Source organism: Carica papaya, chromosome 1 (genome assembly GCF_054855325.1).
Source record: "Carica papaya isolate Zhongbai chromosome 1, ASM5485532v1, whole genome shotgun sequence".
In the NCBI taxonomy this organism is placed as follows: domain Eukaryota; kingdom Viridiplantae; phylum Streptophyta; class Magnoliopsida; order Brassicales; family Caricaceae; genus Carica; species Carica papaya.
The window spans coordinates 9,364,548-9,489,570 of record NC_142309.1 but is presented as its reverse complement, the minus strand read 5'-3'; the positions used below and the strand labels follow the sequence as shown (position 1 = coordinate 9,489,570).

Sequence of the window (125,023 nt, the reverse complement as noted above, 5' to 3'; positions counted from 1 at the left end):
AATTGAATTTAATTCATTTTAATGGAAATAATAATAAAAATAATAAGGGGTAAAAAAATTATTTAGAGATTTAATTGAAAATAATTTTGGTAAAAATTTAGGTATTGGGGTTATTTTTGAAAGAAAAATAAAAAACTGGGAGGTCAAAATGCAATTTTAAAAAATTGTGCCACGTCAGCTGCCCCGGCCAACCAGGACGCGCCAGATGGCAGGGACGCTGATGTAGGAGGCCACGCGGGAGGGAGTCACGTGGGCGATCCGCGTGCGCGCGATCGAACGGTTGAGATATGTTCCTGCACGCACGGACGGTCCAGATCAAAAATGCGCACAGACGGGCCAGATTGCATCGCGCACGGACGGTCCATATTGAATCGCGATGAACGATCTATATTTATTCTCTATTTAATCGCAATCGGACAGTCCAGATTAAAAATGATGGACAGCTCAAATCAAAAGCGAATGGGTATAAATAACCTCGTCTGCACCCAAATCCTAACCCTAGCCGCCAGAGCCCCTCGCCGGAGAAGACAGCCCAACCGCCGAGGAGCCAGCCGCCAAACGAGGTAAAAATTCTACCTTTTACTTAGAATTTGATTCTAAACCCACTTATAGCCAAATTAGAGTGAAAGCACCGGCTAATTGGCCAAAAAACGCCGCCAAAACTCAGCGATGCCACCACGGGGTGTTTCGATTTTCGCCTCTGATGAGGCCCTTCCCGATTCCTGTTCAATGTAATTTTTTCACCATTATGATCACCGTTTCCTCCTCTACAAGTTGACCGAAGTAAAACACCTAACCGCAACATGAGCCGGAGGAGCCACCACACTGGAGAGCCCCACCACTAGTGAGTTTCGATTTTTTACTTTTTTTCGGCCCACCGAGGGTCCTAAGTGTGTTTTCTCATATGAACTTATGCAAGTTTGGCTGAATTTTGCCGAAAACAGCCAACCCGATGTTCGCGTCGGCGCCGTCGCCGGAGCACGGCGGAGCCGTCGTGCCGGAATTTCAAAACTGGCCGAGTAGGCCCTGGGTCTGATTTTTGGGTTATTTGGGACATGTGTAGGTACCGTAAGCGCGTTTCATTCTTGAAAAAAAAAATTCAAGAAACATAGGGACTGCCCGTAGGTGCAGTGACAATCTAGTTTCGATGTCAAATCAAGTAAGGACCTTTCACCCTATTTCCTATCATGGAATTGAAATTTGAATAAATGATAATACTGTATTTTGTACAAATTAAATAGATATGTATAATTAATTACGGTTGCCAATGGAGCTCGAACTGGATATATTTCTCTGTCGATTTCTGTTTGATTTATTTTACAGTTTAAATGCATTATAGTATCTGGTTTATATATTCTATGGTTTTAAATGCATGTATCATTGCTTACTTCACTACTGTTTGATTTTGGGAATCTAAGATATGCTTGCTTTGTTGGATCACGTTACTTGTTTATGTATTCATGTTTGAGTTGGTAACGGAGACTAAGGACAAATAGGAATGGGATGTGATTTGATAAATTGATAATATGATAGGCTCACTAGATATCCTGAGAGATGGTGGACGGACCGAGTTCATAGGGAATCCTACTGTGAACGTTGTCTCATACCGAACGGGGTATGGAGACTTGGTCATTTGGCGCTCATACCAAACGGGATTGGGGACGGTCCGCTTCACCCTTATACCAGACGGGGTATTAAAGTTTATTGTTTTGGCGCTCATACCGGACGAGATATGGGGACGGTCCTGGAATTTAGATTGTTAAGGAGAATGGTTCACGTGTAACGGGAACCCCTTGGATCCCCATAGATACTAGTAGGCCGGTAAAAATGAGAAGCGGTGATAACTAGTTATTGTTAATGAATACGGATTTATGATATGTTTTATGTTACTAATTCTGCATGAAATTATCATCTGTATGATGCTATTGTCTTTATAAGTTGTTTTCACAAGTTCTCCAATGGTAAGAAAAATGGTAAGTGGTTTTATTTTAATAATTGTATTGTTTGAAAATTTGTGCTCCATTGATTGTTTTCGGTTTCCTACCAACCTTTACTTCTTTCGCGGTGATATAGTGTGATGTCCTTACTGGGATAGTGTAGTTCATTCCTTATTTAACCATTTCAGATCATGAGAATTTTATTTCTGAACCCGATCCACAAGAAGACGGCGAGTAGATGTTAGATACTTTATAATTTTCTTTATTTTTCTCATTTCTATTATTTCTTTTAGAGAACTTATTCCGTGATATTGTTTAGTATTTTAAAGTTATTGTGTAAGGAATATTAATTTTAATCTTTTATTTCTCTTCTGCACTTAGATTATTATATGTATTTCTTTTTGAATTTCCGGAACCGTTACACAAGATAAGTAAAAAGTTTTTTACTCGTTATCCACCCTGCAGCTCGCCATATTTACCTTTTCTAATTTTATGAAATATTTAACTAATTTTAATTAAAAATATTAGATATTTATTGAAATAAAATAGAACTTAAGATAATATTTAAATATGATACTCAATAATAAATATAAAATAATATTACAAATATACAACATTTAAAAATATTTACTAATAAAAATTTAATTAATTTGAGTAGAATTAAATAAAATTAAAAATTTATTAATCATATATATAGCAGAATGTCAAATAAATCGTTATATCCATCCTTGTGTTATACCCATTTCAAGTTGATAACTTTCTACTCACATGCACTACATACTCCGTTAATGTTTTTACAAACATTAACCTGTCATATCCAGAGTGTGTTGGAGTGGATTAGTACATTACCGTGTGTCATCTCTAGCCAAGTTGTGTATTAGAAAAGAAAGAAAAAAAGACATGACAATCACTTGCACTAGACGATGGTTTCATCCCTTCAGTGGATAATATGAGTGAGAGAATTTGATAAAGAGCATAACGATCATCTCAAGACACCAAAACTGGCCAGTTCAGTTGAAAACTAGCGCAAATATTGGCCTGCTCTAGCTATCTTTTTTCTTCTTCGTGTCCACTTTGAAAGCTTTGGTGGGTATAATAGGTGGTTGGTGAAAGGGGGTAACCCTTTTAGAATATAATGGGGAATTGTGCGGTGGGGTCTTCAATTTGGGTGTTAAATTGGGTAAATCCTTTAGGAGGAGGATGTATTTGATTATAATATAGCTAAATGGGTTATGGTAGTTAAAGGATGGATGTCAACTGGTGCTGGATGGGTTGTGGCAGTAGCTTTCTTGAAGTGTCTTGGAGAGTTATCTGGTTGGGTCTTTAATTTGGGTGTTGGATAAAGTTGAATTTAGTTGTATGACAAGCTAATTGGATTTAGCTTTGAGAGTGTGTTTTAAGTTCAATTTAGTAATTAAAGGGAGCTGAAAGGGTTGGGTTATTTTAGGTTGTGCATGTGGTTTAGCTTTATGAATTTTATTTTTAATCATTCTATTGTAAGTACAGGTGTCCTAGATGTTACACCAAAAAGATTACTTTTTTCAGAAAAATATCGGTTTAAATTAATACATACCTAGCGGTTTTGTAGCATATTAAGAATATCCAAATATTGAATTGTAGGTTCAGTTCTTCCACTTGAAATTTTTAAAAACTGAAATCCAAATAACTTGCTTTGAAATATTCGTGTTTCTTACTTCTAAACTTCATATTAATCTCTTTAATACACATAACTAGCATAATTTATTATTTTTGAATTACCACAACGTTAACTCGAATTTCTTAATAGTCGAAATTCAATTCTTGTTTTTCTAGTTCCTACTTGAATTCTCACTATTAAGAAATTCAAAATTAAAACACGAGAAAATATGTTATAACTTTACCCACTAAGATATCTAAAGAGAACAGTAAGGAAGGTATGTTGCTCCTCTACTACACTAATTTATCTATTCCAATCTTATCCCAATTTGAGGCACCAAGAATCCTCTCAAATGAGGAGAAAAAGGCAAAATTTAAACCCCTCTGGCTACCCCTATCCAACATATGCTCTAAATCACATTCCAGGCCGAACTAAGTTTACCTTAATTTACTTGGAACATCCGGAGACAAAACAAGTACAATTATGTTCGCATTACAGATGACCGGATACCATGTCGAGCATGAATAGTGCAAGCAACAATGTATTAGATACATTTCACATTGCTTAAAAATGGAAAGGAATAAATTAAACCATGATCGTTCGGAAAAACAAGGAAAAAGTCGCATCATCCGAATCCTGAAACATGCACTGGCGGCTCTCCATAGTTCTGAAAAATGAGTTTATTCTTTTCCAAAATCAGTATTGTAATGTGCGCTAGATTCAAGTTTCTTTGCTTCATTCAATTTCCGCACAGCCTGAAATGTTTAGAAGATAAAATCTAGCAAACCATAGAAATGAGTGAAAAAAGAATGGACTTTGAGAAATATTTGAAGGTGTACCTTCATGAAATCTTCATGGATAACATAATCTCGTTCTGCACGAATTGCTGACATTCCAGCCTCAGTACATATATTACGTAGGTCAGCACCGTTAAAGCCCTGAACAATTGCGATAAGAAAATGCTTAACTGAATCACATCAGATGAAGGAAGAAAAAAACAAGCCAAATTTAACTCACCTCAGCAAGTTTTACAACAGCTTCATAATCAATATCACCATGTTTTGCAATACCAGCCGCATGGATCTTGAGGATTTCCATTCTTGACTGCTCATTTGGCAATGGAATCTCTATCTTTCTGTCTAGTCTCCCCGGACGGAGAAGTGCAGGATCAAGAACATCAGGTCGGTTTGTTGCCATTATCATTTTTACCTATATGTCAATATTTGGTAATGGCCCTATATTACAAACTGCATAATGAACTTGTAACAAAATTTGAATCAAGGTGGGAACCGTCAGCATGTGATACCACTACACAAGACAATGCAATGGATTTCCCACAACTGAATCCCAAAGTAAACAGATTAAAAAATAACCAAAATCCAGCCTCCTAGAAACAGATCCTATCTTACAAAGATAAAAGACGCTAACAAGGTTCACTCTTTCTAATAATTGCATTAGCATAGCTGAAACTAAGAGCATTATCACAGATACTCACATTTCTTCCAATGGGAAATAGTAAACAGACCCAGAATGTTATAGCATGATCAGCCTTCCAATAATATCATGTATGGCACAATCTCTTATGCATGCATGTGCATGTGTGCGTAGAGATGTCTCCTTGTTTGTCAGTTTCAAGTAACAACGTTGAATCAAGTTATGACATGGGAAAAATACCTTCCCAAGTTGATCAAATCCATCAAGCTGATTGAGTAACTCCATGAGCGTCCTTTGAATTTCACGGTCTGCGCTTGTTCCCTCACTGAAACGGCGTCCACCAATTGCATCAATCTCATCCATAAATATGATGCAGGGCTTCAGAGCACGAACTAATTGGAATGAGTCAAATAAATGGAAACAAAATGAAAGAATAGAAAAAAAAAATCTGCAAAATCAAGCCTTTACTTGATGATCCCGTGCATATCCAAACATTTCTCGTATCAACCTTGCACTTTCTCCAATGTATTTGTCAATAATTGCACTTGAGACAACCTGAATGCAAACAATAATTCAAAATTTTCACAAATAGAGAAATATAGCAAGCAGGAACTGTAAAAAGACCAACAGAAGGTACCGCACCTTTAAGAAATTGGCATCAATGTTACTAGCAATTGCTCTAGCCAGCAATGTTTTACCTGTTCCAGGAGGTCCATAAAGAAGGACGCCCTAGAGCAAAGACAATAAGATGTCAGAATTTATCAAGAATCCTAAAATCAATAACATGATATTTTAATTATCTAGTATAGACATGCACATTCGCACACAATCACTTACTGAGGCAACATATTGCAAGAAAGCCTCAGGGGCGAGGGGGAGAAGAGAGAGAGAGGGAGCACTAATTACCTTAGGAGGTTTAATTCCTACTCTAAGGAAAAGTTCAGGATTCATAAGGGGCAGCTCAATAGATTCCCTCAATTCTCTGATCTGATCGGATAAACCACCAACAGCTGAGTAGCTAACATTACCTGGATCCTCATGCAGCATGTTATAAACAACCGGATCAACCTGAAATACATATCAGAACAATGGACATTCATATAGAGAATGCTTCTTTTAAATAAGATTCAGTCGTCTTATTTAAAAGAATGAAAGGCAGATAAAACTACGCATCCAAGCAAGAACAAGGTTATAAGTTCATTTAGGAATATAGCTCACTTCTCGAGGAAGAGCCCTCATGATTGTTAGCGTCGTCATATCAAGGACAACTCTTGTTCCAGAAGTCAATTTTTCCTTATCCACTTTGCTGCGACAGCCTACCACATAACGAGGACCACTGCTTGCCTTGACAATTACTGGAACATTATATAGACAAGTCCATTATACTGTTACCAAAAGGCTCTTGGAGGAAAGAAAGAACAGCACAATTGAGAGGATGAAATAGAAAAGAAAATGGGACAACTATAGTTTAAGATGAGTAGTGTCAATTAGAAACTTCTACAAATCATAACATATAAAACATGGTCTAGAGAAATACTAAAAATACATATTTGAACTTATTGAAACCAAAAAAAAAAAATTCAAAAGGAAAATCAGGATGCAGAGAAATATATTGAACAACATAATCATTCAAGTGTGATCTAGAACTATACAATATTGGGCATATACCATAGAATTAGTCTGCAGAATAAAATAGATGAAATACGTGGAGGAACACCCATATAACAAAAAGACTCAACTGCTAGAAATCATAAACAGATAGAAACCAAAAATAAGAGAGAAAAGGATGGTTAAATTACATCTTTCATTGTCTAGGGGCCGGAGCACTTCTCCAATAATCTGCCCAACGCTTTGAAGAGATTTCAAATCATCTTCAGTCTTGTTGAACTCCTTCTTTGACGCTCTTAAATTCTCTCTCACTGCATATACACACGCTCAATTCAATCTTAGACACAGCATTATTAAATATCAGATTACTCAGACATGCCAAAGGAAATGAAAAGTTTCATGTTATGAATAGTTAATTCAACTCTTGTTGAACTCTTTCCCAGAAGCTCTCAAATTCTTCCTCACTGCATATAAACAAGTCCACTTCAATCTTACACACAGCATCACAAATATATTGGCATACTAGATATGCTGATAGCTTGTAGATATAGTAGTTATTTACTATAGGTTATTTTGATACTTTTCAGGTCATTTATGTTTTATTTTCTATCTCTATTAGGAATAACATTTCTAATTTTATTACTTTTTTGAGATATTTTTTTTGAGATAATTCTAATTTTATTAGTTTTTGTATTTCTTAGTCAAATCTTCCTTGGAAAATACTTAACTTGCCATTCTAAATCTTTTTTTAATCTTGCCATTCTAAATCCTTTTTTAATCTCCTTGAAATCATTATTTAGTTATTCAATAACATACTTCAAGAATTTTTCAATATTTAATTATATAATTATCAAATTTTAAGCGTGATACTTAAGAATCCTATATGTAATATCTAGATTTCTATCCTCAAAGGGCTAAGAAGTTAAGTCAACCCTAATTTATCCGACATCAGTTATTACCAAAGCTAAAGAATCTTATACCCTAAAATCTCAAAACTTAAAACCCAAACAGTCTCAAAAAAATTGCACACATAAAAACCCTAAAATAACCAGCAGTCCACCCATTATCCATTGCTGGAGAGTGTGACATTGCTCTTACCACCATCCTCAGAAGACCCCGACTGGCAGACCCCTGAAGCCTCCCATGAAATTCCATAGGACAGCATGCCACTCAACAATGCAAGTTTTCCCCTCGGTTGCCTATCTTAATCTTGTACTTTCACACAGCAATATCTTAATTGCCAGACCTACCAGCCTATCATATAAATCCAAGTGAACACTATGAGCTTAAGCGAAAAGTTCATGAGTTACTATATCCAAGGGGTTTATATAAAAAAAGTTTAAGCCCATGTGCTAACCTGTATTACTTACACCCATGAAAGATGGAACCTGGAAAATGGGTATTGATAGTCACACAATTGACAAGAATACCATCAAATATAGGTTTCTTATACCTCACCTTGATGACATCTTGATGACGTATGGACATAATAATGATGTACTATCTTATATTATTTAAGTTATTTTTATGTTTTTCAGTTTATTTACATTTTTTTCCTATCTATATTAGGATTAGTCTTTCTAATTTTCTTAGCATCAGTATTTTCTCACTTATTAGGAGTAATATTTCTGATCTTATTAATCTTAGTATTTCTTAGTCTAAATCAACTCGAGAAGACTTACTTGGCACTCTGTAAAATACCTTTGTGATTCCTTTTGAGAACACCACTCCGTTTTTTACTTATCCCAAACCTTTAAATAGTCAAATTAATACTAATTTGTCCTACATCACATGCTAGAGCAAATGAAATTCATCCTATAAATATTTATAAGCGGAAACTTTTTTTTCACAGTAGTTCTTGTGCCCATGCTTTCAATGATTTTAGAGGCATGAACTCCTCTCATTTACTTCGGACACAGGCTGACTCATATTTTCATGTGTGATTAGTGCTCCCTTATGACAAAGAGAGAAATACCATGTAAATTCTTATTTTATGTCTTATGGATTTCGATTGAATCTCAATAAATGCTCATTATGCAATTATGCTAAGAAACAATGTGTTGCATATTTGCAAAACCAACCATGCTCTTCTATTAGATGTGTGTGTTAGGTGTCAAGGAGGTGAGTCCTGTTGCCATCTCTTTGTGCATTAGAAGGTGGCTTGAAGACTTCGATCCAGGTTTTTAGGTAATTGACCTCATGTAGGCTGCACCCCCTTTCCTCGAGTGTTTCCTCTTGACATACCTCAGGGGAGTTTGGACAAAGGAGGCTGGGATTCTCTTGAGATAAGCTCTTTTGCTGGTTTACAGGTTTTTTAGCGGAGCACAATGCTGGAATTTTCGTGGATCTTTGCTTCACTCTAAAACAGATCGGATTTCTTTTCCTCCTTCTGGCCAAAGCTCACGGGATTATAGGGATTTCCTTTTGCAGGTTTGTTTGGAGCTTTAGGTGTTTCTTATACTCTGCCAGCTTTTGTTCTCTTTCTCTCTGTCTAATGATATTTCCTTTTTCATAATAAAAACAGGATTTTTTTCCAAAATACACCAAAATAATATCAACATTTTTTTTCTCCTGATATATTTGCCGATAGCCAAAATTTCATATGTTAATCGAAGGTTATTTCTCCTCCTAATACTACTCGTGTCAAGTGTCTACGAGGAAAGCAATAGTAATCCACACTGAATTCTTGAAATTACCAAACCTGGAATCCAAGAGAAAAAGATATACTCGCAAGTAATTTCATTACTGCAAAAGAAAATTTTGAACATTTTTCCCCAATTATTCAGCACTCTACCAGTAAAGCAATCAACAAAACTACCATAAAGAGACGAAAAAGCATAAATCAATGCATCAGAAAAAAGCAGCCGCAAACACGATGTAAGCCTAGTTAAAATAGAAATCCTTACAGGAACTGAAATGTGAAGCAAAACCCTAATATCCACCGGCATGACAGTAAACTAACTATTCAATAAAATAGAGCAGAAATGATAATCAACTAAGAAAAATATCGATGAAAATGACAGAAGAGGTATAGAAATCAGTGATTTAACGTTCCTGGTGTTGAGAGATTTCACCTGATCGGACTCTGCCTTCGAGCTCTTTATGCTGGAGGAGTTTCTTACGGTATTCCGTCATCCCATTACGACGCCGTAACACATCCTCTCCGTCGCTCATCGTCGAAATCTTCCAACTCACAATCACAGATCAAAGTTCTGGTAATCGACGTGAATGAAGCAAAAATGCTCTTTGGCCAACTCTTCTTTCCTGAATTGAACTTCTGAGAGCAAATACTTCTTCTGGTCTTATGGGTCTCTTTGGATGATTTTTGCAGTGGTAATTACAATTATTTTATTTGAATTGATAAATAAATATTGTTATATATTGAGTTAAATTATTAATTTATTTTTATTTTATTGCATATAATATTGAAGAAAAAAGAATTATTTAATTTATAATTAAATTATTTAATTTTAAAAAATTATTTAAATTATAATTTTTAAAAAATATTAAAATATAAATTTATTATAAAAAAAAATTATTTTTAATAGTTAATATAAAAAATTAATTTAAAATTATAATTTTTTATTTATAATTATAAATTAAAAAATTATCTATTATATGATATTTATTATTATTATTTTTATGATATAAATAAATTTTATTTATTAAGGAAAACTGAAAAGAAGAGAAAAAAAGAAGTAGGTTGGTTGCTGAAAAAGAAAATGAAGTCTTAAATAAGGATTTTTTCAAAGATAAAATAGGAACTAATAAAATTTAATAAGTGTATAATTAAAACAAAAATATGAGTATGTTAAAACCTATTGAATCGATAATTTTAAAAATTTACTTAAATTTTATCTTTTGATACTACTAAACTCTCTAAATTAACTATATCATCAGCAAACAAATAAAATTTTACTATCCCACCACCATACGCTACATTAGTGAGTCACAAAATAACATCATCCAAACAAAGAATTAATTACAGAATTATTCTTCTGCATCTACTCAAAATAAGAAAAGTTAGACAATTCAACTTTCAAAGGAACGATGTCGTTTCTTTCTTTCTATTTTTTGACAGCACTTTAATTATTATTAAATTAACTTAATTTTATTTTGTAATACCTTTTCTTTAAAATTTTGATGATTAATAATTCGCGACTGTTCACGATCAAATAAGTATCGACTAATAAGATTTTTTTTCTAACATGTGACTTAACTAAAATATGTATAATAATATTAATATGCATAATATTCGAAAATAGAATACGATTTTTTTGATCAAATGAATTTTTTAGAGGAAAAGAAATGATCTCATCATGGTAATTCTGATAGCACGAGATCATCATGCCATAATGTTATTCAAACTGTTTTGGAATTCCAAAAGACTTATTTGAGACATGGCAATCCTACTAAAGTGGAGGATTCCACTCGATATTTTTGGATTAGCTCCTACAGGTTAGTTCAAGTTCAAGACTAATGTGTTTAATCGAGGTAATTCTAAAGATATTGCATTGAGGGAGTTGATTAGAGATAGTGATGGAAGTTATGTGGTCAGTTTCATGTACAATATTGGTTCTCAACATGCTGTATCTGTCGGAATTCGTAATGTTCTTAAAGGTTACAAGTTGGTGCATGATATTGGTATTAAAAAGCTTGTCATTGAGGTTGATTCCTTTCACTTCAGCCAATTAATTATTATAGCGACGGCTCACCCATAATATTTATCACCCTGAATTCTGTTGATCAAAACCCACACTCTTCTTCTCAGTAACTAAGATATCTATATTACCCATATTCATGGCGAGCGATAATAATACTTATCTGAATTGGCTTGTCAAGTGGCCATTTCTTGCAGTTTTTTTTGGTTTCGCCAAGCTCTCCCAAGCTTCTAATCAGCTAAAGAGATTGTTTTATATTAATTATTGCAATACTTTTTGGGTCTGACTCCTTCGGACTTCTTGTTTCTTATTTTTTTTTTGTTTTTTTTTTTCATCAGTTGGTATCATCTTTCTTTTTTTTTTTTTGTATAAAAAAATTTACGAAAGCTAATTAAAGAGTCGAGAAGCGTTATAAACCTCAGGTTATTGTCAGTGATAGGGGACGCAGAAAGTGATGAAGGATGCAATTGCAGTGGCCTTCAAATAGAGAAAAGCTCATTCTGTTTCTTTGCTATCTAAGATGAACATGGCTGATTGGAGAGGCTTTAGTTCATGTCTTAGGAACTAATTCAGAAATTGGAGTAAAGATCAGATTGCAAAGGCAGAAGTTAAACCATTTAAATTATTTAAAAGTTTCTGCATGTCTAGTGTTCGATTGAGTTCTGATAAATGTAAACATATTAAACTAATTTACTTTCAAAATAAATCTAATAGTAAAAATGGACAAAAGACACTAATAACTTGGTGAACCATTTTTTTTTAAGGACTTGGTGAAGCATTAACTTGGAGGAAAATGATACATATAATACAACTCTTCTTTTCCTAATTCCAGTCCAATTAAATTCAATGCTACCAATTTTCCAAAGACTCAATGCCCTCGAAATCAAGGGCCTGGAAAAGTCATCCATGAACCATATATGTGATCGCCATTCCCCAGTAGAGAATTTTCAACTAAATATCAACTTGCTCCCAAAAGTTATGAATGGGTGTTTCTCTTAGCCTTCTGCAATACTTCCTTGATAACAGAAGCAATTCTTTGTGACATGTGGTGCTCCAAAAACTTCTCTTTCACCCGCTTGTATCCTCTCTTACCCATAGTCAGCCTCCTCTCAACCTGTGTGGCCAATTTCACAATGTTATTTGCGAGTGATGCCACCCCTTCCTTTCCTACAGGATGCAATAAACCAGTTGTCCCGTTTACCACGATCTCCATGGTGCCTCCTGCTGCAGTGCCCTGAATGATCAATCATGTAATTAATCATTTCACTAGAAAATGAGGGATATACACAATTATTCATGAAACTACTAATTCAGGTTTTCATGCTTTAGTGGAGCTATAAGCTAACTAAAATAAACAATAATGGACAACAAGAAGGTAAACTGATGTCGAATAATATTAGAGAAAAAAAAAAATTGGAGTTAACTATGTTTATGTCAGAGATAAAGATTATCTTTCTGGAAGTAAGTCTCAGAGATCAACATAACCAAGTCCAAATTATTTCTTCAAGTAGGAAATTCTGATGACCATCTAAAAGTTGTAAACTGGACAGAAAAATTTTGGTAAATAAAGGACTTACTAGTACAGGTAGCTGAAATGCCATAGCTTCAATAGTTATCCTTCCAAAGCATTCACCTCGTGCCTATGCATGATACATAAGAATTATATTAAGCTTCAGAAGGGAAACCAAAAACCAACATAAAATCTGAAGTATCCAGGCCCACTCAGAGGATTACTATAGGTTTATGAAACTTTAAAGTTTACAAGATCCTAGATCTTGATCTGACAGGTAGTGCATACATTATCAGGTAAAAGAAAGTCCCAAGTGTTTAATCAGAACAGAAAAATTATAAGATACATTGTTTCTTTTCTTAATGAAAACAAAGGGTTCTTTTTGTGGAAGAGGAAGAAAAAGGTAAGAACGTGCAACAGACATAACAATCCTTCCTGGATGTGACTAGAAGTCATAATGAATGCCCTAAGAGATTTCATCACTAGAACCCAACCAAATGCTGGAAATATTCTGACCATTATAACTACCACAACCTTGGTGTAAGATGAGTTCTTTTAGTACCAACATCAGGCTTTTAAATGGGAAAATTGTAAAAAAAATCAAAAAGACAAAAGTCTATTTAGTAAATTAAAATACTTTCTGACTTTTGTTTCTTCTACAATATGTTTCTGCAATCAAACCTGTGGTGTTAAAACAAAAATACTATCTACATAGAAGTAAAAATGTAACACGAACTTTAAAATAATAAACGATTAACTTTAATATCTAAAAGAGCTTTTTGTTTATACTCCAAAACCATAAGCACATAAAATTATATAAGCACATGCTTTCATGTAAATATGTATATATGTATATAAATACATCCTTATATGAAAAATCTATATAAGCATATGAACTAAAATATCTTTTTATGAGAAACCCAGCATTCTTCTTCTCAACTGGGCAACAGAAAAGAGCAACCTGAGAATTCTGAACAAGAACGTCAATGGAGGCCAGATAAGGAGCAACTGTTAGGGTTTTATTGACAAAGTGAACACGATCCTCGATTCCTTTCTCCTGAACAAAGTGACGCAGTTCTGTTTCAAACTTTGTCTGAGCATTCAAGTCACTTCCCACTATTACTGCATGTATTGATGGTAACTGCAGTTTTTTCTCCCGAACCAATTGCAAACTTTCATGAAATGAATGAAGAAAAAGGTCCTGACCCTTCCCACGTGAAACACCTGCAGTCAATAGTGCCCAACGCTCAGAGAATATAAATTTGATAGAAGGAAAACAGATGGATGCAAAATGTGATGACATATTACAATGTGAATATACGCCAACAAACCGAATGTGGCATTAGGAAGAAAATATAAATATAAAAGAAGAACGATTTTGATGTATGCTTTCCTCCTACAATTCAAGACTAAGAAAGCAAACATCAATTCTAGACTGCTCATTGATATTATAAATAAATTCTTGAATCTGAATAGCAAAATGCAACCTCCCCAATGTTCTAAAAAGGAAAACCAAATGCGCCTCTAGCCAATTTTTATAAAATGAAAATCCACTGTCCAATGAGGGGCCATGAACAGTATGGCACTGATTTGTTGAATCAATGATGATATTTGCAATAACATTTCCAGGTATAAGAACTGCCAATTTCCATAAGACCTGAAACTCTTTTTGTAACATAAAATCATAAATCCAATATCCCGTCATATGTCAACATGACTCTATATTGAATGATTCCAATATCACTTGTTTGTCAAAGACAATGATATGTTGCTTAGCCCTGAATTTGGTTATAGGACTTGCGACAAAAAAAAACAGAAAAATAAATTGCAGAATGCATCTGCTGTCTTCTCTCTTATTATTAGTAATACTTATTCTTTTAAAAAAAAAAAAGCAAAAGTTTTTGTTATCATTGGCAGGCTTTGTGGCCATGAAGATGATATCATGGCGGGCCAAGAATCCCCACTGATCTCGTGACTCATGCTCGACATGAACTAGTTACAATTCAAAAGGGTAGGTCATGCTAACCAAGGCATGTCTGGCCTGGGTCAACTCCTAGTGTGACTTGTCTAAAAAGTTGAGATATGAAATTTTAACAGCAAGGTGAAACAAACCTTCTTTTGCTTTTAGGTTTTCAAAATAGGTATCCAATACATAACTTGATATATGAATCATAATTTCCTACAAACATATGAAACTACTAAGGAAAACATACTATTAATAGCACCAAAGAGTATATCCTCATTTCGTACTCCAAGAGACTCCCTCACATGCTCTCGAAGAACCCTCCTAGCAACACTATCTTCAGCTACTTCCATTAGTTCCTTGCTATTTCCAAGATGCACAACGTATGTTTCAGGCATTGTAATCCTGTAATGGACAAAATGGAAAGAAATCTTAACTTTAGATAAGTGAACAAAAGAGTAGATTTTAATTGATACATACCAACCATATCGAAAAGAAAAAAACTGTTAACCTCACAATGACTTCATACTGAATAGAAGTTCACTTAGGTTCACTTAGAGATGAAAGAAGCATACCCTAGACGATCGCGAGTCCTGTTCTTCCAGTATTCTGCAGTTGCATGTGAATCAATCATGGCACCTGCAACAAAAGGGAGGTGCTTAACATACTCTAGTTTGAAATAGTGCCCTCTCATTTCATGAATCCACCAGAGAACCTTAGGAAGAACTCGAGGAACATTTTCCTTCAGAACAGCATCCAACCACTTTCCAGCAACAGCAGTATTTAAAATGACCAAATCAGCCTTAAGTGCTGTATTTAGAGCTTTTTGACCCTTCGCTGGGAAGACCTAGCAGTGTTGGAAAACCGCCAATTAGAAGGCCAATGACTTTGTTGCACATAAAATATCGACTTCTCCTTTTTCTGTAAAACAAATTTAGTTCTGCATATTTATGTAATCTAACACAGAAGAGCCAAGAAGAGAAAGGAAATCCTATAGTGGTCTCCAACAAAAGTGGTAAATTTAATCAAGTTAACATTGTTTTATCATATAAATCCTGAAGTATTGGGCAGGCATCATATTCCAAAAGAGAAGAAAGGGTCTAATGGAAACCAGACAGTTTTGATCCTGATAACTTTTGTTCCATGTTATGCCATACCTAGAATAATTCATTTTTTCAGCCTAGGTAGCTAAAGTGAGCTGCAACCTGAAGATGGACCCAGCCATCTCCCAACCACATTGATTGGAGATTCTCAGATATATCCAACTCTAAATGAAACTCTTCAAGTATAGCAAAGCAACAACCTGGTCCTACATAGAAACTAATGACTAAACAGAAAACTACCCTGCCCGCACTTAGAAAAATTTGTATAAGCTCAGCATTACTTTTGCATTTTCTGGAAAATTGAACTACATATAAATTCGCAATACAGAATTATCAATTGTGTTACATCTACATTTCACAAATCTTTATAGCAATTGTTGTTAGAAACGAGAGCATTTAAGAAGATGAACCTAATTACAGAGCAAAAAATGAATTCACCTGAACTCCTCGATCCAACATCTTACTCTCCAAACTGTATATCACCTCATCAGGTTTCGATGGTTTCTGGTTAGTAATCCAAACAACTTCGGCACCAACTCCCCTTAAAAGAAATGCCAGCTCCATCAGTAAAAGAGGTCCACCTACGCAACCCATTTGCCCGGTATCAGTATCCCAGAGAATCGAACAAAATAAAAAGACGAGCACCAAAATAAATAGTACCTGAAAGAGAAAGCTCGTGCGACACTAGGAGTACGAGCTTCGATTTCAAGAAATCGAGAGGATTCGGAGCCTGACCAGCCGACGGAATCCCATCGCTAATCTTTTCCGCCCCTCCGGCAAAATGGCTGCTAGAGCCGGAGCTGGTGTTGCATGAATCAAAGGTGGATCTTATCAGGAACACCGTTACAGTTGACAGAAAGATGAGTACCAGAATCATCAGTGGCCATCTCTTCTTCTGAGTTAAGATCCAGGCGCTTGATTGTTTTCCCATTCCTTAAAGCGAGGCTTCTAATTTACACAGTCAAGCTCACTAAGAAAGTAGAAAAGACGCTAGGGTTTTATCAAGTTTATTGCAGTAGAGATCTTAGTGAGAAGTGCGACAAGAGAACGCTACCAAACTCTAAAAATGTAAAAAGAAAAACAGATTGGAGAAGGAGAGAAGGAAGCAGAAAGTTTGCAAGCACGGGATGGGCATGACGATGATCCCGGCTTTCGCAACAGATTTGCAGACCGCGTTTGGTCGGGCTTTTTTATGGTTCACAAAGATTTATACGTTCCAGGAATTGGAACTCAGTGATATGTATAATTAATATTTTTTTATTTAATTAAAATAATGTTAAAGATTTATTAGTGAAGCTTGGTTCCATTAAGATTTTTATGAATATTTAATTATATAGCAGCTAAGTTCTTTATTTATTAGCCACAGTGAGTAAAGTAAAAGTATCCAAAATTACCATTTACCTTGAAAAAAAATATATTAAATTTTCTTAAAATAATTGTACTTGGTATTAATATAATTATTAATTTAAAAAAAATCAAAAATATTAATCAACCATTTAATTAATTTATTTATCAAATTTTGAAGCTAAAACCGAATTGATTGATAACTCATTTTTTTTTTTTTAATTTTTAACTGATTTAAACCAACAAATTTAATAAAGTAAATAAATTAATTTACTTTATTCAAGCTTTTTGCTCGATTTTTTAGGTTTCTGTCAATTTTCCTCACCCCTAATTTAAAAAGGGAATTGGCAAAACCTCAAAATTGAATCAATTAATTTAATTGATCAATTGAAAATTCAAAAAAATATACACTACTTAATTCCTTTATAGAAAACAATAATTTGCACCTAGCAATGGTTCAATTCTCCTCATAAATCACAGCTGAGAAGAATACTTTAAATTGACAATTCAATTACTTTACGATCATCCATCTGTTTTAAGACCGAATCCATAGAGCTTTCCATCAACATTAGCTCCATACTCTTTTCTTAATTTTCTTCAAGGGCATGTGATAGCCTTAGTTATATGTCTTCCCCAGATACAAGAAAAAATAGTTGAACTGTTATTTTGTCAGTGTAAAATGTCAAAAGTCTTCATTCTCTAGAAAAGAACCCATCCTAGATTTATTGAATTTTTCCTGCAAACAAGTAAACAATACAAATGAAATTAGTTTAAAATGAGTCATTTCTTTTTTCCATTTTTCTTTCAAAGGAAAACCTTGAAACAACTCAAAAAAGTACATTGAACTTCATAAGATCCATTAATTTACAATCACCAAGGTGATGTCGACCTATATATAAAAAAATATTTCCATGTCAATCAAAAAAAATATCAATAGTCTCCAAAATCCTCCCAATCATATAAAGAGGATGACTCATAATTTAAAAACTCAATGTTCCTCTCTTTCCACAACACCCAAAAAATAAGCAAGGGAAATGAGACTCATGTTTTTTCTCTCCACTAATACCTTTCCAAACCTAAATCTTTTCCCTCCCCTAACAAACCTTTTCCTTTTCTATGTACCTAAGCATTCCACCGCAAGAAAATAAAAATCCCTAAAGAGATAGCTAATCAACATACGATTGTCTACTCCCCAGGATCAAAACACATAAAAGGTAGCCAACCACGAATTGAATCTTCCAGTTTCACAAACCACTAGCAGGAACCAATAATTGGCCCTTGGCAATGACGTTGCCTACAAAAGCATGATTATTTCAGTATTGATACTCCCAATTTACCCAATGGACAATTTCCCAGCAATAAGCAGTAATGTTTACCTTATGGCATTGCTAAGAAAAGAATGTAACCCAACCACTTTCAGCAGCAGCAAATTGGAAGGAATCAAATACAAGAATAGGAAGATACTCATAGGTGTACCTCCACTTTTTGGACAAACTGCAAGTTCATGCTGCGCAATGTATAGGCGTACACATAATATGCTTGCGAAGATCTTCTGGTAAGCTGTTTAGTCTACGTTGTGCCTGCACATTTTTTAATGTAGGTTGGCAAAGCAAAATAATAATAATAATAATAACTATGATAAGCATGTATTTTAACAATTAAAAACCTGCTAGAAAGCATGAGAAAGTGTGCATTACGTACATTCGGCATTCTACTGAGAAAGATTATAATCATCTGTACATGTTTTTTGGACGGCCAAATAGACAGATAGACATTGCTATTGTTGAAAAAAGTAATTGCATTTGCATGTCCATGCATTACTGGCCTGGTAGAAGAGAAGCTGCAACACCAACGAATATCATGAGGCTCCACTTGTAGCTTTTGAAAGGAAAGCAAAGAGGACACAATATCCATCAATCAGGAGCAAAAAAAAAACAAGTTATTTAGCCAAAAAAAAAAAAAGAACAACCAATATGTAGAAGAAATGGACAAAGCATATACCTCCCACAACAAATTATCACAGCCAGTACAATAACATTACGGAGTTCAGTAAGCAACTTTAACGCAGTGCAGCTAAGAATCTCTATACTCATTTGATCTATGTAAACTTCTCCGACTTGAATATCTGCATAACGTAGAGAAGGGTGTGATAGTTTTGCGCAAGATTTCCTCTGCATATAATTGATGTAAGACTTGGCATAAGGAGATTGATCTCAATGTTTTCGAGCTCGCCACAATTGTCTATTTCAAGGTGTTTGAGTATGAGAGCAGAAACATTCAAAACCTTCAGAAAAGACAGATTGCAATTCCACAATTGCACAGATTCCAAAACTGGACACGATGAGAATAACTCCCCTGACAAATCCTCCTCACCGGTAAAAAATGACACCGCCCAGACACAACTCTTTAAGACTGGGATGATAAATGGATGAGCGCAATCTGAGACTATAGCATTCCATGGAAAAAGAAAATCTTCTCAATGTTCTGGATGAAAAGACACAAGCCAAACCCTCTTTGTTCCCAAAAAAAGACCTTCAACAACAAGGTCTTCAACACTATGCTTCAAAGCAAAATCAATCCATTCGGCCTTTAAGATGATGAGTGCTCTTCCTCTACATAATTTTAATTTGATGGCTGCTATATCTGAATCATCATGATGCAATAACATCTGGTCTATGAATTCCACAAAACTGTCAGGTCCACTTTCAGCAGTAGCAAATTGGAAGGAATCAAATAAAAGAGTAGGAAGAGACTCATAGGTGTATCTCAACTTTTTGGACAATCTGCAAGTTCTTACTGAATATTGTATACGGAGCACACACATAATACGCTTGCGAAGATCTTCTGGTAAGCTGCTTAGTCTATCTTCATATTCTATGTTGACGTATTCCTTCTGAGACGAGTACATCACTTGTTCACCCAACATCTTCATACAAGAAAAGTCTCCTGAAGTCCGCAAATTCTATAATTTAGACATGTCAAAAAGAAATTATCATTAGCAGGACAAACAATTCCAATATTATGGTGACAAGCAATTTTCATATCACAATGAACCTAAAAGATGAACTTTTATGGCATTAGTTAAAAAAATGTGCACAATGGAATAGTAAATTTGTAGCATTTGCCAGGCAAGATCCTTTTATTTTGAAAGCAATACATTGGTGAGGAGGCAGGTACTTGTTTGACACTCTCTTCTGGATTTCCACAGTACTAGATACAGAGAGAGGGAGAGAAAATAAAACATTAGAAATAAAGAATAGGATACAAGTTGATTTTCAATTTTGTATCATTTCTTAGGCAGCATGCTATGGGGACAGAATTAAGAACATTCTGCACTAAGAACTAAATAATAAACTCACGCTATAGTTGGAACGAATTAAATATTTGTTGAATTTATTTGAAAGTTCACACTTAGTTTGACAATGGGATAATGAAAAAACAATTGAAAGCAAATAAAAGTTGACGTCCTAGCAAATTCCACGTAATATTAATACAATGAACTCTCGATTCTATAAATTTGGAATTCGAGATTGATTGTTCCAACTTCATACAAACTTCATGTAGATTCAATTATATCATTTAAATAGGATTTTGACCATTCCTTAATGAATCAAAGTGTGGTTTTCTAACAAGCTCCACAAGTGATGTTCTTTTGTTCCAAACATAACCCTAGGATTTACTTTCTATGTGACACCCTTCAAACCATTTGTCCCAACACAAAAATGTTGTAAAGACTCCCAAATAAAGAATCCCTCAACGCAATAAAGCTTGAAGAACTTCAATTGCTCTCTCACAATGAAAAGGACATTCATTACTTGCCAAAGAAGCTTATGACAAAAAAATACTTCAGGTTTGAATCCATTCTTGATCAAAGCAATTTCATTGAAAAGAAGCCTTTTATAAATGAACCACCAACTTAATTGCGCATCAAAAGCGTTAAATTGATTATCCAATATACACAAAAAGAGAACTTTTACTTGTATGTTTCCTCTCATTAATTATGCAATGTAAGAATATTAAAGCAAGACAATTCACAATGCCAAATAAAACAAATTAATTTTCCAGATTGTGATTTCTAAAGCCCACTAGCGAGCAACAAAGTAAAGCTCTAACAGAACAAGGCACAATATAGCTTATACAATTATGGTAGCGATATAAACAAGAATAATAGATGATATCTCGTTAAAAGAGTGGGAGAAAGTCAATTAATGAAAACATTCCATAACCCTAACCCACTCAACCCCAAGACGGAGAAATGATACAAAACCTAAAAAGAAAAAGGCTTAAGCCTATCAATGCCAAGAGAACAAAGTTCTGGAATTGAAGTTTAGGAACTCACAAACAATAGCGGCTAATAAATATGCATTGACTATGAACAGAATTGAAGTGTAGGAACTCACAGACATGAGAAAGTGGGCTGTACGTACATTCGGCATTCTACCGAGAAGGACTATAATAATCTGCATATGTTTCTTGGATGGCCAGACAGACAGATAGACATCACTCTAGTTGTGAAAAGTAATTGCGTTTGCATATGTCCATGAATTACTGGCCTTGTAGGAGAGAATCTGCCACACCAAGGACTATCATGATGTTACTTGTATTCTTTAAGGAAAAATAAGAGGATGCATTATCCATCAATAAAGTGTGCATGATCACGGTTACGGTATAGCATTTATAGGTGATACAACTGGATGCATTCCTGAGATCTACGTTTGTCAATGCAAAACGCAACTAAACCTAACCCTGAATTTTAACCAGCAGAAATGTCGAGATACTCGTCACAACCAATATTAACAAATGAGGCCAGATTGCAATAACTGCATTAAGTTATATTTATTTAGGTTTAATAATTACATACTTTTTTAAACAGTTAATCAATACATACCATCTACGAAGAAACATTGACGTCCACACAATTAGGAAAAAAAATGTCAGAATCTGCCATAGATACTCCACAAGAACCAAGTACAACCACAACATGCATAGATTAGTTTACTAAATTTATACAAGTTTACTAATATAAATCGATATACTAGTTTACTTGGGATACGTAACTGAAAATGACAGCTAGAAAGCTAGAGTACTAGAATTTAGTTCTAGTATCCATCCGTACTTCTTAACTGCTAAAAAGCCTCTAACCTGATATAATCAACAATTTAATTCCCATATATTATATGCAAACATAGGAATTGAGATTCACAATCCAATCAATCGTATATAACATACTCAAATTATTTAAACAATCAAGACCTTATTTAGACCCAAATTTGGCCGAAAAATAGAAAAACATATCTGGTTAACAAGGAAACAACTTATTAAAGGATGGAAAAAGAAACATCTAATCTAAATCCATACAGGCAATTGCACATCTAACAAAAAAAGCAACTGATTAATAATTTCGGGTAAGAAAACAGTATCCAAAGAATTAAAACTGAATCTTACTCTTTCATTTAACAGAAAATGTGTTGCAATAACCGCATTGTTAAATAAACAGAACCCCATAGCTTCATCTTCTTTGGCATGATGCCTTGGAGGTCTAACGACTGCAAAAGCAGAATCCAACTCCTTTTTGGCAACCCTCTCCGCTACCTATTGGATAAAACAACCATATGTAGCCTTTCAACTTTCAAATATAAATTGGCTTATAATGAGTAACAGAACTTTACCGAAAATTATTCTTGAAGTTAACAAGTTGGTCTGTTGATACCCAAACATTTGAAAGTTCAAACATACACACTGATAATGATAAACCTGATATCACACGCTAAAGAATCATTAAAAGTAAAGTAAATCGCAAAATAATTAATCCCTTAGATATTATAGCTTAACGGAGTATAATTTTTGTATTTTCGGAGAACTAGGGTTATGGATTCTTGATACAAAATATTTTTCATCCTCCGTTTTCTTAATTTTTTTATTAATTGGTATTGGAACTCGTTATCCCTACAACAGAACATATGAACAAAAACAAAATGCTGTATTTATCACCGAAAACAACTGTTGAGCATTTTGCTAAAGAAATAGATTAAGTAACATTCATGTTATGCTTTTTCTTTCAAAAGATATGTTTTTGAATCCGAAAAGTTTAAGATGTGACTCGGTCAAAGATCAAAATAGAAAAACAGCACAACAAGACCGTTAAGAACCACTACGAAATTGCTTGTTTATTACCTCGATGACAGAGCCGGCAAGAAGAAGGAAATAGAAGAATCCCCTGCAGCGGCTGAAGAGGTGAGGCCATGGAATCTGAGAACCAGGAGGTCAGCGTGTAAGGCATCGATTGGTGGAGTGGGAAACACCCACCAGAATGTCGACTGCAGCAGCAACAACAATTATGGATTGAGGATTAAGGAAAGGAGAGTGAATTCTTGGCGGATGAAGAGTGAGGTAATGAAGTCGCGTAGAACGATGGAAAGAGGAGGACTGTCAGAAAATAATGAGAGGGTGAAGTTCTGTTACCACTAACGAATAAGGAAATCGACAAGGCTTCTCCGGAGTTGGTATTTCCTGGGTTGTGGTCAACGGAGGTTACAGTTGATACCTACAATGTGGAGATCGCCGAAAAGGAGGCTCAACCAAGAGACGAAGCAAGATTATTTTGGTTTTGGTTAATTACTGATTCGACAGAAGGACTGCATCTTCATGATGCGTGATGCTTCCTTCATCTTCGTTGTCGTCGTCGTCGTCGTCGTCGTCTTCTTTCTCTAGCTGTTTCGCAACAGGTTTCACAGCATCCATCTCTGTTGTAAGATTGTATGAAACCACAGCTACATGCAGACTTACTGGGAAGCGGCGCGTTCTATCCCTTGGGGTTAAAGACGAATTTATAAACCCTACCTCCCAAAACACCAAGAAGATGAATATATACCCAACAAGGCCGGCTTGTTCTTCTCTCTTGCATAATCCCCTGATCCAATTGTTCTTCATTTGGGTTCGGCCCTTTCAATCTTAAATCAATTGTAAGTTTTTATTAAATCCAACTCTTACCCATTTTCCTCTCTTCCACCAAAAACAACATTTTATAAAATTATTTTTGTGTCTAATACACATTCGGTTTTGATTGGATGTTAAACTCATTTATATGAGAAGTTTGTTTTCCACTGTTAATGTACGGATCTGTTAAAAAAAGATTACAATTTTTGAAATTTGAATCAATTTTTTTCGGTCTATAGTATCACATTTAATATTTTTAAATAAATATATTATTATGAGCCAATATAACCCTATATATTATACGACATATAAACTATTATAAAATATTTTATCATAATTAAATTAACTTTTTAGTTGTATTAAATATCAATAATTAAATAACATATAATAATTAAATAATATAATGTGTCACCTTTAAAACTCATTATATTAATATAATAATATCAATTATTATTTATAAATGATGAATTTTTAAATATTAACTGGTGTTAGTCAAATCATGATTAATTTTAGTAATAATTAAAGTGAAATTAATGTGTGTATACACATAATTATAAAAAAATTTATAACGAATTAAAAAATTCTGTCATCAAAATAAATTTTTATTCATTTTTTAATTTTCATAATAATTTAATACTTTTATCCTTTCTTATAATAGTTAAATAATCAATAACAAAAATAGAAACATCGTTCTTTAATACCAAATAATTAAATACATAAATAATATTTTTTAAAAAAAATTATTATAATTGTGCAATTTAAGCACATGAATTTGTCAAAAATAACATTATTGATTGTGAATCAATTAAATTTGGTTGATAAACAAAAAATTCAAAAATTAAATCTTATTGGCCGTATTGTTTATGATGTTTTATTTTAGTTATTAAATATTTTTTATTCTCGTTAAATTGATTACTATCTAAAAATACAAATTTTTCTGGAGTCAAAAAGTTTTCTTTTACATAACTTAATTTGTCTCGTATCATAAGTCATTGATCAAAGGTAAAAAATATGAGAGACCCAAATATATATACATATATAGATGATTTTATTATAATTTTGTCATGTTTAAATATAATATTAATTAAGCAATTCGAATTACTTACCAAAAAAAAAATTATTTATTTAATATCAAATTTAACTATAAAGACAATTAGATCATCAATCAATTTGTAAAATAATTTTTACTCATATCAAGGAATTTCCTATATATCAGCACTAGTAAGAAGATGATAATTTTGTACAATGCAATTAAGAGCTATAATTTTCATTCAATTCAATTAAGATAAGTACCATATAATTTAATAAAAGCTGATAAACTAGATTAACAAAAGTTTATCAGAGAATAATCTCTTAAGTTTTTTTGAAGTTTTAATAATTATATTACTCGTATCTAAAAAGATTAACACAACAAATAAAAATACGTTTTGTATAATTGTTTCCATAAAATATTTATCTATCTATTAAATAGAGTATTTACTAATTTCATTTAAAGGTCGAACTATCATTAATTATTAGTCAATATAGCAATGACACGACAATGTAAGTCTCTATAAATATAAAATTAAAGAGCTACCTTGTTGTTTTGTTAATGTAAAACATCAATCGTCTTTATTGTTTAGACATTAATCATTCATAGATTTATTAATTTTTTCTATAATTGGGTAAACAGAAAAGTTGGAATAAATTAATTATAAATATATATATTTTTTTTCATCCATAAAATTTTAGAGCAAGTGAAAATAAAATGTACGTTAAAACAGGAAACTTGTTGAAGCTTAACATTTGTACAAAATTCTTAAAAAGAACACCTGATCATAGACATTATGAATAAATTTTTGTACGAAAGAGATAAATTTAGCATCGTGATTATGCGCGTAAGTAATTCGCGCTGAATGTAATAACAAATTTTACAAATATAGTTAACTTAAATATATATTCACTTCTTGAAAAATTACTAAAACATTAAAATATAATTTTATTTTTCAGTCTCACAAACACACTCATGAACCACATATAACAACTAATAAAACCAAACTGACGGAATTTATTCAATTGATTCAGTTAATAACAACAGACTTACCAATAAATAAATAAATTAATTTAAATTTTATAAACATATTAATATATTAAACTATTACACGTGCATTTGTAATTATTATTTTAATATATAATCATTATAATTATAATTATTGATTTCATATCAATATAATCATTAATTAGAAAAACAAAAAATAATATTAAATCAATTTGTTTATTAAAACGTGCACATACTCTGGCCAAGTTTGCTTTTGATTTTCCAAACTTTCATGTCTGGGAGACAATATTCCCCAGAATATGCATACTCTCAAGTTGTTTAATGAATTGGTTTCAAAAATAATAATAATCAATTTTCTTTTTTCTTTTTTTAACTGACTTAACCAACAAACTAATCTTTTCAATTACTTTGATCAATTTTTTTCTATTTCTAATTTAAGCAGGGCAGTTGGTCAAACCTCAAGTTTGAATCAATTAATTCCTGTAAAGAGAGAGGAATTCCCATAAATCAAAAGACAATCACAATAAAGAGGAATTCAATTACTTTACATCCAAAAGAAAAACAAAAAAAAAAAAAAAAAAAGCAAACAACACATCTCTATCCACAAAATGAACATCTACCACTTTAATACACAATCCATCTCTATAAAATTGATCATCTCATGTAAATATATTCCGTAACAACAGTTTTCTAAGCTCCGTTCCAAAGCGACTAATAACTATAACTATCTCGTTAAGCATGTATTTTAACAATTTAAAAACATGCTGTTCCTAGACAGCTAGTAGCTAATAAAAATGAGTTTAATATGAAGCAAATCGAAGGTTTAGTTAGGAACTCACAAGCACGAGAAAGTGCGCGTTACGTATGTTTGGATTGCTACCGAGAAAGATTATGATCATCTGTATATGTTTTTTGGCCAGCCAGACAGACATTGCTAAGGTTGCAAAAAGTTATTGCATTTGTACATGTCCATGAATTACTGGCCCTGTAGAAGAGAAGCCGCAACACCAAGGAATATCATGAGGATACTTGTATCTTTTGGAAGGAAAGCTAAGACGACGCAATATCAATCAATCAGGAGCCACACAAAAAAAAAAAAAAAAAAAAAAAAAAACCAATACTTACAAGAGTGGACAAAGCATATACCTCCCAAAACAAATTATCACAGCCAGTACATTAACATTCTGGAGTTCAGTAAGCAACTTCAACGCAACGCGGCTAAGAATATTTATACTCATCTTATCTCTGTAAACTTCTCCAACTTGAATATCTGCATAATGAAGAGAAGGGCTGTCCCTAATTTGATAGTTTTGCGCAAGATTTCCTCTGCATATAATTGATGTAAGACTTGGCATAAGGAGATTGATCTCAATGTTTTCGAGCTCGCCACAATTGTCTATTTCAAGGTGTTTGAGTATGAGAGCAGAAACATTCAAAACCTTCAGAAAAGACAGATTGCAATTCCACAATTGCACAGATTCCAAAACTGGACACGATGAGAATAACTCCCCTGACAAATCCTCCTCACCGGTAAAAAATGACACCGCCCAGACACAACTCTTTAAGACTGGGATGATAAATGGATGAGCGCAATGTGAGACTATAGCATTCCATGGAAAAAGAAAATCTTCTCAATTTTCTGGATGAAAAGACACAAGCCAAACCCTCTTTGTTCCCAAAAAAAGACCTTCAACAACAAGGTCTTCAACATTACGCTTCAAAGCGAAATCAATCCATTCGGCCTTTAAGATTATGAGTGCTCCTCCTCTACATAATTTTAATTTGATGGCTGCTATATCTGAATCATCATGATGCAATAACATCTGGTCTATGAATTCCACAAAACTGTCAGGTCCACTTTCAGCGGTAGCAAATTGGAAGGAATCGAATAAAAGAGTAGGAAGAGACTCATAGGTGTATCTCAACTTTTTGGACAATCTGCAAGTTCTTACTGAATATTGTATAGGGAGCACACACATAATACGCTTGCGAAGATCTTCTGTTAAGCTGCTTAGTCTATCTTCATATTCTATGTTGACGTATTCCTTCTGAGATGGGTACATCACTTGTTCACCCAACATCTTCATACAAGAAAAGTCTCCTGAAGTCCGCAAATTCTATAATTTAGACATGTCAAAAAGAAATTATCATTAGCAGGACAAACAATTCCAATATTGTGGTGACAAGCAATTTTCATATCACAATGAACCTAAAAGATGAACTTTTATGGCATTAGTTAAAAAAATGTGCACAATGGAATAGTAAATTTGTAGCATTTGCCAGGCAAGATCCTTTTATTTTGAAAGCAATACATTGGTGAGGAGGCAGGTACTTGTTTGACCCTCCCTTCTGGATTTCCACAGTACTAGATACAGAGAGAGGGAGAGAAAATAAAACATTAGAAATAAAGAATAGCATACAAGTTGATTTTCAATTTTGTATCATTTCTTAGGCAGCATGCTATAAGGACAGAATTAAGAACATTATGCACTAAGAACTAAATAATAAACTCACGCTGTAGTTGGAACGAATTAAATATTTGTTGAATTTATTTGAAATTCCACACTTAGTTTGACAATGGGATAATGAAAAAACTATTGAAAGCAAATAAAAGTTGACGTCCTAGGAAATTCCACGTAATATTAATACAATGAACTCTCGATTCTATAAATTTGTAATTCGAGATTGATTGTTCCAACTTCATACAAACTTCATGTAGATTCAATTATATCATTTAAATAGGATTTTGACTATTCCTTAATGAATCAAAGTGTGGTTTTCTAACAAGCTCCACAAGTGATGTTCTTTTGTTCCAAACATAACCCTAGGATTTACTTTCTATGTGACACCCTTCAAACCATTTGTCCCAACACAAAAATGTTGTAAAGACTCCCAAATAAAGAATCCCTCAACGCAATAAAGCTTGAAGAACTTCAATTGCTCTCTCACAATGAGAAGGACGTTCATTACTTGCCAAAGAAGCATATGACAAAAAAATACTTCAGGTTTGAATCCATTCTTGATCAAAGCAATTTCATTGAAAAGAAGCCTTTTATAAATGAACCACCAATGTAATTGCGCATCAAAAGCGTGAAATTGATTATCCAATATACACAAAAAGAGAACTTTTACTTGTATGTTTCCTCTCATTAATTATGCAATGTAAGAATATTAAAGCAAGACAATTCACAATGCCAAATAAAACAAATTAATTTTCCAGATCGTGATTTCTAAAGCCCACAAGCGAGCAACAAAGTAAAGCTCTAACAGAACAAGGCACAATATAGCTTATACAATTACGGTAGCGATATAAACAAGAATAATAGATGATATCTCGTTAAAAGAGTGGGAGAAAGTCAATTAATGAAAACATTCCATAACCCTAACCCACTCAACCCCAAGACGGAGAAATGATACAAAACCTAAACAGAAAAAGACTTAAGCCTATCAATGCCAAGAGAACAAAGTTCTGGAATTGAAGTTTAGGAACTCACAAACAATAGCGGCTAATAAATATGCATTGACTACGAACAGAATTGAAGTTTAGGAACTCACAGACATGAGAAAGTGGGCTGTACGTACATTCGGCATTCTACCGAGAAGGACTATAATAATCTGCATATGTTTCTTGGATGGCCAGACAGACAGATAGACATCACTCTAGTTGTGAAAAGTAATTGCGTTTGCGTATGTCCATGAATTACTGGCCTTGTAGGAGAGAATCTGCCACACCAAGGACTATCATGATGTTACTTGTATTCTTTAAAGGAAAAATACAAGGATGCATTATCCATCAATAAAGTGTGCATGATCACGGTTACGGTATAGCATTTATAGATGATACAACTCGATGCATTCCCGAGATCTACGTTTGTCAATGCAAAACGCAACTAAACCTAACCCTGAATTTTAACCAGCAGAAATGTCGAGATACTCGTCACAACCAATATTAACAAATGAGGCCAGATTGCAATAACTGCATTAAGTTATATTTATTTAGGTTTAATAATTACATACTTTTTTAAACAGTTAATCAATGCATACCATCTACGAAGAAACATTGACGTCCACACAATTAGGAAAAAAAATGTCAGAATCTGCCATAGATACTCCACAAGAACCAAGTATAACCACAACATGCATAGATTAGTTTACTAAATTTATACAAGTTTACTAATATAAATCGATATACTAGTTTACTTGGGATACGTAACTGAAAATGACAGCTAGAAAGCTAGAGTACTAGAATTTAGTTCTAGCATCCATCCGTACTTCTTAACTGCTAAAAAGCCTCTAACCTGATATAATCAACAATTTAATTCCCACATATTATATGCAAACATAGGAATCGAGATTCACAATCCAATCAATCGTATATAACATACTCAAATTATTTAAACAATCAAGACCTTATTTAGACCCAAATTTGGCCGAAAAATAGAAAAACATATATGGTTAACAAGGAAACAACTTATTAAAGGATGGAAAAAGAAACATCTAATCTAAATCCATACAGGCAATTGCACATCTAACAAAAAAAGCAACTGATTAATAATTTCGGGTAAGAAAACAGTATCCAAAGAATTAAAACTGAATCTTACTCTTTCATTTAACAGAAAATGTGTTGCAATAACCGCATTGTTAAATAAACAGAACCCCATAGCTTCATCTTCTTTGGCATGATGCCTTGGAGGTCTAACGACTGCAAAAGCAGAATCCAACTCCTTTTTGGCAACCCTCTCCGCTACCTATTGGATAAAACAACCATATGTAGCTTTTCAACTTTGAAATATAAATTGGCTTATAATGAGTAACAGAACTTTACCGAAAATTATTCTTGAAGTTAACAAGTTGGTCTGTTGATACCCAAACATTTGAAAGTTCAAACATACTGATAATGATAAACCTGATATCACACGCTAAAGAATCATTAAAAGTAAAGTAAATTGCAAAATAATTAATCCCTTAGATATTATAGCTTAACGGAGTATAATTTTTGTATTTTCGGAGAACTAGAGTTATGGATTCTTGATACACAATATTTTTCATCCTCCGTTTTCTTAATTTTTTTATTAATTGGTATTAGAACTCGTTAAACATATGAACAAAAACATAGGTCAACCAAATGCTGTATTTACAACCGAAAACAACTGTAGAGCATTTTGCTAAAGAAATAGATTAAGTAACATTCATGTTATACTTTTTCTTTCAAAAGATATGTTTTTGAATCGGAAAAGTTTAAGATGTGACTCGGTCAAAGATCAAAATGGAAAAACAGCACAACAAGACCGTTAAGAACCACTACGAAATTGCTTGTTTATTACCTCGATGACAGAGCCAGCAAGAAGAAGGAAGTAGAAGAATCCCCTGCAGCGGCTGAAGAGGTGAGGCCATGGAATCTGAGAACCAGAAGGTCAGCGTGTAAGGCATCGATTGGCGGAGTGGGAAACACCCACCAGAATGTCGACTGCAGCAGCAACAACAATAAAGGATTGAGGATTAAGGAAAGCAGAGTGAATTCTTGGCGGATGAAGAGTGAGGTAATGAAGTCGCCTAGAACGATGGAAAGAGGAGGACTGTCAGAAAAGAATGAGAGGGTGAAGTTCTGTTACCACTAACGAATAAGGACATCGACAAGGCTTCTCCGGAGTTGGTATTTCCTGGGTTGTGGTCACCGGAGGTTACGGTTGATGCCTATAAGGAGGAGATCGCTGAATAGGAGGGTCACCAAAGAGAAAAGAAGCAAGATTATTTTGTTTTGGTTAATTACTGATTCGACGGAAGGACTGCATCTTCATGATGCGTGATGCTTCCTTCATCTTCATCGTCGTCGTCGTCGTCGTCTTCTTTCTCTAGCTGTTTCGCAACAGGTTTCATAGCATCCATCTGTGTTGTAAGATTATATGAAACCACAGCCACGTTCAGACTTACTGGGAGGCGGCGCGTTCTATCCCTTGGGGTTAATGATGAATTTATAAACCCTACCTCCCAAGACACAAAGAAGATGAATATATATACTGATTGACAGGACCCAACAAGGCTGGCTCGTTCGTCTCTCTTGCATAATTCCCTGATCCAAATTGTTCTCCATTTGGGTTCGGCCCATTGAAGCAATCCAATTTTTTCTAATTATAATTATAAAATCATTTTTTTTTATAATTTCTTAATTTTCAATGAATTTTTTCTACTTATGATATTTGATCATATCAAATACTTTAAAATAATTTTTAAAATATTTTAAAGTATTATTTTACATTTACTTTTTAAATGCATTAAATTTCAACAATCACAGAAAAAATAATAATTAAATAATAGAAAAAGTTTATTGCGAAAACTCTTTATACTAATATAATAACACAAATCATCATTTAAAAAATGTTAGAATTTTAAATATATTCTATTATTGACCAAATCATGATTAAATTTGATAATAATTAAAATAAAATTAATAAATATATATAATCATAAATTTTTTTATAACCAATCAAAAAAACTATTATCATAATAAATTTTTATTTATTTTTTTATATTCATAATGATTTAATATTTTTAGTTTTGTTACAATAGTTAAATAATTAAGAATAAAAATACAAAAATCATACTTAGATGTTAAATAATTAAACATATAAATAATATTTAAACAAAGCTATTTCTAAAAGAGAATAATTTTACAATTTAAGCACACGAGTTGACTAAAAATAATATTGTTGAGTGTGGATCAATTAGATTTAGCCAATCAATTAAAAGTTCAAAAATTAAATTCAATTTTCCTCGGTAGAGACCTAAATATATATATGAATTTGTTAGAAACTTTTTTATGGTTAACTGGAGTCCTAATTAAGTAATTTTAATTATTTTATAAGAAATCTTACTTATTCAATATAAAATTTAACGTTAAAAATAATTCGATCACCAATTAGTTCACAAAAGTCTTCAACAATATCAATAGTCTCAATGTACACCAACATTATTAAGAAAATGATAAGTTTGCATAGTGTAACCAATAGTTATGATTTTCATTCAGTTCAATTGACATAAACATCGTAAGATTTGATAAACGTTAAAAACAACACTAGCAAAAGCCCTTCAAAGAGAAATATTTTAAATTCCTATAGTTTTGGCAATTCAATTATTCTATATCCAGAAGGATTAATGCAACAAAGAAAAATACGTTGTACATCTCTATCTCTATAAAATATATATATATATATTAATTTAATAGAGTAACTATAACTTTCATCAAAAAGTCAAACTATCCTTCATTATTAACCAATATAACATCGTTAATGTAAGTCTTCAAAAATACAAGACTGAAGAGTTAAGTTATATTCTTTTGTCAATGTCAAACACCAAGTTGTCTTAATCATTCATATATGAATTCTTCATAAATTTATTAATTTTTTATGTAACTAGGTAAATAGTAAAGATGAAATTAATTGAGAACAAGCCATCTATTTTTTTATTTTTCTTTTATTGAAAAAATCTTAGAACAATTAAAAAATAGATCTTGAAATAATTTGATGGCATTTAACTTGTTAAAGTATACTTTTGTACAAAATTTTTAAAAAGTGCAACTATTCGTGGACATTATATAGAAATTTTTTTACGAAAAAGATACATTAATACTGTAGCTACGCATCTATACATTTCACACAAAATGTAATAAAAATTCCTTAAAAAATATAGCTAACAGAACATATTGTTAGAATAATTTTTTTTTCAAATCCTCAGATCTGTAAAAGTTAAACATACATTTTCGTACTGAATTAATGAGAAATATAAATGGAAGCGTATTTGAATCCATCGCATAAAATTGTTCGCGTTCGGTGGTAGGATTTTTCGAATTAACACAGTGCCTTAAAACTAGTTTTTTTATGATGAGGAGATTTTAGAAAAATAAAAATGATAACCTTGTGATTCGGGGACCATAACTGCCTTTTATATCGACAAATTTTTACAATTTTCATTTCGTTCATAATAAAATAAGAATATTACAAAAATAATATATGCATATTACAAGCCAATACTTAAACTCGATGCATTAATGCTTCTGCTGTAGGGAGTCTTATGTATGCATAGATTTATATGCGTGGAGATATTGCGTACATTATTGGGATGGTAAGTAGATATTTAAGCAATCCAGGTATAGATCACTAGAAAGCAGTCAAACATGTCATGCAGTATCTATAAAAAATAAAAGGTTATATGCTCACGTACAAGAGGTTAGATCACTTGGAGATCATTGGTTCTTTTGATTTTGATTTTACCAGATGTCAAGAAAACATAAAATATACGTCAGCCTATATTTACTTGCTTATTGTGGGAGTTATTTCTTGAAAGAGTGTTAAACAAACACTTATAACCGATTGATTCAATATCTCTAAACCTAGAAAAGAGAGTTGAGGGTTGGAACAAGCGTATAACAAGAATTCTTGGAATTCCTTGGGGATTCTTGATTGGTGCTGAGCTAACTATAGTCCAAAGTCGTATCTCTTTAGTTAATAACCTCTTCTACACCGCAGTAGAGTTTGTAGCTTATTATGAGATATCCAGTCATGGAATATAGTTGCAAACTTTTGTCACTGGACTCTGTAATAACTAATCATACTCCTCACCATATCTTTAAGTGTTATATTTCACATTTCAGCAACACCATCCATGTTAGGAGAACTTTGCATGATGTACCGTGGGATGATGCTCCATTCATCCAGGAATCGAGAAAATGGTCCTGAACGCTATTCACCTGATCCGTCATATCTACCATAATATTCACTACCACGGTTAGATCTAACAACCTTAATCTTTTTATTGAGCTGGTTCTTAACTTCTGTTTTAAAACTCTTGAACACATCCAAGGACTGAGACTTCTCATAAATAAGATATAGATAGTTATATCTTGAATAACCATCTATAAATATTATTAAATATTGTTGACTATTCCAAAAAGCCTCAGATAAGAGTCCACAAATATCTGTATGAATTAGTTCTAATATGTCCATATCCCTGTTGGTACTTAACATCTTAATATTTGTATGTTTTTTCTTAATAAAATAGACACATATGTCAAAATCTAAAATATAAGAGGGATCTAGAATTTTTTTTAACACAAGTTTTCAATTTTTCGTTGGGAGATGTGACATAATCTCTTGTGCCATAAAGAAGTGGAATTCTCCTTGGTTAATTTTTTTTTATACCTCTTGTACCAACATGTAAAGATTCATTATAAGAAGCAATTGTATCAAGTAAATAAAGATTATCATGCACTGATAAAGAGCGAGAACCAACCAAATTTGAATTAAGAAAAAGAAATTTTTTTTATTTCCAAATGAACATGAATAACCAAATTTGTCTAATACAGCAATATAAATCACATTTTGTCTAAACGACGTACAATAAAAGTCTCTTATAAATCCAAATAATATTCAGTTCTTAACAATAATCTAAATTTGTCAATTGTTTCCACCTTGACTAGTTTGCCATCGCCCACATAAATGAATCTAGCACCATCACTTAGCTTGTGAAAATAGAGGCAAGCTTGCATAGACACATTGATGTGAGTTGTGGCACCAGAATTTATCAACTAGGTGTGTGTAGATACAAAAGTTAAATTAACTTCATAACAAAGGAAATTAAAAAAAAACATACATTTCTTTGCGTGCCACGCATGATAGTTAGTGCAATACTTCTTCTGGTGTCTTGGACCTTTATAGAAGAAACAAACATTTTCGGTCTGAACCTTCTGTTACTTCTTCTATTGTACTGGAGCTGCGACAGATTTACCTATTTTTTTCTTATTATTCTTATCATTTGAGATCACTGCGAAATGAACACTCTTTGTCCTCTCATACTTGAGCATTTCCTCATCCTGAACACAATGTAAAATGAGCTCATTCAGATTTCAAGATTTTTTTTGACAGTTGTATGTCACCTTAAAAGGATTGAACTGTTGTGGAAGATAAATCAAAACAAAGTACATAAGTATTTCTTTTGACAATTCCACTCCTATGCCTTGAGTTTTACATGCACATGTGATATCTCTATTATGTACTCTCTCATGTTTCTATTTTTTTTATAGCTTATAGAAACATGAGTCGATAGAAGTGTACATGCCTCGATCTTATTACTTTTGGCGAAATGTTGTTCTAGAAAATGAAAAAAATCTCTAATTGTTGTGATCTCATCGGACATTGTGTCCCAAAAAAATCTTTAGAATGGCTTGTTCCATAACCAACATACTTATACGGTTTGACCGATCCCATATTTCAAACTCCTTCATTTCCTCAAGAGTGCTGTCTGGAGTAATCGGATGGGGTTGATCAACCCATAAAGCCTAATATATATCCACAACTTTAAATTCCTTTCCATCATCAACTTCAGTACCATTCCAGAAGGTTTTGGTAGAGATGATCAACTCACTAATATTTTTGATTTCTCTTTTTTTCTGAAATAAAAAGACTAGAGAATGCAAAAGTATTAGTGAAGTTGACCATCTCTACCTTTTGCAGTCTCAAGAAAAACTTTCACCATGCAAAGATCAATCATATGTCCAAGAAAATTGTGAAAATAAACATATTCATGAAAGATTTGGTATCCCAACAGTCTCGCAGTTTTCTGCATTCCAATCCAAAGTGGATGCACACGAAGGCTGTCCTTGTGTACACATATTTTAATATAGCTCATAAAAGCAAACCATTAATAATAATAATAATAACGAACATTGAATACCAAGAGAATTGAGTTTTACAAACTAACAAGCATGAGAAAGTGGGTTCTATTTACATTCCCGAGGAGGATTATAGTCATCTAGACGTGTTCATTGGATGGCCAGACAGACAAACATTGCTCAGAGTGTAAAAAGCAACTACATCAACATATGTCTATCAATTACTTGCCTTGTAGAAGATAAGCTGCAACACCAAGGAATATCATGAGATTCCTTTCTTTTTTAAGAGGGAATTTTAGGTGGATGCGTTATCAATCAATCAAGAACATCAAAAATTGAGAAGTATAAGAAGTATAAAGAATAAATCCTGTCATATCGCCATCAGTGAAAAATCAACCCCTAAGATAAAATCTTTAAGATTGGAAAGATAAACATATGTGGGCCATATGAGAATATAGCCTAGAGAAAAGTAGATCTTTTCGATGTTCCTAAGAAAATGATACAAAAACTAAATAAGAAAAATATGATTGACGTTAAATATCATATCCTTTCTCATTTGTTTAGTTTTTGCTTCAACTGATCATAATTAATTTTTTCATGAATTGATGCATTTCCATGAAGTATGTTGGTCAACGCAAAATATGACATAACCGTACCCTAAATTTTAACCAGCATAAATGTTCAGGAACTAGCCACAATCAATGTTAACAGCTGAGATCAAACTGCGATAACTCTAGTAAATAATATCTAAAACTAAAAGTGATTAATCGATTCATATACAAACTAAATTATTGAACATACAATAAAAAGATGTTAGAATTTCCCATAGGTTCTGATAGGTCCCAATCAGAAGCCTATTGAAGGTGAAGAAAATTTCTTATCGTTTGGGTGAGAAATAACAACAAAATTGTTTACAAATTTCAGATGATTTTTATTGCTGCAATTGAGTGCTTAAATACAAAAACTTCTAACTGAACTACTGCAACTAGAAAGAAAAATAAAAAATAAAAGATAAGCTTTAAGGATAAGATTGTGGCTGATTCCGGATAATGGCTAGACCCCATTTCCTGAACGTTTCTCCTCTTCTTTTGCACATTTTGCTTACATTCTGCACATGTGCTTTTACTTCAACATACCTTTTAGGTTTGATAGTGGGGCGTGGTGGAAGTAGTGGCCTTTGTTGTTTAACATTGCCTCCCCTTTTTTTTAGAACCTTATCCCCAAGGTTTAGATTGCCAAAGTGTTCTTGAAGTGTTTCAACATTTTTCCATGTTGCATCTTCTCTTAGGAGCTGTTTTCATTGAACCAAAATTTCCTCTACAATACGGGAGCCTTGCTTTGTCCAACGGGTATTAAGAATGGCATCTAGTTATAGAATGAGTTTGCGTTCATCTATCATTGTAGGTAGTGCATTCGGGCTACTAGGGGCGTCTCCTATTTTTTTTCCCAGCATGGATACATGGAAGACCGGATGTATTCGGGCCTCGGAAGGAAGTTATAGTTTGTGTGTAACCGATCCAATCTTCTGGATGATTTTGTAGGGCCTATAATAACGACAAGCCAATTTTTGATATGCCTGTTTGAATGTTGTCTGTTGCCTGTAGGGTTGTAGCTTAAGAAATACCCAATCACCTTTCTGGAACTGAACATCATCCTTTTGGCTTTGGAGAGCTGTTGCATTCAATTTTGTGTTGTTTGCGGGTTGGCCTTGATCCGCCTTAATGTCTCATCTCTAACAGTTAATTGGACATCCACTTCATCAACTGAGGTCGCCTCTAGTTAGTACTTGAGAATGACTAGTGGTGGGCAGCCATAAGTGCATAAAATGAGGTCATGCTAATGGCTGAGTGATAGGTAGTGTTGTACTAGAATTCGGCCTATGGAAGCATTGTGCTCCATTTTCGAGGTTGTTGGTGACTAGTGTATTACAAGTATTTTTCTACACACCGATTGACAACTTCGGATTGCCCATTTGTTTGCGAGTTGTAAGAGGAGCTCATCTTCAGTTGGGTTCCTGAAAGCTTGAAGAACTCTTGCCAAAAATGATTGATGAATATTGGATCCCAATCGTTTATAATAGATTTAGGCATGCCATGCAATTTTACTACACTGTCCACAAACCTCTCTGTTACGGTCTTTACTGAGAACGGATGAGATAGAGCAACAAAATTAGCAGACTTATTAAAGCGGTCGACTATCACGAAGATGACAGCTCTCCCATTGGAATGTGGAAGTCCTTCGATAAAATTCATTGTGATATCATCCCATACCTGACATGGAATGGACAAAGGTTGCAGAAGTCCTAGAGGGGAGAGGGTTTCCACCTTTGTCCTTGGGCATGTGTCACAGGCTGAAATATACTAGTAGATTGTGTTGCGCATTGTGGGCAGGCTAGTAAAATTGTTGGGCTAGGCGTTTGTAAGTTCTGAGTACACCTGAATGACCTCCCCACGAATAGTTATGAACTTCTTATAATAACTACTGACTAATCTCGGTATCTGAAGGTACTACTACCCAATTCTTATAGTAGATCAACCCAAATCAATCAAATTTGGTTAATTAATAAAAAATTCAAAAGTTCAACATTATCAAACATTTTGTGTTGTTATACTTTCATCATTAAATACTTCTTATCCTCGTCACAACCATCAACAATTAACAAAAAATTTTCCCTTACTGATACAGATGTCTCCCACAGCAAAAAGGTTTTCCCAGACTCTCATCACTCAATATCTCCTCCCATTTATCAAAGCCAATATGAGAAGAGTTAAAAAATAAGATTTGGTCCTTTAAGTCCTACTTTAAATTTCAAAAGTTTTGACAATTCTATTACTTTGCGTCCCAAAAAATTAATACAGAAAAACAAACAAACTACACATATCGGTTTAATAGAGTATCTATTCACTTTCATTAGAGGTAAACTATTTTCTTTAAAGATAACTATAGCCTCATTAATGAGTTTCCCATGACTGAAAAATTAAACTTGTGTTCTGTCAATATTAAACGCCAATCATCTTCATTCTCTAGATAAGAATCCTTACGAGATCTATTGAATTTTTTCTGCAATCTAATGAACAATACAAATGAAAAGAGAATTAATCATTTCTTTTTTCTTAATTCTTTCATTTGGAAAATCTTAAGATAGCTAAAAAAGACCTTGAAACAATTTGATACTCAGCCAAAATCGTACCTATTAAAGGTTTCATTTGGATAAAACATTTGAAGTGGCTAGGCATGTAACCATTCCACAAGGGAAATAGTCGAAGTCCCTAAAAATATAGCTGCTAAAATATGATTGTCCACTCCTCAGGAAAATAAACCAAACGAAGACCCATGACAATAATAATTAGATTCTTTTTTGGAGGCAACAAGCAAGTCATGTTACAGACAAAAGCATATGCATTTTGTTACCAATTTCCAAATTCTACTTTATAGCATTACCAAGAAAAGAATTTAGCCCAGCCACCTCTCAACTGAATATTGGCAAGGGTATGTCATTATATACAAACATAAAAAACTCAGAGACAAACATGAGGACCCCATGATTGTGTTAAAAATAAGTACCACAAATGTTATTACCTCTTTTCAACAACTAAAATTAAGTTATAAAAGAAGTACTTCAGCTTTTGTTGAAGCTCTTGGAAATGCCAATAACTTCTCAATCTCAGAATTCTTTGTAACGCCCAATAATTTTTAATTTATTATTATTATTATTATTATTATTAATTTTATTGTTATTTATTTTATTTTATTTTTATTAAATTAAATTAAAATAAACCTAATAAAATAAAATAAATATAAAATTGGGTAAAAATATTATTTGGATTTAATTGAAATTGATTTTGGGAAAAATGGGTGAAAATTAGGATTCTGGGGGTATTTTTGAAAAGAAAATCAGAAACCGGGGGTCAAAACGTAATTTAGAAAAATTATGTCCCGTCAGCAGCCACGTCAGCGGCCCAGTCAGCAGCCCTGGCCAACCAGGACCTGCCGTGTGGCAAGACCACGTCGACCCGGGAACGGGCCACGTGGGCGATCCGCGTGCGCGCGATCGGACGGCCCAGATGCGTCCCCGTGCGCACGGACGGCCCAGATTAAGCGTGCGCACGGACGGTCTAGATGCAAGCGCACGGACGGCCCAGATGCACGCACACGGACGGTCCAGATTCAATCGCGCACGGACGGCCCAGATTTAATCAAAATGGACGACTGTGATCAAAAGACAAAAGGGTATAAATAGAACTCCCACACCTGACCACAAAAACCCTAGCCGCCTGCCCTCGCCGGAGAAGACGAACCAGACGCCGGAGGAGCCAGCCGCCGCCACCCACCGCCACACTGGGGAGTTTTTTGACCGTCGATCGAGGTAAATTTCATACCCCCAGCTCGTTTTTCCACGCTGAGTTCCCCTGTGGCCAAATCGGAGCCAAAATCCCGGCCAAACGGCTGAAAAACACGACCGAAACCCAGCGGCGCCGCCACGTCCCTCCTCGATTTTTACCTCCGATGAGGCCCTTCCCGGCCTCCGTTTGATACAATTTTTATATCACCGTGATCACCATTCTTTTCTCTACAGGTTGATTAGAGCCGAATCACCAAAACACGAACCTCGCCGGAGAGCCGCCGCACCCGAGAGCATCGCCGCCGGTAAGCTTCGATTTTTTCGTAAATTTTTGGCCCCCCAAGGGCCCTAGGGTTGTTTTACCGCAAGGACCGATGCAAGTGTGGCCGAAAATGGCCAATCCGAGGCGAATCGCCGCCGGAGCATGGCGGAGCCGTCGTGCCAGAATTGCGATATTGGCCGAAAGGGGCCGTGGGTCTAATTTGGGATTTTTTGGGACACGTGCAGGTACCAGTAGTGCATTTTAGTTCCCCAGAAAAAATTCAGGAAAAATTAAGGACAGCCTGCAGGCGCACTGTAGAGCCGTATTCGGACTCCAAAATAAGTAAGGACCCCTCACCCTATTTTCTATCACGGTATTAAAGTTCAATAATGATAAAACGGTATTTCTTGAATCAACGAATGTGTGAAATTTCTTAAGGTCGCTAATGGAGCCCGAGTCTAGTGTGTTTGTCGGTTAACTGTTGTTTGACCTATTTTACAGTTTTAAATGCAGTATGAGGTCTTATGTTTTCATTTCATAGTTTCGTGTACATATTTTACTGTTTTATTGATTATGGGTTGAATGACTGAGAAACTGATGCTGTATGTTGTCTTGTTTGGCATAAATTACTGGTTTGCTTGTTTGTGTGTGAATTGATGATGCTGACTGAGGAAAAGGGGAATGAAAGGTTATGTAAATTGATAATTGTATAATGTGGTCAGCTTGACTAGATATCCTGGGAGATGGTGGACGGACCGGGTCCGTAGGGAACCCTACCGGGACTGTGGTCTCTCATACCGGACGGGGTATGGAGACCTTATGTGTTTTGGCGCCCATACCGGAAGGGGTATGGGGACAGCCCGTTTCACCCTCATACCGGACGGGGTATTGAGGTTTATAGTTTTGGCGCCCATACCGGACGGGGTATGGGGACGGCCCTGGAATCTGATTACAAATGTTAAAGGTTCACGGGTAGTGGGACCCCTATGGATCCCCATGGATACTAGTAGGCTGGTAAATGAGGAAAAATGTGTTGTGTAATGATTGAATGACAAATGTGTGATAAGTTGTAGCGCCCGGAGAAAAAAGGGCCGAAAAAAAAAGCCACGTCGGCAGCCACGTCAGCAGGCCCGGTCAGCAATCCCGGCCAACCGGGGCCTGCCACGTGGCAAGACCACGTCACTCCGGAACGGGCCACGTTGGCGATCCGCGTGAGCGCGATCGGACGGCCCAGATGCAATCGCACGGACGGCCCAGATTAAAACAAAATGGACGGCTGAGATCAAAAGGCAAGGGGTTATAAATAGAACCCCCACACCAGACCACAAACCCTAGCCGCCTGCCGCTCGCCGGAGAAGACAAACCAGAAACCGGCCGCCGCCACCCGCCGCTGCGCCGGGGAAATTTCTGACCGCCGATCGAGGTAAATTTCATACTCCCGACTCGTTTTTCCACGCTGATTCCTCCTGTGGCCAAATCGGAGCCAAAATCCAGGCCAAACGGCCAGAATACGCGGCCGAAGACCAGCGGCGCCGCGGCGCCCCTTCTCGATTTTTGCCTCCGACGAGGCCTTTCCCGGCCTCTGTTTGATGTAATTTTTATATCACCGTGATCACTATTCTTTTCTCTACAGGTTGACCGGAGCCGAATCACCAAAACACGAACCTCGCCGGAGAGCCGCCGCACCCGAGAGCGCCGCCGCCGGTAAGCTCCGTTTTTTCGTGATTTTTTGGCCCCCCGAGGGCCCTAGGGTTGTTTTCTTGCAGGGACCGATGCAAGTGTGGCCAAATTCGGCCGAAAACAGCCAACCCGAGGCGAGTCGTCGCCGCAAGCGGCGGCGCCGTCGCCGGAGCACGGCGGAGCCGCCGTGCCGGAGTTGCGATATTGGCCAAAAAGGGGCCCTGAGCCTAATTTGAGATCTTTTGGAACCCGTGCAGGTACCGTTAGTGCGTTTCAGTTCCCCGGAAAAAAATCAGGAAAAATTAGGAACAGTCTGTAGGCGCACTGTGAATCGTATTCGAATCCCGAAAACAAGTAAGGACCCCTCACCCTATTTCCTATCACGGTATTAAAGTTTAAAATGATAAAACGGTATTTCTTGAATTAACGAATGTGTGAAATTGGTTAAGGTGGCTAATGGAGCCCGAGTCTAGTGTGATTGGTGATTTACTGTTATTTGGCCTGTTTACAGCTTTAAATGCAGCATGAAGTTTGATGTGTTCATTTTACAGATTTGTGTGCATATACTACGTTTTTATTAATTATGGGTTGAATGACCGGGATACTGATACTGTATGTTGTCTGTTTGGCATGAATTACGATTTGCTTGTTTAAATGTGAATTGATGATGCTGACTGAGGAAAAGGAAAATAAAAGATTGTGTAGACTGATAATTGTATTATGGGGTCAGCCTGACTAGATATCATGGGAGATGGTGGACGGACCGGGTCCGTAGGGAACCCTACCGGGATTGTGGTCTCACATGCCGGACGGGGCATGAAGATCTTATGGTTTTAGCGCCCATACCGGACGGGGTATGGGGACGGCCCGTTTCACCCTCATACCGGACGGGGTATTGAGGTTTATGGTTTTGGCGCCCATACTGGACGGGGTATGGGGACGGCCCGTTTCACCCTCATACCGGACGGGGTATTGAGGTTTATGGTTTTGGCGCCCATACCGGACGGGGTATGGGGACGGCCCTGAAAACTGATTATGAATGTTAAAGGTTAACGGGTAGCGGGACCCCTATGGACCCCCACGGATACTAGTAGGCTGGTAAATGAGAAAAAGATATGTTGTATAATGATTGAATTACAAGAGGCGTGATAAGTGTTATGTTTACAGCTTATATTATTCCATGATTATGATAATGTTATTGTTTTTCTTATATTGTTTCATAAATTCCACCGAGGTAAGTGGATGGTAAAGATTTTATCATAAATAAAAGGATTTGTTGTAAAACATGCTCCATGGGTCCTTTGTGTTTTCTACCCACCTTTACCTCCGTGACGGTGAGATATCGTGATGTTCTTACTGGGCTAGTGTAGCTCACTCCTTATTTAACCATTTCAGATCAGGAAGACATGGTTCCCGAGCCCGTTCCGCAGGAGGACGACGAAAGGGATGCCTAGAGACTCTGTAGTCATAATCATAGCTTTATTTTCGAGTTTATCTTTTAGTTAGTTTAATCTTTTATATTTTAAGTACGTTTTTGGTTTTCGTGTAAGGGATATTAACTGAAATTTTGATCTCGCTTCCGCATTTGATATAATTAAATACTCATTTCATTTTAATATTTCCGGGGTCGTTACATAAGTATTATGTTATACAGCTCATATGATTTCATGATAATGATAATGTTACTGCTTTCGTATATTGTTTTATGAATTTCACCGAGGTAAGTGGATAGTAAAGGATTTTATTATTGATAAAAGAATTTGTTGTAAATTATGCTCCATTGGTCTTTTTGTGTTTTCTACCCACCTTTACCTCCGTGACGGTGAGATAGTGTGATATCTTTACTGGGCTGGTGTAGCTCATTGCTTATTTAATCATTTCAGATCAAGAAGACATTGTTCCCGAGCCCGTTTCACAGGAAGACGGCGAAGAGGACGCCTGAAGACTCCGTAGTTATATTTATAGCTTTTATTTTTGAATTTCTCTTTTAGTTAGTTTGTTTTTTTATACTTTGAGCACGTTTTTTGTTTTAGTGTAAGGGATGTTAATCAAATTTTTATTCTGCTTCCGCATTTGCCCTTTTTAATACACATATTTCATTTCAAAATTCCGGGGCCGTTACATTCTTTCCATCATAGCTTCAGTACCATTCAAAAAGTAGAGATGGTCAACTTCACTAATGCTTTTGCATTCTCAAGGAAAACTTTCACCAGGTAAAGATCAATCTCATGTTCGACAAATTTGTTAACGTAAATATATTCCAAAAGATAGGGAACCCAATTGTCTTAAGGTTTTCTGTGTTCCATTCCAAAGTGGACGCGTATGGAGTCCTTGTGCCTACATATTTTAATATAGTTAAGAAAAGCACATCATTGATAATAATAATAATAATAATAATAATAAGCTTCCATTTAGAACAATTAAAACCATGTTGTCCCTAAATGAGAGTGGCTAATAAATAACCATTGAATACCAAGAAAATTGAAGTTTACGAACTTTACAAGCATGAGAAAGTGGGCGTTATGGACATTCGGCATTCTACTGAGGAGAACTATAATCATCTGAATGCTTCTTGGATGGCCAAACAAACATATAGACACTGCTCAGGTTGTGAAAAGTAATTGCATTTGCATATGTCCATGAATTACTGGCCTTGCAGAAGAGAAGCTGCAACACCAAGGAATATCATGAGCATGGTCGTATTCTTTAAAAGGAAAGCTAAGAAGATTCATTTTCCATCAATCAAGAGTTTAGCCAAAATAAAGGAAAATCAAGAAGTATAGGAAATGGACAAAGGACATACCTCATAGAACAAATTATCCACAATTAGTACAGTAACATTACAGAGTTCATTAAGTAACTTTAAAGCAGTGTGACTAAGGGCATCTATACTCATTAGGTTTCTATAAACTTCTCCAACTTGAATATCTGTATGATGAATAGAAAAACCACCTTTGATATGATAGATTCGTGCAAGATTTCCCCTTAATATAAGTGATATAAGACTTGGGTATAAAGATTCATCTCAATTATTTGGAAACCCACGACAATAGTCTAGACGAAGATACTTGAGTCTGAGAGCAGAAACAGTTAGAAACTTTAGATAAGACATATTGCAATTCCACAAATGCACAGATTCCAGCACCGGACATGACGAGAATAATTCACCTGTCAGATCGCCGTCATTGAAAATGACACCCCCAAGTCACAATTCTTAAAGATTGGGAAGATAAACAGATGTAGGCCATCGGAGAATATAGAAGCTGACAGAGAAAGTAAATCTTTTCAATGTTCTGAAGAAAAAGATACAGCGGCCAAGCCTTCTTGGTTCAGCAACACAAGCTTCAATAACAAGCGAAATCAATCCATTTCATCTTTAAAATGAAATATGCTCTTTCTCTCCATAATTTGAATTTGATGACTGGTATATCAGAATCATCATGATGCAAGAGTGTCTGGTCTATCAATTCACAAAATGATCAAGTCTAGTTTCAGTATCAGCAAATTGCGAGGAATCAAATACAAGATTCGGAAGATACGAAGGGTGTCCTTCTGCCTACACACTTTATATAGTTAAGAAAAACACATCTCTAATAATAATAACAATAATAAGCTTCCATTTAGTACAATTAAAATTGTTGTATCCCTACATTAAAGGAAAACATAACTCAGTTACCATAAAAGTAGCTGCATCAAATGCCATAAGGTAAAAACTAAGGCAGAAACAATATGAAGTAAAAAACAAAAACAAAGAAAAACTACTTTCAAGCACGTAAACTGGTTCATGAGGACACAAAGATCCTGCCGACATTACTAATTTATCTCTATATCATGAAAGCTTGGGACATATACTACAAGCAAATCACGACGGGCAAGCAAATGAATAAGCATGGCTCAAATTTCATATGTACCTATGAACAGAAAATAACAGAACACGAGGATCATTCCAGATTGTTTCTTGAGTACCATTACCACGGTGAACATCCCAGTCAACAATCAAGATTTTGTTTAGACCCAAATTTGGCTGAAAAATAGAAAAACGTATATGGTTAACAAGGAAACAACTTATTAAAGGATGGAAAAGGAAACATCTAACCTAAATCAATATAGGTAATTATACATCTAACAAAAAAAAAAACAATTGATTAATAACTTCAGGTAAGAAACCTATATCTAAAGAATTAAAACTGACTCTTACTCTTACATTTAATAAAAAACGTGTTGCAATAGTCACATTATTAAATAAACAAAAACCCATAGCTTCATCTTCTTTGGTATGATGCCCTGGAGGCCTAACGATAGCAAAAGCGGAATCCAACTCCTTTTTGGCAACCCTCTCTGCTACCTATTGGATAAAACAACAATATTTAGCTCTTTACTTGAAATATAAACTAGGTTATAATGAGTAACAGAACTGTGCTGAAAAATATTCTCGAAGTTAACAAGTTGGTCTGCTGATGCCCAAGCATTTGAAAGATAAAACATACACATTGACCATGATAAACCTGATATCACACACTAATTAATCATTAAAAGAAAATTGCAAAATATTCTTATATACAGGTTGCATCTCCTTGATACTTCAAATAAGTTATACTTTTTTTTTCAAAGAATTAAAAGTTCTTGAAATGGACAAACAGCACAACAAAACCGTTAAAATCCACTACGTAATTGTTGGTTTATTACCTCGATGACAGAGCCAGCAGCAAGATATGCAGCAAGAAGAAGGAAAGAGAAGAATCCCCTGCAGCGGCTGAAGAGGTGAGGCCATGGAATCTGAGAACTAGGCGGTCAACGTGTGAGGCACCGATTTTTGGTTGGAGCAGGAAACAACCACCAGAATGTCGACTACAGCAACAACAACAACAAAGGATTGAGGATCGAGGAGAAGAGACTAAATTCTTGGCCGATGAGGAGTGAGGTGATGAAGTCGTCGAGGACGAGGGAATGAGGAGGACTGTCAGAAGGAGATCGAGTAGGATTCTCCAGAGTTGATGTTTCCTGGTTGTATTTGACGGAGATTACAGTTTATACCTACAAGGTGGAGATCGCTGAAAAGGAGGCTCAACCAAGAGACGAAGCAAGATTATTTTGTTTTGGTTAATTACTGATTCGACAGAAGGACTGCATCTTCATGATGCATGACGCTTCCTTCATCTTCATCGTCGTCGTCATTTTCTTTCTCTAGCTGTTTTGCAACAGGTTTCATAGCATCCATCTCTGTTGTAAGATTGTATGAAACCACAGCCACACGCAGACTTACTGGGAAGCGGCGCGTTCTATCCCTCGGGGTTAAAGATGAATTTATAAACCCTACCTCCCAAAACACAAAGAAGATGAATATATACCGATTACAGCACCCAACAAGGCTAACTCGTTTGTCTCTCTTGCATAATTCCTGATCCAATTGTTCTTCATTTGGGGGGGCCCCTTGATCCAATCTAAGAAATGTTGAATCAATTTTTTTTTTGTAATTAAGTTTTTATTAAATCGAACTTTTATCTATTTTCCTCTCTTCCACCCAAAAAAAAATTATTTTATAAAATTATTTTATTAATAATTTTTAAAATTTGAAGCAATTTTTTTACCTATAATATTTGATCATCGCAAATAATTTAAAATAATTTTAAGTATATTTTAAAGTATTATATTTATTTATTTATTAGATAAAATTAAATTTCAACAATTAAAAAAAATAATCGTTAAATACTAAAAAAAATTGTTGCAAAAACTTTTTTTAGTAATATAATAAAATCGATTACTATTTAAAAAATGATGGAATTTTAAATATGTTACAGTGTTAATGAAATTATTATTAAATTTGATAAAATTAAAGTAAAATTAATATAAATATATATATACATATTTAATCATAAAATTTCTTACAACTAATTAAAAATCCGTAATCAGAATAAATTTTTATTTATTTATTTCTATTCATAAGAATATGATACTTTTACTTTTATTAAAATAATTGAATAACCAAAAATAGAAATATAAAAATCACGTTTAGATATTAAATAATTAAATATATAAATAATATTTAAAAGAAAAATATTTCAAAGAGAAAATAATTATGCAATTTAAGTACATTAGTTGGCCAAAAATAAGATTTTTGAGTTTGTATTAATTAGATTTGATTTATCACTAAAAATTCAAAAATTAAACTCAATTTTTCTCATAACATAAGTCATTAATCAAAGTCAAAAAGATGAGAGATCTAAATATATATACATATATATATATATATATATATAATTTTACTAAAAAAATTTCATGTTTAAATAAAACCCTAACTAAACAATTTTAATTACTTGCTAAAAAACCGTACTCGTTTAATATAAAATTTAATGTTAAAAATAACCAAATCACTAATTAGTTTTCAAAATAATCTTTAATAATATCAAGAGTCTTCCTACCAAATTCTAATAAGAAGATAATTAATTTGCATAGTGCAATCAAGAGCTATAATTTCTATTTACTTCAAGTAACATAGATATTGTAAAATTTGATAAAAGTAGAAAACAACACTAGTAGAAACCTTTCAAAGAGCAATCTTTTAAATTGCTATAGTTTTGACAACTTTATTACTTTACATGCAAAATGATTAATTTAACAATGAAAAATATACTGCATATCTCCGTCTCTGTAAAATATATATCTATTTGTTTAATAGAGTAACTATCACTTTCATCAAAATACTATACAGTACCAATGTAAGTCTTCAAAATTATAAGACCAAAGAATTAAGTTGTTGTTTCGTCTGTAACAACCCGAACTTCAATATTAGTGGGTACGGATGTTTACACAACATTTTCAACTAGTGAAATCAATAAATATTAAGGCTTTAGTGGAACCCCAATCTTGTTTGCTTAGCCATTTATAGCATAATCTTTAATCCTCTAGATTGCCTAAATAGATTATAAATTATAATTATATTTAACGTAAACTACTTTAGTATTTATGAGTCTATTATAATGTTAGTAATTTTAAATTTTTATTTTTATTAATATTAATATTCTATTTTATTAGAAGTAGTATATCGAATCTTAGTAGTTTTAATATTTCTTAATTTATCCAATTTAGTGAAAATTACTTATAGAACATTATAAATGTCTTTGAAATTTCACTTCTTGGAGAAGAATTCAATTATTCAATAAAATACTTTTGGGATTTCTCAATTTTCTAGTTTTATAATGCAATCAAACCTTTTTACTTAAAAAAAAAAAGTAATACATTCAAACTCTTAAATGCGTTGCTTAAAATTTATTAATTATAATATCTAAGAAATCTACTAACTATAATATTTAGGAAATCTTAGGAGTAATATTTTTATTTTTATTCCCAAATCTCTAAGTTAGCAATTATCCCAATTAATTTTACATTTTTTATAAGAAGAGATGTTTGATTCAAATCCTTTAACAAGAATATTGATACTCATTGTAAATTCCTGAATAACTCACTTTATATATTATTAGTTTTTAAAGAAGATGATTAAAAATATTTCAAGTTCTATAAAGAAAATGTTATTTGATCGGCGTTTGCTATTTATTTGGACACATGTCTCCTTTATTTAACTCGTAATAAAATCTCAATTTTGAAAGGAAGTTTCTTAAAATGTGAACTTTTTACTCTTTTCTTCCCATACATTATTCCTTTTACTATTTACCATCTTGCTCCATTTTTTCTTATTTTTAGATTCTAACTTTTTAAAAATCCAAATTGAGATGAAAAATGAACGCTAAGAAATACACATCATGAACTAGTTTAAAACATTCAGTACTTAGACCAAGGGTTAAGTGATCCTGGTAACTATACTCAAAACTAATATCTATATCTTTAATTGTATCTTTTCATATCATAACTTTTTAAACATATCAAATTAAAAGCTTTAGTAAATTTTTGAATAAAATTTACAGGAAACTGCTCTCACATCCTGATAAATTAATATTAAAAAACAAAAATGTCATATATACTTTTCATCCTTACGTGACTCTTCAAGCCTTCACTCCCCTCATCTCTTTCTCTCCCTAAAATTATCTTCTAAATCATCGTCCATAACAAATCTATGAGGTCAAAATATCAACACCACTGGAAAGAAATACTCAAAATTTCTTATAAAAAATATAAGTTATTAGATCATTTAAAGACCAACACCCATATCAACATGTACAAAATCCCCAAATTCTAATGATGTGGACAAACAAACCCTTTGTTTCACCTTCAACAATTAAACAACCTGTGAGTTCACTCCCTTACAGGACTCTAACAACCATAATTTCATTGCAAGCCCCATTAATTTCTCAATTGATATTTGTCTTCTGATATTCTGTAAGCTTTATGCTTGGGCAACAGTTGCTTGCTACCTATAAATGCTATTGTATTTTTTATTTTTCTCTGGGGGAAAAACAAAAAAAAAAAAATTATACCAAAAGTGATATGTGCTTAAGTAATGATAATCTCATCTTTAACCTCAATTATATCTTTTTTTCTATCCAAAAAAGAAGTAGTACAAATATTATTACCTCTTTTCAGCAACTAAATTTAAATTACAACTGCAGTACTTTTGTTGAAACTCTTGAAAATGCTAATAACTTCTTCATAATCATAGATTTATTTTCATCATCAGCTGTAGTAAAATTCAAAAAAGTGGAGATGGTTAATTTTGCTAATGCTTTTGCATTCTCAAAGAAAATCTTAACTCGGCAAAGATCAATTTCATGTCCAACAAGCATGTTAATGCAAAAATATTCCAGAAAGTTTGACATCCCAGTAGTCTCAAGGTTTTTTAAACTCCATTCTAAAGTTGACAAATATGAAGGCTGCTCTTGTACCTGGACATATTAACATAGTTTAGAAAAATAAAATAATAATAAGCCTGCATTTATAACAATTGAAGACTTGTTATTCTAAAAAAAAAATAGTAGCTAATAAATATGCATTTAATATGAAGAAAATAAAGTTTAGGAACTTACAAGAATGGTCTTGTAGAAGAGAAAGTTTAAAACAAAATTTTAAGGAAAATGGAAGGAATATGCATTACCCATCAATCAAGAGCCTAAGAAATCTCCCGCAAGTTTTTACCAAAAAAAAGAAGTATGAGAAATAGACAAAACATATACCTGCTAAAATAAATTATCCACACATAGCATAATAACATTACAGAGCTCACTCAACAACTTTAAAGCAATGCGAGTAAGAACTCCATACTCATATGATTTATGTACACTTCTCCAACTTGAATAACTGCATTATGGATAGAACAGTCATCCCGTATATGATAGTTTCTTACAAGATTTTCACTCAATACAAGTAAGGTAAGACTTTGTCCATGAAGATTGATTTCAATGGTTTTGAGCCCATGATAATAAGGTAGACGGAGAATTTTGAGTCTGAGAGCAAAAATGTTTAGAACCTTTACACAAAAAAGATGGCAATGCCATAAACGCACATACTCTAGCACTGGACATGATGAGAATAAATCATCTGTCAGATTTTCGTTCTTTAAGATTGGGAAAACAAATAGATGTGGGTCATCTGAGAATATAGCTCATGCAAAAAATAAATATGTTTAATGTTATAGAGAAAAAAAACAGGAGCCAAACCCTCATGGCTCAATAACACGTGCTTCAACCATAGAGTACTTAACATTATGTTTCACGACAAAATCAATCCATTTGGTCAGAGAGGAGTCTGCTTTTTCTCCCTGTAATTTGAATTTTATGGTTAGTATATCTAATTCATCATGATTCAAGAGTGTATGATTTATGAATTCCACAAAATAATCAGGTCCACTTTCAGCATTAGCAAATTGCAAGAAATCCAATACAAGATTGGAAAGAGACTGGTAAGTGTATCTCCATTGTTTTGACAAAATTTACGTTCTTATTGCATCTTATATGGGAGCACACAAAGAATAAGCTTGTGAAGATCTTCAGGTAAGCTACTTAGTTTATCTTTAGGTTCTATGTTGACACTTTCACTCTGAGATGAAGTCTTTTGAAGTCCACTTCTTCTATGATTTAGGCATGTCAAAAACAAATTTTCATTAGCAAGATAAATTATTCCAATATTATATTGACAAGTAATTTCATATCATATCGAAGTTAAAGCATGAACTTTTCATTTCATTGGTAAAAAATAAACATTTTGAAATTAATATATTGATGAGTAAACAGGTGCTTGTTTGACCCTCTCTTCCATATTTCCACATATTAGATACAAAGAGAGCGAGAGAAAATATTAGAGACAAATAATAGCATTATAGTAAGTTGATTGTCAATTTTGCATAATTTCTTAAGCAACATTCTTATACGAACAGAACTAAACAAAACTTAGCACTAAGAAAGACATAATAGACTTAGGCTATAGTTGAAACAAGTGAACTTTTGTGGAATTTATTTGAAAATCCACATAAAGTTTGACTATAAGATGATAAATATCATTGAAAGATGATAAATGTTTACCTCCTGAGAAATCCCAAATGATGTTAAAACAATGAACTCTAAATCAATATGGAATTCAAAAATCTCTATTTCAATTTCACAATAATTTTCTTGGATGTCAACTTTTATCATTCAAATAAGATTTTGACTCTCTTAATGAAACAAAGTGGGAATTTCAAGATGAATTCCAAAAATGAAGCTATTTTCTTCCAAACATAGCCCTTGAAATTACTCTCAACATGACAAAAATGTAACAGTGACTGCCAATGCGATAAAGCTTGAAGAAATTCAATGTCATGTCTCACAATGAAAAAGATGTCAATTATTTTTCAATGAAGCTACTAAGAAGAAACAATACTTTAGATTGCACGCCATTAATGAGAAAAGTAATTTGCTTAAACAAGCCTTGTATAGATGAACCACCAAAGTAATTCAGCATCAAAAACCATGAAATTGAATGCCAAATAAACACTAAGAGAACTTTTTACTTGTATAATCCTCATAATTAATTAGGCAAGGGAAGGGAGGGCGTCTAAAATATTTTATAAGAGTATCAAAGGAAAACAATTCACAAGGCCAAATATAAAAAACTTAATTGTCACATTGTGATTTATAAAGCCCACTAGGTAGCAACAATGCAAAATTCTATCAGAATAAAACACAAAAAAGGTTATACAATAATGATCATAATAATAGCAAGAATAATAGATAAGATCTTGCTAAGAGATCTCGCAAGAAAGGGGAGAGGGGGAGAAGCCAATTGATAAGAACAATCCATAACCCTCACCCCCTTAACTAGAAACAAGGAGGAATGATATAAAATCTAACAGGAAATGAAAATGATCATAAGAAGAGAACTAAATTAAAGCAAAACAACATTTATATCCTACCAAAAAGAAATCCTCACTATTAGAACTGGCAAGTCCAGAAGCAATGTCTTATTTTATTCAACAGAGACCAGATCTTCCCAAGAATAAGAAACTATACCTTTTTCTATCCTTTCCTAGTGATCAAGTTCAGAACAAAGAGGAAATTCCTTTGCTGTTGCAAAGAAAAAGGAACAACTATTGTTACGTGTGATTATTTAAAAAACTTTAAAAAGCTGCTAGTGGCCCAGTATAAAAACACACTAATAAGGAAAATAGGATTTTGGATTTGCTTGAAAAGTATTTTCAGTCATTACATTTTGTTTGCTTAGGCATTTATGGTATAATCCTTATCGCTCTAAATTGTCTAAATAGATTACAAATTATAATTATGTTTAATGTAAACTACTTTTAGTATTTATAAGTTTATTATAATGTTAATAATTTTAAAATTTTATTTTTATTAATATTAGTTTTCTATCTTATTACAAGTAGTATATCGAATCTTAGTAGTTTTAATATTTTTGAACTTAACCCATTTGATAAAAGTTACTTAGAGAACATTATAGATGCCTTTGAAATTTCACTTCATAGAGAAGAATTCAATTATTCAACAAAATACTTACGGAGTTTCTCAATTTTCTAATTTTATAATGCAATCAAACCCTTTTATAATAAAAAAAAATTAATACAATCAAACTCTTAAATGTAATGTTTAAAACTTATTAATTATAATATTTAAGAAACCTTAGGTGTATTGTCTTTATTTTTATTTCCAAATCTCTTAGTTAGCAAATTACTCTAATCAGTCATACATTTTTTTATAAGAAGAAATGTTTGATTCAAATCCTTTAACAATAATATCGATACTCATAGTAAATTCTTGAACAATTCACTTTATATATTATAAATTTTTTTAAAATAAATATATTATTAGTTTTTAAAGAAGATAATTAAAAATATTTTAAGTTGCACAAAGAAAATTTTATTTGCTAGGCGTTTGCTATTTATCTGAATACCTACCTCTTTTATTTAACCTGTAACAAAGAAAATAATTAAAAATATTTTGTGCAATGTTAATATATGTTAAGAGAGTGACAGTGAAGACATAATTTTCTAAAGCAATATTGAAGGTATGATTATTTGAGAGAAAAGATAGAGTGTGCCAATTGTGGATGAGAGAAGAAACTAATGAAACAAAGAGTTTGCTTTTGTCATTGACACTTATTTCACAATTTCAATATCCCTCTGGAGTATTTACAGGTGAATTACACATAATAATATCAAGTTTAATGATAGATTTACATTCAAGTAATTAAAATGTGTATGATTTAAAAGATATTATTAAAAATATCAGTTCAAGTTTGAGAAACACATTAAAATATAATTTTTACTTTATAGTAAACTCATGTATTATAGTAAATTCATCATCCACTTTAGCAATTAATACAAAAATAAAAAATAAAAAATTTCACAGAAATCTCAACATCAAGTAACCTTTAAAAAGTTCACCAGACCAAGTGTAACGACCCCGAAAATTTAAAAAGAAATACATAAAATAATTTAAGTGCGGAAGCGAAATAAAGGTTAAGGTTAACATCCCTTACACGATAACTCAAAAATACTAACAAACATCACGGAATAAATTCTCTGAAAAAAATATGAAAAATAGAAAGAATAAAGGAAACTATAAAGTATCTAGCATTTACTCGTAGCCTTCTTTCGGATCGGGCTCGGGAACCGAGTCCTCCTGATATGAAATGGTTAAATAAGGGGTGAGCTATAATAGCCCAGTAAGGACATCATAATATATCGCCGTCACAGAAGTAAAAGTTGATAGAAAACTAAAAACAACCAATAGAGCACAAATTTTAAACCAATACATTCATTAAAATTAAAACCATTTTTCCTTTTTCTTACCATTGGAGAACTTGCGAAAACAACTTATAAAAACAATAACATCATACAGATCATAACTTCATGCACAATCAGTAACATAGAACATATCATAAATTTATATTCATTAACAATAACTAATCATCACCGTTTCTCATTTCACCAGTCTACTAGTATCCATGGGTATTCATAGGGGTGTCTCTGCTACACGTGAACCCTTTCCATTAACAATCTTAATTCCAGGGTCCTCCCTATACCCCGTCCGGTATGAGCGCCAAAATATTAAAGCTTAATACTTCGTCTGGTACGAGGGTGAAGCGGGTCGTCCCTATACCCCATTCGGTATGAGTGCCAAATAACCAAGTCTCCATACCCCGTCCGGTATGAGACAACGTTCACGGTAGGATTCCCTATGAACCCGGTCTGTTCACCATCTCCCAAGATATCTAATGAGGCTGTCATCTTATCCATTTATCAGATCACATCCCATTCCTATTTGTTTTTAGTCTCCGTCACCAATCAAACATAAATACATAAACAAGTAACGTGCATCCAACAAAGCAATCATATTTTAGATTTCTAAAATCAAACAGTAGTGAAGTAAGCAGTGATACATATGTTTAAAACCGTAGAATAGATAAACCAGATACCATAATGCATCTAAACTGTAAAATAAATCAAACAGGAATCAACAAAGAATAATGTTCTGTTCGGGCTCCATTAGCAATCGTAATTAATTATGCATATCTATTTAATTTGTACAAAATACAATATTATCCTTTATTCAAAATTCAATTCCATGATAGGAAATAGGGTGAATGGTCCTTACTTGATTTGATGCCGAACTCTAGATGGTTACTGCGGGCGGTCCTTGAGTTCCCTAAATTTTCCTTCGGAAACTGAAACGTGCTCACGGTACCTACAAGTGTCCCAAATAAACCAAAAAATCATATCAGGGGCTTACTTAGCCAATTTCAAAATTCTGGCACGGCGGCTCTGCCGTGCTCCAGCGACGGGCAGCGGCGATCTGCCTCGGGTTGGCTGTTTTCGGTCGAACTTGCACTGATTCTTGCGAGAAAGCACATTTAGGGTCTCAGTGAGCCGAAAAAATGCAAAAACCGTCACCGACGATGGGGCTCTCCAGTGCAACGACTCTTCTGGCTCATGCTGCGGTTGTGTGTTTTGCTTCAGTCAACTTATAGAGAAGGAAATGGTTGTCACAACGGTGGAAAAATCATATTGGCAGGTTCTTTCACTCCGATTTGGCCATGGGTGGGTTTAAAATTGAATTTCATTCAAGAGAGAAAATTTTTATCTCGTTTGGCGGTCGAAAATTGCTCCGATACGGCAGCAGGTGGCGACGGTCGGCTTTCCAGCAACTAGGCTGTCCGTGCGCGATTCAATCTGAACCGTCCGTGCACGATGCAAATTAGGCTGTGCGTGCGTGTTTTTAATCTGGGTCGTCCGTGCGCGCAGGAACGGATCTCAGCCGTTCGATCGCTCGCACACAGATCGCCCACGTGGCTCCCCCCCACGTGGCCTCTCGCGTCAGCGTCTCTGCCACCTGGCTCGTCCTGGTTGGTCGGGGCAACTGACGTGGCGTAACTTAAATTATTTTTTAACATTCGATTTCTAATTTTTCTTTCAAAAATACCAACAGAACTCAAAATTTCACCTCTTTTTCCTAATATTATTTTCAATTAAATTGCTAACCAATTTTTATCTTTATTATTATTATTAAATTAAATTAAAATTATATAAATAATAATTATATTTATATAAAAATAATAATAATAATTAATAAAAAAAAAAAAAAATGGAATGTTGGGTGTTACACCAAGCTTGTTTTCCTGTACAACAAACACTTTTACAAAAAGAATATTTCTTAAAATTAAGGATCCTAATATTTCCAAAATTGTTCTAGGTTATTTTTATACAATCTTAAGAAATCAGCTTGCAAATATATTTTGTCACTAGCATAGTGGCCCACAAACAAAATGGCAGCTAGGTATAATTCAAACATGTGTAAAATTTAAAGTTCTGGAACTTACAAGCATAAGAAAACATTCAACATATTTTGGTACTTGGGACTTTAATCTCCTGGATGTATTTCTTGAAACTATGTAGATACTGCTTATTTTTAGTTAACTTTTGTATGATTCTGTAATTTAATGACTGTACATATATTTAAACTTGTTGAGGCAAGAATTAATTAATGTTGCCTACAAAAGCATGAGTAAATATTTCACTACTTATACTCCTAAATTTCAGGATGATCATTCCCAATGATAAGCAGGACACTTTATAGAAACAAAAAAATTGTATACTTCGACAAGAAAAGAATTTAACCCAGCCACCTCTAGACCAAATAACGAATGGCAAGGGCATCTCTTAACCTAAATAAGAACATAAGAAATTTAAGTACAAGCATGGGAACCCCTTGATAGTGTCGAAAATAGGCAGTAGAAATGCTATTACCTCCTCTCAGCAACAAAATTTAAATTATAAGTACTTATTCTTTCATTGAAAATAAGCAGTACAAATGCTCTTGGAAATACCAATAACTTCTCAACAATCTTAAACTTTTTTACATCATCAGCTTCAGTACCATTCCAAAAGATTTTGGTAGGGATGGTTAACTCACTAATACTTTTGCATTCTCTTTTTTCTGAAATAAAAAGATTAAAGAATGCAAAAGCATTAGTGAAGTTGACCATCTCTACCTCTTGCATTCTCAAGGAAAACTTTCACCAGGCAAATATCAAATCTCAGGTCCTACAAACTTGTTAATATAAAGATTTGGCATCCCAACAGTCTCTGAGGTTTTCTGCATTCCATTCCAAGGTGGACGCTTACGAAGGGCGTCTTTCTGCCTATACATTTTATATAGTTAAGAACAGCACATCACTAATAATAATAATAATAATAATAAGCTTCCATTTAGTACAATTAAATCTGTTGTGTCCCTACATTAAAGGAAAACATAACACATTTACTATAGAAGTAGCTGCATTAAATGCCATAAGGAAAAAACTCAGGCCAGAAACAAGATGAAGTTAAAAACAAAAACAAAGAAAAACTACTTTCAAGCATGTATAACTGGTTCATGAGGACACAAGGATCTTGCCGACATTACTAAATTATCTCTATATCATGAAAGCTTGGGACATATACTACAAGAATCACGATGGTCAAGCAAATGAATAAGCATGGCTCAGATTTCATATGTACCTATGAACAGAGAAGAACAGAACACGAGGATCATTCCAGATTGTTTCTTGAGTACCATTACCATGGTGAACATCCCAGTCAACAATCAAGATTTCGTTTAGACCCAAATTTGGCTGAAAAATAGAAAAACGAATATGGTTAACAAGGAAACAACTTATTAAAGGATGGAAAAGGAAATATCTAACCTAAATCCATATAGGCAATTATACATCTGACAAAAAAAGGAATTGATTAATAACCTCAGGTAAGAAAACTATATCTAAAGAATTAAAACTGACTCTTACTCTTACATTTAATAGAAAACGTGTTGCAATAGCCACATTATTAAATAAACAGAACCCCATAGCTTCTCATCTTCTTTGGTATGATGCCCTGGAGGCCTAACGATAGCAAAGGCAGAATCCAACTCCTTTTTGGCAACCCTCTCTGCTACCTATTGGATAAAACAACAATATTTAGCTCTTTACTTGAAATATAAACTGAGTTGTAATGAGTAACAGAACTGTGCTGAAAATTATTCTTGAAGCTAACAAGTTGGTCTGCTGATGCCCAAACATTTGAAAGATAAAACATACACATTGACAATGATAAACCTGATATCACACACTAATTAATCATTAAAAGTAAATTGCAAAATATTTTTATATACAGGTTGCATCTCCTTGATACTTAAAATATGTTATACTTTTTTTTTCGAACCAAAAAAGTTTTTGAATTGGAAAAGTTTAAGATTGACCCGGTCAAAAATCAACATGGAAAAACAGCACAACAAAACCGTTAAGAACCATTACAGTAACTTTACAAAATTGTTTGTTTATTACCTCGATGACAGAGCCAGCAGCAAGATATGCAGCAAGAAGAAAGAAAGAGAAGAATCCCCTGCTGCGGCTGAAGAGGTGAGGCCATGGAATCTGAGAACCAGGCGGTCAGCGTGTAAGGCACCGATTGGTGGAGCGGGAAACAACCACCAGAATGTCGACTACAGCAACAACAACAATAAAGGATTGAGGATTGAGGAGAGGAAATGTGAATTCTTGGCCGATGAGGAGTGAGGTGATGAAGTAGCCGGGGATGAGGAAAAGAGGAGGACTGTCAAAAGGAGATCGAGGAGGATTCTCCAGAGTTGGCGTTTTCCGGTTGTAGTTGACGAAGATTACATTTGATACCTACAAGGTGGAGATCGCTGAAAAGGAGGCTCAACCAAGAGACGAAGCAAGATTATTTTGGTTTTGGTTAATTACTGATTCGACGGAAGGACTGCATCTTCATGATGCGTGATGCTTCCTTCATCTTCATCGTCGTCGTCGTCGTCTTCTTTCTCTAGCTGTTTCGCAACAGGTTTCATAGCATCCATCTCTGTTGTAAGATTATATGAAACCACAGCCACGTGCAGACTTACTGGGAAGCGGCGCGTTCTATCCCTTGGGGTTAATGATGAATTTATAAACCCTACCTCCCAAAACACAAAGAAGATGAATATATACACTGATTGACAGGACCCAACAAGGCTGGCTCGTTCGTCTCTCTTGCATAATTCCCTGATCCAAATTGTTCTCCATTTGGGTTCGGCCCTTTCAAACTTAAATCAATTTCAAGTTTTTATTAAATCTAACTTCCTCTCTTCGGCCGAAAACAATATTTTCTAATTTTGAATACATATGCGGTTTTGATTAGATGTTAAACTCATTTTATTAATGTACAAATCCTTTAAAAATATTAACTAATCAACAAACATAATTAGATTTGATAATAATTAAAATAAAATTAATATATATATATATATATCTATAATTATAAAAAAATTTACAATGAATCAAAAAATCGTCATCAAAATAAATCTCTATTAATTTCTCTCTCTTTATACTAATATTATATTTTTATCTTCCTTTAAATATATACACAAATGATATTTTTTGTAAAAAAAAAAACTGCCTTTTAAGGAGAAAATAATTGTGCAATTTAAACACATAAGTTGGTAAAAAATAAACCCTGTTGATCATATCTTTTATGATTTTTTTTTTTTTGTTATTGAATATTTTTTTTTATTCTCATTACAATAATCAACTAGCAATCAAATTTTTCCTCAAACTAAAAAATTCTTTTTCCACCAACCTGGTGATAATTCAATTTGTCCCATATCATAAGTCATTGATCAAAGGCAAAAAGAGAAGAAACCCAGATATATATACATCTATATATAATTTTATAAGGATTTTTCCAAGTTTAAATATAATAGTAATTAAGCAATTATAGATACTTTACAAGAAATTTTATTCATGTAGTATAAAATTTAACATTAAAGACAAATATATGACCAATAGAATATTAATTAAATAATTTTAATTACTTTCTATTAAATTTTATTCATTTATTATAAAATAGTATTTATTAATATCAAAAGATTTCATATATATTAACACTAGCAAAAAGATGATATATTTGCATGGTGCAGTCAAAAGTTATAATTTTTATTAAACTCAACTAAGATAGGCACTATATAATTTAATAAAAACTGAGAATAACATTAACAAAAGTTCAACAAACATGAATTTTTTAGATTATGTAAGTTTTAATAATTATAGCGCTCTATATTCAAAAATATTAACACAATAAAAAAATAACACATTATATATCTCTGTCTCCATTAAATGCATACATATGTGTTAAATAGAGTAACAATCACTTTCATATAAAGACCGACCTATCATTTGTTATTAATTCATATAACATTGTCAATATAAGTATCTAATAATACAATACAAGACGTAAACTTCAGTTACGTAAGTCTCCCAAAATGCAAGAAAAAAAAGAGTTAAATTGTAGACAATAACCCATCATAGATTCATTGCATTTTTCCTGCAAATAGGCCAACAATACAAATGAAATCAGTTGAAAATGAGACATTTCTTCTTTCCATTTTTCTTTCGAAGGAAAACATTTAAACAACTCATATGGGACATTGAAATAATATGATGTCTATGACAATTTAACTTGTTAAAAGCTTTCCTTTTGATTTTTTTTTTCAAATAAAAAGTATGTAAGATCTATTAATATACAATCACCAAGGTGATGTCAAGCTACATATAAAAAATATTTACATGTCAATCAAAATGCCAATAAGATCTCAAAAATCCTGCATCATATAAAGAGAATGACTCAATAGTTAAAAAACTCAATATCTGGAACCTTCTATCTCAGCCCCTATTTCAATGATCTTCACCTACTTCAAAAGCCCAGTTGTTCCTCTCTTTCCACACTACCCAAAAAATAGCAAGGGAAATGAGACTCAAATATTTTTTCTCTCCACTAATACCTTTCCAAACCTAAATCCTCTCCCTCCACTAATAAAGTTTTTCCTTTGTTAAAAAATACTTTACTGTGGCTATGTACCTAAGCATTCCACAGTGAGAAAATAAAAATCCCTAAAAATATAGCTAATCAACAAACAACTATCTACTCCCCATGACCAAAACACCAAAAATATAGCAAACCATAAATTGAATTTTCCAGTTCCACAAACCACTAGCAGGAACCAATAATTGGCCTTAGGCAATTATGTCGCCTACAAAAGCCTGATTATTTCAGTACTGATATTCCCAACCTTCCCAAGACAAATTCCCAGCAATAAGCAGTAACGTTTACCTTATAGCATTGCCAAGAAAAGAACGTAACCCAACCCACTTTCAGCAGCAACAAATTGGAAGGAATCAAATACAAGAATAGGAAGAGACTCATAGGTGTATCTCCAGTTTTGGACAAACTGTAAGTTGATCTTCTGGTAAGCTGCTTAGTCTATCTTGTGCCTGCACATTTTTTAATGTAGTTCAGCAAAGCAAAAGAATAATAATAATAACTATGATAAACATGTATTTTGACAATTAAAAACCTGCTGTCCCCAGATACTAGTGGCTAATAAATGAGTTTAATATGAAGGGAGTCGAAGGTTTAGGAACTCACAAGCATGAGAAAGTGGGCATTATATACATTCGGCATTCTACTGAGAAAGATTATAATTATCTGTACATGTTTTTTGGACGGCCAGATAGACAGATAGACATTGCTATGGTTGCAAAAAGTAAGTGCATTTGCATATGTCCATGCATTACTGGCCTGGTAGAAGAGAAGCTGCAACACCAAGAAATATCATGAGGCTACTTATAGCTTTTGAAAGGAAACCTAAGAGGACGCAATATCCATCAATCAGGAGCAAAAAAAAAAGTACGAAACTCAAGTACAAACATGATAATCCCTTGATTGAGTTAAAAATAAGTAGCACAAATGTTATTACCTCTTTTCAGCAACAAAAATTAAGTTACAAGAGAAGTACTTCCATTCTTGTTGAAGCTATTAGAAATGCCAATAACTTTTCTATAATCTTAGACTTGTTTCCATCATCAGCTTGAGTACCGTTCCATACGGAAGAGATGGTCAACTTCACTAATGCTTTTGCATTTCAAGGAAAACTTTCACTAGGCAAAGATCAATCTCATGTCCAACAAACTTGTTAACGTAAATATATTCCAGAAAATTTGGTATCCCAACAGCCTCAAGGTTTTCTAAGCTCCATTCCAAAAGAGATACGCATGAAGGTTGTTCTTGTGCCTGCACATTTTTTAATGTAGTTCAGCAAAGCAAAATAATAATAATAATAACTAGGATAAGCATGCATTTTAACAAATAAAAACCTGTTGTCCCCAGACACTAGTGGCTAGTAAATATGAGTTAACTCATATGAAGGGAGTCGAAGGTTTAAGAACTCACAAGCATGAGAAAGTAGGCTATACGTACATTCCGCATTCTACTGAGGAGGATTATAATCATCTAGGCATGTTTCTTGGATGGCCAGACAGACAGACATTACTTTGGTCATGAAAAGTAATGGCATTTGCATATGTCCATGAATTACTGGCCCTGTAGAAGAGAATCTGCAACATCAAGGAATATCATAATATTACTTGTATTCTTTAAAAGGAAAAATAAGATGATAAATTATCCATCAATAAAGTGTGCATGATCATGATTACAGTACAGCGTTTATAAATGATACAAATGAATGAATGCATTCCTGAGATCTACGTTGGTCAATGCAAAATGTGACTAAACCTAATCCTAAATTTTAACCAGCAGAAATGTCCAAGTACTCGTCACAACCAATATTAACAAATGAGACCAGATTGCAATAACTGCATAAAGTAATATTTAAAGCTGAAAGTTGTTAATCAGTATAAACTTTTTTAAAAAAAAACAGTTAATCAATACATACTATCGACAAAGAAACATTAACTTCCACACAATTAGGAAAAAAATGTCAGAATCTGTCATAGATTCTCCATAAGAACAAAGTATAATCACAGTATAGATAAATTAGTTTACTAGTATAAATCGGTCTACTAGTTTACTTAGGATATATAACTGAAAATGACAACTAGAAAGGTAAATTACTAGAATTTAGTTACAGTATCCATCCATACCCCTTAAATGCTAAAAAGCCTCTAACCTAATTGAATCAATAATTTAATTCACACGTATTAGATGCAAAAACAAGAAATGAGATTCAAAATCCAATCAATCATATTTAACAAACTCAAATTATTTAAACAATCAAGAATTTGTTTAGACCAAATTTGGCTGAAAAATAGAAAAACATATATGGTTAACAAGGAAACAACTTATTAAGGGATGGAAAAAGAAGCATCTAATCTAAAATCCATATAGGCAATTATACATCTAACAAAAAAAGCAATTGATTAACAATTTCGGGCAATAGCCACATTGTTAAATAAACAGAACCATTACAGTAGCTTTACAGAATTGCTTGCTTATTACCTCGATGACAGAGCCAGCAGCAAGATCTGCAGCTTCAGATGACCCTTCATTAAAATATATGGAATTTAATTTCAAAGCAATCCTCTTTCGCTGCAAATCAAACTCTTCTGAGCTTATATTCTTAATCAATTTAATATAGTTCTGGTACCTGCACATTTTAATATAGTTCAGAAAGCAAAATAATAATCACTACAGTAAGCATGGATTTTAACAATTAAAAACCTGCTGTCTCAAATGATAGTGGCTAATAAATATCAAAGTTTAGGAACTCACAAGCCATAGAAAGTAAGCGCTAGTACTTTCCGCATTCTACCAAGGAGGACCATAACCATCTGTATATGTTTCTTGGATGGCCAGACAGACAGATTAACATTGCTCAGGTTTTGAAAAGTAATGACATTTATATATATATCCATGAATTACTGGCCTTGTAGAAGAGAAGGGGTGGAGAAAGAAAAAGATAAGTTGAAGAAGACGGAAAGAGAAGAATCCCCTGCGGCGGCTGAAGAGGTGAGGTCGTGGAATCTGAGAACCACCAGAATGTGGACTACAGCAACAATAAAGGATTGAGGACTGAGAAGAAGGAAAGAGAAGGAGATGAAATCGCCGAGGAGTAGGAAAAGAGGAGGACTGTCGGAAAAGAAGAAGAGGGTGAAGTCCTCGTTACCATTAACGAAGAGGCAGATCGAGGAGGATTTCATGGAGTCGGTAGGTTCCATCGACGGATTATTTTGGTTAATTACTGATTCGACGGAAGGACTGCATCTTCATGATGCGTGATGTTTCCTTCATCTTCATCGTCGTCGTCATCTTCTTTCTCTTGCTGTTTCGCGACAGGTCCCATAGCATCCGTCTCCTCTGGAAAGATTCTATGAAAGCACAACTACATGCAGACTTGCTCAGAAGCGGCGCGTTCTACCTCTTGGGGTTAACGATGAATTTATAAACCCTACCTCCCAAAACACCAACAAGATGAAAATATATAGAGCTATTGACAGCACCGAACAGGCTGGATCGTTCGTCTCTCTTGCAAAATACCCTAATCCAATTGCTCTTCATTTGGGTTCGGCCCCCTTGATCCAACTTTAACCTACATTCCTCCTACAGGTATGCTGTTTTGATTAGATGTTAAAAACTCATTTTATTTGAGAGGAAATCATTTCCACTATTAATTTACAAATCCGTTAAAAAGATTATAATTTTTGTATTTTGAATTAATTTTTTTACATCTCTAATATGATATATAATGTTTTTTTTTTGATAAATTATATTATTATGAAGGAGAATAATCGTATGAAACATTTAAAATATTTAATCATATCAAATAATTTAAAATAATATTAAATATTCATTAAAGATTATGTTCATTTAATTTTTAAGTATATTAAATCTTAATGATAAAACAAAATATAATAATTAAATAATAGAATAAGTTCACTACAAAAATTCTTTACTCCAATTATTATTTGGCCAAATCATGATTAGATTTAGTAATAATCAAATTAAAATTAGTATATAAATATAATCATAAAATTTCTTACCATCAATCAGAAAATCGTTATCATAACAAAAATATAAATATCGTGTTTAAATATTAAACAATTAAACACATACATAATATTTAGAAAAATTTCATCTTAAAGAAAAAATAATTATGTAATTTGAACACGTGAGTTGACTAAACAACAACATTGTTAATGTTGTATGCAGATCAATTGGATCAATTGGATCTAACTGACCGACTAAAAATTCAAAAATTAAACTCAATTTTTCTCTAGTCATAAGTCATTAATCAAAACTAAAAAGAGAAGAGACCAAAATATGTGTGTGTGTATATATGTAACAGCCCCGGAAATTCATAATGAAATGTATATTAAGAATATCAAATGCGGAAGCGAAGTCAAAATTTGAATAACATCCCTTACACTAAAACTAAAAACGTGCTCACAAAATATAAAAGATCAAACTACCTAAAGGAGAAACTTGAAAGTAAAAGCTACGAATATGACTATGGAGTCTTTAGGCGTCCCCTTCGTCGTCCTCCTGCGGAACCGGCTCGGGAACGATGTCCTCTTGATCTGAAATGATTAAATAAGGAATGAGCTACACTACCCCAGTAAAGACATTACGATATCTCACCATCACGGAGGTAAAAGTGGGTAGAAAACACAAAAAGACCAATGGAGCATAATTTACAACAAATCCTTTTATTAATAATAAAACCTTTACCATTCACTTACCTCGGTGAAATTCATAAAAACAATATACGAAAGCAATAACATCATCATCATCATGAAACCATATATATAAACTGTATAACATAATACCTATCAAGCTTTTCGTAATTCAATCGTTACACAACATATTTTCCTCATTTACCAGCCCACTAGTATCCATAGGGATCCATAGGGGTCCCGCTACCCGTTAACCCTTAACACTTGAAATCATATTCCAGGGCCGTCCCCATACCCCGTCCGGTATGGGCGCCAAACCATAGACCTCATTACCCCGTCCGGTATGAGGGTGAAACGGGCCGTCCCCATACCCCGTCCGGTATGGGCGCCAAAACACATAAGATCTCCATACCCCGTCCGGTATGGGAGACCACAATCCCGGTAGGGTTCCCTACGGACCCGGTCCGTTCACCATCTCCCAGGATATCTAGTCAGGCTGAACACATTATACAATTTCTATTTACATAATCTTTCATTCTCCTTTTCCCTCAGTCAGCATTATCAATCACATACAAACAAGCAAAACGATAATTTATGCCAAACAGACAACATACAGCATCGATATCCCGGTCATTCAATCCATAATCAATAAAACAGTAAAATATGCACACGAAACTATAAAATAAAAACATCGAATCTCATGCTGCATTTAAAACTGTAAAACAGGCCAAATAACAGTTAACCGACAAACACACTAGACTCGGGCTTCATTAGCGACCTTAAGCAATTTCATACATTCGTTGATTCATGAAATACCGTTTTATCATTTATTGAACTTTCAAACCGTGATAGGAAATAAGGTGAGGAGTCCTTACTCGTTTCGGGGTCCGAACACGGCTTCACAGTGCGCCTACAGGCTGTCCCTAATTTTTCCTGAATTTTTTCCCGGGGAACTGAAACGCACTACTGGTACCTGCACGTGTTCCAAAAAATCCCAAATTAGGCCCAGGGCCCCTTTTGGCCAATATCGCAACTCCGGCACGGCGGCTCCGCCGTGCTCTAGCGACGGCGCCGCCGGTTGCGGCGGCAGTTCGCCTCGGGTTGGCCGTTTTCGGCCACACTCGCATTGGTTCCTGCAATAAAACAACCCTACGGCCCTCGGGGGGCCGAAAATTTACGGAAAACCGAAGCTTACCGGCGGCGGTGCTCTCGGGTGCGGCGGCTCTCCGGTGAAGTTCGTGTTTTGGTGATTCGGCTCCAATCAACCTGTAGAGAAAAGAATGATGATCACGGTGATATAAAAATTGCATTAAACGGAGGCCGGGAAGGGCCTCATCGGAGGCAAAAACCGAGAAGGGGCGCGGCGGCGCCGCTGGCTTTCGGCCGTGTTTTTCGGCCGTTTGGCCGAAATTTTGGCTCCGATTTGGCCACTGGGGAAATCAGCGTGGAAAAACGAGTCGGGGGTATAAAATTTACCTCGATCGGCGGTCGGAAATCCCTCCGGTGCGGCGGCGGGTGGCGGCGGTCGGCTTCTGGTTCGTCTTCTCCGGCGAGGGCAGGCGGCTAGGGTTTGGGGTCTGGTGTGGGGGTCTTATTTATACCATTTTGCCTTTTGATCTCAGCCGTCCATTTTGTTTTAATCTGGGCCGTCCGTTTTTGATTAAATCTGGGCCGTCCGTGCGCGCGATTGATCTGGGCCGTCCGATCGCGCGCACGCGGATCGCCAACGTGGCCAGTCCCCGGTCGACGTGGTTTTGCCACGTGGCAGGTCCTGGTTGGCCAGGACTGCTGACTGGGTCTGCTGACGTGGCTGCTGATGTGGCACGCGTATTTTTTTTTTTTCCTTCAATTTCTTCAATTTCCCCGGGTGCTACAATATATATATATATATATGATTTTATTAAAATTTTGTCATGTTTAAATAAAATTTTAATTAAGCAATTTTAATTATTTTTTAAAAATCTTTATCCATTTAGTATAAAATTTAACATTAAGAATAATTAAATTACCAATTAGTTTACAAAATAATATTTTTTTATATAAGTGGCTTCTTAAATATTAGTAATAACGAGAAAATAGTAAATTTACATAGTTCACTCAATAACTATAATGTCTATCTAATTTAATTAAGATAGGTATTATAGTATTTAATAAGTGTTGATAACAACACTAGTAAAAATCTATCAGAGAAAAATTCTTTAAATTTTGAAAGTTTTGACAATTATATTACTCACATTCAAAATAATTAACATAATAAAATGCGTTATACATCTCTGTCTTCATAAAATATATTCTTATATGTTACATATATAACTATCACTTTTATCAAAAGTTGGAACTATAATTTATTATTAGTTAATATAGCATTGCAAATATAAGTCTTAAAAAATACAAGTTTAAAGAGTTAAGTTGTTGGTTCGTCAATATCAAATACCAAGTTGTCTTCATTTTTTAAACAAAAATCTTTCATAGATGTATTGACTTTTTTTGCAATAAGGTAAAGAATAAAAATAAAATTAGTTAAGAATGAATCATTTATTATTATTATTATTATAACAAATAAAAAAAAAAACTTAAAATAGTATCATGATATTTAACTTGTTAAAATTATATATTTGTACAAAATTTTTAAAAGAGCAATTATTCATGAGTATTATAGAGAAAGCTTTTACGAAAGAGATATATTAGCACTATGATTATGTACTTAAGCATTCTACACGAAATGTAATAAAAAAATCCTAAATATATGGCTAACCAGAACATATGTTCACTTTTAAAAAAATTAACAAAATATTAAAGATATGATTAACAATATAATTTTACTTTACAGTTCCATAAACACATTAGATGGAACTGAATGAAGCATCATAACTAATCAAACTAACTGAATTTTATATAATGACTAAAGTTAAACTGACCGAATCAATTCAATTGATTCAATTAATATCATATTAAATTATAAATAGATTAATAAATTTATTTTTTTAAAATTTTATAAACATATTAATAAAAAATACTAATTAACTACAAATAGGTATACTAAACGATTACATATGCATTTATAATTATTACTTCAATATATATAATTATTAATTTAAAAAATTATATATAATGTAATTATTAGTACTAAATAAAATATTTTGAATTAAATTAAATATTTCAAAAATAATTTTAATTTTTAGAAAATTTAAAATACTTAATATTATTTAAAATTTCAAATATAATTTGCTGCACGACTTTTTATTCATTTCTTGTTTCGGTACGTGAGTTTTTTTAAAATATTCCAGTGTGACTCAAATTTATGAATAACTCAATTTGTTTGTGGTGTTAATTAACTCTATTAAAATTAATTAGAATTTTAATATGTACATTCTATAATTAAAAATTCGATGATATTGCATAGTAAAAAATTATCTTTTATTAAGTGGAGTTAGTTATAACAAATTAAACTAATATAATATATAAATTGAGATGCTTATTATGGATCATTATTTAACTTAATACTTGATATGTTTATTTTTCTATAAGAAATTGTATATTCAAGTTAGTTAAATTAGTTTTCGTTTATAACTTCGTTTGACAAGTATTTATGTTGTATTGCGGTTAATGTATGCATATTACTTAATTAATAAATATATACATCATTTACTCAAAAATAAAATATTTATTAAAAATTTAATCATTATTACATAATTCGATACGATAGAGACTAAAACAAGAAATAGATAAAAAATTATGGACAAAAAATATATTTATAGACAATAAAAATTTGAAGTATCTTTTTTGACTATTCACCAAAATAAATAAATAAATAATTAATAAAATAGTATGATAAGATTATATTCATTGAACTTGTGTAAAATGTATTTGACAAACACCAACTATTTTAATTTTGTTTTTATGCATATTTTTGATTAATATAATTCTATTAAATTATAGACAAAAATATATACATGTATCGTTATCAAATTCATTCTAAGATTTAGAATAACCTTTACAACCTTGTCATCTCTAAAAATAATAGTAGAAAAGGTTGGATAGTAGTAATACAGGCAAGAGCAAGAGCAAGAGCAAGTTTCTTTTTTATACTCTCCCAAAGACAGTGAAAAAAGCAAGGTTTTCTCCTCTTCCCACTTTTTTCTTCTAATAACAAGAGCAAGGTTTCTCTCAAAGTACTCATTTTAAGTGTTCCAATAAATAAAGAATTGCACTCAACCCTTCATGCAATCAAGTGATTGAATCTTCTGCAATCAGTTTCTCAAGCAATCAAATCCACATCTATAATGAATTCATGATTAAAGCTTCAAGCAATTACCTCGTGATTAAAGCTTCTACAACAAACAAATGTTTTCAAAAGCTATAAGAACACTACAACCCGCATAGAGAATCAAGTATTCAAGCCCATTACACAGTTAAAGATTGTTCGTCCTTCAAAGATCTACAAAAGAGTCAACGCAGTAAAAAAAAAAAAAATTAATCTTTGACTATTTCATCATTAATTATTGACCACTAGAATCTAATATAACTAGAGATCAAGCAAATGCCTAAAATCACATAATGTGATACTCCTTAGTTTTATTTTTAATAAATGTTAAACATAATATAAATTTTTTTCAATTCCGTTGCATATGCCCTGCGCTATTTTCACAACAGATTCTTACGAACATGTATGAATAAACGACGTAACCCTTTTTCCCATGATAATGCATTATCAGTGTAGAGTTATCACTAGATATTCACCATTTAAGAATACATGCAGAAAAAAGAAAAGAATAAAACTGCGAGATCAGATTTAGAAAAGACATCTCACCAATTACCACTCGTATAACCTTCAATAAGAACCATATAGTTGAATTCTATGCTAAGACGAGGTAAATAAAAGGTAGTTACCAAATCTAAAACATGAGCATGCTTGAGTAGTAAGTACTTCTAGCCTCTGCATAATTTAAGCACCTTCAAGCTTAAGCTGTGATACCAATTTTTTCAGGGCGACCTCAACTAATCCCAACTTTTTCACGATCTGAACGATCAATAGTATTCAACACCAAAGAATAGATAGGTTTGGAGGCACCAAATCCAAAGCAAGCATTAGAGACAGCAAAAATTTATTAGTTTTACTCAAGTATATTCGTATACACAAATTAAGCAACAAGGACAATATCAGTCACAATTTTCTATGTATGTTACTGCTATCATGGTTTATGGTCCTCGACTAATACTAGAAAATTAAAATGTCCCACAAGAGGCTTAATAAAATCAAGCATTTTAATCTCAAAAGACCAAAGCAATGAAGACTTATCAACACATCTTCTCACCCTCCATCTTAAGATAGTCTTTTTTCCTAGAGCTTGGGGAAATTAATCAGGGAAAAAATTCATATTGTATGAAATAGGATATGAATATTTATGAGAAGAAGGTAAAAAGTAAATAATGAAATAGTTTGTAAGAATATTTTTTTTAAAAAGCGAGAAATTTTGTATTTCTTAATCCATATCAAACTCTTTGTCAAAAGCTCAGAAAAACTTGTACTAGTAGTACATATGTACATACACATACACATATATAAAAGTGGCTAAAAGGCTAAACATCCGCTGTTGCCTTCTCTAGTTCAATATACTGATTATATTTGGTTCTGGGTTTCATAAACTATAAACTCAACATACTTGTTCAAACCTCAACCGCATACAGTGGTTATTTATATTATTATGTTTGATATATCATGATATATATTTATAATATACAAAATTTAAAGCAAATAACTGTTAAGTAACACAATTTTTATTTTTTACAGACAAATTTAACATTAAAAGCACCAGGAACACTAGGAATAACAAATATAGTCTCCTAAAAAAGAAAACCAATGGCAATAAGAAAAACTGTGTAATAATTTATACACACTAGGAGTTTTCCGATTCAAGTTCACAAAGTTTGAAATTTTACAATGTAATTTAGACATACTTTTAACTTCATCGGGGATATTAGAGTACCTGATATTTTTGTCCCATCTCTAGTGCAATTCATCCAATTGCATGAAATTCACTCTTCTTTGTTGTCTTTATCTATTTGGTTTGAACTCTCGGTTGTAGCAAACTGGAGTATCCATCTGATCAATAATGCTCTGCAACCCTGATTTATAACTAGGATGAAGAAGCCTCAGTCCTAGTTCCTTCTTCACCCGTGCATTAGAAACTCTTTTATCTCTTCTTAAAATTCCTTTCTGTTCACATGGTTTTGCCATTGAGCATGCAGCTTCATGGTCAATATAGCCAGGCCACTTTCTCTCTATCAACTCCAGGGCATATCGAAATACTTCTTCCCTTGGAGCTGGATCGTCATCTACGATATTATAAATTTTCCTGAAGAAGTGTGATTCATGAGGAAAAAAAAAGATTGGAGATAAGACTGGTAGGGAAGTCTAGAAAAATGTAATACAGAAAATATAGTCCAATAGCCACCATCCTACTCACAAAAATAACAATAGATCTCCACAACCTGCCCCAGTCATTTATTGTCTGAAGTGTCAGATGCTCATGGCACTCCCAAAATAAACCGAACAGACAAGAAAAAACCACAAAAGACTTCTTCCCAACTGCAAAGAGAAGCTATAATAGACCGAAGCAAGTTTCACAGGGATATAACAAAAGCATACCCAGATGATGGCATAAAAATGGCAGCCTTAAGTGACTGACCAATGTCCTCAACATGGACTCTAGACGTGAATTGCCTGGATGCTCTCATTTTTTGACCTTCCGAGAGTGGCTTCTGCTTAACTATTGTATCAACCGCACTGCAGCAGGAAACAGTTAGTCAAATAATCGACCTTAAGCATAGTGAATTTAATACTGTAAGCAAAAATCATTGATGAGACAAGGATCCCCATTTGAGCCTACAAACATTTGGATATCAAATTAGCTTCTATATCTGTTTCTGCAGTTAATATATATACTTCAGGACAAGATTTATATGTGGAGACACTGAAGAGGTAATTCTTTATCTACTGGACGTACAAGAAGCATCAAGAACGACCATGCAAAAATATTTGTCACAACCTTCTACCCGGGCCATAGATACCTCCAAGTCGAAATACTTGTGCTGAAAGGCCAAGATCATGTGCCAGGTTTAACCATCCTTTCTCAGCAACTATGCTCATTTTGGCCAACTCACTAGAAGGGCGAGCTGGGTAACTGTCAGATGATAATGCATGTATCGGCATCTTACATTATCAAATACAAGCTCATGCCAAAATCAAAAGCTCATGTTACACTTGGAAAACACTTACTCCTCATCCACCAATTCACCACCACAATGTCCATATACACCTGTCAGACATCAGTAGTATCCCAATATCCAAAATGAGCTTCAGGCGCTTGAAGAAACCATAATGTTGGACTCATTAGTTCAAGGAGAAAGCCACAAAGATGCAGAAACTATAACGATTTATAAGAATTTTTACTAGTTTCTTGTACACCATCATCATTTGTATCCATGTATAAGTTTCTATCATGGAAACAATGTATATTTATATCTATCTATCTACATATTTATGCATGTATAGACCAATGTAAATCACATGAACGATATTAGAGATATATTCTCCTTCCTCAGGTGTGAACTATTGAATAGAATTCAGTACTACTTCCTTAATGCCACATAGTATTAATTTCAAGATGAATAAGGTACCATTGGGTTCAAATGTCAATTATTTAGAACATGGATAGAAATATAATAAAAATGCAATAAAGATTAAAAGAAGTCTTTAAATACCACATCAAATTTCATGTTTAATTCAAAACTAGGTATACTGTGATCCCTATGTTGAGAAAAGTAAAGTCATCAGTTTAGAATTTAAAACAATATTGAGCTGGCTTAACTGCAAATCAAAATATCAATCTACATAATAAATCAATGAAATCATGGAATAGAGTGAGAATAATATATATTTGAATCAAACATGTCGTAAATAGTTTGGAAAAATTTAGACATAAAGATGAAGACTGGAAACAAATTCCAAATACTTTTGACAATTTAATTCCATTAACTTTTTCTCAACATAAAGGAGTACACACTAGTTGATGATAAGTAGCAGAGCCACTGAAGATTTCCATCAGAAAGTTCCTGCCTTAGAAGTTCCCCATGCTGCAGCACCTTCAAATTTGAAAATAAACTAGCACACTGAGAGAGATTGTCATAAATATGAAAAACTGAATCAAGACATTATTCATTGATTGAGTTGCATAGCATCTATAGAAATACCAGATCACCAACACCTGGGATAGGAGGGATTGAGACAAGGAGATGTGTCTGATATTTTATGGTGTTTAGGGTCCTCCGTCTGAGAAGCAAAACAGAGGCAAGCATCAGAATAATATAGAAATTTTTCTTTCCTAGTCGAATGTATGATTTTAGGTCACTAAAACAGAATGACATGGAAAGAGAAAACTCACTCTGGCTCCATTGCATTGAAAAGGTGGACATCAAATCCCCTCTTTTCCAGTTCATTCTTTTTCACGGCAGTTGTGCAAGTGCCAGAAACATCCCTAAATGCCAATTCAACCAGCAATGTCAATCCTTGTCCTAACAAATTTCAAATGCAAATGCTTCATACACAGAGGTTACCGGAAATTCTTAAAAATTAAAAGTTGAATTTATCATCTAGAATTTGTCTAGAACAAGTAAAATACGAATTTGTCAAGACCTGGGGGTACTGTGGTATTGTTGAAACAAGCATATATTTTTTTAGAAAAAAGTGTAAACAGTCTATTAATGTTATAGCAGCAAGGGGGTGCAAGTCATGTACAAAATTATTTACAGGTCAGTTAGACTATCCATGACATCCAAAATCCTCCACCCTATACATGTCGTGTCCCAAAAAAAGGATCAAAATAATGATACCAACTATCCTTAATTTTTGCCATATCATTCTCCACCCTTTAAAAACCCTCGTATTTCCAAACCACTCACAGAATAGTCAAAGGAATAAGTTTTAAAAATTTTTTCTTTTTACAAATCCTACCCGACACCCAAATCTCCTCCTTCACCAATTACCCAGCAGACTATAGACCACGGACCATAAACTATGAGCAATAGAACACCATAAAAGAATATGATTGCAGGTCTCAGCCGCTCTTTTACATAACTAACATGCATTCGTTGTCACTCTTCTCCTACTTATCAGCTTATTATTGGTCAAAAGTACACTCACTCCCTGCCTTCCAAGCGAAGAAAGCAATTCTAAGCGGTGCATGTGCTTTCCAGATCTGTTTATAAGGGAAAACTGAAACCTTGTTGTCATTAGAATCCATCAATACATCATAAAAAGATTTTACAGTTAACTGACCATCTTGCTTTGGTTTCCACACTAGTAAGTCACTAATTATAGTCACTTGAACACAGGAGAGCATCTGCAGTAACTCTTCATATTCCCCAACCTCCCAGTCATTCAAATTCCACATCATCTCCACATTCCACACCTCCCCAGGCCTCCCACCTTCATAGGCATCCTCCACCACAATAAATTTATTCTTCACAGTAGCAAAAATTTGTGGAAATTGATCTTTAAGCTTCCCAATACCAATCCACTCATCAAACTAGAAAAAAATTCTATCTCCCCTTCCTAACTGCCACTTATAACATGATGAGAGAATTTTATGCTGTTTATACCAATCTTCCTCCATAAACTCAAACCACTGAGATTGATGCGATGAGCACCAAAACTCAGAATCCTCCTACCTCCCCACCGAGCATCAAACATTCTTTTCCATATACGCGCCTCCCCCTTCAAGTATTTCCACAACCATTTACCATGCAGGCCATATTCATCTCAATCATCGAATGGATGCCCAAACTGCCATAACTCACCGGCTTTCTCACCTCCTCCCACTTTACCAAGTGAAATTTCCTTCTACCTTCATCATCCCTCAAAGGAAACGGCATTGATTTCTTTCCAATGTCTTTGCAATCTTCACAGGAATCGTAATAGTAGACAAATAATAAATAGGATGATTAGCAAGAGTATTTTTTATAAGTGTAAGTCTACCTCATTTAGATAAGAAATTTCTCTTTCAACTAGCAAATCTCTTCTCAAAAGTTTCAATATCCGGGTCCCAAGTCCCTAAGTCCTTATATTGGAACCTAAGGGGAGGCCCATATATTTTGTAGGAAGTTTAGTCATCTTGCACCCCTAACAAGACTGCAAAATAATCATCATTTTTCTGACTCCCTAAATTGACTATCTCGGATTTATTTAAGTTAATGTCCAGCACAGGAACTGCTTGAAAACACATCAGAATACAGCTTAAGCCCAAAATCATCCTCTCTTCCAGTTGACAAAAAACAGGGTGTCGTTTGCAGAAAATAAATGAGAAACTTCAATATGCTGATTTCTTCTCCCCACCCACACCCCTCTCATTAATCCAGCTCCTTTGCTCTCTAAATTATCTTGTTCAGTGTTTCTATAACAATAGTAAGTAGAGGCGACAATGGATCACTTTGTCTTAAACCCCTACAAGTCTTGAAAAAATGGGAAGAATCACCATTGATCATCACAATGAAAGAGGTAGTAGATATACACATCTTATCCATTTTCTACATCTCCCCACCGAACCATAATCTTCTCAGCATGTAATCCACAAAATCCCAAATCATATGATCATAAGCTTTTTCCATGTCTAGTTTACAAATAATCCCATCCATCTTGTTACTTATCAAGTCATCAACCATTTTGTTAGCCACCAATACAAAATCCATAATCTGCCTCCCTTCCATAAAAAAGTATTGACTCTCCCCAGTCACCACACCCAACACCGAAGACAATCTTTTAGAAAGGACCTTCAAAATTAGCCTGTAGACACAACCAGTGAAACTTATAGGCCTAAAGTTTTTATATTTCACGCCCATTCTTTTTTTGCAATAAGGACCAAAAAAGTGGAATTTAGAGATTTTACAAAAGACCCAGAACTATGAAATTCTCTAAACACCTCCAACAGAACATTTTTTACTACATGCCAAAATTCCTGTAGAAATCTCATGTTAAAGCCATCGGGACCTGGAGCTTTGTCGCCTTTACAATCCATGAGTGCCTCTTTAATCTCATCTGTCGTGAATTCCTTCTCCACATTGGTTCTAGCTTCCTCATCTAACATCTCAAACTGCAAATTGTCTAGTCTCGGTCTTCTAACAATATTTTCATAATACAGATTAGAAAAGAACAACCTGCCTCTTCTCTCCTATCTCTGTTTCCCTTGATATCACGGCTGTCCACAGATTATTGGTCAACATAATTGCATCTCTTCCTGTGACTAGCAAGACAGTGAAGGTATCTAGTGTTCCTGTCACCTTCTTTAATCCACTTTTCTCTCGATTTTTGTCTCTATGAGATTTCATTCATCCTCATTCTGTTCCCCAAGTCAACCCTCAACCCTTCTCTTCTCGCTCTGTCCACCTCCGCACCCCTCCCAACCAACCCCCCCCTCCTGTCAGTATCATCAATCCCCTGCATGATACTACTCATTGTCTCTACTTCTTTCAGTCCTTCCTCTTTGGCCCACTTCTTGTTCCCATCCTTTAGGATTCTTAATTTACGAGCCACTCTGTAGCTAGCTTTACCAATTACATTAGTCTCTTTCCATGCTTTCTCTATCAAGCTTCTAAAGTTCTCCACCTTTAATCACTTGTTATCAATTCTGAATGGAATTGGGCCCCACTCGATACCATCTGAAACAATACAAATACGAAAATGGTCTGAAGTGGTTCTTTGCAGTACCTTTTGCGTCAACCCTGTGAGGAAACAAGCATATTGTAGTTTGAAGTTGGGGATTTTGGTTGTTGGTAGGTGTCAAGAACCCAAATGGTGCCAAATAAAGAGCACTGGTTGTTTTCCTTCTCTTGTTGTTATTTTTCCTCTCTTGTCTTTTTGTATTTCTGCTAAGGCACATAGCTGTTAGTGTTGAACCAGCTCCATAACAGGCATACAGTTAGGCTGTACCAGGTTTGTAGAGTCTGTTATTCCATAGCCAATCACGGCCACAAAGACTCACTATAAAATAGCCTGATGTAAATTGTAAGAAATCATCAGAATACTAGGGATTAAATTCTCTAGTTCCCATCTCTCTAAATTCTCATTCTCTCTTCCATACCTCATTCTATAATCTATTCTTTGACCTTCTTCTCTCATTATGCCCCCTACCTCAGAATCGTAACCCTAGTGTAAACGTCATAAATCCTCTTGATAGTATCAGGATCCAAAAACTTGGTATCAGACCATACTAAACTGGGCAAACCTTTGGCTTCCATTGCTAAGCTAGGAAGGAGTAAGGGCACAATGACTGAGTACCAGAGGGTTGCTTAGGTTGTCTGCTTGATTGACCAATGCCTCCACAAATTCATGATTGAGTCTATGAAACTATAGACTCTTAGTGGGAAGCCAAGCAAGCTGCCAAACTAGCTGAGAACAATGCAAAACTTCAGGCCATACTAGCCAAGACAATATGTACCATGCTCCCAACACCTTCCAAAGGATCATTCCAGTAACCACCACCAACACCATAAGACACCCTAGCACAAGTCTAGCCACTAATCTACCACCCTCTCCTCTTGCAGAATCTTACCTACCCCCAAAATGAGAGACAACGGACCCAACAACAATACTCCGGTAACCTTAAACATGCTTGGTTAGATGTTCCTTAAATAGACATACCAATATTTGAAGGAGCTAACCTCACATCCTCGGTAAGGAGGTGCAACAAGTATTTTCAGGTGTATGAGGTCCCCGAAGAACAAAAAGTTGAACTGGCTACCTTGTTTTTTGGGCAAAAAGGTTGACATGGCAAAATGTTTGGCACATGTTATCAAAGATGCAAACTCAACATAGAGCAAGGATGGGGCAAAACTTGAGGAAGAAATATGTTGGCGCTCCCCCCCCCCCCCCCCCACCAAAAAAAAAGATCCTTAATGAAATACTCTAAGCAATTGATTGGTCAGCTAATCCAACAAAGCACAACCTCATGACTGAACTACAAGATAAAATTTCCAAACAAAACAAAGCGTAGTTGAAGGCGGAAGGTAAACCAATGCCTGTCACAGGTTTGAGGACACATAGTCCCCTGGCCATCAATGGAAAGACAAGCATGAAATGGTGTTGGAGACCACTGAAAACGAAAAAGAGGAGACTGAAGAAAAGGAAGAACAAGGTGAGGAGATGTAAAAAGAAGAGGCCATTAGAGAAATCACCTTGAATGCCCTTTAAGGACAGGAGAAGGACAATACCATCAAGGTGTTCAAAAATGGTGAATTCCAAACCAGTGCTAGTGTTGGTAGATAGGAGAAGCACTCATACATTCATGAATGCCCAAACAACCAAGGCCTATGATATTCAACTCATCAAAATCAAACCTCTTCAAGTTCGGAACGAATTGGAGCTGCAAAAGGTAAAGTCTTGTGACTCTTTCAGGGTGATAGGTAAGATGTGATACTGGGGACAGATTGGATAAGTACAATCCAATGTCATTTGATTTCTTCCAAATGCAAGTATCAAGCACTTGCTGATTCAAGGACTCACAAATAGGAAGAATGCCAAACCTCTCACTAAAAAAAGACTGGCCAAATTGGTGCAAGAAGAATGGAAGGGTATTAAGAACATGTATTTTGTTGCATTATAGCTTGATGGTAGACAAATTGACAGGAAGTTCTGAAGTCAACAACCCATTGCTCACAAGGTAGAGAAAGGAAGTAACGAAGAAGATGCATGCGATTGGGAAAGTGGACGAGCAGCATTTCCGCCATGATCAAAATTAAATGGTTGATGAATTATCCAGGATCAACATGGCAGGGAAGAAAAACAACTCCGAAAATAATCAGGAAGGACAAACGAGTCAGCCTAGCAGTACTCACCGTCATTCATAAACAGTATATATCGCTATCTTGCGTTTCCTCAGGAGCGAACTCTCCCCAAGAAGAAGCAACAGAACAGAGTAGTTAAAGCCATGGCAATCAAGATAATAGGCCGTCAATATGCTTAGAGATTGTGAGTTCTCTCCATAGTCCTAAAAATAAGTCGTTTGCTACAAGCAACAGAACTAATCGCAAACCAAGGGACATAAGGAATCGCCACCTCATCTCTCTAAATCCACCTCATAATGAAAGGAAAAACAGCTTAGTCTGCTAAGTCACTGGTACAATAAGAACGAAACAAGGAAGAAAAACAAACAAACAAACAAAACAAATGATAAAGCATTTGAGAAATAGAAATTATTTTTTTTTCTTACCAGCCTTCTTTCTTGAGCCCCTGTGCGAAGAATTGTCCGACGAAACCCATGCCAAGAATGAACATCCGATATTCCGGCTTCAATTTATCGCTCCGAGAATTGCCAAAGAGGGAGCCTATAGGAGAACATATCGAATTTTGGGATCTAACAAATGCCGGTTTTGTTGCAGTGAGGCCGATTCGCAAAGGAAATTCAGAAGTTGAAGACGGTAAAGACATATATGCACGGATAATCTGTTCTGCTAGTGGAGTAACCCTCAAGTTGGACAGTGAATCGAGGAAAACCGGCGCAGAGAGCTGAGGAAGAAAGTAGAACACAGGTGCCGAAAGCTTCAAAGGAAGCATCAAAATTAATATATGATTTAATTAAAAGATGACAAAAATTTTATAGAAATAATATCAATAAAAAATATATTAAGCAGAATTAAAATAATATATCTTAAAATTTATTAAAGAAACTATTTGTATTAATTATTTAAAATAAGACTACATTTGGAAGAGGATAAAAAATCTGTATGAAATTTATTTATAAAATTTATACTTTTTAATTAAAAAATAATGGTACTACTTAAAATGACAATAATTATATTAATATGAAACTTTACATTCCATTTATTTTAAATTCCTTCGAATTTAAAAATCTTAAAATGCAATATTCTAAAAATAAATATGATTTTGCAAATAAATAAATATGGGAGGATAAAAAATTGTTTCTGTAGCCTAATTTTTTTTGTTTTTGTTTTACAGGAGACAAGAATATTAATTGGAACTTAAAACCATGAATTCTTACTAGAAGATTGGGTGTTTATTTATTTTTGAATAGAAATATAATAACTCATAAAGATAATTTGAGGCATGTTGGCAAATATAAATTAAGCTTTCCAAATGAACCAATGTAGCTCTTCCATACAATGTGCAATGTGTTATTTTGAATTAATAAAATTAGATAAAGTTGTGTTCATTAGAGGAAAATTTGTTTCCAACCTTAATGTGAAAAATTTCTTTCTCTCAAATGTAAGTAAATGTTGTTGTTTTCTTTTTCCCCACTGTATAATTAAGAGGAGGAAAATATTAAAATAAAATATTTTTTTTTTATTTTTTTTAATTTTCTATAAATTTTTAGTGGATATGCATTTAAGTGATTGGTATTTGATAACATGTTAATCCTTATTGTAAAATGATGGTTATCATAGTCATTATGGTGATTGACACACCTGTAACAACAATCTGTATCATCATATGACAATTTAGTATACTGATAATTATGATGAATCTAAGTTGCCAAATTATGTTTGTATGTTGTCTTTCTCGTAATAGCTGTTTTTGCCGGAGAAAAAGTATTATATGTAACATCAAATTGATAATAAGTATTAGAAAAACATTGAAAATTATTATGGCAAATTCTTGTAACAATAACCAAATGCACTCATTAAAGAATTAGATGAAGCTCAACATAGAAAAATTTACAATTATTTAATTAACAAAAGTATTCAAATGTAATAGTAAGAAATATATTAATTTATTCATATCTTGATTTAGTTAGATAATACAAATATAAAAATTTACAAGATTCAAATTAAAAAAAAAAAAAAACATACATAGATTGTCACATGCCTTCTTTAGTAGATATTACTACAACAATTTTAGGATAAACTTTGAGAGAATAATTCACAACTATGAATTTCTTAAGGGCATTGCTTCAACTAGCCTAACAGTCATAAGAATTATTTCGAAACGTTCTTGAAATAAATTTAGTTAGTTGACTTAGAAATGACTTTTCTGGGTACATTAAGCGGAGATATTTTTGAAAATATAACTTTTGTGTTCCTTGCAATTATGATTGAAAAAGACATTCAAAATCTTTAGAAAAGACAGATTGCAATTCCACAATTCCACAAATTCTAAAATTGGATACGATGAGAATAATTTCCTGACAAAACTTTACCAGTAAAAATGACACTACCCGAACGCAGCTCTTTAAGACTGAGAAGATAAATGGATGAGCTCAATATGAGAATATAGCATTTTCGAAAAAAAGAAAATATTTTTGATGTTGTGGATGAAAAGACACAAGAACCAAACCCTCTTTTGTTAAAAAAAAAGGAGCTTCAACAACAAGGTCTTCAACATTGTGCTTCAAAATAAAATCAATCCATTCAGTGTTTAAGATGATGTGTGCTCTTCCTCTATATAATTTTAACTTGATGGCTGGTATATTTGAGTCATCATGATGCAATAACATTTGGTCTATGAATTCCACAAAATGATCATGTCTACTTTCAGCAAAGTAAATTGAAAGAAATCAAATACAAGAATAGGAAGAGACACATAGGTGTATCCCCATTTTTTGGACAAATTGCAAGTTCTTACTACGTATTGTATAGGGAGCACGCACATAATATGCTTGCGAAGATCTTCTGATAAGCTATTTAGTATATCTTTGTATTCTATGTGGACATTTTCCTTCTGAGATGAGTGCATCACTTGTTCACCTAACATTTACATAAAAGAAATGAAGTTTCTTGAAGTATGCTAATTCTATAATTTAGACATGTCAAAAAGAAAATGTCATTAACAGGATAAATTATTCCAATATTATGGTGACAAGCAATTTTCGTATCACATTGAAGCTAAAGGATGAACTTTTATGGCGTTAGTTGAAAAAAAAATGTGCATAATGGAATAGTAAATTTGTAGCATTTGCTAGGTGAGATCTTTTTATTTTAAAATCAATACATTGATGAGGGGGCAGGTACTTGTTTGACTGTCTCTTCTAGATTCCCATGGAACTAGCTACAGAGAGAGGGAGAGAAAATAAAATATTAGAAATAAATAATAGTGTACAAGTTGATTCTCAATTTTGTACCATTTCTTAGGTAGCATGCTATAAGGATAGAATTAAGAACACTCTACACTAAGAACTTCATGCTATATTTGGAACAAATTAAATATTTATTGAATTTATTTGAAAATCCATACTTAGTTTGACTATGGGATAATAAAAAAATTATTGAAAGCGAATAAAAGTTGACGTCCTAGAAAATTCCAAGTAATATTGAGACAATGAAAACTAGATTCTACAAATTCATGGAATTCGAAATAGATTGTTCCAACTTCATAAAAAATTCTCATAGATGTCAATTATATCATTTAAATAGGATTTTGACTATTCCTTAATGAATCAAAGTGTGGTTTTCTAATGAGTTCCACAAGTGATGTTTTTTTGTTTCAAACACAGCCCTAGGATTTACTTTGTATGTAACACTCTTCAAACCATTTGTTCCAACACAAAAATGTTGTAAAGACTCCAAGAGAAAGAATTGTTCAACCCAACTACGCTTAAAGAACTTCAGTTGCATCTTGTACAATGAAAAGGACATTCATTATTTACCAAAGAAGCTTATGACAAGAAAAATACTTCAGGTTTGAATCCATTCTTGAACAAAGCAATTTCACTGAAAAGAAGCCTTTTATAAATGAACCAACGTAATTAAGCATCAGAAACATGCTTCCTCTCATTAATGAAATTGATTATCCAAAATACACACAAAAAGAGAACTTTTACGTGTATGCTTTCTCTCATTAATTACGCAAGGAAAAAATATTAAAGCAAGACAATTCACAATGTCAACTATAACAAATTAATTTTTCAAATTGTGACTTCTAAAGCCCACTAGTGAATAACAAAGTAAAGCTCTACCAGAACAAGGCACAAAATAGCTTATTCAATTATTGTAGCAATATAAACAAGAACAATAGATAATATTCCATTAAAAGGAGAGAGAGTCAACTAATGAAAACATTCCGTAACCTTAACCCACTCAACCCCAAGATGGAGAAATGATATAGAACCTAAAAAGAAAAAGATTTAAGATAATCAAACAAGAGTGATAAATAAATATGCATTGACTACGAACAGAATTGAAGTTTAGGAACTCACAAACAATAATGGCAAATAAATATGCATTGACTACGAACAGAATTAAAGTTTAGAAACTCGCAGACATGAGAACATGGGTTATACACACATTTGACATTCTACTGAAGAAGACTATAATTATCTGGATATGTTTCTTGGATGGTCAGATAGATAGATGGATATTACTTTAGTCGTAAAAAGTACATTTGCATATGTTTGGGAATTATTGGCCTTGTAGAAGAGAAGCTGCAACACCAAGGAATATCATGATGTTACTTGTATTCTTTAAAACAAAACTAAGAGGATACATTATCCATCAATAAAGCATGCATGATCATGGTTATGGTATAACATTTATAGATGATACAAATGGATGCATTTTCGAGACTACGTTGGTCAATGTAAAATACCAACTTTGACCTATTTTCCTCTCTTCAACAAAAAAAAAAAAAAATTATTTTATAAAATCATTTTTTTTATAATTTTTGAATTTTGAATCAATTTTTTCTACTTATGATATTTGATCATAGCAAATAATTTGAAATAATTTTAAATATGTTTTAAAGTATTATGCTCATTTAAATCCCGTCAGATCGCCATCAATGAAAAATCAACCCCTAAGACAAAATATTTAAGATTGAAAAGATAAACATATGTGGGCCATATGAGAATATAACAGCCTAAAGAAAAGTAGATCTTCTCGATGTTCATAAGAAAATGATACAGAAGTTAAACAAGAAAAATATGATTAACGTTAAATATCATATCCTTTCTTATTTGCTTAGTTTTTGCTTCAATGGATCATAACTAATTTTTTTCATGAATTGATGAATTTCCATGAAATATGTTGGTCAATGCAAAATATGACATAACCTAACCCTAAATTTTAACCAGCAGAAATTTTCAGACACTAGCCACAATCAATGTTAACAGCTGAGGTCAAACTACAATAATTCTATTAAGTAATATCTAAAACTACAAGCAATTAATCGATACATATTACAAACTAAATTATTGAACATACAATAAAAAAATATCAAAATCTACCATAGATTTTGATAGGTCCCAATCAGAAGCCTATTGAAGGTGAAGAAATTTTCTTCTCGTTTAGGTGAGAAATAACCACAAAATTGTTTGCAAATTTCTGATGATTTTTATTGCTGCAATTGAGTGCTCAAATACAAAAACTTCTAACTGAACTACTATTAAACTATGAAGAAAAATCAAAATAAAAGATAAGCTTTAAGAAAAAGATTGTGGCTGATTCCAGTTAATGACTAGGCTCCATTTCCTACATGTTTCTCCTCTTCTTTTGCATGTTTTGCTTGCATTATGCACATGTACTTTTACTCAGTCAACATACCTTTTGCGTTTGATAGTGGGGCATGGTGGACGTGGTGGCCTTTGTGGTTTATCATTGCCTCCCTCTTTTTTTGGAACCTAGTCCTCAAGGTTCAGGTTGCCAAAGTGTTCTTGAAATGCTTTAGCATTTTCCCATATTGCATCTTCTCTTGGGAGCTAATTCCCAAGTGACTGGAACAGGCATGGTGGTCTGCTTGAGTTCCCACCAGCGGTCTGCTTCTCCCACCAACATGTAGATAGCAAGAGTGATCACTTGCTCGGGAGTCACTCCTAAAGTCTTGAAGGCCTTTTTCGTCTCTGCCAACCAATACTGGGCATCTTCAAAGGAGGATTCTCCTACAAAAGTGGATGGGTTCAGTCTCCTATGCCTTTCTACATAGCCTGGGTCAATCATGGAAGGGGCTGAGTCCCGCAGAAGAGGAACTAGGCCAGGCTGAGGATAGATTGAGGGGCCCTGTGGTGGTACTTGCTGATATGGTGGGGGCACCGGATTATACTGTGGCAGTGCCGGGTAGTACTGCGGTTGGGGCATCGGATTATACTGCGGTGGTGGCACCGGGTGGTACTGTGGAGGAGCATGCTCGTACCGGGGTGGCTCAGGATCCTCCCACTGCAGTGGTGGCTCAACTTGTGACAGTAGCTCCCTTCTCTCCTCTCGACCCTGCTGGGCAACAATGAGTCTCTCCAGCATCTCAAATATTCTGTCAACGTCTTCCCAAAGTGAACCATCCCGGGCTGGTCGGTTTAGTGGAGGTCTTCCTCTACTCATCTCTCTGCACCTGCATTTCACAAGGAAGGGTTGAGTAATGATTCAATGGTTTGGTGTTTCTCTAAGTATTATTGTATAAGGGACGAGTATGAGGAACGCAGCTCTGATACCAATTGTAACGACCCGGAAATTTAAAAAGAAAATATATATAAAGAATATAAGTACGGAAGCGAAATAAAAGGTTCTGGTTAATATCCCTTATACAATAACTTAAACGTACTAACAATACCAAAAAAAAGTCATCTAAAAGAAAAATACTAGAAATGAAAGACTATAAAAGAAACTAATAAACATCGAGGTATCTACTCGCCGTCTTCTTGTAGATCGGGCTTGGGAACTAAGTCATCCTGATCTGAAATGGTTAAGTAAGAATGAGATACACTAGCCCAGTAAAGACATCGCACTATATCACTATCACAAAAGTAAATATTGGTAGAAAATAAAAAACAACCAATAGAGCACAAGTTTCAAGTAAATTTATTTATCAATAATCAAACCATTACCGTCCATTTACCTCAGTGGGATTTATAAAAACGACCCATAGAAACATAACATAATAGATATCATAAATTCATACATAATCGATAACATAGTACATGTCATACTTTTATATTTTAATTATCAAATAACTGTTGCACCTTTTTTATCAGCCTACTAGTATCCATGGGGATCCATAGGGGTTCTCGCTACACATGAACCATTCCCCTTAACAAACTTAATTCCAGGGACGTCCCCATACCCCGTCCGGTATGAGCACCAAAATAATAGACCTTAATACCCCGTCCGGTATGAGGGTGAAGCGGGCCGTCCCCATACCCCATCCGGTATGAGCGCCAAAATAATAAAGTCTCCATACCCCGTCCGGTATGAGACAACGTTCACGGTAGGGTTCCCTATGAACTCGGACCGTCCACCATCTCCCAGGATATCTAGTGAGGCTGTCATCTTATCCCTTTATCAAATCACATATAGTTTTCCGTTTCTCACATAAACATAAATACTTAAACAAGTAACGAGCATCCAACAAAGCAAACATATCATCAGATTCACAAAATCAAGCCATAATGAAGTAAATAGTGATTTATGCATTCAGAACTATAGACTAAATAAATCAGATACCATACTGCATTTAGACTATAAAATAAATCAAACAGGAACTGACAGATAAATATGTCCGGTTCGGGCTCCATTAGCAACTGTAATAAATTATGCATATCTATTTAATTTATAAAAATACAGTTTTATCATTTATTAGACTTTAATCCCGTGATAGAAAATAGGTTGTGAGGTCCTTACCTGATTCGAAGCCGAAAACTGGATTTTTATTGCGTCTATGGGCAGTCCCTGGGTTCCCTAAATTTTTTTCCAAGAACTGAAACGTGCTTACGGTACCTACACATGTCCCAAATTACTCAAAAATCAGACCCAAGGCCTATTCGGCCAATTTTGAAATTCCGGCACAGCGGTTCCGCCGTGCTCCGGCAACGATGCCACCGCGAGCGGCGACGATCCGCCTTGAGTTGGCTGTTTTCGGCCAAACTTGCATTAGTTCATGTGAGAAAACACCCCTAGGGCCCTCGGTAGGTCGAAAAAATACCGAAAACTGAAACTTACTGGCGGCGGCGGGGCTCTTCGGTACGACGACTCCTTTGGCTCGAGTCGCGATTTGATGTTTTGCTCCAGTCAACCTGTAGAGGAAGGAACGGTAGTCACAATGGTGTAAACATTACATCGAACGGGAATCGGGAAGACCTCATCAGAGACAAAAACTGAGAAAACCTGCGGCGGCGCTGCTGGGCTTCGGCGGTGTTTTTCGGCCAATTGGCCAGTATTTTTGCTCCGATTTGGTCATAGGTGGGTTCAGCATCAAATTCTAAGGGAAAAAATTTTTTTTTACCTCATTTGGCAGCCGGAAATTGCTCCGGTGCGGCGGCGGGTGGCGGCGGTTGGCTCCCCGGCGGCTGGGCTGTCTTCTCCAGCGAGGGGCTTTGGCAGCTAGGGTTAGGGTTTGGGTGCGGATGAGATTATTTATAACCATCTGCTTTTAATTTGAGCCGTCCATCACGATTTAATCTGGACCATCCGATCGCGATTAAATAGGAAATGAATATGAGCCGTTCATCGCGTTGCAATCTGGGCCATCCGTACGCGTTTTTGATCTAGGCCGTTCGTGCGCGCGGGAACGGATCTCAGCCTTTCGATCGCGCGCACGCCGATCGCCCACGTGGCCTCCCACGTCAGCGTCTCTGCCACGCAGCGTGTCCTGGTTGGCCGGGGCCGCTGACGTGGCGTAATTTTTTTAAATTACGTTTTGACCCCCCAGTTTTTAATTTTCTTTTCAAAAACACCCCCAGAACCCAAATTTTCATTACTTTTTCCCAAAATTATTTTCAATTAAATCCCTAAAATAATTTTACCCATTATTATTATTATTATTATTATTATTTCTATTTAATTAAATTAAACTAAATTAAAACCATATATTATTACATAATAAATCATTATATTCATATAAAAATTACAAAAAATTAAAATAAAATAATACTAATAATAATAATAATAATTGAGGTGTTACATATTTAATCATAAAATTTCTTACAACCAATTAAAAACCCATAATCAGAATAAATTTTTATTTATTTATTTTTGTTCATAAGAGTGTAATACTTTTACTTTCATTACAATAGTTGAATAACCAAAAATGAAAATATAAAGATCACACTTAGATATTAAATAATTAAAACATATCAATGATATTTAAAAAAAATATCTCAAAGAGAAAATAGTTATGCAATTTAAGTGCATGAGTTGGCCAAAAATAAGATTGTTGAGTTTGTATCAATTAGATTTGATTTATCACTAAAAATTCAAAAATTAAACTCAATTTTTCTCGTATTATAAGTTATTAATCAAAGCCCAAAAAATGAGAGATCTAAATATATATACATATATATATATATATAATTTTACTAGAAATTTTTCATGTTTAAATAAAATCCTAACTAAACAATTTTAATTACTTTCTAAAAAACTGTACTCGTTTAATATAAAATTTAACGTTAAAAATAACCAAATCACTAATTAGTTTTCAAAATAATCTTTAATAATATTAAAAGTCTCCCTATAAACCAACACTAAAAAGAAAATAATTAATTTGCATAGTGCAATCAAGAGCTATAATTTCCATTTACTTCAAGTAACATAGATATTGTAAGATTTGATAAAAGTAGAAAACAACACCAGTAGAAACCCTTCAAAGATCAATCTTTTAAATTCCTATAGTTTTGACAACTTTATTACTCTACATACAAAATGATTAATTTAACAATGAAAAATACATTGCACATCTCTTTCTCCGTAAAATATGTAGCGCCCGGACCGAGAAAAAAAAAAAAAGCCACGTCGGCAGCCACGTCAGCAGTCCCGGCTAACCGGGACCTGCCACGTGGCAAAACCACGTCGTTCCAAAAAGGGCCACGTTGGCGATCCGCGTGGGCGCGATCGGACGGCCCAGATCAAGCGTGCGATCGGACGGTCCAGATCAAGCGTGCGATCGGACGGCTCAGATTTAAACGCACGGACGGCCCAGATTTAATAAAAAACGGACGGCCCAGATTAAAAAAAAATGGACGGCTGAGATCAAAAGGCAAGGGGTTATAAATAGAACCCCCACACCAGACCACAAACCCTAGCCGCCTGCCACTCGCTGGAGAAGACGAACCAGAAGCCAGCCGCCGCCACCCGCCGCCGCACCGGAGGAACTTCCGACCGCCGATCGAGGTAAATTTCGTACCTCCGACTCGTTTTTCCACGCTGATTCCTCCTGTGGCCAAATCGGAGCCAAAATCCAGGCCAAACGGTCGGAATGCATGGCCAAAGCCCAGCGGCGCCGCCGCGCCCTTCTCGGCTTTTGCCTCCGATGAGGCCCTTCCCGGCCTCCGTTTGATGCAATTTTTATATCACCGTGATCACCACTCTTTTCTCTACAGGTTGACCGGAGCCGAATCACCAAAACACGAACTTCGCCGGAGAGCCGCCGCACCCGAGAGCGCCGCCGCCGGTAAGCTCCGTTTTTCCGTGATTTTTTGGCCCCCCGAGGGCCCTAGGGTTGTTTTCTCGCAGGGACCGATGCGAGTGTGGCCGAATTCGGCCAGAAACGGCCGAAAACAGCCAACCCGAGGCGAATCGCCGTCGCCGGAGCACGGCGGAGCCGCCGTGCCGGAGTTGCGATTTGGGCCGAAAGGGGCCCTAGGCCTAATTTGGGATTTTTTGGGAACACGTGCAGGTACCAGTAGTGCGTTTCAGTTCCCCGAGAAAAATTCAGGAAAAATTAAGGACAACCTGCAAGCGCACTGTGAAGCCGTGTTCGGACCCCGAAACGAGTAAGGACCCCTCACCCTATTTTCTATCACGGTTTTAAAGTTCAATAAATGATAAAACGGTATTTCATGAATCAACGAGTGTGTGAAACTGCTTAAGGTCGCTAATGGAGCCCGAGTCTAGTGTGTTTGTCGGTTAACTGTTAATTGGCCTGTTTTACAGTTTTAAATGCAGCATGAGGTTCGATGTTTTCATTTTATGGATTCGTGTGCATATTTTACTGTTTTATTGATTATGGATTAAATGACCTGGATATTGATGCTGTATGTTGTCTGTTTAGCATAAATTACTGTTTGCTTGCTTGTATGTGGATTAATGATGCTGACTGAGGAAACAGAGAATGAAAAATTATGTAAATGGGTAATGGTATAATGTGGTCAGCCTGACTAGATATCATGGGAGATGGTGGACGGACCGGGTCCGTAGGGAACCCTACCGGGATTGTGGTCTCCCATACCGGACATGGTATGGAGATCTTATGTGTTTTGGCGCCCATACCGGACGGGGTATGGGGACGGCCCGTTTCACCCTCATACCGGACGGGGTAATGAGGTTTATGTTTTGGCGCCCATACCGGACGGGGTATGGGGACGGCTCGTTTCACCCTCATACCGGACGGGGTAATGAGGTCTATGGTTTGGCGCCCATACCGGACGGGGTATGGGGACGGCCCTGGAATGGATTTCAAGTGTTAAGAATTAACGGGTAGCGTCCCTATAGATCCCCATGGATACTAGTGGGCTGGTGAATCAGGAAAATATGTTGTGTAACGATTGAATTACGAAAAGTGTGATAGGTATTATGTTATACAGTTCTTATATATGTTTCCATGATGATGATGATGTTATTGCTTTCGTATATTGTTTTATGAATTTAACCGAGGTAAGTAAATAGTAAAGGTTTTATTATCGATAAAAGGATTTGTTGTAAATTATGCTCCATTGGTCTTTTTGTGTTTTCTACCCACCTTTACCTCCGTGACGGTGAGATATCGTGATGTCTTTACTGGGCTAGTGTAGCTCATTCCTTATTTAATAATTTCAGATCAAGAGGACATCGTTCCCGAGCCGGTTCCGCAGGAGGACGACGAAGGGGACGCCTAAAGACTCCATAGTCACATTCGTAGTTTTTACTTTCAAGTTTCTCCTTTAGATAGTTTAATCTTTTATATTTTGTGAGCACGTTTTGGTTTCAGTGTAAGGGATGTTATTCAAATTTTGACTTCGCTTCCGCATTTGATTTTTATAATATAAATTCCATTATGAATTTCCGGGGCTGCTACAAAATATATATCTAATTGTTTAATAGATTAACTATTACTTTCATCAAAATACTACACATCATTAATGTAAGTCTCCAAAAATATAAGAGTAAAGAGTTGAGTTGTTGTTTCGTCTGTAACAGCCCGAACTCTAATATTGGTAGGTACAGAAGGTCATAATAAGATTTCAACCAGAAGACCCCATTTTCCTCAAGTTTCCAAATCAGCTTTATCAGAGTTAGAGGTTAAAGTAATATTAGATAGGAGCAGCTAAAGATCCTCATACTTGTTTGCGTCCCAATCCTTGAGATTTCTAGTTATCATTACATTCCACGCCCCAACACCATCATCCTAACACCACATCTCCACCACTCTGGCATTCTTGTTTGTCGCAATCCCAAAAATTATGGGGAATCTGTCCATTAGACAGCCTCCATCCAGCCAAATACCAGTCCAAAATAGCACCCTATCACCTTTTCCCACCTTCCATTTAACCCAAAATTTTGGATTGAATTAATGAAAAAGGAAATGTGCAATTTGTTTTGTGATAGGGGAGGGCCTAGTGTGAGTGGCAGTGAAGACATGATTTTTTCGGGTAATACTGAAAGTATGATTTGATAGAAAAGAGAGAGTGTGCCAATCGTGGGTGAGACAAGAAAATAATGAAACAAAAGAGTTTGTTTTTGTCATTGACATTGATTTCACATTTCCATAGCATGTGAGACTATTTTATGGTGAATTACCTCTAATATTTAAGTGGCAGGTCCACCTTCAAATAATTAAAAGATGTGGGATTTAAAAAATAAAAATTGAAAATAATCATTTCAAATTTAAGAAACACAGTAAATATCTAATAGATTTAACTTAATTAAATATATTATTATCAAAAAAACTCAAATTTTTTTATTTTATTTTATAGTAAACACATCCTCCGCTTTAGCAATTAATACCCAAAAAAATAGAATTTACAGATTTTATAAAAGTCCCCGCTTTATGCAGCCTTTAAAAAAGTTCACTAGGCCAAAACTTGTTTTCCTGTACAACAAACTCTTCTGCCAGAAGTATTTCTTAAAATTAAGAATCCTAATAATCGTAATTATTTCATAATTGCTGTGGGATATTTTTATACAATCTTAAAAAATCAGCTTGCATATATATTTGGCAATAGTATAGTGGCCCACAAACAAAACAACAGCTTTGTATAAATCAAACATGAGTAAAATTTGAAGTTCTGAAACTTACAAGCATGAGAGAGTATTTAACATATTCTGGCACTAGGGACTTTAATCTCTTGTACGTATTTGTAGCAGCCCCGGAAATTTAAAATGGAATTTATATTTTAAATATCAAATGCGGAAGCGAAGTCAAAATTTGAATAACATCCCTTACACTAAAACAAAAAAACGTGCTCACAAAATATAAAAGATTAAACTACCTAAAGGAGAAACTTGAAAGTAAAAAACTACGAATGTGACTAGGGAGTCTTTAGGCGTCCCCTTCGTCGTCCTCCTGCGGAACCGGCTCGGGAACGATGTCCTCTTGATCTGAAATGATTAAATAAGGAATGAGCTACACTAGCCCAGTAAAGACATCACGATATCTCACTGTCACGGAGGTAAAGGTGGGTAGAAAACACAAAAAGACCAATGGAGCATAATTTACAACAAATCCTTTTATTAATAATAAAATCTTTACCATTCACTTACCTCGGTGAAATTCATAAAACAATATACGAAAGCAATAATATCATCATCATCATAAAAACATATATATGAACTGTATAACATAATACCTATCAAACTTTTCGTAATTCAATCGTTACACAACATATTTTCCTGATTCACCAGCCCACTAGTATCCATGGGGATCCATAGGGGTCCCGCTACCCGTTAATCCTTAACACTTGAAATCCATTCCAGGGCCGTCCCCATACCCTGTCCGATATGGGCGCCAAACCATAGACCTCATTACCCCGTCCGGTATGAGGGTGAAACGGGCCGTCCCCATACCTCGTCCGGTATGGGCGCCAAAACATAGACCTCATTACCCCATCCGGTATGAGGGTGAAACGGGCCGTCTCCATACCCCGTCCGGTATGGGCGCCAAAACACATAAGATCTCCATACCCCGTCCGGTATGGGAGACCACAATCCCGGTAGGGTTCCCTACGGACCCGGTCCGTCCACCATCTCCCAGGATATCTAGTCAGGCTGACCACATTATACCATTACCCATTTACATAATTTTTCATTCTCTTTTTCCTCAGTCAGCATCATTAATCCACATACAAGCAAGCAAACAGTAATTTATGCTAAACAGACAACATACAGCATCAATATCCCAGTCATTTAATCCATAATCAATAAAACAGTAAAATATGCACACGAAACTATAAAATGAAAACATCGAACCTCATGCTGCATTTAAAACTGTAAAACAGGCCAAATAACAGTTAACCGACAAATACACTAGATTTGGGCTCCATTAGCGACCTTAAGCAATTTCACACATTCGTTGATTCATGAAATACCGTTTTATCATTTATTGAACTTTAAAACCGTGATAGGAAATAAGGTGAGGGGTCCTTACACGTTTCGGGGTCCGAACACGGCTTCACAGTGCGCCTACAGGCTGTCCCTAATTTTTCCTGAATTTTTCTCGGGGAACTGAAACGCACTACTGGTACTTGCACGTGTTCCAAAAATCCCAAATTAGGCCCAGGGCCCCTTTCGGCCAATATCGCAACTCCAGCACGGCGGCTCCGCCGTACTCCGGCGACGGCACCGCCGCTGGCGGTGGCGATTCGCCTCGGGTTGGCTGTTTTCGGCCGTTTCTGGCCGAATTCTACCACACTCGCATCGGTCCCTGCGAGAAAACAACCCTAGGGCCCTCGGGGGGCTAAAAAATCACGGAAAAATGGAGCTTACCGGCGGCGGTGCTCTCGGGTGCGGCGGCTCTCCGGCGAGGTTCGTGTTTTGGTGATTCGGCTCCAGTCAACTTGTAGAGAAAAGAATGGTGATCACGGTGATATAAAAATTGCATCAAACGAAGGCCGGGAAGGGCCTCATCGGAGGTAAAAACCGAGAAGGGACGCGGCGGCGCCGCTGGGCTTCGGCCGTGTATTCCGGCCGTTTGGCCGGGATTTTGGCTCCGATTTGGCCACAGGAGGAATCAGCGTGGAAAAATGAGTCGGGGGTACGAAATTTACCTCGATCGGCGGTCGGAAATTTCCCCGGTGCGGCGGCGGGTGGCGGCGTCCGGCTTCTGGTTCGTCTTCTTCGGCGAGCGGCAGGCGGCTAGGGTTTGTGGTCTGGTGTGGGGGTTCTATTTATAACCCTTTGCCTTTTGATCTCAGCCGTCCATTTTGTTTTAATCTGGGCCGTCCGTTTTTGATTGAATCTGGGCCGTTCGATCGCGCCTACGCGGATCGCCAACGTGGCCCTTTTCGGAACGACGTGGTCTTGCCACGTGGCAGGTCCCGGTTGGCCGGGATTGCTGACCAGGCCTGCTGACGTGGCTGCCGATGTGGGTTTTTTTTTTTTTTTTTTTTTCGGCCCCTTTCCGGGCGCTACAGTATTTCTTTGTTGAGTGTTGACCGAACAGACAGGTTGAGACATCTGTTATGTTATAAAATATAATTCAATTTGCATTTGTCAAATGATTGCTGCATATTTAGAAGGAAAACTGCACCACTAGAGCATAATATGATAATACACTACTCTTGTAAAGTAAAAAAAAATAAAAAAAAATAGAGATTTATATGAAAAAATTATATTATCACAAATCATTTTTTATATGACATAAAAGATTCTGTAAGTAACAGACTGATTGTACATATATTTAGTTATTTCATCTTCGTACACTTCTCCAACTTGAACAATTACATGATACACAGAAGACAAGTTCTTAAACTTGTAGTACCCTGAAATTGTTTCCCCGAATACAAGTATTTAAGACTTGCAGTATGAAAATTGTTTTTAACTATTTAGCCAGTGATAATGATAAGATGAAATTTTATTTTGAAGGTTGAAATATTTAGAGTTATCATTGGGAAAAGATCATATTTTCATATTATTGTTTGTTCAATGTCAAATATCAATTTTCTTCATTTTAGCAGATTGAAATCTTTCAGAAATTTATTGAATTTTTTCGCAAGCAAGTAAAAAGTAAAAAAGAAATCAATTGACCATGCACCATCCTTTTTTTTTTTTTTGTAAAAATATCATCGCTCTTAATCAAAGCCTTAAAATGAGAAGGGACAATGAAACAATCTCGTGCATATCACAATTTAACTTATTGCAACTAAACATTCCACACTGAAAATAAAAAAAAAAACATTAATGATATTGGTAACCAAACGTATGATCATCTAATGCAATGCAAAGGAATTGATTGAAATATTAAAAATATATCCAACAATGCATTTTATCTTTCTTCTACAAACCACCTGCTAGAACCAAAAGTTGGCTGAAGGCAATAATAATAAGATTTTTTTTCTTATTTTTCGAGGCAAGAATTCATTAATGTTGCCTACAAAAGCATGAGTATTTCATTGATGATACTCCCAAATTTAAGGATGATTAGTGCCAGCAATAAGCAGAAACTTTTACTTTATAGCTTTTACCCACAAAAAAGAATTGTTTGCTTTATCAAGAAAAGAAATTAACCCTGCCACCTCTCAACCCAAAAATGGCAAGAACATCTCTTAACCTGAATACGAACATAAAAAATTCAAATACAAACATAAGAACCTCTTGATTGTGTTAAAAATAAGTAGTATAAATGCTATTACCTCCTCTTAGCAACAAAACTTAAATTAGAAGAGAAGTACTTTTTCTTTTATTGAAGCTTTTGGAAATACCAATAATGTTTCAATAATCTTAGATTTTTTTTCTTCAGTACCATTTCAAAATGTAGAGATGTCAACTTCACTAATATTTTTGTATTCTTTTTTTTTTTAAATTAAAAAAATTAAAACTATGTCTGAATAAATTTTAGTGATGGATAATTAACGTATGACAATGATAGTGATTGAATGGTAACGGCATAGGATGAAAATGACAAAATTTTTTTATGTTTGGATGATAGGATTGTATGCTTGTATTTTCAATTAAATTATTAATTTACCCCTACCTTATTATATGTAATAGTAAATAGTATATAAGAAGTATATAATAAAAAAATAAATTATATAAGAATATAATTAAATTTGTATTTAAATAAATAATTATTGCACATAATTAAATTAAATTTTTGTATTTGATAAAATAAATAATTATTATTTATATTATTATATTAATTTAATTTAATAAAATAAAATTATTTATATATTAAAAACAACTGGTTATAATATTATTATATTAAATTTAAAATTATTTTAAGAAATAAAAAATTAAAATATGTTTAAAAAAATTATTTATTTAGAAAGGTATAATGAGAATTAAGTATATTTTATGAGGGTATAACGGAAAATATAATTATTTATCCATTACATACCGCCAATTCGATAGTTTTTAAAATTCATTTAAAATGTGTCGGTCAAATACCGTTTGTTACCATCTCATCAAGTTAGAAGTTGAAACAAACAGAATTTTATTATGCTCATGAAATATTAAACATGAATTAACTATCATTTACTACTATCCAAATATGAAGTAAAGAATGCAAAAACATTAATGAAATTGACAATCTCAAGAAAAAATTTTACCCTACAAAGATCAATTTCATGTCTAACAAACTTGTTAATATCATGGTTTTCTGCATTCCATTCCAAAGTGGACACGTACGAAGTCTGTCCTTGTGTCTACATATTTTAATATAATTCAGAAAAGTAAACCATTAATAATAATAATAATAAAACAGTGAGCTTCCATTCCAAGAAAATTGAGATTTACCAACTAACAAACATGAGAAAGGGGTTTCTATTTATTATATTCCACATTCCACTGGGGAGGGTTATAATCATCTGGAAGCGTTCATTGGCTGGCCAGATAGATAGATATTGCTCAAATTGTAACAAGCAAATGCATCTGCATACGTCCACCAAGTACTTGCCTTGCAGAAGATAAGCTACAACACCAAGGAATATCACGAGGGTCCTTTCTTTTTTGAGAGGAAATTTAGGAGGATGCGTTATCCAACAATCATCAAGAGCATCAAAAATTGAGAAATATAAGTAGAGAAAATAAATACTGTCAGATCACCAGCCATAAGTGAGAACAACACCCTTAAGACAATCTTGAAGATTAGAAAGATAAACAGATGTGGGCCATCTTAACAACTTAGAAAAAAAAGTAGATCTTTTCAATTTTCATAGAGAAACAATACATAAGTTAAATAAAAAAAATCTACGAATTAATGATTGACGTGAAAGATCATATCTTTTCTCTTTGTGTTGCTCAATTTCTGCTTCAACTGATTATAATTAATTTTTTTTTTGAATCGATGCATTTTTGTGATGTATGTTGATCGATACAAAATATGACTTAACTTAACTCTAAATTTTAACCAGCAAAATGTTCAGACACTGACCACAATCAATGTAAATAATTGAGGCCGGATTGCGATAACTCTATTAAGTAATATCTAAATCTAAAAGCAATTAATCAATACATATGTAACACCCAAGTGTTATTATTTTTATTTCGTAATTATTTGAATTTTCTTGATTTTTAATTAATTTAATTTGATTTAATTTAATTTAATTTTATGAAAATAAAAATAATAATAATGATAAAATTGGGTAAAAATATTATTTGGATTTAATTGAAATTGATTTTGGAAAAAATGGGTGAAAATTTGGATTCTGGGGGTATTTTTAAAAAGAAAATCGGAAATTGGGGGTCAAAACGCAATTTAAAAAAGTTGTGTCATGTCAGCAGTCATGTCAGCGGCCCGGTCAGCAGCCCCGGCCAATCAAGACGTGCCGCGTGGCAAGGAAACGCTGACCAGGGGACGGGCTACATGAGCGATCCGCGTGCGCGCGATTGGACGGCCCAGATCCGTCCCCACGCGCACGGACGGCCCAGATCAAACGTGCGCACGGACAGTCCAGATTCACGCACACGGACGGTCCAGATTGCATCGCGATGGGCGGTCCAGATTTAATCTCAATTAAATCGCGATCGAACGGTCCAAATTTAATCTTGATGGACGGTTGAGATTAAAAGGCAAAGGGTATAAATAACCCCACCCACACCTGACCACAAAAACCCTAGCCGCCAGTGCCTCGCCGGAGAAGAAGAACCAGATGCCGGAGGAGCCGGCCGCCGCCACCTGCCGCCGCCGGTAAGTTTCGATTTTTCGTGATTTTTTGGCCCACCGAGGACCCTAGGGTTGTTTTATCGCAGGGACCGATGCAAGTGTGGCCGAATTTGGCCGAAAACGGCCAACCTGAGGCGAATCGCAGCCGCAAGCACCGGAGCACGGCGGAGCCCCAGTGCCGGAATTGCGATATTGGCCGAAAGGGGCCCTAGGTCTGATTTGGGATTTTTTGGGACACGTGCAGGTACCGATAGTGCGTTTCAGTTTTCAAAAAAAAAATTCAGGGAAATTAAGGACAGCCTGTAGGCGCATTATAGAGCCGTATTCAGACTCCGAAACAAGTAAGGACCCCTCACCCTATTTCCTATCACGGTATTAAAGTTAAATAAATAATTAAAATGTACTTGTGACTTTATAGATGTATAATTGATTAAGGTTGCCAATGGAGCCCGAGTCTGATACAGTGTTGGTCTATTATTGTTTGATCTAATTTTCAGTATTAAATGCAGTGTGATGTGTGAGGTAATTATGTTATGGTCTTGTATGCATGAATCATGGTTTCTTTTATTATAGTTTGTATTATGGTGAACTCGATACGGTGTTGTCTTGTTTTGGTGTCAATTACTGGTTTACATGTTGTGCATGATTGGATGATTGAGATCAAGGAAAAAGGTAAAAAGGTTATGTGAGTTGATAAATGGATAATGTGGACAGCTTGACTAAATATCTTGGGAGATGGTGGACGGACCGGGTCCGTAGGGAACCCTACCGGGAACGTGGTCTCTCATATCGGGCGGGGTATGAAGACCTTATATGTTTTGGCGCCCATACCGGACGAGGTATGGGGACGGCTCGTTTCACCCTCATACCGGACGGGGTATTGAGGTTCATGGTTTTGGCGCCCATACCAGACGGGGTATGGGGACGGCCCTGGAATCAGGTTATAAATGTTAAGAGTTCATGGGTAGCGGGACCCCTATGGATCCCCATGGATACTAGTAGGCTGGTAAAAGAAGAAAATATATTGTTTGATGATTGAAATGCAAAGGCATGATAAGTGTTATGTTATAAAGTTTATATAATTTCATGATAATGATAATGTTATTGTTTTTATATATTGCTTTCATGGATCTCACCGAGGTAAGTTGACAGTAAATGTTTTTATGTTAATAAACGAGTTTGTTATAAATTATGCTCCATTGGTCATTTTTGTTTTCTATCCACCTTTACTTCCGTGGCGGTGAGATAGTGTGATGTCTTTATTGGGCTGGTGTAGCTCATTCCTTATTTAACCATTTTAGATCAGGAAGACATTGTTCCCGAGCCCGTTCCGCAGGAAGACGGCGAAGGGGACGCTTAAAGACTCCATAGCTATATTTATAGTTTTTATCTCGAGTATCTCTTTTAGTTAGTTTGTTCTTTCATGTTTTGAGTACATTTTGGTTATTGTGTAAGGGATGTTAATCAAAATTTTTATTACGCTTCCGCATTTGACATTTCTAATATATATATTTCATTTAAATTTCCGGGGCTGTTACAGTTGGTATCAGAGCCGCGTTCCTCGGACCCATCCCTTACACAATAATGCTTAGAGAAAAATTCACCGATAAACTGTTACTCAACCATTCCTTATGAAATGCAGGTGCAGAGAGATAAGGAGAGGAAGACCCCCACTGAACCTAGCGGCCCGGGATAATTCACTTCGGGAGGATGTAGACAGGCTATTTGAGATGATGGAAGGATTCATAGCTGCCCAGCAAGGGCGAGGGGAGAGAAGGGAGTTACCCGATCCTCCTCCACTATCGCAGGTTGAGCCTCCGTTACAGCAGGCTGATCCCGAGCCACCTCGGCACGAGCCTGCTCTTCCACAGTACCACCCGGCGCCACTGCTGTAGTACAACCCGGTGCCCCAGCCACGGTACTACCCGGCACCGCCACAGCATGACCCAGTGTCCCCAGCATATCAGCATGTGCCACCACAGGACCCCCCAGTCCATCCCCCAGCTGGGTCCAGTCCCTCCTCCATGGGACCCCGCTCCTTCCTTGATCGACCCGGGCTACATAGAGAAGTACAGGAGACTGAACCCCTCCACCTTTGCAGGGGGATCCTCTTTTGAAGAGGCCCGGTACTGGCTGGCGGAGACTGAGAGAGCTTTCAGGATCTTGGGAGTAGTTCCTGAGCAGAGAGCTGCCTTTGCTTCCTTCATGCTGGTAGGGGAAGCAAGACGTTGGTGGGAGCTCTAGTAGACCACCCTGCCTACACCAGTCACTTGGGAGTAGTTCCTAGCGGCCTTCCATGCGGAGTATCTCCCTGAGCACATCCGACACCTAAAGAAAACAAAGTTTGTTCAACTAGTTCAGGGAAACATGATAGTATCAGAGTATGCTCGTAAGTTTCTAGAGCTGGGCCGATACTCCCCGGAGACATTGATGGATGAGGGCCAAAAGGCCAGAAGATTCCAGTCGGGTCTCCGCCCAGAGATCAGGCAACACTTGGTAGTACTGGAGCTCATGACATATTCCGCAGTTCTAGCAAAGGCACAGATCGTGGAAAGAAGCTTTAGCACCCGTCCTCAGCCAGGAGGGAGTTCACGACCCTCAGCTCCGTTTCGCAGGCCAGCACCTACTGCGCTTGCCCAACCAAAAAAGAGGCCCAGACCAGCAATTCAGGCCCCTCTTCAGGCTTCGGGGGCAGCACGTGGGAAGATCTGTCAGCACTGCGGCAGAGATCACGGGGACCGACCCTGCTACTACCTCAACAACACTTGCCGCATTTGTGGCAGTGCCCAGCATTATGCAAGAGAATGCCCGAGGAACCAGAATCAAGGGAGGTCTCCTATCCAGGGCAGAGCTTACAACCTTACCCAGCAGGATGCCGACGTCGACCCGGATGTAGTACAGGGTATGTATACTATCTGTGACTATATCGCTCATATTTTATTTGACACTGGTGCATCGCACTCTTTTGTTTCACATGCTTTTACTTCTAAAATTAATGTATTACCTGATAAACTTGATTTATTATTGTTTGTGTCTACTGCCGAGGGTGAAACACTACTAGGAAAAGTTATCTACAGGGCTTGTGCCGTAGAGATAGCAAATAGAAAACTGAGTGTAGACCTAATAGGGTTAAACACGGGGATTTCGATGTAATCTTAGGAATGGATTGGCTAGTGGCATATCACGCCACCATCGATTGCTTTAACAAGAAAGTTGTATTTAATCCTCCTAACGAGGAGCCATTTACAAATTAATAAAATTATTCAGTACTTATTTATTGATGGCAAGTTTTCTTAACTTCTAGTGCCTTAATCTTGCTGTTTTCTCTGACTAGGCAAGCCCAGGAAGGAAATTTGTATTCAAGAGATTCCGGTAGTCTGAGACTTCCCAGATGTGTTTCCGGAAGAACTGCCCGGTCTGCCAATGGACAGAGAAGTCGAGTTCACTATAGACCTACAGCTAGGTACCCAGCCCATTTCGGTTGCTGTTTACCGCATGAGCCGCATTGAGATGGAAGAGCTGAGAAAACAGATCACTGAATTGCAAGACAGTGGTTTTATTAGACACAGTGTGTCCCCTTAGGGTGTCGGAGTCACTTTTGCAAGGAAGGGAGATGGAACGTTGAGATTGTGCATTGATTACAGAGGATTGAATAAGGTTACGATAAAAAATAAGTATCCCCTTCCCCAGATAGATGACCTCTTTGATCAGATACATGGTGCACAAGTCTTCTCTAAAATAGACCTACGATCAGGTTACCATTAGGTGAAGATAAAAATAGAAGACATCCCCAAGACGGCTTTCCGAACTAGGTACGGACACTATGGGTTCCTGGTCATGCCATTCGGGCTAACCAATGCCCCGACAATCTTTATGGATCTGATGAACAGGGTCTTCAGAGAGTTCTTGGATCAATTTGTCATCGTGTTCATCGATGATATCTTAGTCTACTCAAAAAGCAGAGAAGAATATGCTCACCATCTGGCCCAAGTTTTGCAGGTCCTTAGAAACAATAGGTTATATGCGAAGTTGAGTAAGTGTGGATTCTGGCTTGAGCAGACCGCCTTCCTAGGACACATTATATTGAAGGAAGGGGTATCAATGAATCCCGAAAAAGTTGAAGCGGTACTTGGCTGGGACAAGCTGACATTAGTTAAGGAAATCCGTAGCTTCCTGGGAATGACAGGTTATTACCGCAGGTTCGTTGAAGGATTCTCCAGTCTAGCAGCTCCTCTAACCCGACTCACAAAGAAGAATGCCAAGTTTAAGTGGAATGAAGATTGCGAAAGAAGTTTTTTAGAATTAAAGAAGCGGCTGACCACTACACTTGTGCTGGCCTTACCGAGTGGATCGGGAGGATATACAGTTTATAGTGATGCTTCCTATTTGAGCCTGGGTTGCGTCCTGATGCAGCATAGAAAGGTTATAGCATACGGGTCCAAACAGTTAAAGAATCATGAGAAGAACTATCCCACCCATGACTTGGAGCTTGCCGCAATCATTCATGCCTTGAAAATCTGGCACCATTATTTGTACGGAGAGACCTTTCAGATCTATACCGATCATAAGAGTTTGAAACACATATTCACTCAGAAGGATCTCAACATGCGTCAGAGAAGGTGGATGGAACTCCTTAAGGACTATGATTGTGATATCTTATACCATCCGGGTATGGACAATGTGGTAGCAGATGCCCTCAGCAGGAAAAGTGCAGGTATCTTAGCCCATTTGATGGTTTCAGAATGCAGACCAATTGGGGCCACACAACAGGTTCGACTTCATGATCTGAGGAGAGTCACATGTTTGGGCCACCTGACAGTCCAGCCCGAGTTAATCTAGAGAATAAGGGAAGCCCAGACAGTTGACCCTGCCTTGGTAGCCCGCAGGAAGGATGCAGAACAGGGAGGGAGCTCAGAATTCCGAATCTCTGCCCATGGATTACTTCGTTTCTAAGACAGGGTGTGTGTCCCAGATGACAGTGAGTTAAAAAGGGACATCATGATGGAGTCTCATAGCTCGAAGTTTGCCATGCATCCAGGAAGTACCAAAATGTACCAAAGTATGCGACCCCGATTTTGGTGGCATGGGATGAAGAGAGACATAGCCGACTTTGTATCTAAATGCTTGGTATGTCAGCAGGTCAAGGCAGAGCATCAGCGCCCAGGTGGGTTACTTCAGCCTTTACCGATCCTGGAGTGGAAGTGGGAACATATCACCATGGACTTCTTATCGGGGCTACCCAGGGCACGTTCAGGACATGATGCCATATGGGTAATTGTTGACCAACTTACTAAGTCTTCCCACTTCCTAGCCATCAGGATGACCGATTCATTTGATAAGTTGACAATGATGTATATCCGGGAGATAGTTAGATTGCATGGGGTTCCAGTGACAGTAGTATCCGACAGGGATCCCAGTTTCACTTCTCGATTTTAGAGTAGCTTCCAGCAAGCTATGGGAACAAAGCTGTCTCTTAGTACTGTCTTCCATCCCCAGACTGATGGACAATCAGAGAGGACAATTTGTACACTTGAGGATATGCTTCGAGCTTGTGTCCTTGACTCCGGGGGCCATTGGGACGACCATCTACCCCTGATAGAGTTTGCCTACAACAACAGCTACCAAACAAGCATTGGCATGGCTCCATATGAGGCATTATATGGGCGCCCGTGTAGATCACCGATTTATTGGGAGGAAGTGGGCGATAAAAGATTGTTCGGCCCGGAGTTGGTAGAGGAGACCACGTCCAAGATAGTTAAAATCAAGAAGAACATTCAGACAGCTCAGAATAGGTAGAAGAGTTATGCAGATACCCGGAGGAGAGACCTAGCGTTTGAGAAAGGCGACCGGGTGTTTCTTAAGGTCACTCATTTCAAGGGAATTAGTAGGTTCGGCAGGAGGGAAAAATTAAACCCCCGATATATTAGACCATTTGAAATCTTAGACAAGATTGGTACTGCTGCCTACAGACTAGCACTGCCTCCAGAGCTCTCCAGAGTCCACAACGTGTTCCACATATCCATGCTACGTAAGTACAACCCGGACCCTTCTCATGTCTTGGCTCATGAACCGCTTCCACTCCAAGAGGACTTCTCTTATGAAGAAGTACCAGTCGGTATCACGGACCGAAAGAGTAGAATACTCCGCAACCGGAAAATATCATTTGTAAAGGTCGTGTGGCAGAACCACACCCCCAGGGAGGCTACTTGGGAGCTAGAATCAGAATTTAGAGTCCAGTATCCCCATTTATTCGTCCAAGAGTAAGAAGCAAATTTGGGGTACCAAATTTCTTAAGGGGGGAGAGTTGTAACACCCAAGTGTTATTATTTTTATTTCGTAATTATTTGAATTTTCTTGATTTTTAATTAATTTAATTTGATTTAATTTAATTTAATTTTATGAAAATAAAAATAATAATAATGATAAAATTGGGTAAAAATATTATTTGGATTTAATTGAAATTGATTTTGAAAAAAATGGGTGAAAATTTGGATTCTGTGGGTGTTTTTGAAAAGAAAATCAGAAATCGGGAGTCAAAATGCAATTTAAAAAAGTTATGCCACGTCAGCACCACGTCAGCAGCCACGTCAGCGGCCCGGTCAGCAGCCCCGGCCAACCAGGACGTGCCGCATGGCAAGGAAACGCTGATCAGAGGACGGGCCACGTGGGCGATCTGCGTACGCGTGATTGGACGGCCCAGATCTGTTCCCGCGCGTATGAACGGCCCAGATTCACGCGCACGGACGGCCCAGATTCAATTAGTCACGGACGGCCCAGATTGCATCGCGATGGAGGGTCCAGATTTAATCCTAATTAAATCGCGATCGAATGGTCCATATTTAATCTTGATGGACGATTGAGATTAAAAGGCAAAGGGTATAAATAACCCCACCCACACCTAACCACAAAAACCCTAGCCGCCAGTGCCTCGCCGGAGAAGAAGAACCAGACGCCGGAGGAGCCGGCCGCTGCCACCCGCCGCCGCACCGGGAAAGTTTTCGACCGCTGATCGAGGTAAATTTTCTCTTCCTTGCTCGATTTTCGATGCTGAGTCCGCCTATGGCCAAACCGGAGCCAAACCATCGGCCAAACGGCCGGAAAACCCAGCCGAAGCCCAGCGGCGCCGCCGCACCCCTCTTCGATTTTTGCCTCCGATGAGGCCCTTCCCGGCCTCCGTTCGATGCAAATTTTATACCACTGTGATCACCGTTCTTTTCTCTACAGGTTGATCTGAGCCAAACATCGAAACGCGACCCACGCTGGAGGAGCCGCCGCACCCGAGAGCACCGCCGCCGGTAAGTTTCGGTTTTTCGTGATTTTTTGGCCCACCGAGGACCCTAGGGTTGTTTTATCGCAGGGACCGATGCAAGTGTGGCCGAATTTGACCGAAAATGGCTAACCCGAGGCGAATCGCCGCCGTGCCGGAATTGCGATATTGGCTGAAAGGGGCCTTAGGTCTGATTTGGGATTTTTTGGGACACGTGCAGGTACCGATAGTGCGTTTCAGTTTTTCAAAAAAAAATTCAAGAAAATTAGGAACAGCCTGTAGGCGCACTGTAGAGCCGTATTCAGACCCCGAAACAAGTAAGGACCCCTCACCCTATTTCCTATCATGGTATTAAAGCTAAATAAATAATTAAACTGTACTTGTGACTTTGTAGATGTATAATTGATTAAGGTTGCCAATGGAGGCCGAGTCTGATACAGTATTGGTATATTATTGTTTGATCTAATTTTCAGTATTAAATACAGTGTGATGTGTGAGGTAATTATGTTATGGTCTTGTATGCATGAATCATGGTTTCTTTTATTATAGTTTGTATTATGGTGAACTCGATACGGTATTGTCTTGTTTTGGTGTCAATTACTGGTTTACATGTTGTGCATGATTGAATGATTGAGATCAATGAAAAAGGCAAAAAGGTTATGTAAGTTGATAAATGGATAAAGTAGACAGCCTGACTAAATATCCTAGGAGATGGTGGACGGACCGGGTCCGTAGGGAACCCTACCGGGAACGTGGTCTCTCATACCGGACGGGGTATGGAGACCTTATGTGTTTTGGCGCCCATACCGGACGGGGTATGGGGACGGCCCGTTTCACCCTCATACCGGACAGGGTATTGAGGTTCATGGTTTTGGCGCCCATACCAGACGGGGTATCGAGCTTCATGGTTTTGGCGCCCATACCAGACGGGGTATCGAGCTTCATGGTTTTGGCGCCCATACCAGACGGGGTATGGGGACGGCCCTGGAATCAGGTTATAAATGTTAAGGGTTCATGGGTAGGGGGACCCCTATGGATCCCCATGGATACTAGTAGGCTGGTAAAAGAAGAAAATATGTTATTTGATGATTGAAATGCAAAGGCATGATAAGTGTTATGTTATAAAGTTTATATGATTTCATGATAATGATAATGTTATTGTTTTCATATGTTGCTTTCATGGATCTCACCGAGGTAAGTTGACAGTAAATGTTTTTATGCTAATAAACGAGTTTGTTATAAATTATGCTCCATTGGTCATTTTTGTTTTCTATCCACCTTTACTTCCGTGGCGGTGAGATAGTGTGATGTCTTTACTAGACTGGTGTAGCTCATTCCTTATTTAACCATTTCAGATCAGGAAGACATTGTTCCCGAGCCCGTTCCGCAGGAAGACGGCGAAGGGGACGCCTAAAGACTCCATAGCTATATTTATAGTTTTTATCTCGAGTATCTCTTTTAGTTAGTTTGTTCTTTCATGTTTTGAGTACGTTTTGGTTATTGTGTAAGAGATGTTAATCAAAATTTTTATTACGTTTCCGCATTTGACATTTCTAATACATATATTTCATTTAAATTTTCGGGGTCGTTATAACATATTGCAAAGTAAATTATTGTCAATACAACAAAAAAAGATCAAAATCTGCCATATATTCTCCCATAAAAATTAAAATAAGCACAACATAGATAAATGAACTTTTTAAAATCAGTATACTAATTTATTCAGAGTAAATAACTAAAAATGATAACTAAAGAACTGTAGAGAAATTTACTACAACTTAGTTCTGGTATCCATATGTTTTCGCTAATTACTTAAAAAAATTTTGCTTGATATATTCCACAATTTCATTCACATAATCTTCATATCTAAACACAGAAAACTAGATTAAAAAATTGATCAATCAAATTTAAAAAAATTCGAATTATTTAAACAAAAACCACCACTAATCCAAATTGATTCGGATTATAAATAAAGTCAGCCATATCAAATTTTGCAAACAAATTCATAGTTTGACCTAAACAACCAAAGATTAAAGTGAAAGATCAAAACTTTTCTCTTTGTTTCTCTAAATTTTCACTTCAACCGATCACAATGCAACCGAAATCCAATGCAAAAATCATAATGATAATATATATAGATATACATATATATATGTATGTATTGTGCAAGGAGTCTCACCCAAGAGACATGCTAAACAACCAATATTATTTTGGTTAATTACTGACTCTACGGAAGGACTGCATCTTAACGTCTTCATGATATATGATGCTTCCTTCTATCTTCATCTTCTTTCTCTTGCTGTTTCGCAACAGGTTCTATAACATCCATATTTGTATAGTAAGATTCTAAGAAATTACAGCTTGTACACTGCCCTCAGTTTCAGATAACAATGAATCTCCACAACGCTCCTTCTCAAACCACAAACACCTTTTGACAGCTTCAAACAGGCCGGTCCCATCTCTCTGCAAGATTGTGTTTTCATTCGGATTCGGCCCCTCGAACATTTTCCTTCGTAATTAAATATTAAATCCCTAACGCTCAATCTAATAAGATTGTGTTGTATTAAATCACTGTGATTTTGGTTAGATGTTAAAGTTATTTTTTTCCAAAGAGTTTTTTTATTCATAGTTCAATGTTTTCAATATCTATCTAACACTCTATAATTATTAAATTTTCGTTAATTTTTTTTTTTAAATTATATTCTAATATTTAATATTTTTAATTTTGTATATGATAAAAAAAAAATCAATCGGAGTAAATAAGTTGAATTAATTTTAAACACATCATAAATAGAATGAAATTTAGTTTAAATTTCTATATTGAAGTCAGATTGATATTTTTGAATTTGTTTTATATTTAATAGTTTATTATTATTATATCTATTTATTTTTTTAGATATATTTTTCATTAAACATTAGAATAAATCCATCGTAAAAATTTCTTAGATTATTGTAACAAAACCAAAACACATTTAGAGAAAAAAAAAATATATAGTATATAATTTTTTGCAACCAATTAAAAAGTTATTAATAAACCAAAATTTATATATATTTATTTCTCTCTCTCCAAAATGATCCAATATTTTTCTTCGATGAAAGAATTGACCAAAAGCAACCGTTGTTCATCAATTAAATTTGATTGATCGATTAAAAATCCAAAAATTAAATATTATTAAACATATAATATATTTTCTATGATGTTCTAGTTAGTCGTTAAATATTTTCTATTCTCACCACAACTATCAACAATTAACAATAAAAAATTTTCTTACGGATGTCTCCCCTAGCCAAAAGTTTTTCTCTCACGGAATTGGCCATCACTCGGATATCTCATCTCATAGATAAATGCCAATAAGAGAAGGGATAAAAAAAAAAAGGATATGGTTCTCTAATTTAGCAGAAGTCATTCAAAAATAATACTTTAAATTTCAAAAATTTTGACAAAAAGAACTAAAGATTAACACAAAAAGTCGAACAAGCTACACATCTCTATTTTTATAAAATGTACATGACTCTATTTAAGAGAGTACTCATTCCCTTTCATCAAGAGAGTAAACTATTATTAGCCTATTAAGTTGGCTCTCTTTTTCTTTCATTTCTTCAAAAAGGTCTATAGCTCACTAATGTAAGTCTTTCAAGAACTAAAGAGTTAAGCTTTTGTTTTGTCAATGTCAAACGTCAATCTTCTTCGTTCTCTAGGCAGGAACCATTATGAGATCTATTGAATTTTTCCTGCAGCTAAGTAAACAATACAAATGAAATCAGTGAGAATGAGCCATTTCTTTTTTCTTATTTTTTTCATTTGAAAAATCTTAAAACAATTAAAAGAGATTCAAAAACGATTTAATACTCACAAAAATTGTACTTATTAAAGGTTTCCCTTTGGATAAAACATTTACTGCAACTAGGCGTCTAAGCATTCCATAGGGAAAATAATTGAAGTCCCTAAAAATATAGCTACTAAAATATGATTGTCAACTTCTTAGGAAAATGAAACGAACACTAAAAATATAGCCAACTATGCCTTGCATTTTCCAGTTTCACAAACCAATGGCAGGAACCAAAAGGATCAGTTCACTCCTTAAGAAAATGAAACAAACACTAAAAATATAGCCAACCATGCCTTGCATTTTCCAGTTTCACAAACCAATGGTAGGAACCAAAAGGACTAAGGCAATAATAATAAGTTTTCTTTTTTTTGAGGCAACAATCAGGTTATGTTGCTGATAAAAAGCATGAGCATTTCGGTACCAAGTTCCAAATTTCCAGTGGACAAATTTCCCACAATTAACAGTAACATTTACTTTATAGCATTATCAAGAAAGAATTTAACCCAGCCACCTCTCAACTGAATATAGATAAGGGCGTGTCATTACGAACGAACATAAGAAACTCAAGGACACACATGAGAATCCTTTGATTGTGTTAAAAATAAATTGCACAAACATTATTACCTCTTTTCAGCAAATAAAATTAAGTTACAAAAGAAGTACTTCCACTTTTGTTGAAACTCTTGAAAATGCCAATAACTTCTCAATAATCTTAGATTTCTATTCATCATCAGCTTCAAGACTATTCCAAAAGGTAGAGATGATCAACTTCACTAATGCTTTTATATTCTCAAGGAAAACTTTCATCAGGTAAAGATCAATCTCATGTCCGACAAATTTGTTAATGTAAATATATTCCAGAAGATTTGACATTCCAACGGTCTCGAGGTTTTCTGCATTACATTTCAAAGTGGACGCATAGAAAGGGTGTCCTTTTGCCTACACATTTTATATAGTTAAGAAAAACACATCATAAATAATAATAATAATAATAAAAATAATAAGCTTCCATTTAGAACAATTAAAACTGTGCTGTCCCTAAATGAGAGTGACTAAGAAACATGCATTGAATACCAAGAGAATTGAAGTTTATGAACTAACAAGTACGAGAAAGTGGACATTATGGACATTCGACATTCTACTGAGGAGAACTATAATCATTTGAATATGCTTCTTGGATGGCCAGACAGACATATAGACATTGCTCAGGTTGTGAAAAGTAATTGCATTTGCATATGTCCATAAAACAAAGAAACACTACTTTCCAGCATATATAACTGGTTGATGAGGACGTGAAGATCTTGCCGACATTATTAATTTATCTTTATATGACAAAAGCTTGGGACTTATACAACAAGTGAATCACGATGGTCAAGCAAATGAATAAGCATGGCTCAGATTTCATATGTACCTATGAACAGAGAAGAACAGAACACAAGGATCATTCCATAATGTTTCTTGAGTACCATTACCATGCTGAACATCCCAGTTAACAAACAAGATTTGGTTTAGACCCAAATTTGGCTGAAAAATAGAAAAACATATACGGTTAACAAGGAAACAACTTATTAAAGGATGGAAAAAGAAACATCTAATCTAAATCCATATAGGCAACTATACATCTAACAAAAAAAGCAATTGATTGATAACTTTGGGTAAGAAAACTATATCTAAAGATTAAAACTGACTCTTACTCTTTCATTTAACAGAAAACATGTTGCAATAGCAACACTGTTAAATAAACAGAACCCCATTAGCTTCATCTTCTTCGGCATGATGCCCTGGAGGTCTAACGATAGCAAAAGCAGAATCCAATTCCTTTTTGGCAACCCTCTCTGCTACCTATTGGATAAAACAACCATATCTAGCTTTTTAACTCTGAAATAAAAACTGACTTATAATGAGTAATAGAACTGTACTGAAAATTATTCTTGAAGTTAACAAGTTGGTTTGCTGATGCCCAAACATTTGAAAGTTCAAACATACATGTTGACAATGATAAACCTGATATCACACACTAAAAGTCATTTAAAGTAAAGTAAATTGCAAAATAATTAATCCCTTAAATATTTTAGCCTAACAGGGTCTACTTTTTTGTATTTTTGGGAACTAGAGTGATGGATTTTAACAATGATTAGAATTTTGATACACAAGGTCTTTCGTCTTTCTCCCTTTTCTTAATTTTTCTATTTATTGGTATTAGAACTTGTTATCCTATAACAAGAACTAGAGGCTAATAGAACATCAGAACATCAGAACAAAAACATAGGTCAACCAAATGCCATATTTATCACCGAAAACAACTGTTGAGCAGTTTTATACAGAAATACATTAAGCAACATTCATGTTAGACAACGTAGCTTTAGTCTCTACATTAGTTACTAACATGTTCATGAATTGTAAAATATTTTTATATACAGGTTGCAGCTCCTTGATACTTAGAATATGTTACACTTTTTCTTTAAAAAAAAAAAAGTTTTTGAATTGTAAAAGTTTAAGACGTGACCTGGTTAAAGATCAAAATGGAAAAACAGCACAACAAAACCATTAAGAACCATTACAGTAGCCTTACAAAATTGCTTGCCTATTACCTCGATGACAGAGCCAACAGCAAGATATGCAGCTTCAGATGACCCTTCATTAAAATATATGGGATTTAATTCCGAAGCAATCCCCTTTCGCTGCATATCAAACTCTTTTGAGCTTATATTCTTAATCAATTTAACATGATTTTTTGAGTGAACCATTCAACTTTTACCAGAAATTCATATACAGATAGTTTAATGAGATCAGAGATTCCCTAAGCAACAGAGTGAGCATACCTTCTCCAACTTTAACAACTGCATGATATATAGAGGATCAGTTCCTAAATTTACAGTGCCATGAAATTTTCCCCAGAAGCATAAGTGGTTGACTTGCCGGATTACGTTTGGTCTCAATCATTTAGCCAATGATAATGATAGGATGAAATTTCATTTTGAGGATTGAAATATTTAGAAACTTAGCCGTTAAAAGATCATATTACCATACGTGCATATTTTTCAGCATCGGACAGCATTTAGAACAAATTCTTGTCCAATCAATATTAGTCAAAATGATATGTATAAAACAATTCTTTGAGATTTTGAAGAGTAATAGATGCGAGAATTTGATGAACCATTCATAACTAAAGACTTCACATCCCACCAGTGCAGAGTTAGATCAAAGGTGCATGGTCATGGTTAAGGTATAGCGCTTTTACATTATAATCTACTTTTTCATAAACGAATGAATTCCCTCAATGTATGTTGGTCAATGCAAAATGTTACTAAATCTAACCTTAAATTTTAACCAGCAGAAATGTCCGGGCAGTCGTCACAGCCAATATTAACAAATGAGCCCAGATTGCAATAATTGCATTAAGTAATATGAAAACCTAAAAAGCTGTTAATTGATCAATACTATGTAAAAAGTAACATTATTGCCCATACAATAAAAAAATGTCAGAATCTGCCATAAATTCTCCTACACAAACCAATTATAACCACAACATAGACAAGTTAATTTTAAAAATCGGTTTACTAGTTTAATTAGGGTATATAAAAAATGATAACCAGAGAACTGCCAGGGACTTACTAGAATTTAGTTCCAGTATCCGTCTGTATTCCCCTCACTGATAAGGAGCTCTTGACCTGATATAATCGACAATATAATTCACATATTTTTAGATGTAAATACAAGAAACTATGTTCAAAATCCAATCAATCACATTTAACAAACACGAATTATTTAAGAAAAAATCACTACTAATCCAATTTTATCCAGATTATAAATAAAGTCACCCAGATCATTTTTTGAGTCAAGTCATGGCTTGACCCAAACAACTAATGATTGAAAGTGAAAGATCAAAACTTTTCTCTTTGTTTTCATAAATTTCCGCTTCACCGATCATGACGCAATCCAAATTCATTGCAAAAGCATAGTGATAAAAGATTAAAAAGAGGCTCACCCAAGAGACGTGTCAAACAACCCAGATTAATTTGGTTAATTACTGACTCGACTGAGAGCCTGCATCTGTTATGATGCTTCCTTCATCTTTGTCGTCGTCGTCGTCATCTTCTTTATCTAGCTGTTTCGCAACAGGTTTTCTAGCATCCATCTCTCTGATAAGCTTCTATGAAAAACCACTGCTTGTAGACTTCCCTCAATCAACTTGGCGGCTTGGAAGCGTCTCGTTCGATCCCTCGTAGTCAGCAATGAATTTATATACTCTTCCTCTCAATCAAAGAACCAGACAACACTATATGTTATGCATAAAATATTATTTATAATAATTTTTAGTTATATAAAAATAATAAACATTATTTGAATTTTATTTTATATTTAAAATTTAAATATATAACTTTTAAATATTATTATATTAAACAAATAAATAATATCATATATTTATTATATTAATTTTATTTTAATATGTAGCGCCCGGGAAATTGAAGAAGAAGAGGACAAAAAAAAAAAAAAATGCGCGCGGCCACGTCAGCAGCCATGTCAGTAGACCCGGTCAGCAGTCCCGGCCAACCGGGACCTGCCACGTGGCAAGACCACGTTGATCCGGGACGGGCCACGTTGGCGATCTACGTGCGCGCGATCGGACGGCCCAGATCAATCGCGCGCACGGACGGTCCAGATTTAATCGCACGGACGGCCCAGATTAAATCAAAATGGACGGCTAAGATCAAAAGGCAAAAGGGTATAAATAGAACCCCCATACCAAACCACAAAACCCTAGCCGCCTGCCCTCGCCGGAGAAGACGAACCAGAGCCGGCCGCCGCCACTCGCCGCCACACCGGGGAGATTTCCGACTGCTGATCGAGGTAAATTTCATACCCCCGACTCGTTTTTCCACGCAGATTTCTCCAGTGGCCAAATCGGAGCCAAAATCCCGGTCAAACGGCCGGAAAACACGGCCGAAAGCCAGCGGCGCCGCCGCGTCCCTCCTCAATTTTTGCCTCCGTGAGGCCCTTCCCGGCCTCCGTTTAATGCAATTTTTATATCACCGTGATCACCATTCTTTTCTCTACAGGTTGATCGGAGCCGAATCACCAAAACACGAACTTCACCGGAGAGCCGCCGCACCCGAGAGCACCGCCGCCGGTAAGCTTCGGTTTTTCGTAAATTTTTGGCCCCCCGAGGGCCGTAGGGTTGTTTTATCGCAGGAATCAATGCGAGTGTGGCCGAATTCGGCCGAAAACGGCCAACCCGAGGCGAACCGCCGCCGCTTGCGGCGGCGCCGTCGCCGGAGCACGGTAGAGCCGCCGTGCCGGAGTTGCGATATTGGCCGAAAGGGGCTCTGGGCCTAATTTGGGATTTTTTGGAACACGTGCAGGTACCAGTAGTGCGTTTCAGTTCCCCGAAAAAATTTCAGAGAAAATTAGGGACAGCTTGCAAGCGCACTGTGAAGCCATGTTCGGACCCCGAAACGAGTAAGGACCCCTCACCCTATTTCCTATCACGGTATTAAAGTTCAATAATGATAAAACGGTATTTCTTGAATCAACAAGTGTGTGAAATTGCTTAAGGTCGCTAATGGAGACCGAGTCTAGTGTGTTTGTCGGTTAACTGTTATTTGGCCTGTTTTACAGTTTTAAATGCAGTATGAGGTTTGATGTTTTCATTTTATAGTTTCGTGTGCATATTGTACTGTTTTATTAATTATGGATTGAATGACTGGGATATTGATACTGTATATTGTCTGTTTGGCATAAATTACTGTTTTGCTTGTTTGTATGTGGATTGATGATGCTGACTGAGGGAAAAGAGAATGATAGATTATGTAAATGGGTAATTGTATAATGTGGTCAGCCTGACTAGATATCTTGGGAGATGGTGGACGGACCGGGTCCGTAGGGAACCCTACCGGGATTGTGGTCTCCCATACCGGACGGGGTATGGAGATCTTATGTGTTTTGGCGCCCATACCGGACGGGGTATGGGGACAGCCCGTTTCACCCTCATACCGGATAGAGTAATGAGGTCTATAGTTTTGGCGCCCATACCGGACGGGGTATGGGGACGGCCCTGGAAAAATGATTTCAAGTGTTAAGGGTTAACGGGTAGCGGGACCCCTATGGATCCCCATGGATACTAGTGGGCTGGTAAATGAGGAAAATATGTTGTGTAACGATTGAATTACGAAAAACTTGATAAGTATTATGTTATACAGTTTATATATGATTTCATGATGATGATGATGTTATTGCTTTCGTACATTGTTTTATGGATTCTATCAAGGTAAGTGAATGGTAAAGGTTTTATTATTAATAAAAGGATTTGTTGTAAATTATGCTCCATTGGTCTTTTTGTGTTTTCTACCCACCTTTACCTCCGTGACGGTGAGATATCGTGATGTCTTTACTGGGCTAGTGTAGCTCATTCCTTATTTAATCATTTCAGATCAAGAGGACATCGTTCCCGAGCCGGTTCCGCAGGAGGACGACGAAGGGGACGCCTAAAGACTTCATAGTCATATTCGTAGGTTTTACTTTTAAGTTTCTCCTTTAGGTAGTTTGATCTTTTATATTTTGTGAGCACGTTTTTTGTTTTAGTGTAAGGGATGCTATTCAAATTTTGACTTCGCTTCCGCATTTGATATTTTTAATATACATTTCATTTTAAATTTCCGGAGCTGTTACATAATATATTTAAATACTATTTATATTTAACATTTTAAGTAAAAAACTACTATATTTAAAAATAAATAAATAAAAATATTAAATATATAATTTATTATTTTATTATCCGTTCTTGAATATTAATTATAATAATTAAAATAAAATTAAAAAAATAGAATTTCAAGCTCGTTTATGCTAAGTAAAATAAAAAATATAAGCATACATGCACCTTAATACAAATTAAGGTCATAGTTAGAAAATCCCGACCTCTTGATTACAGATTTCATAATATGTCAACTATATTATTCTAATTGAAATAACATCATGTATAATTCACGTTTGTTTTATGTTTGTTCAATTCGTAAATTTTAAATTTAATTATATTTTATGTACTTAGTGTATAATTAAATCAATCCACATATTTTTTTGATGATATGATAATATAATTATATTTCTATTTGCTAACGGATGAATTATAAAATATTTTAACTTGATTTGGATATGAAAATTATGTGGAATTAAAACTAAAATTCTATCTGTATTATATTTTCATTCTTATTTATGGAATATTAAAAGTTGGATATAACTTATTTATGGAATATTTAAATTGTGAAATTATTTTTTTAAAAAAAGAATTAGTAAAATTACTCTTTTAATAATTTTTACGTATTTATTTAATTATGTCACATTTGATAAATTTACATATCTAAGAGTTAGAAGCTAATTATTCATTTTAGACTGGAAAAGCCTTTAGATCATATGGTACTTCAGAGATAATGTATGGAGTGAAGAATGAGTGGCGCTAGAAGTACAAACATCTCTCCAGGAATGTGTGTAAAACTTCTTGATTTCAACATTAGCTGTAAATTCAAAGGTTATCAGCTTTAGATTATTTAAGATTTGAAATTCTAAGTTCAAAATTTGTCTATTTAGTAGTGTCATTGGAAAATATTTAGGATGAGTTTGATGCTCAATTTAAATTATGTATTTTTATAATTGTCTATTTAATTCAACGTTTTAAAATAAAAAATTTAAATAAAATTGATTTAATTATACAGTAAAAAAGATAAATTATAACTAAATCTTATATATTAAATTATCAAAAATCTAATTATTAAATAAAAATATGTAAAATTTAAACCAAACATAATGCTAATTCTAATCAATTAATGCAAAGCTATAGAGGAAGCTGACTAAACCAAGCCAAGTTTCCATCTCACATACCTGAAAAAAAGGTTAAATTTATCGCAAGACATCATAACTCTCTTGAAAGAAGCATCAGCGCCTCTTTTGTCGGATTTAATATCATTTTCACCATGATTTCTCTACTAATGTTAATCATAATAAATATTTATACTTAAAATGACAAATTAACTTCAAAGAGCTCTACAGTAGAATAAACTTTCTTCTAAACCTGATATGCTGCTTTGTTACACCTGATCATAATCAAATCAGCAATAACAAAGATCCGTCAGCTTACACGTTAGCCACCCAGACTGTAAGCCTCCTGATTGTATGAAGAGTTGTGTCCTACCAAACCTTCCTGCCACTTCTTTCGTTTTCTCATCCCAAAAATACAGCTTCCTTACACCTTGCATAATCAAACCCCAATAACAAAGATGTGCGGCATACACATTAGCAACCCGGCCTGTAAGGGTCCTTATATGTATGAAGAATCAAACACTTGGCAGAGAAAACCAGAGACTCGTGGAAAAGAACACTTGCCTGCCACTTCATTTTCTCATCCCAAATATCTATTATCTAAAACAAAAGCATTGCCTTGATTATATTCGTATACTGTAATAAATTTACCTCGATCAAATTTCTTTTCCCATATTTAAGTCTGTAATCAAGTCTCAAACAACACAACATTCATCATCCTCTTTGAGTGATGCAAATGAAAATGGCTGGAATTTATAACCATCACCCTCGTAGAACTTGTTCTGGAATTCCACCCAATGAAGACGCAATGCATGCAAGAACGCACTTAGGGTTTCCATTACTAGTAGAACACCCACAGTCGCAAAAATAAATACAACAATACCAACAATAAGAATGATGACATTGTTGAACCTGCAGATGTTCACAAAATAGTACATCATTAACTTGTTGGTAGAGCACTCCAAAAACAATAATGCAACGGGAAATGAACTTACCCCCAGGCAAGAAGTAAAACCTTGTCATAGAACACACTTGACAACTCAGAATGAGCAAGGCTGAAAACAAAACAAATCAGATGAATAAGATTTGGCTGGAATGCAATCTACAAGTTACCATGTCCAGAGTCATCAGAAAACTGAAGCTGACATGTCTGAGGTTGAGTTTTTCATTTGTTATGAACATAGTCTTCAGGAGTTTTGCAAACCTAACTGAACAACTTATCTAGCATGAGGTGGGCCAAGAGAATGAAAACCTAGTTTGATGTAAGTCAAGCCCAATTCCCACCAGCACACTTTTTTAGCCAGTAGAGATAAAAGCTTCCAATTCATTGAGAAACTACAGTTAAAAGAGGTCTACTCCAGGTTAGCAGGCTTTAGGTAAGATGGGTTCCAGCACAAACATGAAGCTAGATCTTCTAATACAAGCTTTCCTCTCCTATTTATAAAAGATAGTACTACTAGTTTTATTGTACATCAAACTTAGATTCATCACCACAGTAACAATGAATTAATTCATAGTTCCCTACTGCACCCAAATGAAAAAGTAAAACCTTATCAGCTTTTCCTTTTGACCTACTGTTTTTCTACAAAATTAAAAGCATGTTCAGCCATCTTCAGTTTTCTGTTTGAGAATAAAGTAATTCAAGAGAACCGCATCTATCAAATCCTCATGGAACCCAGATATCAGAGCAATGTAATTATAAAAATGAACACAGCAAACTTGTGAAGCATAGGAAACTAATTTTTAATAGCAATCATGAATATACACACATGTAAGATGCTTGTTTTATCTTGAAAGGCAATAAAAATAGCTTTTGGCTCAGCCATACTAACCTGAGGGCCCATAAACGTAAATATGAAGCTGTGTTGGAGACAGCTCCAAGTACAAACTCTATGGTGTGTATAAGCTGATGTACAAAGATCTCACTGAACACAAATTTCTCATGGTTATGGGAATCATCACAAGGCTCCATTTCAAGAGGATCATCAAAATTATGAAGTAATGCATAGGATTGACCACGGTGTCTCTGGGGAAACATGGAGTTAGAATATGCTGAGTAGGGGAATTTGCAAGACGGGATGAAAAAAGAAGTTTCAGAATACAAGTCACTACACTTGAATAATAAAAAAATGCTAAGCATACTTCTTCGTGTTGCTCCTTCAAAAGAAAAGGCTTGGGAAAGAGCATCCATGGAACAGCAACAATGGCCAAAAGCAGCAACAAAATCTGGTAGATAAATATGATACATGAGAAAAGTTAGGCCCTTAAAAGTCATAAGAAAAATTTCAGGATAATTAAAGTAATAAAGATAAAACCTGAAGAAACTTTTGTCCAAAAAAAAGCTGGTTGTCTCCTAGATCCTCGGTGGGTCTGAGGAACATGTATATCATTACGTGATAAAGATCAGCTTGTGAACCAGTGCACCATTTCACAATTATGAGGAGTGAAAGGTAGCCAAACAGGCTGTTTAAGAATATCATCTGTGGAACAAATTGGTACCTAAAGCAATTTATTAAAAGGAAGATTATAGTCAAACATAATTGCAAACCAACATGCTCAGAGAAACAAGGGACAAAAAGTTATTCTCAGAATCATTTCAAAATGTACATAGGCAAAGTAAGAAAGTTTACCAGATATTTAAATCATTTCTGAAGAATTTTGCATTGAAATAGCTTAAAATAATTCCTAGATTCATTTGAGCCACGCCCAACAATATTGACATCTTCATCTTCAATGAGTTAAGAAATGGTAATTCAGTCCGAGTACCATGCCACCGAGGGTCAATGCCAAATGGATAAGGGGCACGCACTTTGGTTAAACCCACTGTAGAAGCATCCCTGGAATATAAAATGATAAGAGTAAACACCTGGATCGGACGCAAGAAGAGGTGCAAAAATGTATAACAATGGTCTATTTTCCTCATTCCTCATACCTGCAGGAAGGGTCACGACATCCATAGGCAGAGGGCCCAAATAGTTCAAAAGGGATGGAGAAGAATTCATTATATATTAATCCAGTATAGATTGAGAACAGTGCCATCATCATAATCACATAACGACCCCCAAAAGTCATTTCTACTATATCTCCAAGCTTCTGTAATTTAAAAGCAGAGTCAGATGAGCTGATGCTTATAAGCACACAAGCTTTCAAACACGAGTTAATTGATTACCTGGCTGGAAAATTTCTTTTCCCTTACTATGAAGTACAATGTCGCCAACAACAAGCATATACCATGGCCCCAATCACCAAACATGACAGCAAAAAGAAAAGGGAATGTAATAATTGTGTAAACACCAGGATTTGTTTCTCGATACTTCGCGACACTGCAACATGATTGTGTCAGCTAATTCCATTTGAAAGCAGGATTGCTAGGCAAATATGAAATAGTAGGAAAGTATAATACTCAAATGCTTTTTCTATGCTAAGGATCTTTCAGATCAATGATTCGTTTCTGTGTACCTAAAGAGGAACAAGTAGAGCTTTTGACAATTCTGCTTCCCCTTTCCGTGAATTAGAGATCATTGGTTTAGGACTTTCTGTGTTTTGCTTAAAGGGCACCATATAGTTGATGGTGTTGATATTTTGGATCTCCTTCATCTTCTCCCCTGTAGGAGATTGTTAAGTTTACCTTTTCTTTTTCTATTTTTTATTGCAGTTTCTTAGTCTCTTAATAGAATCTTCTCTTTCAAGAAAAGAAAACCCTATAATGAGTAAGAAAAGGGGATAAATGAAACTACATTCAAAATAGTAGTGGAACTTGAGATTAGAAATAAGTTTCACTGCTATAGGTGCTGTTTGATCCTCTAACAAGATTAACATATCTAAATGGCTCAATTTCAGACCAAAAAGAATTTGCAGAATTGACCAGCTGCAGCAGAACCCACTGTTAAGACTAATTCTTATGACAGACAGTATAGAAAGCTTAATGCAGCTTTGCTACTGCCTGTAACATGTTTTAGATATCCATGGCATGTTCCTATGCAGAGACGAGCCAGAAGAAAAATTCTGCTTCCTCCTTTTTGCAAGTTATTGATTTATAGACTTATGGCTAGAACATAGCTGCCAGCGAATATACAAATAAATGCATCCTTCTTAATGATCTTTTTGAACAGACATCCTTATATTAATTTCTAGCCCATGTATTTTTATTTCTTAGAGAAAAACCGTAACTGAACTAATAAGACGGCAAAGTATCAATAGGGTCCCTATGTCTCCATCAATTTCTAGACACTATTGAATAACTTGATGCAAGTAAATTATATCTTCTCATAATGTACTTCTGTAACTGCATGATTCCATCCTGAACCAAACATGAGTCTTTTGATTTATTTCGTACTTGCACTAAATTAATTCACTTGCTTGTCAATCTATTACTTGATTGGAATTAGTTGCTGATATCTTCTTTCTTTTCGTCTTTAAAGACACCAAAACCAATAGCTATTACATGAGATTAGCAAACAGAAACCAAGATTTCCATATCAAACATTCCTCAAAAGGAGAAAAGATAATTCCCTTATCAAGAAGATGCAGCATAACTTTCAATTTCAAAGTAGCATAAATAAGTTGCAGTTACTGAAAAGTATATAGCATCTTGATAACTAAAAATTATTTCAATTACATATAGCTAAATTAAAGTAGGCTCACCCATATGCATCTACAATTTCCTGAAATGCAGATGTAAATTTGTTTGTATTGAAGTAGGTTGGTGGTGATTCCTTTGTTTGCAAAATGTGGAATATGGAGCCAACTTGTGAGTTGCTATCAATGGTTGCCTGCTTCAGCGCATTTTGAATCTGCAAAAATCAAACTAACTTAAGCTCATTTGGCAAATTGATTCTTGTGCTATGGTTGATTAAAAGAATTGTGAGGTAAAAGCATTTTATGGTGAAAGCTGTATATTTGGTAACCTGTTGCACAAAATATTGTTAATGTAATATGCCTCATTCCATCCGATTAAATATGATATAAAATATATAATGATGTTAAGATGATCAAATGCATAACAATAAGAAATTACCAATAAGTAATTTAAATATTATTATGATTTTTTTGTAAAAGTTTTCTGATATTTTAATTTATTTAAAAGTAAATTTATAGGCATGTTATCTAATATAAATATCAACTTTAATTTAAAAATATTTAAAATAAATTGTAATAAATATTAAATCATAAGTAATAAACTAATGTTACACTTTTATGTGAAAGATAAATGAATTAATTAAAGAAAAAATTAGTAAATATATTTATTAAAGCTGCCATTCATGTATTTAAGAAAAAGTAATATCTCAAGAGCTTTTTTAACTTTTTGGTATTAACTTATCATAGTTCACAATGAGGGTGCTTGGGTT

The 125,023-nt window shown here is 35.1% G+C and overlaps 8 protein-coding genes and 3 long non-coding RNA genes across 29 annotated transcripts in view; all 11 read right to left on the bottom strand.

The window, feature by feature from the left end:
- Nucleotides 1-3,992: 3,992 nt before the first annotated feature.
- LOC110810804 (AAA-type ATPase family protein) lies at nt 3,993-9,937 on the bottom strand. The gene is made up of 10 exons (XM_022037101.2): nt 9,690-9,937; nt 6,807-6,926; nt 6,226-6,362; nt 5,914-6,075; nt 5,650-5,736; nt 5,476-5,562; nt 5,248-5,385; nt 4,591-4,782; nt 4,413-4,511; nt 3,993-4,328 (listed from the first exon to the last, which is right to left on the bottom strand). Exons 1-10 carry the CDS (start codon nt 9,787-9,789, stop codon nt 4,254-4,256), a joined length of 1,197 nt encoding a protein of 398 aa, XP_021892793.1. The 5' UTR covers nt 9,790-9,937; the 3' UTR covers nt 3,993-4,253.
- A 2,080-nt stretch (nt 9,938-12,017) lies between these two features.
- LOC110810802 (uncharacterized) lies at nt 12,018-17,062 on the bottom strand. The gene is made up of 7 exons (XM_022037099.2): nt 16,513-17,062; nt 16,291-16,433; nt 15,325-15,596; nt 15,000-15,154; nt 13,748-14,010; nt 12,854-12,916; nt 12,018-12,510 (listed from the first exon to the last, which is right to left on the bottom strand). The coding sequence occupies exons 1-7, from the start codon at nt 16,781-16,783 to the stop codon at nt 12,253-12,255; spliced, it is 1,425 nt and encodes a 474-aa protein (XP_021892791.1). The 5' UTR covers nt 16,784-17,062; the 3' UTR covers nt 12,018-12,252.
- Nucleotides 17,063-17,540: 478 nt separating this feature from the next.
- LOC110824996 (uncharacterized) lies at nt 17,541-24,126 on the bottom strand. The gene is made up of 9 exons (XM_088207690.1): nt 23,833-24,126; nt 23,666-23,740; nt 23,503-23,622; nt 23,371-23,445; nt 22,642-22,788; nt 19,198-20,158; nt 18,898-19,036; nt 18,673-18,776; nt 17,541-17,932 (listed from the first exon to the last, which is right to left on the bottom strand). The coding sequence occupies exons 1-6, from the start codon at nt 24,124-24,126 to the stop codon at nt 19,673-19,675; spliced, it is 1,197 nt and encodes a 398-aa protein (XP_088063816.1). The 3' UTR covers nt 17,541-17,932; nt 18,673-18,776; nt 18,898-19,036; nt 19,198-19,672.
- A 2,642-nt stretch (nt 24,127-26,768) lies between these two features.
- LOC148269168 (uncharacterized) lies at nt 26,769-27,457 on the bottom strand. Of its 2 annotated transcripts, none has more exons than XR_015818664.1 (2): nt 27,317-27,457; nt 26,769-27,220 (listed from the first exon to the last, which is right to left on the bottom strand). It is a non-coding gene; the product is annotated as an uncharacterized LOC148269168 (long non-coding RNA). The 2 variants fall into 2 exon arrangements; XR_015818665.1 differs by having other exon boundaries at nt 27,296-27,436.
- Nucleotides 27,458-27,544: 87 nt separating this feature from the next.
- Nucleotides 27,545-32,164, bottom strand: LOC110810795 (uncharacterized). 4 transcript variants are annotated; one of them, XR_015818663.1, is made up of 6 exons: nt 31,783-32,164; nt 31,495-31,637; nt 30,996-31,089; nt 30,772-30,918; nt 29,726-29,893; nt 27,545-28,287 (listed from the first exon to the last, which is right to left on the bottom strand). It is a non-coding gene; the product is annotated as an uncharacterized LOC110810795 (long non-coding RNA). The 4 variants fall into 4 exon arrangements; XR_015818661.1 differs by having other exon boundaries at nt 29,726-29,908; nt 30,996-31,076; XR_015818659.1 differs by having other exon boundaries at nt 30,996-31,076; nt 31,783-32,163.
- A 13,184-nt stretch (nt 32,165-45,348) lies between these two features.
- LOC110810805 (uncharacterized) lies at nt 45,349-48,537 on the bottom strand. 8 transcript variants are annotated; one of them, XR_002539036.2, is made up of 4 exons: nt 47,804-48,537; nt 47,322-47,462; nt 45,619-47,141; nt 45,349-45,454 (listed from the first exon to the last, which is right to left on the bottom strand). It is a non-coding gene; the product is annotated as an uncharacterized LOC110810805 (long non-coding RNA). The 8 variants fall into 8 exon arrangements; XR_002539037.2 differs by lacking the exon at nt 45,349-45,454 and having other exon boundaries at nt 45,490-45,784; nt 45,921-47,141; nt 47,804-48,536; XR_002539040.2 differs by lacking the exon at nt 45,349-45,454 and having other exon boundaries at nt 45,490-45,784; nt 46,070-47,141; nt 47,804-48,536.
- Nucleotides 48,538-58,768: 10,231 nt separating this feature from the next.
- LOC110808516 (histone deacetylase 5-like) lies at nt 58,769-61,027 on the bottom strand. The gene is made up of 4 exons (XM_088218636.1): nt 60,377-61,027; nt 59,846-59,988; nt 59,556-59,668; nt 58,769-59,197 (listed from the first exon to the last, which is right to left on the bottom strand). The coding sequence occupies exons 2-4, from the start codon at nt 59,897-59,899 to the stop codon at nt 59,086-59,088; spliced, it is 279 nt and encodes a 92-aa protein (XP_088074762.1). The 5' UTR covers nt 59,900-59,988; nt 60,377-61,027; the 3' UTR covers nt 58,769-59,085.
- Nucleotides 61,028-62,238: 1,211 nt separating this feature from the next.
- LOC148269167 (uncharacterized) lies at nt 62,239-66,044 on the bottom strand. 3 transcript variants are annotated; one of them, XR_015818653.1, is made up of 7 exons: nt 65,655-66,044; nt 65,382-65,529; nt 64,344-64,466; nt 63,844-64,157; nt 63,513-63,680; nt 63,198-63,358; nt 62,239-62,411 (listed from the first exon to the last, which is right to left on the bottom strand). XR_015818653.1 is itself a non-coding variant. In XM_088218619.1 (7 exons), the coding sequence occupies exons 1-3, from the start codon at nt 65,795-65,797 to the stop codon at nt 64,373-64,375; spliced, it is 399 nt and encodes a 132-aa protein (XP_088074745.1). In that variant the 5' UTR covers nt 65,798-66,044; the 3' UTR covers nt 62,239-62,411; nt 63,198-63,358; nt 63,513-63,680; nt 63,844-64,157; nt 64,344-64,372. The 3 variants fall into 3 exon arrangements, 2 of the variants coding, with proteins under 2 accessions (XP_088074745.1, XP_088074750.1); XM_088218619.1 differs by having other exon boundaries at nt 64,344-64,480; XM_088218624.1 differs by lacking the exons at nt 62,239-62,411; nt 63,198-63,358; nt 63,513-63,680 and having other exon boundaries at nt 64,017-64,157; nt 64,317-64,480.
- Nucleotides 66,045-73,317: 7,273 nt separating this feature from the next.
- LOC110806461 (NAD(P)-binding Rossmann-fold superfamily protein) lies at nt 73,318-82,180 on the bottom strand. 4 transcript variants are annotated; one of them, XM_088218600.1, is made up of 8 exons: nt 81,817-82,171; nt 76,000-76,092; nt 75,809-75,887; nt 75,622-75,700; nt 74,835-74,874; nt 74,605-74,739; nt 74,205-74,342; nt 73,318-73,911 (listed from the first exon to the last, which is right to left on the bottom strand). In XM_088218600.1, exons 1-8 carry the CDS (start codon nt 82,158-82,160, stop codon nt 73,611-73,613), a joined length of 1,209 nt encoding a protein of 402 aa, XP_088074726.1. In that variant the 5' UTR covers nt 82,161-82,171; the 3' UTR covers nt 73,318-73,610. The 4 variants fall into 4 exon arrangements, with proteins under 4 accessions (XP_088074726.1, XP_088074732.1, XP_088074743.1 ...); XM_088218606.1 differs by having other exon boundaries at nt 76,000-76,129; nt 81,817-81,949; XM_088218617.1 differs by lacking the exon at nt 81,817-82,171 and adding an exon at nt 81,443-81,621.
- A 30,133-nt stretch (nt 82,181-112,313) lies between these two features.
- On the bottom strand, nt 112,314-116,148 carry LOC110810825 (histone deacetylase 5-like). 2 transcript variants are annotated; one of them, XR_015818642.1, is made up of 5 exons: nt 115,855-116,148; nt 114,458-115,537; nt 113,561-113,708; nt 113,278-113,390; nt 112,314-112,805 (listed from the first exon to the last, which is right to left on the bottom strand). XR_015818642.1 is itself a non-coding variant. In XM_088218596.1 (4 exons), the coding sequence occupies exons 2-4, from the start codon at nt 113,639-113,641 to the stop codon at nt 112,772-112,774; spliced, it is 228 nt and encodes a 75-aa protein (XP_088074722.1). In that variant the 5' UTR covers nt 113,642-115,537; nt 115,855-116,148; the 3' UTR covers nt 112,314-112,771. The 2 variants fall into 2 exon arrangements, 1 of the variants encoding a protein (XP_088074722.1); XM_088218596.1 differs by having other exon boundaries at nt 113,561-115,537.
- A 3,560-nt stretch (nt 116,149-119,708) lies between these two features.
- LOC110825463 (V-type proton ATPase subunit a3-like) overlaps nt 119,709-125,023 on the bottom strand; it is a 13,700-nt gene continuing 8,385 nt past the window's right edge. For both annotated transcript variants that reach the window (XM_088218591.1, XM_088218589.1), the window contains 9 exons: nt 124,320-124,468; nt 122,845-122,998; nt 122,608-122,768; nt 122,306-122,512; nt 121,991-122,174; nt 121,818-121,901; nt 121,508-121,701; nt 120,671-120,730; nt 119,709-120,587 (listed from right to left, as the gene is read on the bottom strand). In XM_088218591.1, the coding sequence (XP_088074717.1) occupies nt 120,371-120,587; nt 120,671-120,730; nt 121,508-121,701; nt 121,818-121,901; nt 121,991-122,174; nt 122,306-122,512; nt 122,608-122,768; nt 122,845-122,998; nt 124,320-124,468 (1,410 nt within the window). In that variant the 3' untranslated portion in view covers nt 119,709-120,370. The remainder of the gene's footprint in view (nt 120,588-120,670; nt 120,731-121,507; nt 121,702-121,817; nt 121,902-121,990; nt 122,175-122,305; nt 122,513-122,607; nt 122,769-122,844; nt 122,999-124,319; nt 124,469-125,023) is intronic.

Excerpts from the sequence above, each read along its gene's own strand:
- LOC110810804 (XM_022037101.2), bottom strand. The coding sequence starts at position 9,789 with ATGAGCGACGGAGAGGATGTGTTACGGCGTCGTAATGGGATGACGGAA. Across the intron at positions 4,783-5,247 it reads GATTTGATCAACTTGGGAAG|GTAAAAATGATAATGGCAAC; the intron begins GTATTTTTCCCA and ends ATTGACATATAG. Across the intron at positions 4,329-4,412 it reads TCCATGAAGATTTCATGAAG|GCTGTGCGGAAATTGAATGA; the intron begins GTACACCTTCAA and ends TAAACATTTCAG.
- LOC110810802 (XM_022037099.2), bottom strand. The coding sequence starts at position 16,783 with ATGGGAAAACAATCAAGCGCCTGGATCTTAACTCAGAAGAAGAGATGG. Across the intron at positions 16,434-16,512 it reads GCACGAGCTTTCTCTTTCAG|GTGGACCTCTTTTACTGATG; the intron begins GTACTATTTATT and ends TGGGTTGCGTAG. Across the intron at positions 12,917-13,747 it reads TTCTTGTTCAGAATTCTCAG|GCACGAGGTGAATGCTTTGG; the intron begins GTTGCTCTTTTC and ends TATCATGCATAG.
- LOC110824996 (XM_088207690.1), bottom strand. The coding sequence starts at position 24,126 with ATGAAGAACAATTGGATCAGGGGATTATGCAAGAGAGAAGAACAAGCC. Across the intron at positions 23,623-23,665 it reads CCTTGTCGATTTCCTTATTC|TCCTCCTCTTTCCATCGTTC; the intron begins GTTAGTGGTAAC and ends ATTTTCTGACAG. Across the intron at positions 23,446-23,502 it reads CTGCTGCAGTCGACATTCTG|ATTCCATGGCCTCACCTCTT; the intron begins GTGGGTGTTTCC and ends CCTGGTTCTCAG.
- LOC110808516 (XM_088218636.1), bottom strand. The coding sequence starts at position 59,899 with ATGGGGTTCTGTTTATTTAATAATGTGGCTATTGCAACACGTTTTCTA. Across the intron at positions 59,669-59,845 it reads CAACACGTTTTCTATTAAAT|CCAAATTTGGGTCTAAACGA; the intron begins GTAAGAGTAAGA and ends TCTATTTTTCAG. Across the intron at positions 59,198-59,555 it reads CTGTTCTTCTCTGTTCATAG|GCAGAAAGACGCCCTTCGTA; the intron begins GTACATATGAAA and ends TAAAATGTATAG.
- LOC148269167 (XM_088218619.1), bottom strand. The coding sequence starts at position 65,797 with ATGGATATATATATAAATGTCATTACTTTTCAAAACCTGAGCAATGTT. Across the intron at positions 65,530-65,654 it reads GCGCTTACTTTCTATGGCTT|GTACCAGAACTATATTAAAT; the intron begins GTGAGTTCCTAA and ends TAAAATGTGCAG. Across the intron at positions 64,481-65,381 it reads CTGCTGGCTCTGTCATCGAG|ATTCTCTTCTACAGGGCCAG; the intron begins GTAATAAGCAAG and ends TTGATGTTGCAG.
- LOC110806461 (XM_088218600.1), bottom strand. The coding sequence starts at position 82,160 with ATGCTTCCTTTGAAGCTTTCGGCACCTGTGTTCTACTTTCTTCCTCAG. Across the intron at positions 74,875-75,621 it reads CTGCTACTTATCATCAACTA|GTGTATATGGACATTGTGGT; the intron begins GTGTGTACTCCT and ends GATGTCTGACAG. Across the intron at positions 73,912-74,204 it reads ATTTTTATGCCATCATCTGG|GAAAATTTATAATATCGTAG; the intron begins GTATGCTTTTGT and ends ACACTTCTTCAG.
- LOC110810825 (XM_088218596.1), bottom strand. The coding sequence starts at position 113,641 with ATGCCGAAGAAGATGAAGCTAATGGGGTTCTGTTTATTTAACAGTGTT. Across the intron at positions 113,391-113,560 it reads GTTTTCTGTTAAATGAAAGA|CCAAATTTGGGTCTAAACCA; the intron begins GTAAGAGTCAGT and ends TCTATTTTTCAG. Across the intron at positions 112,806-113,277 it reads CTGTTCTTCTCTGTTCATAG|GCAAAAGGACACCCTTTCTA; the intron begins GTACATATGAAA and ends TAAAATGTGTAG.